This window comes from Salmo salar, chromosome 01 (genome assembly GCF_965601325.2).
Source record: "Salmo salar chromosome 01, fSalSal1, whole genome shotgun sequence".
NCBI lineage: Eukaryota > Metazoa > Chordata > Actinopteri > Salmoniformes > Salmonidae > Salmo > Salmo salar.
In genome coordinates this window covers 42,866,243-43,010,421 of record NC_138291.1, presented here as the reverse complement: position 1 = coordinate 43,010,421, position 144,179 = coordinate 42,866,243, and positions in this window count along the sequence as shown.

The window sequence follows — 144,179 nt, the reverse complement described above, 5'->3', positions numbered from 1 at the left end:
CCTTTTTGTTCGCGCGTTCAGTCCACTACTCCAAATGCAGGAAGCGAGCGCAAAATGTCATGACAAAAAGTCAAAAAAAGTTATATTTACGTTCGTAGAAATATGTCAAACGATGTATAGCATCAATCTTTAGGACGTTTTTAACATAAATCTTCAGTAATATTGCAACCGGACAATTCCAATGTCTTCAGAAAAGAACAGGAACACAGCTAACACTCACGTGAGCGAGCGCATCTGAGCTCATGTCATTTTCTCACTCATCAACTTCCAGGCCCTCTTGTTCTCTCCATATTCACAGTGGAAGCATGAAACAACGTTCTAAAGACTGTTGACATCTAGTGGAAGCCTTAGGAAGTGCAAAATGAACCCTAAGTCACTGTACACTGTATAGGCAATCAACACTTCCTGGTTGGATTTTTCTCAGGTTTTTGCCTGCCATATGAGTTCTGTTATACTCACAGACATCATTCCAACAGTTTTATAAACGTCAGAGTGTTTTCTATCCAAATCTACTAATAATATGCATATCCTACCTTCTGAGCCTGAGTAGCAGGCAATTTAATTTGGGCACGCCTTCCATCTGGACGTCAAAATACTGCCCCATACCCTAGAGAAGTTAAAGAAGAGATGGAGAGGTAGAGGGACAGAGATACTTACAGTAACATCGCCACATTCAGAAACTACTCTCCCCTACAATAACCATGTACTTTGCACACAAACCACCACCCGCTTTGAGCAAGAAATCATGAAAATATTTACGTGAAATGCCTGGGTTTGCCGGTGATCTCTCGGTGAACAGGGCAGCCTTGGAAAGGGGGTTGGGCACTTTCACGGCACGCTTGTAAAGCTCTGATTGTTCGAAATGGTTCCAACAACTATTCTCCTGTTGTTCTTCTTCAGAGTTGTCCGATATCCGGTGACTTGTCTAAGTACACACCCTTAACCCTGGGGCTCCTCAGGGTTGTGTACTTAGTCCCCTCCTTTATTTCCTGTTCACCCACGACTGTGTGGCCAAACTCGACTCCAACACCATCATTACGTTTGCTGACAACTCAACAGTGGTAGGCCTGATCACCGACAACGACGAGACAACCTATAGGGAGGAGGTCAGGGAACTGGCAGTGTAGTGCCAGGAAAACAACCTCTCCCTCTCCCTTCTTAACTCTTGTTTTTTTAAACTGCATTGTTGGTTAAGGGCTTGTAAGTAAGCATTTCACGGTAACCTGTTGTATTCGGCGCATGTGACAAATACATTAAGATTTGATTTAATCCTGTTGCCCACACAGGTACAGACTGACTAGCTCTACAGACAGACTGACACTTAGAGATCTCTCTCACACAGACACAAAGGATAATATCTACTGTAACAGTGATAATAGTATGACATATTTACAGATATACCTTAGTCCATAAACATCTATCTAATGACTGTGACCCGTTTCACACATCCGATTGGTGGGTTAGCCATGCAGGCTCAGAGAAATCAATGAGATTTGATTCTACCTGCGATACTAGTTCAACAGGAGCATACAGTACTGTATGGTATGTGCTTGGGATGAGGGTGGAGAAGGGGAGAGACGATAGTAGCATACAGTAAAGGTTCAGTGGAGGCAAAGAGAGTAGCAGATGGCTTCTGCTGAATCAGCTTCTGTGTGTGTCTCACTCCTCTCCCAGAGTAATAATCTGACAAACTCACTCCTGTCATCTCCCTGAGCTCAGATGACGTCACTCTTCACAGCAGTTAACCCTGTGTATTAGGGACACAAATTATATTGAGAGCAGGTGCTTCCACACAGATGTGGTTCCTGAGTTAATTATGCAATTACAACCTACCATCATGCTTACGGTCATGTATAAAAATGCCCAGTTGCCCATTATTTGGTCTACCATGGCTAGAAGAAGAGATCGCTGTGTCTTTGAAAGAGGGTTCTCAAAGGAGCACTGGGAGGGGCGGGCGGGCATGCGTCTCACCAAATCTCAACCCAATTGAACATTTATGGGAGATTCTGGAACGACGCCTGAAACAGGGTTTTCCACCACCATCAACAAAACACCAAATTATGGAATTTCTTATGGAAGAATGGTGTCGCTTCCCTCCAATAGAGTTCCAGACACTTGTTGAATATATGCCAAAGTGCATTGAAGTTGTTCTGGTGGCTCATCATGGTCCAATGGCCTATTAAGACACCTTTGTTGGTGTTTCCTTTATTTTGCCAGTTACCTGTACCACAGCATTAAATGTGACACACAGGGAGAGAGTGGTAGGGGATGGGAGAGGATGGGAGAGAGTGAATGCTATATGAGGCTGAAGCAGTTATTGTAGGCACAGCAAATTGGCCGGTGTAACCTAGTGTCGATTTTCCAACATAGGCCCAGAAGATAAGGTTTATTAAATACTTGTATTGTGTTTAATAATGTAATTTTCATGATGACATATTTGCTCAGGATCTCTCTTGGCAAAGGCCACACAATAAAATAAAGTCCGCAACATACAGATCTTTGTCACTAACAAATATGGTCATGGGTGGTAACTTTAAAGTCCAGCAACTGGGAAATGTGAAAATAAGGCGTTATACTAAACAGGGTGTTAATTTAACATTAAAAAGTGTGAACCTGTATAGACAATGCACCACTGTTAAACGTAATACTTTCAGTGCTATTTTAACACTGGAGAATTTTCTGTGTATCTAAGTGGGCAGGGTCAACACAGGCACTAATTTGCAACACAAGTAGTTAGGCTGTTTATAAGGTATTATAAGCCAGTGGTCATCTATAAGGCCTTGAATCATTGATTTTCTTCTTTGTCTAATATGCCTTCAGAAAGTATTCATATTTCTCAACTTATTCCCCCCCGATTTTTGCAAACTAAATTCAAAATGAATAAAATATATTTTTCTCACGTATCTACACAAAATTGTAAGGGTGCCGGAGGGGATGCCTGCCATTTTATGGGCTCTGAACCAACCGTGCTATTTATTTAAAAAAATGGCATTGTTTGTAACTTATTTTGAACATAATGTTGCTGCTACTGTCTCTTACGACCGAAAAGAGATTCTGGACATCAGAACAGCGATTATTCACCTTGACCTAATTTTTCTTTAATGAGTCGGACGAGAGTGATTTACTCCAGACACCCGACGAGGCCCTCATCCCCATCATTCGCAGGAGAAAAAGACGGAGATATCGCGAAAGGAGATCGGGGTGCCTTGTAAGGATCCGGCCATGAGTGGTAATCTGCCTTTTCAATCGGTACTATTGGCAAACGGACAATCGCTGGATAATAAAGTGGACGAACTACAAGCACGTAAATCCTACCAACAGGACATTAAAAACTGTAATATCTTATGTTTCACAGAGTCGTGGCTGAACAACGACATGAATAACATACAGCTGGCGGGTTACACACTGTATTGGCAGGCCCACCAGGCGAGCTAAACTACTTCCCATGCTCGCTTCGAGGCAAGTAACACTGAAACATGCATGACAGCATCAGCTGTTCCGGATGACTGTGCGATCACGTTCTCCGTAGCCGATGTGAGTAAGACCTTTAAACAGGTCAACATTCACAAGGCCGCAGGGCCAGACGGATTACCAGGACATGTACTCTGAGCATGTGCTGACCAACTGGCAAGTGTCTTCACTGACATGTTCAACCTCTCCTTGTCTGAGTCTGTAATACCAACATGTTTCAAGCAGACCACCATAGTGCTTTGAACGGCTGGTCATGGCTCACATCAACACCAATGTTCCAGAAACCCGAGACCAACTCCAATTTGCATACCGCCCCAACAGATCCACAGATGATGCAATCTCTATTGCACTCCACACTGCCCTTTCACACCTGGACAAAAGGGACACCTATGTGAGAATGCTATTCTTTGACTAGAGCTCAGCGTTCAACACCATATTGCCCTCAAAGCTCATCACTAGGCTAAGGACCCTGGGACTAAACACCTCTCTCTGCAACTGGATCCTGGACTTCCGGACGGGCTGCCCCTAGGTGGTAAGGATATGTAACAACACATACGCCATGCTGATCCTCAACACGGGGGCCCCTCAGGGGGTCCCCTCCTGTACTCCCTGTTCACTCAAGACTGCACGGCCAGGCACGACTCCAACACCATTGTTAAGTTTGAAGATGACACAACAGTGGTAGGCATGATCACCGACAACGGCTTGACAGCCTATAGGGAGGAGGTCAGAGACCTGGCCGTGTGGTGCCAGGACAACAACCTCTACCTCAACGTGATCAAGACAAAGGAGATGATTGTGGACTGCAGGAAAAGGAGGACCGAGCACGCCCCCATTCTCATCGACGGGGCTGTAGTGGAACAGGCTGAGAGTTTCAAGTTCCTTGGTGTCCACATTACCACCAAACTAACATGGTTCAAGCACACCAAGACAGTCGTGAAGAGGGCACGACAAAACCTATTCCCCCTCAAGATTTGGCATGGGTCCTCAGATCATCAAAAGGTTCTACAGCTGTACCACCGAGAGCATCCTGACTGGTTGCATCACTGCCTGGTATGGCAACTGCTCGGCCTCCGCCAGCAAGGCAGAACAAAGGGTAGTGCGTACGGCCCAGTACATCACTGGGGCCAAGCTTCCTGCCATCCAGGAACTCTACACCAGGCGGTGTCAGAGGGAGGCTCAAAAAATTGTCAAAGACTCAAGTCACCCTAGTCATAGACTGTTCTCTCTGCAACCGCACGGCAAGTAGTACCGGAGCGCCAAGTCTAGGTCCAAGAGGCTTCTAAACAGCTTCTACCCCCAAGCCATAAGACTGCTGAATATCTAATCAAATGGCTTCCGAGACTATTTGCATTGCCCACCCCCCCTTTCACACTGCTGCTCTTTAATAACTTTAATACCTACATGTACATATTACCTCAATTACCTCCACTAACCGGTGCCCCGCACATTGACTCTGTATATAGCCTCTTTATTGTTATTGTGCTGCTGCTCTTTAATTATTTGTCGCTTTTATTTCTTATTTTTGTAGGTATTTTTCTTAAAACTGTATTGTTAAGGGCTTGTAAGTAAGCATTTCACTGTATGGTCTACACCTGTTGTATTCGGCGCATGTGACAAATACAATTTGATTTGATTTAAAACATGTTTTACATGTATTGAATATGAAATACAGAAATATCTCATGTACATATGTATTCACACTTCTGATTCAATACATGTTAGAATCACCTTTGGCAGCTTTTGTCACGATTCCTACCGACGGTGGCGCCCCCTCCTGCTCGGGTGGCGCTCGGCGGTCGTCGTCACCGGCCTATTAGCTACCACCGATTCCCTTTTTGTTTTTCCCTTTTTTTTATGTTTTCTCACCTGCCCTGAGTTAGGTAATTAAGAGGGCTATTTAGTTCAGCTGGCCCGCACCCTATTGTGCGGGATTGTTTTTCTGTATGTCAACTGCGTTTGTTGACTGTGCTAGTTCATTGTATTTTTTCCCTGTTGTTGGGAGACCTCTTATTTTGTGCGGGTGGTTCTTAATTAAAATTACCACACAGTGTTCGCTGCTTCCTGCGCTTCTTTCCGCCACACCACAGACAAGACATTACAGAATCCCGCACCACCAGAAGGAGCATGGAATCAGCGGGAGCAGCGGGCACTCCACTACCCTCAATGGAGGAACGTGTCCAGCACAATACATCGGTCCTGCATCGCATCGGATCCGCCATGGACCAGATGATGGAGAGGATGGAACGATGGGAGAGGAGTGGTATCCTCTCTCCACCTACACCCCCCCCGATACAACCATCTCCTCCTCCTACGACGTCTGGCTCTGGCGCGCTTCGCCTGGCACTCCCGAGGGAGTACGATGGGACGGCGGCTGGGTGCAAGGGGTTTCTTCTCCAGCTAGAGTTGTACCTGGCCACCGTCAGACCTGCTCCTACAGGAGAGGAGAGCGTAAGTGCCCTCGTTTCCTGCCTGACGGGCCGAGCTCTGGAGTGGGCTAATGCGGTCTGGAACGCTCCAGACTCGGCGAGGGACCACTACCCAGAGTTTACCCGCCGCTTTCGGGCTGTTTTCGACCACCCCCCCGAAGGTAAAGCGGCGGGTGAACGGCTGTTCCACCTCAGGCAGGAGACGAGGAGCGCTCAAGACTTCGCGCTGGAGTTTAGGACCTTGGCTGCTGGAGCGGGGTGGAATGACAGGGCCCTCATAGACCACTACCGGTGTAGTCTCCGGGCGGACGTCCGCAGGGAGCTGGCCTGTAGGGACACCAATCTATCCCTGGACGAACTCATTGACATGTCCATACGGTTGGACAATTTGCTGGCTGCCCGCGGGCGTTCGGAGAGGGTCCTGCCCGTTCCACCCCCGTGCACCCCCGCCCCTACCCCTATGGAGGTAGGGGGGGCCGTGCCAAGGGGCACCGGAGGAGGTGGCTCCTCCTGCACCAGCTGTGGTCGGAGAGGACACACGGCCGACCGGTGCTGGAGGAGCCAGTCTGGGAGTCGAGAAGGCAGGCAGAACACTTCTCGGTCACCTCAGGTGAGTCAGCACCAGATTCGCCCAGAACCCCCTGTTGGTCATGTGTTTTTGCCTGTTTCATTTTCTAAATTTTTTCCCTCTTCCCAGCATAGGGCGCTAGTCGATTCAGGCGCAGCTGGGAACTTTATGGACCGTGGACTTGCCATTAAGCTGGGCATTCCACGGGTGCCGATAGATTCCCCCTTCCCCGTGCACTCCTTAGATAGCCGACCATTAGGGTCAGGGCTAGTCAGGGAGTCTACGGTGCCGCTGGACATGGTAACGCTGGGGAATCATAGGGAAAGCATTAACTTTTTCCTTATTGATTCACCTGCGTTTCCAGTGGTGCTGGGGGTCCCCTGGCTGGCTGGTCACAATCCCCTCATTTCATGGAAACAGGGGCTTCTCCAGGGGTGGTCGGAGGAGTGTTCAGGGAAATGTCTAGGAGTTTCCATAGGTGCCACGTCGGTGGAGAGTCCAGACCAGGTGTCCACCGTGCGCATTCCCCCTGAATACGCCGATTTGGCGATCGCTTTTTGTAAAAAGAGAGCGACTAAATTACCACCTCATCGACAGGGGGATTGTGCGATAGATCTCCAGGTTAACGCTGCGCTTCCCAGGAGTCACGTGTACCCCTTGTCACAAGAGGAGACGGCGGCTATGGAGACATACGTCACGGAATCCTTGGGACAGGGGTACATTCGGCCCTCCATCTCACCCGCTTCCTCGAGTTTCTTTTTTGTGAAGAAAAAGGAGGGAGGTCTGCGTCCGTGCATTGATTATAGAGGTCTAAACGCGATCACGGTGGGGTTTAGTTACCCACTACCTCTTATCGCTACGGCGGTGGAATCATTTCACGGAGCACAGTTCTTCACAAAATTGGATCTCAGGAGCGCGTATAACCTGGTGCGTATCAAGAAGGGAGACGAGTGGAAAACCGCCTTTAGTACCACATCAGGCCATTATGAGTACCTCGTCATGCCGTATGGGTTGAAAAATGCTCCAGCCGTCTTTCAATCCTTTGTTGACGAGATTCTCAGGGACCTGCACGGGCAGGGCGTGATTGTCTATATCGATGACATTCTGATATATTCCGCCACCCGCTCCGCGCATGTGTCCCTGGTGCGCAGGGTGCTTGGTAGACTGCTGGAGCATGACCTATACGTTAAGGCTGAGAAGTGTGAGTTTTTCAAACGAGCCGTCTCCTTTCTGGGTTATCGCATTTCCACCACGGGGGTGGTGATGGAGTGTGACCGCGTTAAGGCCGTGCGTAATTGGCCGACTCCAACCACGGTGAAGGAGGTGCAGCGGTTCTTGGGCTTTGCCAACTACTACCGGAGGTTTATCCGGGGGTTTGGCCAGGTAGCGGCTCCCATTACCTCACTGCTGAAGGGGGGGCCGGCGCGTTTGAGATGGTCGACGGAGGCGGACGGAGCCTTCAAGAAGTTGAAGACCCTGTTCACCGACGCGCCCGTGTTGGCGCACCCGGACCCATCTTTAGCTTTCGTGGTAGAGGTGGACGCATCCGAGGCTGGGGTGGGTGCCGTGCTATCACAGCGCTCGGGTGCGCCACCGAAACTCCGCCCCTGCGCTTTCTTCTCAAGGAAGCTCAGTTCGGCGGAGCGTAACTACGATGTGGGGGACAGGGAGTTGCTAGCGGTAGTCAAAGCCTTGAGGGTGTGGCGACACTGGCTTGAGGGGGCTAAGCACCCCTTTCTCATCTGGACCGACCACCGAAACCTGGAGTACATCCGGGCAGCGAGGAGACTGAATCCACGTCAGGCAAGGTGGGCCATGTTCTTCGCCCGGTTTAGGTTTACCATCTCATATAGACCGGGTTCCCTTAATACTAAAGCCGACGCGCTGTCCCGTCTGTATGACACGGATGACCGCCCCATCGATCCAACTCCCATCATTCCAGCGTCTAGGCTGGTGGCACCAGTGGTGTGGGAGGTGGACGCGGACATCGAGCGGGCACTGGTGTTGGATCCTGCGCCTGCGCAGGTGCCCGTGGGGCGCATGTATGTGCCGCTCGATGTTCGCGATCGGTTGATTCGGTGGGCGCACACGCTACCTGCGGCGGGTCATCCTGGTGTAGAGAGGACAGGGCGGAGTCTAAGGGGGAAGTATTGGTGGCCCACCTTGGCTAAGGACGTGAGGTCATATGTCTCTTCCTGTTCGGTCTGTGCCCAGAGTAAGGCTCCTAGGCATTTACCGAGAGGGAAGTTACAGCCCCTCCCCGTTCCGCAACGGCCATGGTCGCACCTGTCTATCGACTTCCTGACAGATCTTCCCCCCTCTCAGGGGAACACTGCGATTCTGGTGGTTGTGGATCGGTTTTCTAAGTCCTGCCGTCTCCTCCCCTTGCCCGGTCTCCCTACGGCCCTGCAGACTGCGGAGGCCCTATTTACCCACGTCTTCCGGCACTACGGGGTGCCGGAGGATATTGTCTCTGATCGGGGTTCCCAGTTCACATCCAGGGTCTGGAAGGCGTTTATGGAGCGGCTGGGGGTCTCGGTCAGTTTAACCTCCGGTTATCACCCCGAGAGCAATGGGCAGGCGGAGAGGGTGAACCAGGAGGTGGGCAGGTTCCTGAGGTCGTATTGCCGGGACCGGCCAGGGGAGTGGGCGAGGTATATTCCTTGGGCAGAGTTAGCCCAGAACTCACTTCGCCACTCCTCTACTAACATGTCACCCTTCCAGTGTGTGCTAGGGTACCAGCCGGTCCTGGCCCCATGGCACCAGAGCCAGACCGAGGCTCCTGCGGTGGAGGACTGGGTTCAGCACTCCAAGGAGACCTGGAAAGCAGTACAGGACTCACTGAAGGAGGCCAGTGCTAGGCAGAAAAGGAGTGCTGACCGCCACCGCAGTGAGGCGCCGGTGTTCGCACCGGGTGACAGGGTCTGGCTCTCGACCCGGAACCTGTCTCTCCGCGTGCCCTGCCGGAAGCTGGGGCCGCAGTGTGTGGGGCCCTTCAAAGTCCTGAGGAGGATAAACGAGGTGTGTTATCGGTTGCAACTCCCTTCCTATTACCGTATTAACCCCTCGTTTCATGTGTCTCTCCTCAGGCCGGTGGTGGCTGGTCCCCTACAAGAAGATGAGGTGCCGGAGGTCCCTCCACCCCCCCTGGACATCGGGGGGTCCCCGGCGTACAGCGTAAGGGCCATTCTGGACTCGAGACGCCGGGCGGGGGGCCTGCAGTACCTTGTGGACTGGGAGGGGTACGGTCCGGAGGAGAGGTGCTGGGTGCCGGCGGAGGACGTCTTGGACCCATCCATGTTGAAGGAGTTCCACCGCCTCCGTCCGGATCGCCCTGCGCCTCGTCCTCCGGGTCGGCCTCGAGGCCGGTGTCGGCGCGCTGCAGGGGCCGCGCGTCAGGAGGGGGGTACTGTCACGATTCCTACCGACGGTGGCGCCCCCTCCTGCTCGGGTGGCGCTCGGCGGTCGTCGTCACCGGCCTATTAGCTACCACCGATTCCCTTTTTGTTTTTCCCTTTTTTTTTATGTTTTCTCACCTGCCCTGAGTTAGGTAATTAAGAGGGCTATTTAGTTCAGCTGGCCCGCACCCTATTGTGCGGGATTGTTTTTCTGTATGTCAACTGCGTTTGTTGACTGTGCTTGTTCATTGTATTTTTTCCCTGTTGTTGGGAGACCTCTTATTTTGTGCGGGTGGTTCTTAATTAAAATTACCACACAGTGTTCGCTGCTTCCTGCGCTTCTTTCCGCCACACCACAGACAAGACATTACAGCTTTGCACACCTGGATTATACTATATTTGTACATTATTCTTTGAAAAATTCTTCAAGCTCTGTCAAGTTGGTTGTTGATCATTGCTAGACAGCCATTTTCAAGTCTTGCCATGGATTTTCAAGACGATTTAAGTCAAAACTGTAACTAGGCTACTCAAGAAAATTCAAGTTTGTCTTGGTAAGCAACTCCAAATATTTGGCCTTGTGTTTTATGTTATCCTCTCTAGGGGAGGTGGGACGAAATCGTCCCACACTATTCAACAGCCAGTGACAAATCAGAGCGCCAAATTTAAAACCACAAAATGTCATAATTCAAAGTTCTCAAACATAGGACTATTTTACATCATTTTATAGACACACTTCTCCTGAATCGAACCACGTTGTCCGATTTCAAAAAGGCTTTACAGGGAAAGCAAAACATTAGATTATGTTAGGAGAGTACATAGACACAAAAAAACACACAGCCATTTCCAAGCAACTAGCATGCATCACAAATACCCAAAACACAGCTAAATGCAGCACTAACCTTTGAAGATCTTCATCTGATGACACTCATAGGACATTATGTTAGACAATACATGCATTTTTTGTTCTATCAAGTTGATATTTATATCCAAAACCCCCATTTTACATTGGCGCTTGATGTTCAGAAAATATTTTGCCTCCAAAACTTCCGGTGAATCAGCACAAAATATTTACAAAAATACTACTCATAAACCTTGATAAAATATTAAACTGTTATTCAAAGAATTATAGATAAACATCTCCTGAATCCAACCACGTTGTCCGATTTCAAAAAGGCTTTACAGAGAAAGCAAAACATTAGATTATGTTAGGATACCACCACAGCAAAAGAACAACACAGCCATTTTCTTAGCATTTTCAAAGCAACGGTAGCCGTCCAAAAGCACAAAACCAGCTAAAATTATGCACTAACCTTTGACAATCTTCATCAGATGACACTCCTAGAACATCATGTTACACAATACATGCATTTTTTGTTCGATCAAGTTCATATTTATATCCAAAAACAGCATTTTACAATGGCTCGTGATGTTCAGAAAATATTTTGCCTCCAAAACTGCCGGTGATCAGCACACCGATTTACAAAAATACTATTCATAAACCTTGATAAAATATTAAATAGTTATTCAAAGAATTATAGATAAACACCTCCTGAATCCAACCACGTTGTCCAATTTCAAAATAACTTTACGTGGAACGCACACTTTGCAATAATCTGAGTACTGCGCTCAGAAAAAAATATCAAGCAATACAGATAGCCGCCATTTTGGAGTCATCTAAAAGCATAAATAAAACTAGAAATATTCGCTTACCTTTAGTAATCTTCATCAGAAGGCACTTCCAGGAATCCCAGGTTCACAATAAATGTTGTTTTGTTCGATAAACTCCATAATTTATGTCCAAATAGCTCCTTGTTGTTCACGCATTCAGTTCAGCTACTCCAAATGTAGGACGCGCGAGGAAAATGTCACGAAGAAAAGTAAAAAAAAAATCTATTTACGTTCGTTCAAACATGTCAAACGTTGTAAAGCATCAATCTTTAGGGCCTTTAGAATGTGAAGATTCAGTAATATCCCAACCGGACGAAACCAGTGTCTTGAAAAACGTTTTGGAACGTGGAGCTACCTCTCGCATGAACGCGCGTCTCATTCCCAGGGTCACCAACTTCTCAGCCTTCTCATTCAGTCTCTGTTCATCATAGACAACTCAAACAACTCTCTAAAGACTGTTGACATCTAGTGGAAGCCTTAGGAAGTGCAAACTGAATGCTAACTCACTGTGTGTTCGATTGGCAATGACTTGAAAGGACTACAAGCACCAGAATTCTCTCTTCCTGGTTAGATTTTTCTCAGGTTTTTGCCTGCCATATGAGTTCTGTTATACTCACAGACACCATTCAAAAAGTTTTAGAAACTTTTGAGTGTTTTCTATCCAAATCTACTAATTATATGCATATTCTAGGGCAGTATTGACACGGCTGGATAAAAAACGTACCCGATTTAATCTGGTTACTACTCCTGCCCAGTAACTAGAATATGCATATAATTATTGGCTTTGGATAGAAAATACCCTAAAGTTTCTAAAACTGTTTGAATGGTGTCTGTAAGTATAACAGAACTCATATGGCAGGCAAAAACCTGAGAGGATTCTATATGGGAAGTGGCCTGTCTGACAAGTTGTTTTTCATCTTGGCTCTTTTTATTGAAGACTGAGGATCTTTGCTCTAACGTGACACTTCCTACGGCTCCCATAGGCTCTCAGAGCCCGGGAAAAAGCTGAATGATATCGAGGCAGCCTCTGGCTGAAACACATTATCGCTTTTGGCCATTGGCCGATCAGAGGACAATGGGCTTAGGCGCGTGCCCGAGTCGACCCCATGCTTTATTTTCTTTCGTCTGTTTACCTAAATGCAGATTCCCGGTCAGAATATTATCGCTTTTTTACGAGAAAAATGGCATAAAAATGGATTTTAAACAGCGGTTGACATGCTTCGAAGTACGGTAATGGAATATTTAGATTTTTTTTGTCACGAAATGCGCCATGCTCGTCACCCTTCTTTACCCTTTCGGATAGTGTCTTGAACGCACGAACAAAACGCCGCTATTTGGATATAACAATGGATTATTTGGGACCAAATAATTGAAGTAGAAGTCCTGGGAGTGCATTCTGACGAAGAACACCAAAGGTAATAACATTTTTCTTATAGTAAATCTGACTTTGGTGAGTGCTAAACTTGCCGGGTGTCTAAATAGCTAGCCCTATTTTAAAATCGGACATATCGAGTGCATAGAGGAGTTCTGTATCTATAATTCTTAAAATAATTGTTATGCTTTTTGTGAACGTTTATCGTGAGTAATTTAGTAAATTCACCGGAAGTTTGCGGGGGTATGCTTTTTCTGAACGTCACATGCTAATGTAAAAAGCTGTTTTTTGATATAAATATGAACTTGATTGAACAGACATGCATGTATTGTATAACATAATGTCCTAGGTGTGTCATCTGATGAAGATCATAAAAGGTTAGTGCTGCATTTAGCTGTGGTTTGGGTTTTTGGTGACATTATGTGCTAGCTTGAAAAATGGGTGTCTGATTATTTCTGGCTGGGCACTCTCCTGACATAATCTAATGTTTTGCTTTCGTTGTAAAGCCTTTTTGAAATCGGACAGTGTGGTTAGATAAACGAGAGTCTTGTCTTTAAATAGCTGTAAAATAGTCATATGTTTGAGAAATTGAAGTAATAGTATTTCAAACGATTCAAAAATCGCGCCACTGGATTAGACTGGCTGTTACGTAGGTGGGACGAATTCGTCCCGCCTAGCCCATAGAGGTTAATGGATTCGTCTGAACACGCCACAATTAGATCTATAACTTTTTTGGAAAAAAACACATTTCTTTAACCATCACCGAACGGACATTGAATTATTTCTCTTGAAGTACAATAGATAAATGGTTGGTTATTTTTTCCTTAAACCGTAGGTTCATGTACTTTGACGTGAAGCAGTCAAAGTAGCGCTCTATTACCGGTTTTGACCTTTAATCCCAGAAAATGGACCTTAACTCAAAAAGCGTTGAGGCATTGACGCCATCTTGTTTCTGGGCTAAAAGCCCATTTGGCCAAACTTGTGCTCACGAGTTTTGTCTTCGCAATATTTTCCGTTTAGGAGAAATGGCCATGTCACTTTGGTGATGTTTTGTCCATTTGCAATAAGCAAATCACAAATTCTGGTGGAATATTCCGGAACAGCGGAAAAAGGACAAAAAAATTAAAATGGTATAAAACGGAAACCAAATGTCCGAGAGACTTTATTTGATGACTTCCCGGAAGATCTGGCCCTGGGGCATGACCTGAGGCCGTCGGCCTATTTTAAAAACATTTGTGGACATCTAGTAAGGGACCGTACATTTGCAATATGGAGATCCTCATCAATCATACGGGTAATGACATCGGCATCCCTTATGTAGGGAAGACATGTTTGTATTAATCAAGTACTATTAGAAATGCACTTATATTAGAAATATATATATACGTAATAAATGTATTCTTTTTTGTATTAGTAATATGGTGACGCCACCAATATAATCTTAATTTAGCATAAACAAGTCAGAAGTGGCCGTGAACAAGCAAGAAGTGAGACAGAAAGATAATGGTGGTGAAAGGCCAAAGGGTGTTAATCATTTACATAGAGAGGAGTGACCATGTTTGTTATGTAATGGTAAAACTGTATAAAAGCAAAGTGCTGAGACTGGAGAGATCAGTTGTTCCATGGAATTGTTCGGCTTTTATTACTTTGTAATAAAGTCTATTTGAATTCCGATAGTTCCGGTATCTGAGAAATATTTGATTTCATATTTCCACGACATTGGGGGCTGGGATTAAAAATGTAAAATAAAAAAAATATATAGGACAAAACACACATCCCGACAAGAGAGACACCACAACACTATATAAAGAGAGACATAAGACAACAACATAGCATGGCAGCAACATATGAAAATACAGCATGGCAGTAACACAACATGACGAGAACATGGTAGCAACACAACATGGCAGCAGCACAACATGGTAGCAGCACAAAACATGGTACAAACATTATTGGGCACAGACAGCAGCACAAAGGCCAAGAAGGTAGAAACAACAATACATCACACAAAACAACCACAACTGTCAGTAAGTGTCCACGATTGAGTCTTTGAATGAAGAGACAGAGATAAAATGGTCCAGTTTGAGTGTTTTTTGCAGCTCTTTCCACTCCACGCCAGCTGCAGCAAACTGAAAAGATGAGCAACCCAGGGATGTGTGTGCTTTGGGGACCTTTAACAGAATGTGACTGGCAGAATGGGTGTTGTATGTGGAGGATGAGGGCTGCAGTAGATATCTCAGATAGGGTGTAGTGAGGCCTAAGAGGGTTTTATAAATAAGCATCAACCAGTGGGTCTTGCGACGGGTATACAGAGATGAGCAGTTTACAGAGTAGTATAGAGTGCTGTGTCCTATAAGGAGAATTGGTGGCAAATCTGATGGCTGAATGGTAAAGAACATCTAGCTGCTTGAGAGCCCCCTTGCCTGTCAGAGGCCTGCACCAGGAGCCGGGAGCAACGGGCTCAAGTTATCCTGCCTCTCGCCCATCCATAAACGGCTCCGAATCCTGTGAAGCGTGGGAGTAGGTGTATTTCCTCGTCCTTCTCGTCAGCTGTGATTTTGAGCTGCTACCTGGTAAGAAATATGATCGTTCCTAGTGCAAAAACAATGTCCTATCCCAGAGCTCGAGTAAATGACATTACTAAGCTGCTCTTGAATGTACTATGTCAGGACATGGCAATCCATTCTATCATAGTCCATGTGGGTTTTATTAACCTCTTGGGGCTAGGTGGGACGCTAGCGTGCCACCCGTGGTGCACTCCATCAACAGCAGGTGCATTTCAAGAGCGGCAAATTTGAATCCAAATAAATGTCAAAATTCAAATTTTTCAAAAATACAACTATGTTACACCATTTGAAAGATAAACATCTCCTTAATCTAACCACGTTTTACGATTTCAAAAAGGTTTTACGGCGAAAGCATAAATTTAGAGTATGTTAGGACAGTACATTTACAAGAGTTGTGTGTAATGTTTTGTCAAGTCAAAGACAGGGTCACCAAAACCATAAAACCAGCTAAAATGATGCACTAACCTTTTACAATCTCCATCAGATGACACTCCTAGGACATTATGTTAGACAATGCATGCATTTTTAGTTCTATCAAGTTCATATTTATATACAAAAACAGCGTTTTACTATGGCATTGATGTTGAGGAAATCGTTTCCCTCCAATAACCGGCAGTCAAGTCAGCGTCAGAAATTAAATAATTAAAATTAGAAAACATTGGTAAAATATTATATTGTCATTTAAAGAATTATAGATTTACATCTCTTGAACGCAATCAACTTGCCAGATTTAAAAATAACCTTACTGGGAAATCACACTTTGCAATAATCTGAGCACTGCGCCCAGAAAAATACGCGTTGCGATACAGACTAGACGTCATGTTGGGGAGATCTAAAATCGAAAATACTATGTAAATAATCCATTACCTTTGATTCTCTTCATCAGATGTCACTTCCAGGTATCACAGGTCCATAACGAATGTAGTTTTGTTCAAAAAAGCTCATCATTTATGTCCAAAAATCTCCGTCTCGTTAGCACATGATGTAAGCCAGCCGGACTTCTCGTCATGAACGAGGGGAAAAAATATATTTCCGTTCGTTCAAACATGTCAAACGTTGTATAGCATAAATCATTAGGGCCTTTTTTAACCAGAACATGAATAATATTCAAGGTGGACGAATGCATACTCTTTTATAACGTATTGGAACGAGGGTACCCAACATGAACTAGCGCGCCAGGTGTCTAATGGGACATCACCGTTCCATGGCTCTTGTTCGGTCAGATCTCCCTCCAGAAGACTCAAAACACTTTGTAAAGGCTGGTGACATCTAGTGGAAGCAATAGGAAGTGCCAAAATATTCCTAAACCCCTGTGTTTTTCAATGGGATAGGTTTAAAGTCAATACAACACATCAGGTATCCACTTCCTGTCAAAAAATGTCTCAGGGTTTTGCCTGCCAAATGAGTTCTGTTACACTCACAGACACCATTCAAACAGTTTTGGAAACTTTAGAGTGTTTTCTATCCATATATAATAAGTATATGCATATTCTAGTTACTGGGTAGGATTAGTAACCAGATTAAATCGGGTACATTTTTTTTATCCAGACGTGCAAATGCTGCCCCCTAGACCCAACAGGTTAACATTATGAAGGGCAGCTCTAAACAGTTGAAGCTGGATTTAAAGAACTTTTGTTGTCAACTTCGATACCTTTTGGAAACAAAACACGTTTTCTAAGGAGGATAGGATCCACCCAAATTATTTGGGTTCCTGGATCCTTTCACAGCATAATAAGGCTGCGTTGAAACAATAACTTATCAATTACCCAAGCCCAGCTCAGTTAATCCCTATCATTGTGATGCTGAGTTGTCATAATGCTTCAGCAAATGTACATTATACCAGAGGCGTTGGTAGACACAATGTAAGTGACCTAATTTATGTCCCTCTAACTGCCCTGAATGCCTCTGCTGATCCTACAGCTATTGTATGCAGTAATCATGTGCCTATGAACCAGATTTATACTGTTAGCACTGAGGCAGTGTGCCCTTGTAGGATGTCCATTGTGTGCCACTCACCCTGCACTAACATAAATAACATAAGCATATCTACTTCTGCTCAGCTTTCCAGTAAAGCAATGAAAACAAGTAAGCATCCAAGAAGAAAAGTACTCAAAATATCCCATGTTACCATAAAGTGCATTCGGAAAGTATTCAGACCCCTTGACCTTTTCCACATTTTGTTACATTACAGCCTTATTCTAAAATGTATTAAATTAAATGTTTTCCTCATCAATCTACACACAATACCCCATAATGACAAAGCGAAAACAGGTTTTTAGAAATGTTTGGAAATGTACTAAAGCAAAGAAACAGAAATACTTTATTTACATAAGTACTCAGACCCTTTGCTGTGAGACTCGAAATTGAGCTCAGGTGTATCCAGTTTCCAGTGATCATCCTTGAGATGTTTCTAAAACTTGATTGGAGTCCACCTGTCGTACATGTAATTGATTGAACATGATTTGGAAAGGTATACGCCTGTCTATATAAAGTCCCACAGTTGACAGTGCATGTCAGAGCAAAAACCAAGTCATGAGGTTGAAGGGAGTGTCCATAGAGCTCTGAGACAGGATTGCGTCAAGGCACTAATCTGAGGAAGGGTAACAAAAAAATGTCTGCAGCATTGAAAGTCCTCAGGAGCACAGTGGCCTCCATCATTATTAAATGGAAGATGTTTTGGAACCCCCAACACTCTTCCTAGAGCTGGTCGCCCAGCCAAACTGAGCAATTGAGGGAGAATACTCAGTCTCAGAACCTCAGACTGGGGTCCAACAGGACAATGACCCTAAGCACACAGCCAAGACAATGCAGGACTGCCTTTGGGACAACTCTCAATGTCCTTGAGTGGCTCAGCCAGAGCCCAGACTTGAGTAAAGGGTCTGAATACTTATGGAAATGTTATATTAAAAATGTATTAAAACCTGTTTTTGCTTTGTCATTTTGTGGTATTGTGTGTAGATTAATTAAATAATTTCATCCATTTCAGAATAAGGCTGTAACGTATCAAAATGTGGAAAAAGTAAAGGGGTCTGAATACTTTTCGAATGCACTGCTTAAGTAACAAGGTTGACAAAATCAATAATTTGCTAGTAACAGATGACATTAATGTTCTGACTATCTTTGAAACTCACTTGGATAATACATTTGATGATACAGTGGTAGCAATAGAAGGTTATAACATTTACAGAAAATACAGAAATGCCAATGGTGGAGGTGTTGCTGTTTATATTCTGAACCACATTCCTGTAAAGCTTAGAGAGGATCTCATGTTAAATACTGTTGAAGTAATATGGCTACAGGTTCATCTGCCTCACCTAAAGCCCATTCTTGTGGGATGCTGCTGTAGACCACCAAGTGCTAACAGTCAATATCTGAATATCATGTGTAATGCTTGATAATGTCAGTGATATCAACAGATAGCTATATTTTCTGGGTGATTTAAATATTGACTGGCTTTCATCAAGCTACCGACTCAAGAAAAAGCTTCAAACTGTAACCAATACCTGCAACCTGGTTCAGGTTATCTATCAACCTACCAGGGTAGTTATAAAGAGCACAGGAATGAAAACAGCAACATGTACAGTATTGATAACATCTTTACTAATGCTGCAGAAATGTGCCTGAAAACAGTATCCAGATCCATCGGATGTAGTGATCACAATATAGTAGCCACATCTAGGACAATCAAAGTCCCAAAAGCTGGGCCTAATATAGTGTATAACAGGTCATAAAATACATTTTGTGGTGATTCCTATGTTGATGTAGTGTGTAATAAAACAGACGCTGCACTTGACACATTTATGAAATTGCTTATTCAAGTTACTAATATGCATGCATCACTTAAGAAAATAACTGTAAAAACGGTTAAATCCCTGTGGATTGATGAGGAATTGAAAAACTGTATGGTTGAGAGGGATGAGGCATACGGAATGGCAGTTAAGTCTGACTGCACAACCGATTGGCAAACGTATTGCAAATAGAAAAATTATGTGACTAAACTGAATAAAAAGAAGAAGAAACCACACTATGAAACTAAGATAAATGACATAAAGACTGATAGTAAAAAGCTTTAGAGCACCTTAATTTAAATAAAACATTTGGAAAAAGGAAAACTCAGCTCCATCATTCATTGAATCAGATGGCTCATTCATCACAAAACCGACTGATATTGTCAACTACTTTAATGATTTTTTTCATTGGCAAGATTAGCAAATTTAGGCATGACATGCCAGCAATAACTGCTGACACTACACATCCAAGTATATCTGACCAAAATATGAAAGACAAGCATTGTAATTTTGAATTCCATAAAGTGGGAGTGGAAGAAGTGAAAAAACTATTGTTGTCTAACAACAATGACAAGCCACCGGGGTCTGACAACTTTGATGGAAAATGACTGAGGATAATAGCGGACGATATTGCCACTTCTATTTGACATATTTTAAATTTAAGCCCACAGGAAAGTGTGTAACCCCAGGCCTGGAGGGAAGCAAAAGTCATTCTGCTACCTAAGAATAGTAAATCCCCCTTTACTGGCTCAAATAGCCGACCAATCAACCTGTTACCAAACCTTAGTAAACTTTTAGAAAAAATTGTGTTTGACCAGATGCAATGCTATTTTACAGTAAACAAATTGACACACAGACTTTCAGCACGCTTATAGGGAAGGACATTCAACAAGCACAGCACTTACACAAATGACTGATGATTGGCTGAGAGAAATTGATCATAAGAAGTGTAAATTGATCATAAAAAGTGTAATGGAGTAGACCAAGGCGCGGCGTGGTTAGTGCTCATCATGTATTTATTTGATCTGAACACTGAAACAAAGAAACTAAAAATACAAAACAGAAATTAACCACCCACCAAAACACAATGAGAAAACCCCTACATAAATATGGTCTCTAATCAGAGGCAATGAGATTCAGCTGCCTCCAATTATAGACCAACCCCAAACAATTCCAACATAGAAACAGAAAAACTAGATATTTAAACATAGAAATAGAATAACATAGATCAACCCCACAACACACAAAACAAACACCCCCTGCCACGTCCTGACCAAACTATCATAACAAAATGACCCCTTACTGGTCAGGACGTGACAAAAAGATTGTGGGGGCTGTTAAGTGCGGTTGTTGACATTATTGATCATAGTCTGCTGCTGGAAAAAATGTGTGTTATGGCTTTACACCCCCTGTTATATTGTGGATGAAGAGTTAACTGTTTTTCTTTAACCTGTTAGGGCTAGGGGCAGCATTTGCACGTCTGGATAAAAAAAATGTACCCGATTTAATCTGGTTACTAATCCTACCCAGTAACTAGAATATGCATATACTTATTATATATGGATAGAAAACACTCTAAAGTTTCTAAAACTGTTTGAATGGTGTCTGTGAGTATAACAGAACTCATTTGGCAGGCAAAACCCTGAGACATTTTCTGACAGGAAGTGGATACCTGATGTGTTGTATTGACTTTAAACCTATCCCATTGAAAAACACAGGGGCTGAGGAATATTTTGGCACTTCCTATTGCTTCCACTAGATGTCACCAGCCTTTACAAAGTGTTTTGAGTCTTCTGGAGGGAGATCTGACCGAACAAGAGCCATGGAACGATGATGTCCCATTAGACACCTGGCGCGCGAGTTCATGTTGGGTACCCTCGTTCCAATACGTTATAAAAGAGTATGCATTCGTCCACCTTGAATATTATTCATGTTCTGGTTAAAAAAGGCCCTAATGATTTATGCTATACAACGTTTGACATGTTTGAACGAACGTAAATATATTTTTTCCCCTCGTTCATGACGAGAAGTCCGGCTGGCTTAGATCATGTGCTAACAAGACGGAGATTTTTGGACATAAATGATGAGCTTTTTTGAACAAAACTACATTCGTTATGGACCTGTGATACCTGGAAGTGACATCTGATGAAGAGAATCAAAGGTAATGGATTATTTACATAGTATTTTCGATTTTAGATCTCCCCAACATGACGTCTAGTCTGTATCGCAACGCGTATTTTTCTGGGCGCAGTGCTCAGATTATTGCAAAGTGTGATTTCCCAGTAAGGTTATTTTTAAATCTGGCAAGTTGATTGCGTTCAAGAGATGTAAATCTATAATTCTTTAAATGACAATATAATATTTTACCAATGTTTTCTAATTTTAATTATTTAATTTGTGACGCTGACTTGACTGCCGGTTATTGGAGGGAAACGATTTCCTCAACATCAATGCCATAGTAAAACGCTGTTTTTGGATATAAATATGAACTTGATAGAACTAAAAATGCATGCATTGTCTAACATAATGTCCTAGGAGTGTCATCTGATGGAGATTGTAAAAGGTTAGTGCATCATTTTAGCTGGTTTTATGGTTTTGGTGACCCTGTCTTTGACTTGACAAAACATTACACACAACTCTTGTAAATGTACTGTCCTAACATACTCTAAATTTATGCTTTCGCCGTAAAACCTTTTTGAAATCGTAAAACGTGGTTAGATTAAGGAGATGTTTATCTTTCAAAGGGTGTAAAATAGTTGTATGTTTGAAAAATTTGAATTTTGACATTTATTTGGATTCAAATTTGCCGCTCTTGAAATGCACCTGCTGTTGATGGAGTGCACCACGGGTGGCACGCTAGCGTCCCACCTAGCCCATAGAGGCTAATGGAACCCTCTCCAACATAATCCAGATAGAATCAGGAATTCCCCAGGGCAGCTGTCTAGGCCCCTTACTCAACACTATACACGTCAGCTACTACAGCAACTGAAATGACTGCAACACTTAACAAAGAGCTGCAGTTAGTTTCAGAGTGGGTGGCAAGTAATACATTAGTCCTAAATATTTCTAAAACTAAAGCATTGTATTTGGGACCAAAAAAAATCACTAAACCCTAAACTTCAACTAAAATCTTGTAATAAATAATGTGAGGTGAGTTGAGGTGACTAAACTTCAACAAGTAACCCTGGATTGTAAATTGTCATGGTTAAAACATATTGATACAACAGTAGCTAAGATGGGGAGAACTCTGTCCATAATAAAGCGCTGCTCTACCTTCTCTTACATCTAGACGTTCCGCTAGCGGAACACCTGCTCCAATATCCAATGATAGGCGTGGCGCGAATTACAAATTCCTCAAAAATACAAAAACTTCAATTTTTCAAACATATGACTATTTCACAGCATTTTAAAGACAAGACTCTCCTTTATCTAACCACACTGTCCGATTTCAAAAAGGCTTTACAGCGAAAGAAAAACATTAGATTATGTCAGCAGAGTACCCAGCCAGAAATAATCAGACCCATTTTTCAAGCTAGCATATAATGTCACAAAAACCCAGAAGACAGCTAAATGCAGCACTAACCTTTGATGATCTTCATCAGATGACACACCTAGGACATTATGTTATACAATACATGCATGTTTTGTTCAATCAAGTTCATATTTATATCAAAAAACAGCTTTTTACATTAGCATGTGACGTTCAGAACTAGCATACCCCCCGCAAACTTCCGGGGAATTTACTAACAATTTACTAAATTACTCACAATAAACGTTCACAAAAAGCATAACAATTATTTTAAGAATTATAGATACAGAACTCCTCTATGCACTCGATATGTCCGATTTTAAAATAGCTTTTTGGTGAAAGCACATTTTGCAATATTCTAAGTACATAGCCCAGCCATCACGGGCTAGCTATTTAGATACCCACCAAGTTTAGCCTTCACCAAAATCAGATTTACTATAACAAAAATGTTATTACCTTTGTTGTCTTCATCAGAATGCACTCCCAGGACTGCTACTTCAATAACAAATGTTGGTTTGGTCCCAAATAATCCATCGTTATATCCGAATAGCGGCGTTTTGTTCGTGCGTTCCAGAAACTATCCGAAATGGTAAATCAGGGTCGCGCGCATGGCGCAATTCGTGACAAAAAAATTCTAAATATTCCATTACCGTACTTCGAAGCATGTCAACCGCTGTTTAAAATCAATTTTTATGCAATTTATCTCGTAAAAAAGCGATAATATTCTGACCGGGAATCTCCTTTTCGGGAAACAGAGCAAAAATCACAAAGACGGGGGCGGCCAGGGCACGCGCCTAGGCCCACAGTCCCTTGATCGGCCACTTGAGAAAGGCGATAATGTGTTTCAGCCTGGGGCTGGGATGACGACATTCAGGTTTTTCCCGGGCTCTGAGCGCCCATGGAAGACGTAGGAAGTGTCACGTTAGAGCAGAGATCCTTTGTAAAAGATAGAGATGGCAAAGAAGTTCAAGAAATGGTCAGACAGGCCACTTCCTGTAAAGGAATCTCTCAGGTTTTGACCTGCCATTTGAGTTCTGTTATACTCACAGACACCATTCAAACAGTTTTAGAAACTTTGGAGTGTTTCTATCCAAAGCCAATAATTATATGCATATTCTAGTTACTGGGCAGGAGTAGTAACCAGATTAAATCGGGTACGTTTTTTTATCCAGCTGTGAAAATACTGCCCCCTAGCCATAACAGAGAAGCACTATCAACAAGGCAGGTCCTACAGGCCCTAGTTTTGTCACACCTGGACTACTGTTCAGCAGCATACCACCCTGCATCCCACTGCTGGCTTGCTTCTGAAGCTAAGCAAGGTTGGTCCTGGTTGGTCCTTGGATGGGAGACCAGATTCTGTTGGAGGGCCAGTAGGAGGGATGAAAGTGGTAGGAAGATTGACTTTATCACTACTTGTATTTATAAGAGGTATTGATTGACATGTTGAATTAACAGTTGTCTGTTTGAACTACTGGCGCACAGCTTGGACACTCATGCATATGCCACAAGAGGTCTCTTCACAGTCCCCAAGTCCACAACAGACTATGGGAGGTGCACAGTACTACATGGAACTCTATTCCACATCAAGTAACTGATGCAGTAAAATGATTGATTATAGATAAAAATACCCTTTATGGAACAGCGGGCACTGTGAAGAAACACAAACATAGGCACAGACATATGCATACACACACATACACATGGATTTTGTATTGTAGATACGTGGTAGTGGTGGAGTAGGGTCCTGAGGGCACAGTGTGTTGTGAAATCTGTGAATGTATTGTAACATTTTTAACTGCCTTAATTTTGCTGGACTCCATTATAAATACAAATACAAATTGTAAATAAAGTCTTTATGATATGATATTACATACAGTGTCTCATAAGGCAGTGTTTCCTAAACTTGGTCCTCGGGACCCCGAGGGGTGCATGTTTTGGTTTTTGCCTTAACAAAATTTCCAATAATAGTTTATTATTGGAATCAGCTGTTTAGTGCTAGGGCCAAAAACAAAACATGCATCCCTTGGGGTCCCGAGGACTGAGTTTGGGAAACCCTGTCATAAGACCTTGTTTTGAGGCCTAGCTTCACCTTAATTCAGTGTCCTGAAACTCATGGTTTAGAGGCCATATCAGGGCTGCAAGTAGGCTTGCAATTTTCCAGATAAAAACAATATGCGCGTAGCACGTAAAAATCGTCTGTCCTCAGTTGCAACACTCACTATAAAGTTCCAAACAGCCTCTGGAAGCAAGGTCAGCACAACAACTGTTCGTCGGGAGCTTCATGAAATGGGTTTCCATGGCCGAGCATCCGCACACAAGCCTAAGATCACCATTTACAATGCCAAGCGTCGGCTGAAGTGGTGTAAAGCTCGCTGCCATTGAACTGGAGCAGTGGAAATATGTTCTCTGGAGTGATGCATCATGCTTCACCATCTGGCAGTCCGACGGAGGAATCTGGGTTTGGCGGATGCCAGGAGAACACTACCTGCCACAATGCATAGTGCCAACTGTAAAGTTTGGGGGAAGAGGAATAATGCTCTGGGGCTGTTTTTCATGCTTCGGGCCCCTTAGTTCCAGTGAAGGGAAATTGTAACGCTACAGATAACAATGACATTCTAGACCATTCTGTGTTTTCAACTTTATGGCAACAGTTTGGGGAAGGCCTTTTCCTGTTTCAGCATGACAATGGCCCCATTAACAAAGCAAGGTCCATACAGAAATGGTTTGCCAAGATTGGTGTGGAAGAACTTGACTTGCCTGCACAGAGCTCTGACCTCAACCCCATCGAATTCCTTTGGGATGAATTGGACTATATAAATACTGTTTATGTTGCTTATGTCTGGAGCCGGCCCTGGGCGTGCATGTCTGTGTGTTACATGCAGGCCTGTTTGTGTGTTTGCTTACTTTGTGTAGTTAAGAAAAACTTAATTAAAAGGTACTTATACTTCTGATTGGCTAGAGGGGTAAAACTTGCAGAGGACTGCTGATACTTTGATACCATAGTAACTGCTTGATGTGCACCTGCTAGACTTGATGCATTTGTAGGAATTACCTTTTGACTTTTCATCTAGCTGAAGGTAGGAGGGGCGGAGAGAGACAGTTACTTCGAAATGTCTGGAATTCTGGTAGCTGATGAGAGGGAGAGATGGTGAAAGAGAGAGAGGGGGGGAGGAGAGAGAGTTACTTAGAAAGGTATGGGTTTGTGTGCATGTTGAGAAGCTCACAAATGAATGTACTGAAACAAGCTCCTGCTGAGACGTATCCATGTGTGACACATAGGAAGTTAGACATAGGAGATAGGAAGTTACATTGAAATGCACAGAGCTATTTGCTTCTTCTCCCTTTTAAATGCTGCCCCGGGAAGCTGCTGTCTCTCCCATTAATGGAGTGCTTGTTGTTGGAAACAGTGTCGGCCAACACTTTTTCTTCAGCTTGCTTTTTCCCCGGTCTCCAGTCAAGCATAGATTACAATCTGATGTGCCTAGGTAATAGAAGTCTATGGTTATTTCTAATGCTGTTTCTATGCTCCTGCTATTTCTATCAGCCAGGTCACCTGTGATGCAAGTCAGTATTCGACGTCCATTCATGTCTGAGGATGTCGGGAGTGATATGGAAACCAGCCACTAGGGGCAACAGTGTGCAACATTACCTTCAAGAAGGTTTCAGTTTTGCAAGGGTGTTGTGAACAGGAAGCATCTACCTCTGCCACTGATTCCAAAGGTTGCAATTTCAAATCCAGCAATTAAAAAGTAGTTTTTCAGGTTTTTGTTTTAAGCCTATCCAAAACCTTAACCTTTACCTTAACCATTTTGAATGAATGCCTAACCATAAGGTCTCGGAGTTAGTGCATAAACTTAACCTTAAACACTTCAACATTTGAAGTTTGAGAAACATGGATGAACGTCTAATTCTGAGCCTGTGAGAGCTAGTTGGATACTTGATAGCGGAATGAAAAGCACAGTATGAGAATGAAGGATGAAAAGTGCTTATAAGTTATGAGCTCTGAAAATATTACATGAAATGCTTCCGAAAGACTTCTTATGAGCTATGAAAGCTTTATACTTGAGATTATGTTGTTAGTGAAGCTCTCCGATCAGTGTGTGTGTGTGTGTGTGTGGTGTGTGTGTGTGTGTGTGTGTGTGTGTGTGTGTGTGTGTGTGTGTGTGTGTGTGTGTGTGTGTGTGTGTGTGTGGGGGGGGGGGGCTTCCTATGACCTATTTCAGCTGCATGTTGAGATGTTGTTGTTAGTGGTACAGTAGCTCTCTGATCAGTGCACTTCAAGTCAATAACAGTAATCTACCCCTGACCACATATACTTCACTGTGAGAGCCGAGCCCATTAGTGGTTAGTAATTAGTGAGAGTGAAGTCTAAGCTTTGGGCCATTTAAACAGCTGATCCTCAATTACAGCCAGTCTGCCAGTAAGCACATACAGTGGCTGGTCTTGTCACAGTCCTAAAAGTCATCATAAAGAAAGAGCTCAGAGAGAGGAAGGAAGGAAGGAAGGAAGGAAGGAAGGAAGGAAGGAAGGAAGGAAGGAAGGAAGGAAGGAAGGAAGGAAGGAAGGAAGGAAGGAAGGAAGGAAGGAAGGAAGGAAGGAAGGAAGGAAGGAAGGAAGGAAGGAAGGACATACAGTGGCTGGTCTGGTCTGGTCACAGTCCTAAAGAATCATCATAAAGAAAGAGCTTATCCCATTTTCAAAAAGCAGAGAGCAGAGAACCAGAACGTGCGCTTAGTAGTGGTTAAGCTTTACATCAACAACCAGATCTTCAGGGACTCAAAGATTACAAAATGGCTGTGAGTATGCTGAGATAGTTCCAAACACATAACATTAGACCGCACTAGACACGGCATTTCATTTTTTTATTACATTTTTTACTTTATCCACATGCATTTTTGGCTCCACTATAGCATTTTTGGGGGGGACTATGTAAACGTAGATTTAAATTAGTTAACTGGCAAGCTAAACGAAACTGAAAATAAGGATTGGTTTTGATTAAAAGTCCGTATATTGCTATATTGAGGCTACTCCCTCAGCGGATGTAAATCGGAGTGAATAGGACATTGATAGAGAATATTGATTAATTTAAAAAGGTTATGATAACATAGAAGAAGTTTGAAGGTGGTCTAAGTTCTATATTGGAGAAGCCTACAGTATACATTTTTATTACAATTATAGTTACTAATTTAACACCGTAAATGTCATTCAAAAATCTTAAACCATTACCATTTTGTTTCATTCATGTGACCGACCAACACTGTTTCATAACATGTGACAGACCAACACCTCATGAGGCTTCTTCTCTCTAAGATGAGACCTTGAAACTGAGATATCTTTCGTAAGGAATCAATATTTCTCTTTCTCTGATGCACATCTGCAATGGGTTATGTATTCTTTCAAGGGGGTTGTCATGCGTAAATCGGATACCATTTATAATCATTATTAAATTTTTTCTTCCTCAGTTATTGCCGGTCCTCAAATATGGTCATTAAGAACTTTATTACGTGTTCTTGTTTACGGACAATTGGATTTAAGGAACTAAACGAACTGGTATGATATGCCTTGCCTTTATTTTGATGGATGGAATGAGTATAAGTGAGGCTATAATGTTATTGCCAACCTCTTCTTACATTTTTATTGTGTACGAACTGAATGAACTGAACAAAATTATATGATATGCTTTCCGTTGTTGTGATTGACGACTGCAAGGTGAGCCGATAATGAGCCGCTGTAAAAACTCATTCCATAGAGGGCCTAGTCTGCTGATTTTTGTTTTTTCCTTTCAATTAAGCCCTAGACAACCAGGTAAGGGAAGTTCCTTACTAATTAGTGACCATTATTCACCAACCATGTAGAAAGGAGGAGCGAAAACCCACAGACACTCAGCCCTCCGAATGTGTTGTTTTTTGGTTACAAGTATAATGGTAAGTATAACTGAAACTTATGTCACATGATGGTAAGGAGTGAAATAAGTATATCTAGCTAATAGAAAAAGATGATCAGTCCTTACTTGGCTAAAAGAGAAGGAATATAATATTCATTGTTGGCAGGATAATTAACCCACTCCACAACCATACAGTGGGAGGAAAAAAGTATTTGATCCCCTGCTGATTTTGTACGTTTGCCCACTGACAAAGAAAGGATCAGTCTATAATTTTAATGGTAGGTTTATTTGAACAGTGAGAGACAGAATAACAACAAAAATATCCAGAAAAATGCATGTCAAAAATGTTATAAATTGATTTGCATTTTAATGAGGGAAATAAGTATTTGACCACCTCTCAATCAGAAAGATTTCTAGCTCCCAGGTGTCTTTTATACAGGTAACGAGCTAAGATTAGGAGCACACTCTTAAAGAGAGTGCTCCTAACCGCAGCTTGTTACCTGTAAAAAAGACACCTGTCCACAGAAGCAATCAATCAGATTCCAAACTCTCCACCATGGCCAAGACCAAAGAGCTCTCCAAGGATGTCAGGGACAAGATTGTAGACCTACACAAGGCTGGAATGGGCTACAAGACCATCACCAAGCAGCTTGGTGAGAAGGTGACAACATTTGGTGCGATGATTCGCAAATGGAAGAAACACAAAAGAACTGTCAATATCCCTCGGCCTGGGGCTCCATGCAAGATCTCACCTCGTGGAGTTGCAATGATCATGAGAACGGTGAGGAATCAGCCCAGAACTACACGGGAGGATCTTGTCAATGATCTCAAGGCAGCTGGGACCATAGTCACCAAGAAAATAATTGGTAACACACTACACCGTGAAGGACTGAAATCCTGCAGCGCCCGCAAGGTCCCCCTGCTCAAGAATACATATACATGCCCGTTTGAAGTTTGCCAATGAACATCTGAATGACTCAGAGGACAACTGGTGAAAGTGTTGTGGTCAGATGAGACCAAAATGGAGCTCTTTGACATCAACTCAACACGCCGTGTTTGGAGGAGGAGGAATGCTGCCTATGACCCCAAGAACACCATCTCCACCGTCAAACATGGAGGTGGAAACATTATGCTTTGGGGGTGTTTTTCTGCTAAGGAGACAGGACAACTTCACCGTATCAAAGGGACGATGGACGGGGCCATGTACCGTCAAATCTTGGGTGAGAACCTCCTTTCCTCAGCCAGGGCATTGAAAATGGGTCGTGGATGGGTATTCCAGCATGATAATGACCCAAAACACACGGCCAAGGCAACAAAGGAGTGGCTCAAGAAGAAGCACATTAGGGTCCTGGAGTGGCCTAGCCAGTCTCCAGACCTTAATGCCATAGAAAATCTGTGGAGAGAGCTGAAGGTTCGAGTTGCCAAACGTCAGCCTCGAAACCTTAAGGACTTGGAGAAGATCTGCAAAGAAGTGGGACAAAATCCCTCCTGAGATGAGTGCAAACCTGATGGCCAACTACATGAAACATCTGACCTCTGTGATTGCCAACAAGGGTTTTGCCACCAAGTACTAACCTCTATGGGCTAGGTGGGACGCTTGCGTCCCACCTACGTAACAGCCACTTGCAGCCTGTGGCGCGATTTTCAAAACCTTAAAAATCCTATTACTTCAATTTCTCAAACATATGACTATTTTACAGCTATTTAAAGACAAGACTCTCGTTAATCTAACCACACTGTCCGATTTCAAAAAGGCTTTACAACGAAAACAAAACATTAGATTATGTCAGCAGAGTACCAAGCCAGAAATAATCAGACACCCATTTTTCAAGCCAGCATATAATGTCACCAAAACCCAGAAGACAGCTAAATGCAGCACTCACCTTTGATGATCTTCATCAGATGACAACCCTAGGACATTATTTTATACAATACATGCATGTTTTGTTCAATCAAGTTCATATTTATATCAAAAACCAGCTTTTTACATTAGCATGTGACGTTCAGAACTAGCATACCCCCCGCAAACTTCCGGGGAATTCGCTAACATTTTACTAAATTACTCACGATAAACGTTCACAAAAAGCATAACAATTATTTTAAGAATTATAGATACAGACCTATGCACTCGATATGTCCGATTTTAAAATAGCTTTTTGGTGAAAGCACATTTTGCAATATTCTAAGTACATAGCCCAGGCATCACGGGCTCGCTATTTAGACACCCGGCAAGTTTAGCACTCACCATAATCATATTTACTATTATAAAAGTTTGATTACCTTTTGTTGTCTTCGTCAGAATGCACACCCAGGACTGCTACTTCAATAACAAATGTTGGTTTGGTCCAAAATAATCCATCGTTATATCCGAATAGCGGCGTTTTGTTCGTGCATTCCAGACACTATCCGAAATGGTAAAGAAGTGTCGCGCGCATGGCGCAATTCGTGACAATAAAATTCTAAATATTCCATTACCGTACTTCGAAGCATGTCAACCGCTGTTTAAAATCAATTTTTACGCCATTTTTCTCGTAGAAAAGCGATAATATTCCGACAGGGAATCTCCTTTTCGGCAAACAGAGGAAAAAATCACAAAGGCGGGGGCGGTCGGGTCATGCGCATAAGCCCAGAGTCCCTTGATCGGCCACTTGAGAAAGGCGATAATGTGTTTCAGCCTGGGGCTGGAATGACGACATTCTGTTTTTTCCCGGGCTCTGAGAGCCTATGGAAGACGTGGGAAGTGTCACGTTAGAGCAGAGATCCTTAGTAAAAGATAGAGATGGAAAAGAAGTTCAAGAAATGGTCAGACAGGCCACTTCCTGTAAAGGAATCTCTCAGGTTTTAACCTGCCATTTGAGTTCTGTTATACTCACAGACACCATTCAAACAGTTTTAGAAACTTTAGGGTGTTTTCTATCCATATGTAATAAGTATATGCATATTCTAGTTACTGGGTAGGAGTGGTAACCAGATTAAATCGGGTATGTTTTTTATCCAGCCGTGTCAATACTGCCCCCTAGCCCTAACAGGCTAAGTCATGTTTTGCAGAGGGGTCAAATACTTATTTCCCTCATTAAAATGCAAATCATTTTATAACATTTTTGACATGCGTTTTTCTGGATTTTTTTGTTGTTATTCTGTCTCTCACTGTTCAAATAAACCTACTGTCACGTCCTGACCAGTATAAGGGTTATTTGTTATTGTCGTTTGGTCAGGACGTGGAAGAGGGTATTTTGTTTATGTGGTTCGGGGTGGTGATGTATTTAGTAGGGTGTTGGTTTAGTTAGTTCCGGGTTTTTGGGGTTATGTTCTAGGTTTGTTTTTCTATGTGGTCTCTAGTCTTTTGTATTTCTATGTCTAGTTTATTGGGGTTGGACTCTCAATTGGAGGCAGGTGTTTTCTAGTTGCCTCTGATTGAGAGTCCTATATATGGGTATGTGTTTGGTTAAGTGTTTGTGGGAGATTGTTTCTTGTTTTGCCTGTGTGAGCCTGACAAGACTGTTTTGTTGTTCGTGCGTTCTTCGTTTTGTTGTTTTGGTGTTCTCTTTATTAAAAATAAATATCAAGATGAGCATCCACATTCCTGCTGCGTTTTGGTCCTCTATTCCCGACGACAGCCGTTACAGAATCTCCCACCACAATAGGACCAAGCAGCTGAGAAGGGAGCGATGGGAATATGATATGGACTGTCGGGAAAAGGAGACATGGGCAGAGTTGAGGAGAGGCATTTCCAGGGCTGTGGAGGATTTAAGGGAGCCCGAGAGGCAGCCCCAAGATTTTTTTTTTGGGGGGGGGGGGGGGGGCACACGGGTAGTTTGGCTGGGCGAGGAGTGAGCCCCAGCCCAAATCCCCGTACCTTTTTTGGGCAACCAGTGACTGGACAGGTCCCATGCTTCGGGGTAATGGGCACTGTGGCGAGGCCAAGTATTTTTAGGCCGGTACGCGCAATACCAGCGCCCCGCATTTGCCAGGGGGAAGTGGGCATCCAGCCGGTAAGAGCAATGCCAGTTCTGCGCTCGAGACCACCAGTAAGCCTCTACGGTCCAGTGCGTCAGCCCAGTCCGACTCGTCCTGTTCCCGCTCCCGGCACTAGCCCTGAGGTGCGTGTTCCCAGGCTGATACCTCCAGTACCAGCACCACGCATCAGGCTTCCAGTGCGTCAACCCAGTCTGACTCGGCCTGTTCCCGCTCCCCGCACTAGCCCTGAGGTGCGTGTTCCCAGGCTGATACCTCCAGTACCAGCACCACGCATCAGGCTTACAGTGCGTCAACCCAGTCCGAATCGGCCTGTTCCCGCTCCCCGCACTAGCCCTCAGGTGCGTGTCCCCAGACTGGCACATCCAGTACCAGTACCACGCATCAGGTTTCCAGTGTGTTAGCCCAGCCTCGAGAGTTCGGCAATAGTGTGCAGTCCAGAGTATCCGGCAACAGTGTGCAGTCCCGAGTATCCGGCAACAGTATGCAGTCCAGAGAATCCGGCAACAGTGTGCAGTCCAGAGTATCCGGCAACAGTGTGCAGTCCAGAGTATCCGGCAACAGTGTGCAGTCCAGAGTATCCGGCAACAGTGTGCAGTCCAGAGTATCCGGCAACAGTGTGCAGTCCAGAGTATCCGGCAACAGTGTCTAGCCCGGAACCAAGGGAGTCTGCCTGTGACCCGGAACCGAGGGAGTCTGCCTGTGACCCGGAACCGAGGGAGTCTGCCTGTGACCCGGAACCGAGGGAGTCTGCCTGCGTCCCGGAACTGAGGGAGTCTGCCTGCGACCCGGAACCAAAGGGGTCTGCCTGCGACCCGGAACCGAGGGGGTCGGCCTGCGACCCGGGACCGAGGGAATCTGCCTGTGACCCAGAACCGAAGGGGTCTGCTTGCGACCCGGAACTGAAGGGGTCTGCCTGTGACCCAGAACCGGGTGAGTCTGCCTATGACCCGGAACCAAGGGAGTCGATCAGCAACCCGGAACTGAGTAAGTCTGTTGACAATCCGGAGCTAAAGATGATTAACTGTGTATCGAATGAGTCTGCCTACAGTGTGGAACGGAAGAGGTCTGCCTACGATCCGGAATGATGGGAGTCTGCCTACGGCCCGAAACTGAGCAAGTCTGTCTGCATTCTGGAGGACAGTAGGCCGGAGCCAGAACCACCTCCTGTACAGGTGGGTTTGGGAGGGGGGGTGTAGCACAAGTGCCGTCGGTGACGGCAGCCACCCTCCCTTCCCTCCCTTTAGTTTAGGGGGATTTTTTGTTGTTGTTGTTGTTTAGTTTTTTTAATTTTATTTATGAGGTGCATCCGGGGTCTGCACCTTTGGGGGGGGGGGGGGGGGGGGTACTGTCACGTCCTGACCAGTATAAGGGTTATTTGTTATTGTAGTTTGGTCAGGACGTGGCAGAGGGTATATTGTTTATGTGGTTTCGGGGTGGTGATTTATTTAGTAGGGTGTTGGTTTAGTTAGTTCCGGGTTTTTGGGGTTATGTTCTAGGTTTGTATTTCTATGTGGTCTCTAGTCTTTTGTATTTCTATGTCTAGTTTATTGGGGTTGGACTCTCAATTGGAGGCAGGTGTTTTCTAGTTGCCTCTGATTGAGAGTCCTATATATGGGTATGTGTTTGGTTAAGTGTTTGTGGGAGATTGTTTCTTGTTTTGCCTGTGTGAGCCTGACAAGACTGTTTTGTTGTTCGTGCGTTCTTCGTTTTGTTGTTTTGGTGTTCTCTTTATTTAAAATAAATATCAAGATGAGCATCCACATTCCTGCTTCGTTTTGGTCCTCTATTCCCGACGACAGCCATTACACCTACTATTAAAATTATAGACTGATCATTTCTTTGTAAGTGGGCAAAAGTACAAAATCAGCAGGGGATCAAATACTTTTTTCCCCCACTGTAGATGAGGGTGTATGGAAAAGGCATAAGGGGGAGAAATGTATTTCTGTAATGGGCAAAGAAATTCAAAGGGGGTGATGATTTTAAGTAACAATAATTTCAATCAGAATGTACAAATCCGCAAGGTAGGTGGATCCTTTTAAATATGCTTTTGGACAATTAACAGATTTGGCTCATCAATTTACAGTATATGGTCCACATAACCACAATCCACACTTCTTCTAAAATATCTACAACACTCTACCGATCTGACATTCAACCAACGATTTTATTATTTTGGCGGGGGATTATATCACCGTTTTAAGTATCTAAAATGGACCCTATAGGAAATCACACTACAGACTATCACCTTGAGGCACTTCACACTCAGAACTTGTGAATATATGGAGGCAAAAACATCTTGACCTAGTGAGATACTGTATACATGGAAGAGGGTTAATCAAGTTAGTCGATTTGACTACTTTCCTGTCCTTCTCGCTTGCACCAAAAGTTTAAAAAATAGTTGATAGGAGACAGAATGTGATCAAACCACTATCTAATTGTCATCCACATAACTCATACAGAATTTCCACGTCCGTGCATTTATTGGAAATGTAATTGAAGCCTACTGGATGACAATCTGTTCTTAACCAAGACAAAATAACTGACTTTTTCCGACATAACATAGGTACAGCAGATCCCCTTACTGTGTGGGACACTTTCAAATGTACTTTCAGAGGCCATTCAATTCAATATTCATCATTAAAACAATTGGAGTTTTGGTCGAAGGAGATTAGAATGACAAAGGAAATAGAGGAACTAACAGCACAGGTAGATAGCAATAAAAACGTTCCATAGAGGCACGAAACAAGCTAGAGGAAAAACAAAAAAGAACTGGAGATACTTATTCAAGAATTATGTGTAATGCATTACAGAGCACCAACTTTTTCTTGAATATTGAACATAGAAATCCTACCAAAAATAACTTACAGAAACTTGTTACGAATGACGGAGTCATCCCTGATTCACGTAATAAATGCATAGCTAATAGAATTACAAAGGTTTTACCAGATATTATTCATCCTGAACAGACAGGCTTTTCACATGGACGATACATTGGAGATGACATATGGCAATTCATTCTGTCTGTATGCTATGTCTTGCTTGTCCTATGTTGCTCTGTCTGTATGCTATGTCTTGCTTGTCCTATGTTACTCTGCGTGTGCTCACTGTTCAATGATTGTCTATATTGTAATTGTTTTTAATAACCTTCCCAGGGACTGGGGTTGAAAATTAGCCGGCTGGCTAAAACCGGCAGTTTTACTGAAACGTTGATTAATGTGCACTGTCCCTGTAAAAAATAAAATAAACTCAATTGAAATAGTAGAACACTATGAAACATCAAAGAAACCAGGCCTGAGCTGTGTTTGAATACTTATACTAACCGCACTAACCATACTATAGTTAGTAAGCCAAATCAAATCAAAATTGTATTAGTCACATGCGCCGAACCCACAGGTGTAGACCTGACAGTGAAATGCTTACTTACGAGCCGTGCTACATACAAGCCAGCAGCATACCACCCTGCATCCCACTGCTGGCTTGCTTCTGAAGCTAAGCGGTGTTGGTCCTGGTCAGTCCCTGGATGGGAGACCAGATGCTGCTGGAAGTGGTGTTGGATGGCCAGTAGGAGGCAGTCTGGTCTAGGAGGCACTCTGGTCTAAAAAAAATAATATCCCAATGCCCCAGGGCAGTGATTACTGCCCTGTGTAGGGGGATGTTATACGGGTGTCCTGACTCTCTGAGGTCATTAAAGATCCCATTGCACTTATCGTAAGAGTAGGGGTGTTAACCCCGGTGTCCTGGCTGAATTCCCAATCTGGCCCTCATACCATCATGGCCACCTAATCATCCCCAGTTTACAATTGGCTCTTTCATCCCCCTCCTCTCCCCTGAAACTACTCCCCAGGTTGTTGCTGGAAATGAGAATGTGTTCTCAGTCAACTTACCTGGTAAAATAAATAAATCAAAATATGAAGTATACAAGCTTTGACAAATGTTAAGAAAATGTTGAGCAATGTAATAAGTAATGACGTTTCAAATAAATTACGTTACACGCGATGTTGGCTGACAACTTGTTAGCTACGCTATCCTTACGAAGCACATAGCATATCATTACAGCAGTATGTACCGGGTATGTTAACCACCTACTGTAACGTTAGTTAGGTACTAGTACATCGAACTTGCCATTATATTTACTTTATATTTACTTTATGCTATCTAACTAACTCCCCAACATTTATTGACTTCATTATTCACGTCATTCATAGCTTAGCTAAGTCTTATAGTTGTTTGGATCCATTCGTAAATTCTCTCTGGCTATCTACTCCGATTTCAGAGTGCTCTCTTCTGACTGCCAGAGGCAGAGCACAGAATAACTGTGCAGAATAACTACCTGCCTCAATGCATAATGCAAATTGTAAAGTTTGGTGGAGGAGGAATAATGGTCTGAGGGTGTTTTTCATGGTTCGGGCTAGGCCCCTTAGTTCCAGTGAATGGAAATCTTAATTTTACCGCGTACAATGACATTCTAGACAATTCTGTGCTTCCAACTTTCTGGCAACAGTTTGGGGAAGGCATTTTCCTGTTTCAGCATGGCAATGCCCCCGTGCCCAAAGTGATACAGAAATGGTTTGTCAAGATTGGTGTGCAAGAGCCCTGACCTCAACCCCATCAAACACCTTTGGGATGAATTGGAATGCAGATTGCGAGCCAGGCCTAATCGCCAACATCATTGCCCTACCTCACTAATGCTCTTGTGGCTGAATGGAAGCAAGTCCCCGCAGTAATGTTCCATCATCTAGTGGAAAGCCTTCCCCCCCTTTGCTGTTATAGCAGCAAAGGGGGGACCAACTCCATAATAATGCCCATAATTTTGGAATGAGATGTTTGACGAGTAGGTGTCCACATACTTTTGGTCATGTGGTGTATTACATTTACATTTAAGTCATTTAGCAGACGCTCTTATCCAGAGCGACTTAGAAATTGGTGCATTCACCTTATGATATCCAGTGGAACAACCACTTTACAATAGTGCATCTAAATCTTTTAGGGGGGGGGGTTAGAAGGATAACTTTATCCTTTATTCCTTAAAGAGGTGGGGTTTCAGGTGTCTCCGGAAGGTGGTGATTGACTCCGCTTCATCTTAAGATGAATGCACTAATTGCTTGGATAAGACCATCTGGTAAATTACAAAAATGCATATGTACAGGACGTGGAATCCAAATGTTTAAAAAAATTGAATGAATCCATAATGTGTTTATATAAAAGATATATTTTTTAATTATTTGTAACAAAAATGTATTTATAACAAAGTTACTTTTGTCCTCTGAAGTGGATGGGTCAATAATAATAAATAAAGAGATCAGCGAGAGCGAGGGGAGAGGGAGGGAGGGAGGGAGGGAGGGAGGGAGGGATGGAAGGCAGGAGGGGAGGGGGAGAGAGAGAGAGGCTGGGAGAGGGAGGGGAGAGGTGGAGGAAAAATACACTAACGGCAGGAAAAATACAGTTTTGCTGAACAAGGCTGTCTTCTTTTAAACAGCTTATAGTTTTGTTACTTAGTACGGAATAAGAAAATAAGTCAAAAGTGAATGTAGGTTACTGTGAAAATATTTGTTTTTCGGGCGGGAATAATCTATAGGCTATTTTGTAATGTATTTTAACAGTTAGCAACAACTCACAAATGTTATTATTGTTCTGTATCTAAAACAGATTGAGTTATTTGCATCATGCCTGAGGGTGAGAGATAGCGCCACCTGTTTTCTCTGTGAGAGAGAGAGAGTGGATTTAACTTGGGTTGTGTTCTGTAGGGACAAAATGTTATGAAACGTAGTGACAGAAAAGGCAGTATTTTTGGCCCAGCTGGCGGGCTTCCACTTCTCAAAGCCAGCTCGACCTCCACACCCTCTTCTCCCATTACCAGCTCTACAACAACAATGTTGGCAGTCTTTTGTTGGGAGCCAGTGACAGTTTAACTCTCCCTGACTCAGCTGTCTCTCAGCATTCATCCTCCCCAGCCCCCTGACTTCATCTCACACACACACACACACACACATAAACGCACACACACATTATCGTCCATCCTCCCCAGCCCACTGGCTAAGGACTTAATATGGTTCACACAGACCCGCACAGTCCTGAAGAGGGCACGACAGCGTCTCATCCCCCTCAGGAGGCTGAAAAGATTTGGCATGGGCCCTCGGATCCTCAAAAAGTTCTACAGCTGCACCCTTGAGAGCATCTTGACTGGCTGCATCACCTCTTGGTATGTCAAACGCACCGCCATCAATCGTAAAGCGGTACGGGGGTGGTGCGGACATCCCAGTACATCCTTGGCGCTGAGCTCTCTGCCATCCAGAACCTTTATATCATCTGCTGTCAGAGGAAGGCCCAAAATATTGCCAGACTCCAGCCACCCAAACCATAGACTGTTTACTCTACTACCGTCCGGCAAACGGTACCAGAGCATCGGCTCTCTGACATACAGACTCGGAGACAGCTTCAACCCCCATGCCATAAGACTGCTAAATAGCCATAGTAATTAAATGGTTATTAAATGAGTACCTGCACTAACCCTATCTTGCACTGACTCTACACACACGCACAAGACTATATATACACACACTAGTGCTGAGCAACTTTTTTTTACAACTTATATTTATTTGAATTCTGTCTTTTTCTGTGAGCTCAATACGCAGTTTATCTAGAGACAAATCAGATCAAGCCCGAACTGAGCGATGAACTGTATTAGGGAGTTGTAGTTTCCAGCAGGCTAAAATTCTATACATGGTAATTAACTACAATGACATAATCTATTGCAGGCCTACTTGTCCGGTCTGCGTAGGGCAGACAAGGAGAGGGAGAGAAGAGACAGAATGCGACCGAGAGTGATAGAGAGCAGTTGCTTCGCGAGGTATCTATACCTGAAAATACATTCTCAAGTGATTGATAGTTGTTGTTCAGCAGTCATAAAAGTATGCACTACTTACTTAGAAAAACGACAAAAATTATAATTTTGTTGTACAGCATAGGCAGCAGCTCTATACAGATGAGATGATGACTTGGAATGAAATAATAAAGCCATCAAATAAAACAAATAATATACACAACAACTGAAATGTTTTATTAAAGTAAAGTAATGTGAATAAATGATGGATAATAAGTGATAGGCAGTAATGGCCGGTCACTACCGTCATGTGATTTTTATTAATTGTTTTATTCTGTGTTGTTACAGCGTTCAACCCACATAATGCATAGTGCATTTGTTTAAAAAAAATGATCTAAACCCAAAATCGAAAGCAGTGATTCTTTTTTTATCGAAAAGAAACCGAACAAACCTCAAAAAGCACTCAACACTAATACACAGGTATACACTAAGTACACAATCACTCACACACACTGCACAAACTTTTACACTTATCATGCTGCTGCTACTCTGTTCTTTATTTTACTCTTATTATCATCTATCCTGACGCCTAGTCACTTTACCCTGCTAGTGCCTTCATGTATATACAGTGGGGCAAAAAAGTATTTAGTCAGCCACCAATTGTGCAAGTTCTCCCACTTAAAAAGATGAGAGAGGCCTGTAATTTTCATCATAGGTACACGTCAACTATGACAGACAAAATGAGAAAAAAAAATCCAGAAAATCACATTGTAGGATTTCTAATGAATTTATTTGCAAATTATGATGGAAAATAAGTATTTGGTCACCTACAAACAAGCAAGATTTCTGGCTCTCACAGACCTGTAACTTATTCTTTAAGAGGCTCCTCTGTCCTCCACTCGTTACCTGTATTAATGGCACCTGTTTGAACTTGTTATCAGTATAAAATACACCTGTCCACAACCTCAAACAGTCACACTCCAAACTCCACTATGGCCAAGACCAAAGAGCTGTCAAAAGACACCAGAAACAAAATTGTAGACCTGCACCGGGCTGGGAAGACTGAATCTGCAATAGGTACGCAGCTTGGTTTGAAGAAATCAACTGTGGGAGCAATTATTAGGAAATGGAAGACATACAAGACCACTGATAATCTCCCTCGATCTGGGGCTCCACGCAAGATCTCACCCCGTGGGGTCAAAATGATCACAAGAACGGTGAGCAAAAATCCCAGAAGCACACGGGGGGACCTAGTGAATGACCTGCTGAGAGCTGGGACCAAAGTAACAAAGCCTACCATCAGTAACACACTACGCCGCCAGGGACTCAAATCCTGCAGTGCCAGACGTGTCCCCCTGCTTAAGCCAGGACATGTCCAGGCCCGTCTGAAGTTTGCTAGAGAGCATTTGGATGATCCAGAAGAGGATTGGGAGAATGTCATATGGTCAGATGAAACCAAAATATAACTTTTTGGTAAAAACTCAACTCGTCGTGTTTGGAGGACAAAGAATGCTGAGTTGCATCCAAAGAACACCATACCTACTGTGAAGTATGGGGGTGGAAACATCATGCTTTGAGGCTGTTTTTCTGCAAAGGGACCAGGATGACTGATCGGTGTAAAGGAAAGAATGAATGGGGCCATGTATCGTGAGATTTTGAGTGAAAACCTCCATCAGCAAGGGCATTGAAGATGAAACATGGCTGGGTCTTTCAGCATGACAATGATCCCAAACACACTGCCCGGGCAACGAAGGAGTGGCTTCGTAAGAAGCATTTCAAGGTCCTGGAGTGGCCTAGCCAGTCTCCAGATCTCAACCCCATAGAAAATCTTGGGAGGGAGTTGAAAGTCCGTGTTGCCCAGCGACAGCCCCAAAACATCACTGCTCTAGAGATTTGCATGGAGGAATGGGCCAAAATACAAGCAACAGTGTGTGAAAACCTTGTGAAGACTTACAGAAAACATTTGACCTGTGTCATTGCCAACAAAGGGTCAATAACAAAGTATTGAGATAAACTTTTGTTATTCACCAAATACTTATTTTCCACCATAATTTGCAAATAAATTCATAAAAAATCCTACAATGTGATTTTTCTGGATTTTTTTCTCATTTTGTCTGTCATAGTTGAAGTGTACCTATGATGAAAATTACAGGCCTCTCTCATCTTTTTAAGTGGGAGAACTTGCACAATTGGTGGCTGACTAAATACTTTTTTGCCCCACTGTATCTACCTCAAATACTTCGTACCCCTGCACATTGATCTAGTACTGGTAATCCCTGTATATAGCTTAATTCTTCTCTATTTTATTTTATTCCTCATGTGTTCCAATTATATTTTTTAAACTCTGCGTTGTTGGGAAGGGCTCCTAAGCATTTTATTGTAAAGTCGACACCCATTGAATTCGGCACACATGACAAATAAAATGCGATTTTGATTTGACCTCACCTGACGGGAAGTAAAAAAAAAGAAGCTCTGTCAGCAGGGAGAGTACAGGGTCATGTTCAGTAGGGCACACAGTAGCAAAATGGTTTGCAACAGTGAGTGGTGTGAATGTTGGTCTGGTCTGTATTAGTCTACACCTGTGTTGTCCTAGTTTGATGGGGACACACCTCTGTAAGTGCCATGGTTACTTGAGTGACTCAGGTGCCTGACAACTTCCTGCCTCTGGCCCAGAGGATTAATGAGGCATGCTGGGTAATCAACGTAATGAGCCTTGAGTGTCTGGCTTGCCTCAGCACTGGGAGGTGTGTGTGTGTGTGTGTGTGTGTGTGTGTGTGTGTGTGTGTGTGTGTGTGTGTGTGTGTGTGTGTGTGTGTGTGTGTGTGTGTGTGTGTGTGTGTGTGTGTGTGTGTGTGTGTGTGTGTGTGTGTAGGGCTGGCCCAGTATCTGTATGTATCTCAATTGGTCGTTCAGCAGCAATAATACCCAGGCCAAACCTGGGTGTGATTTCATGCAGCAAATTGGAATTGTCAACAGACAAATAAACAAATTAACTGACTATACAACGACCTCGCCACAAGCGTCACACATCAACCCCAGGCTCAGTCCCCTCCTGGCTCCATCTGGATATATAGCTGTCTGAACTGGCACGCACACACGCTGTCTACACTAAGGGCTCACCTGAGGGTTACCATGATGCATGGCTATGATCACATGTCATTACCAGGAGAGTACATCAGCCCTGCATGCATATTCCCCACGAAGTGATGGAACTAATGACAGGGTTTAAGTCTTCATTTAGCTGTGTATTCATCCTTTCAGGCGCTTCGATGGTCATGGATCACTTATTGAAAACAGAACAGAGTTTGGAGTCTTGGCTACAAAGGGAAAGGGGATTTTCAGAATGTCCTAATGAGCTGGATTCAACAACAGCCAAATGCACCAGCCAAATACACAGTTCTAAAGGCGATGAAGTTCCACTTTTAATCAAAATCAACAGGACTAAAATGAGTAATTTGTCTTTTGTGATGAAAAATAGCTTTCTGTCTGGCTTAAAATAGAGAAAACTACTTGAATCAGTGACCTCTACTCTCCCCTCTCTGCTCCAAACCCGTCTGGAGTTTTGAGTGGAGGGCAGAAGTGAAATAGCTTTTCTTTTGGCAGAATAAGGTCCGGTAACAACACAAAGATTTCATTAACCTTCTGGTTAACCTCGTGGCTTTTCTTATTTTCTCTGGTTCTGGTATGCTAGGGCAACATTCTGCAATACTTTGACCACAGAGATCTCTACACAGCAAAATTTGATCAGTAAATTGAGCACTGTGGGTGTTCAATTTCACACTTTTTTAAGTGTTGATATGAGAACCACCAGAACAATTTACAATTTACAATTTTACAATTTACAATTTAGTCATTTAGCAGACGCTCTTATCCAGAGCGACTTACAGTAGTGAATGCATACATTTCATGCATTTTTTTTGTACTTGCCCCCCGTGGGAAAGTGTTGCATTTGCACTTTTTAAAGTGTTGCCCTTTTAACACTGATACTTTCCAACACCGGTGGCATTAAAATGTTACACTAATTTAGTGTTAAAGTTACACTGTTATGGTGTTCACTAATACCTTGTATTTAACATTTTAGAATTCGATTTTTACCCTAGGTCAGTGTTAAATGTACACTGTTACAAACCTGGCATAGCAATAGTTTAAATATGTGTTTTTTTTGCAAAGTAATACTTTTTTTGTCGGTACAAATAGTTACACTGGAGGTGACTACAACTATTTGAATACAGATTTGAGAAAGCAACTACTTGATTTTTTTAAATTTTAATGCAGATCTTAGGAAGTGACTACTTTTCAGAAACTATTGGATTTTCTGCCATCAGCTAATGGCAGGGCTGTATCTGGAACTGCATGTTGCAGATATGAATATAATGAATACAGCACACACAATGTCCTATAATATTTGTATCTAGCTGACAGTAGATCATATTTGATCTACACAATACATTTCTATCTGTAAATTTAGATTGTCCTTAATATGCCCCAGGTGTAGATAAGTCAATCCAATCAACCAATAATATTGTGTACAGATAAGTATAACCAAGTTGTGATACTATAGATGGGCTGGTTGTTTAGCAGTAAAACTGATGTGTGCGTAACTATGTGACAAAACAGACGGGTTGGCTTAGATTGTTGACAATATGTAAGCTATATTTCGTCTCCGATGTTTATTGAAAACATAAATAACTTTGCACAATGAGCACTTGTTGTCTCTCAAATACATCGATAAGGTTGTTGGTTAGCTAGCTAGTGATTTTTTCCCCCATGTTTTCATTGACATGAAATCAATCAAAACAACTCAAAACAAGACATGGTATCAAGAACAAGATGAAATGAGACACTTATGATTTCCCACATGGCAGTTTCTAGTCATTCTTGTTAGCAATCTGGCCATCCAGAATCACAACAACACGCTGACTTCTGCCCCATGGAAGCAGGCACGTCGTTTAAGTGATGTTGTCAGCTAATCCATCTATACTGCACAGCAAATTCCCCAGTGTTAAAAAACAAACAAATTAACACACTGCTTAATGTAAAGCCCTATTCAAATATTTCCCGGAGCGCTTTGCCTTTCGAGTAAATTGCAGAGTTACCACCCATGACTGTATTTGTAAAGGACAGAGACATGGAAGTTGCATTCATCCATTTTCAGTCCTATGGGCACCACAAAGTGAGATCCTAAGTGAATATGTTATAAAAAAAAAATACAGAACATATTTCATAAGGCCATATTTTGAGGGCCTAGTTTTACCCTAATGCAGGGGCCTCAAACTCATGCACATCACTTTGAACCAAAACCATGCACCTAATTATCATATTTCCCAGCATGCTCTATTGCAGCTTTATCTTTAGAATTGTTTCTGTGTCTGTGCATGTACGTTGATTTATTGGTTAATTAGTTCATTTAATAATTAATTACTCAAATATAAGTTACAAACCGTTTCCAAATTATTCCAATATGTTACTTGGATTTATTGCATCCGTTACTGAAATTGTTGTTCCAGTTTAATATGGTTTAGGTAGTCTCTTGTTTATATTTCCCAACCTAGTGTGATAGAAGAAAGTACATGTCCAGAGTGAGCTATTGACATGGGGATGGTTGTTGGAAGAGCGTGCTTGTTTGAAAATGGAAAAGTGTTTGGTAGCTTTTGATAAAGAATAACATCAAGGCAAAGCAGCTGCTTTATAAGTGGGATGCACTGTTCGTGCTGATTGTACGGAGATTGTGACAGCCGGCTAAATGGCGTCCCTTGAGAAAACAAGAACAAGACGTATGTCAGGAGAAGTGCAGTATTATCATAAGGAGACTTATACTTGGAGTATGGAGGAGGAATGGAGGGAAAAAGAGAGGCAGGGGAGGTCTAAGAGAGAGAGGGAAGAAGACAGTGAGCTTGAGTCAGTTTGATAAAGAAGAATGGTAGAAAGTGTAAGCAGAGTGCGCTGAAGACAGGAGGAGAAATGGAAGTTAATGAGGTCGAAGTATCAGAGGTGGTAGGTGTGGTAAAGTTCTCAGAGCTGAGGTTTGCACCGAGGGTCAGGTTAAAGATGAGTCTGTGACAGTAGAAAAAGTGGACCCTTGCCTTTTGGCTGATACATTTGTGGTTTCAGGCTGGGTGAAAAAAAGAGTTGGCTACTGTGGAATCGGTGAGGGTAACCAGAAGTGGTCTTGTGATAATTGGTTGTGTTTTTGCTGGCCAGAGGGAGAAGGCGCTCAGCGTTACATGAATGGAGGCAAGAAATATGAATTGTTTTGTTCTCAAGAAAAGGGTACCATTGAAAGGAGTGATTACTGGGGTAGCAGTAAATGTAAAAGTTGACCAACTGAAGGAGAAGATTCCCGGTGTTTGTGATGCTCGTTGTTTGGTGTGACTGAAACAGGGTGGCGAGAGGGGTGAAACAGAATAGTCATTGTGTGTTCTTTTGAGTTTTGATGTTGAGTCTTTGCCCGACAAAGTGATGTCAAGATATACAGTGGCAAGAAAAAGTATGTGAACCCTTTGGAATTACCTGGATTTCTACATAGATTTGTCATAAAATATGAACTGATCTTTATCTAAGTCACAACAATAGACAAACACAGTCTGCTTATTAAACTAATAACACACAAACAATTATACATTTTCATGTCTTTATTGAACACACTGTGTAAACATTCACAGTGCAGGATGGGAAAAGTATGTGAACCCTTGGATTTAATGACTGGTTGACCCTCCTTTTTGCAGCAATAACCTCAACCAAACATTTTCTGTAGTTGCAGGTCAGACCTGCACAACGGTCAGGAGGAATTTTGGACCATTCCTCTTTACAAAACAGTATTAGTTCAGCAATATTCTTTGGATGTCTGGTGTGAACCGCTCTTTTGAGGTCATGCCACAGCACCTCAATCGGGTTGAGGTCAGGACTGACTGGGCCACTCCAGAAGGCGTATTTTCTTCTGTTGAAGCCATTCTGTTGTTGATTTACTTCTATGTTTTTTGTCATTGTCCTTTTGCATCACCCAACTTCTGTTGAGCTTCAATTGGTGGACAGATAGCCTTACATTCTCCTGCAAAATGTCTTGATAAACTTGTAAATTCATTATTCCATCGATGATAGCAAGCTGTCCAGGCCCTGAGGCAGCAAAGCAGCCCCAAACCATGATGCTCCCTCCACCATACTTTACAGTGGGGATGAGATTTTAATGTTGGAGTTCTGTGCCTTTTTTTCTCCACACATAGTGTTGTGTGTTCCTTCCTAACAACTCAATTGTAGTTTCATTTGTGAACAGAATAGTTTGTCAGTAGCGCTGTGGAACATCCAGGTGCTCTTTTGCGAACCTCCAAATGCAGCAATGTTTTTTTTGGACAGCAATGGCTTCTTCCGTGGTTTCCTCCCATGAACACCATTCGTGTTTAGTGTTTTATGTATCGTAGACTCATCAACAGAGATGTTAGCATGTCCCAGAGATTTACGTAAGTCTTTAGCTGACATTCTAGGATTCTTCTTAACCTCATTGAGCATTCTGCACTGTGCTCTTGCAGTCATCTTTGCAGGACGGCCACTCCTAGTGCACAACTTTCTCCATTTATAGACAATTTGTCTAACCATGGACTGAAGAACATCAAGGCTTTTAGAGATAATTTTGTAACCATTTCCTGCTTTATGCAAGTCAACAATTCTTAATCTTAAATCTTTTGAGATCTCTTTTCTTCAAGACATGATTCACATCAAGCAATACTTCTTGTGAATAGCAAACTCAAATTGTGTGAGTGTTTTTTATAGGGCAGGGCAGCTCTAACCAACATCTCCAATCTCGTCTCATTGATTGGACTCAAGGTTAGCTGACTCCTGACTCCAATTAGCATTTGGAGAAGTCATTAGCCTATTATAGCAATGGTTATCAATTGTACTGCAAGAATGAACGTAAGTCGCAGAAAATTGAGGATGTGTTGGCAGCTGCAGAGAGGTAATTGGGCTTGCAAGACTTGACATCAGAAGAGTTACAGTGTGTGTTAAGTGGTGATGTCCCATCCTTTCAGGTTGTTGGCATGAGGTAGGACTAAATAGATTTAAATATTGGAGTAGGGTGGTGTTATATGTAGTGTTAGATGGTAGGGTATTTGTTTATTTATTGATTTATTTTTTCAAGTGAAGTATAAGTCTTTCCAACCCTGGCAGGCATTCTGAATAAAGGTTGCGGGTGATAAAACATTCCAAAAGTTGGCTGGCTGGATTCCATTAAATAAAGGTTGCAGGCCTGATGTGGTCCGTAAACCATGAGTTCCTGGCCATTGTATTACATTAAGTAATAAAGGTTTAGATTTGTTCCTAAAGCGGTACAAACACTTGTCACTGTGGTGGTACAAAGTATGGGCATCCTTTGTACCTTTAGTTATAAGTGTCACGATTGTTGAAATGAGTGGACCAAGGTGCAGCGTTCGTATTTAATAGTTTATTTAATAGTGAAACTTACAACAAAGAAAATAACAAACATGCAGTCACGGAGCACACAAAGCACTAACCAAAACAATAGCACACAAAGCACTAACCAAAACAATATCCCACAAAGCAGGTGGGAGAAAGGGCTTCCTAAATATGATCCCCAATTAGAGACAACGATTACCAGCTGCCTCTAATTGGGAACCATACAAACCAGCAACATAGAAAATGAATGACTAGAACACCCCCCTAGTCACGCTCTGACCTAAACACCATAGAGAACCGATGGCTCTCTATGGTCAGGGTGTGACAATAAGAGCATAATTGGCCTGTAAGTAGGGTTGCAAAATTTCACAAATTTCCCCAAAATCACGTTTGAAGGACTTCAGATTTCCTGCTTCTGTTTCCAGGAAACTTCCGAACAGGATTTTTGGAAAACCTGGTAATTTTGCAAAAGTTACCAGAGTTTTGCAACCCTACCTGCAAGTCACATTATGCTGGCTTGCAAAGTGATATATAATTCCTATGTGAATACAGACAGAGTTAGGATAGACTAGAGTTTATATTTGTAGTCCCCTGCAACCTGCATTCAAAAAGAATGTCAGGGTTAAGGACATTGTAAGGTGACTACCTTAGGCATTTAAACTGTAAAAAAAAACATTTCCGTAACAGGTGCAAAAAATTAACTAACTGATTGGAATAGTTAAGAAAAAAATGTTATCTTTGTGTAGCATAAGATAAAGAAATCAATCAATGTACATGCACAAACATACAGTTGAAGTCGGAAGTTTACATACACTTAGGTTGGCGTCATTAGAACTCGTTTTTCAACCACTCCACAAATTTCTTGTTAACAAACTATAGTTTTGGCAAGTCAGTTAGGACATCTACTTTGTGCATGACACAAGTAATTTTTCCAACAATTGTTTACAGAAAGATTATTTCACTTATAATTCACTGTATCACAATCCCAGTCGGTCAGAAGTTTGCATACACTAAGTTGACTGTGCCTTTAAACAGCTTGGAAAAGTCCAGAAAATGATGTCATGGCTTTAGAAGCTTCTGATAGGCTAATTGACATAATTTTAGTCAATTGGAGGTGTACCTGTGGATGTATTTCAAGGCCTACCTTCAAACTCAGTGCCTCTTTGCTTGACATCATGAAGGAGACGTGTTTTGTCTCCTAGAGATGAACGTACTTTGATGCGAAAATTGCAAATCAATCCCAGAACAACAGCAAAGGACCTTGTGAAGATGCTGGAGGAAACAGGTACAAAAGTATCTATATCAATAGTATAACGATTCCTATATCGACATAACCTGAAAGGCCGCTCAGCAAGGAAGAAGCCACAGCTCCAAAACTGCCATAAAAAAAGCCAGACTACGGTTTGCAACTACACATGGGGACAAAGATTGTACTTTTTGGAGAAATGTCCTCTGGTCTGATGAAACAAAAATAGAACTGTTTGGCCATAATGACCATTGTTATGTTTGGAGGAAAAAGGGAGAGGCTTGCAAGCCGAAGAACACCATGCCAAACGTGAAGCACGTGGCTGGCAGCATCATGTTGTGGGGGTGCTTTGCTGCAGGAGGGACTGGTGCACTTCAGAAAATAGATGGCATCTTAAGGAAGGAAAATTATGTGGATATATTGAAGCAACATCTCAAGACATCAGTCAGGAAGTTAAAGCTTGGTCGCAAATGGTTCTTCCAAATGGACAATGACCCCAAGCATACTTCCAAAGTTGTGGCAAAATGGGTTAAGGACAACAAAGTCAAGGTATTGAAGTGACCACCACAAAGCCCTGACCTCAATCCTATAGAAAATGTGTGGGCAGAACTGAAAAAACGTGTGCGAGCAAGGAGGCCTACAAACCTTACTCAGTTACACCAGCTCTGTCCGGAGGAATGGGCCAAAATTCACCCAACTCATTGTGGGAAGCTTGTGGAAGGCTACCTGTAACGTTTGACCCAAGTTAAACAATTTAAAGGCAATGCTACCAAATACTAATTGAGCGTATGTAAACTTCTGACCCACTGGGAATGTGATGGAAGAAATAAAAGCTGAAATAAATCATTCTCTACTATTATTCTGACATTTCACATTCTTAAAATAAAGTGGTGATCCTAACTGACCTAAAACATGGAATTGTTACCAGGATTAAATGTCAGGAATTGTGAAAAATTGAGTTTAAATGTATTTGGCTAAGGTGTATGTAAACTTCCGACTTCAACTGTAGATTTTGAAACAAACTATTTATAAATTCAACTACAATAGAGCATGCTGGGAAATATGATAATGATGGTTTTGGTTTAACACTGGTCATTAACACCAACACTGGGGTTATTTTATACCAATGAGAGTTAATTTAACACTAACAGGGCTCCTGTGATGCTGTCTGTGGTGCTACTTAGCAAAGTAGCTGTCCTCTCTCTGTCTCTCTCTGCCTTTCTGTCTCTCTCTCTCTCTCTCTCTCTCTCTCTCTCTCTCTCTCTCTTCGTCTCTCTCTGTCTCTCTCTGAGGTGACATAAACACGGTCTAACTGGTGGTTGTGTCTCTATCGGGGCCTCGCTGTGTGGAGGGACATGCTAGGTAGCTGACTCCCATCAGTCTGCAGCAGAGAGCCCGGGCAGCAGAGGGAAGAGGCAGAGAGGGAGGAGGGGAAGTGTGAAGGAGAGGGAAGTTAGCGGCCAGATGGGCTTCTCTGCGTGCAGGCATTCATTATTTAGTCAACCTGTCAGCTCCCGTTGGGGAATAGGTGGGTTGCCCAGCGCGTAAACACAAACACAGCGCCATTTATGGAAACAAACAACCCAACAGCCTTTATCCGGGGAGCGGGGTGTGTGTGTATGTGTGTTATCGAGAGAGAGCAGCTGGGATGTGGGGAGGCTTTTAGGCTTTAATTCAGATGACTTCAATGAATACCATCTCAAGACAAATAAACAAGCAAACTGCTTTGGGAGTGGGTGGGGGAGACGAAACATGGATCTCCGTGTCACTGTCAGAATGCACATGCAGAAAGGAGTGTCCACGCCCCAACGTGCAAAACGGACAGGATTGTAATTTTTTTTGTCAAGTACTGATTCTTCAGACAAACCAATTTCCCCTCTGAGGCAATCTTTTTTTCCTATTTAGCATGCACCCTCTCTCTCACAACATCTCCTCATGAGGAAAGACTCTTTGGTTACTTTCACAAAGTACAGTCTGATCTTAATTTGATCAACCTGTTGCTGGAGAACTTTCAGAACATTTTAAACTTTTTAATTCCACTTTGAAATGTCAGACTTGATTTTCCCTTACGAAAATGTGTCCACCCCTACGAAAATGTCTATTAATTATAATCCACATAATAATTCACATTTCCCGTTGTTGCAGAATTATTTTCCTACTGTAGCAAACTGGCTCAAATTAAGCTCCAACATCTGTATGTTTTCATCCCATATGTCACCATATTCCCTGTATAGCGCACTACTCTTGATGAGGGCCCTGATTAAAAGTGTGCACTATAGGGAGTAGGGTTCCCATTTGGGATGAACACTATATCATCCTCCACCTCCTCCTTCTCTAACCTTGACATTCTCTGCCTATATTAACTTCCAGCAAACTTCCTGACAAGCATGTGATTGGCTGTTACTAAGTATCCATAATCCCCAGCCAGTGTTGCAGTTCAATAACACTCAGTATTGGAATAGCTATTGTCAATCAAATGAAGTATAATTCTCAATTAATTTGTGTGCCTTCTTCCACTGAGAGAGCCTGCTAGATTAAAGCATCGAGGGCAGCTTGGCTTGTTAATAAGCTTTCAGGCCGATGAATCCTAATATCTTTTGACAGGAAAAACATCTGTGTAATTTAAAAAGAGCCTTGTGAAGGTCCTGTCCCTCGCTGTGCAAGTTGCCATGGCGACATTGTTTTTCAGCATGTGGCCAATCAGTGGCTGTCATCTGGTATTCCGGCTACACATCAGGGCAAATGTAAACACGAGCAGATGCAAGCATCGGAGCAAGCATACACGCCTACACACCTAAAAGCACACGCACACACACACAGACACACACACACATAGCCTAATTGTGATATTTTAATCATTGATCTAGACAAAATATTCCATAATGTGAAAGTGAAAAGAAAATTCTACAAATGTACAAATTAATAAAAATGAAATAACTAAAATGTACACAGCAAATTCTCCAGTGTTAAATCAACACTGACAGTGTTAAATTTAACACTGGTCCAGTATCTATACAGGTCCACGCTTTTCAGTGTTAAATTAACACACTGCTTAGAGCAAAGCCTTATTTGCATATTTCCTAGAGTGCCTTGCTTTCAAGTGAAATGTAGCGTTACCACCCATGAGTCTATTTGTTAGTGACAGAGACATAATTGTTACATTTCTCTATTTTCAATCATTTGGCCTTCACCAAGAGAAATCATATGCTAATGATATCATTAAACCTATAGTATTTAACACAATGCAACAAGTATTGAATAAGGCCTTATGGAGTTAATTTAACACCTGAATCCACATGTCACGCCCTGACCTGAGAGAGTCGTTTTTCTCTGTTTGGTTAGGTCAGGGTTTGACATGGGGTGGGCATTCTATGTGTTGTATGTCTATGTTGTTTTTTCTTTATTGGCCGAGTATGGTTTCCAATCAGAGGCAGCTGTCATTCGTTGTCTCTGATTGGGAATCATACTTAGGCAGCCTTTTCCCCACCTGTGTTTGTGGGTTATTATTCTTTCTGTGAGTGTTTTGTGTGCAACCTCAGTTGTGTCACGTTCATTTCTGTTTATCCTGTGTATTGTTTTTGTTCTTGTTCGGTTTCACTTCTATTAAAGTATGTGGAATTACCGGCACGCTGCGCCTTGGCTGATTTATGACAGGGAATTTGAGGACAGTGATCGTGATACCACATTAGGAATGTTATACTGAAAAATCAACACTAGGTAACACTGGCCAATTTGCTGTTTCGTCATTGCGTAAGTATTCACCACCTTTGTTTAGGCAAGGCTAAATTAGTTCAGGAGTAAAAACTTGGCTTAACAAATCACATGATAACTTAAATGGACTCTCTCTGTGTGAAATAATTGGTGTTGACATGATTTTTATCCTGTAAAAAAACACAGCAAAGGAATACACTTTTTGTCCTAAATGCAAAGGCTTATGTTTGGGGCAAATAAACACAACACATTACTGAGTAACTTCCTCTTTATTTCAAGTAAGGTGGTGGCTGCATCGTGGTATGAATATGTTTGATATCGGCAAAGACTGGGATGAAAAGAAATGGAGCTAAGAACAGGCAAAATCCTAGAGGAAAACCTGCTCTAATCTGCTTTACACCAGACACTGGGAGAGGAATTCACCTTTCAGCATGACAATAACCTAGAACACAAGACCAAATCTGAACTGCACAATTTTATGTAAAGAAAAATCCTATCGTATATAGGTAGCTAACACATCTTGATATGGCCCTTCTGGTGATGGTCGATACCGTTTTGGGATGGGTTACCATGGGGGGGTGTTAGACAACAGAGGCAGAGAGAAGGCTGCAGACGGGTTCAGATATCTAAGCGCAATACACATGCTACTGTTGGGGATGAGTAGGTGACACACCTACAAATGGTGTCACCCCTAAACAAGCAAATGTTTGCCTTTGTGTAGTTCATCGATAAGCCATACATTTCTGGAGTCCGAGCGTAAAGCGTTGTGCTAAATGTCACTGATTTGAAGCGAGGCTGAAGTAATGAACAGGACCTTGTGTTACACCGCCATATGCCCAACCAACAATGACCTAATACTCCATTCATAAAAATGTGTTATGTTTTATTAACATAATTAATGTGTCATGTATGACAGGACTTTGATGAGGGAGCCATAGCAATATAATATTTTAGTTATGTATGTGTGACATTAAGCATACGTAAGATGTCATTCTCAAGGTCTCATAAATGCTGTATTAAGGATTCATGTGTCAATGATAGTGTTATATACAGTAACAATGCTATGAATGTAATAAAATCCTATTATGAATGCATTAAGTGTTAATGACACCCTATGTGGCTTTAATGTAACACTTATGTGTTTATAGATGCTTAATGAAGATACACTTAATGTAAATCGTTTCCCTATATTTTGTGAAGGTTAGTCTCACGGAGATCAAATCTCTTTTGTAAGAGATACCTGTTCAAGATGATAGCGTTTGTATGAAAGGTAGCCTATATTGAGGAAAATGTAGTCATTTCTTAATACACATTCTAGAATCAATTATGTGATCTTCTTTCGGAATAGCTAAAAGTATGTGGTCTAATAAGACCTGGCAAGTTAATTGATTCTGGCCACTTTAATGCCGAGGCATTTTAACATCACCATCCTCAAGTGCCTGTCAAATTTGCCCTTCTGTGAAGTGTTTTCAAATACCATGTTTTTCCAAAGCCCTTGGATTCTAACCCAATCACTAGATTTCACTTCTTTCATCCCTTTTAAATATTTTTTCCAACATTGCTGCGATTATTTTAATGAAATTAACTCTACACGTCTGATGCAATTCACAATTCTCATTACGTATGGTGACAGAAATAATCTAGTTAAATGTACTTTAGATATAAACTAATGTTACGTTCGTCGTAAACATTGGACCAAGGTGCAGCGTGGTAGGCGAACATTTTACTTTTATTTAAAATGAACACCGACAAAACAACAAAATACAAAACGAACGTAAAGTTCTGCAGGCTACACAGCAACTACGCAAAAACAAGATCCCACAAACTAAAGGCGGGAAAAAGGCTGCCTAAGTATGATCCCCAATCAGAGACAATGATAGACAGCTGCCTCTGATTGGGAACCATACCCGGCAAACAAAGAAATAGAAAAACTAGAATGCCCACCCAAATCACACCATGACCTAACCAAATAGAGAAATAAAAAGGCTCTCTAAGGTCAGGGCGTGACAGTACCCCCCCCCAAAGGGGCGGACTCCGGCCGCAAAACCTGACTCTATAGGGGAGGGTCCGGGTGGGCATCTAGCCTCGGTGGCGGCTCCGATGCGGGACGTAGACCCCGCTCCGCTCTGGACCGCAGACTGTCGGTGGAGACTCTGGACAGCAGACCGTCACTGGAGGCTCCAGGCCACGGATCGTCACAGGAGGCTCCGTGCCACAGATCATCACAGGAGGCTCCGCGACATGGATCTTCACTGGAGTCTTCGGGCCATGGATCATCACAGGAGGCTAAGTGCCATGGATCATCACTGCAGGCTCCGGGCCATGGATCATCACTGGAGGCTTCGGGCCATGGATCATCACTGGAGGCTCCGGGCCATGGATCATCACTGGAGGCTTCGGGCCATGGATAATCACTGGAGGCTTCGGGCCATGGATCATCACTGGAGGCTTCGGGCATGGAGCCGGAACAGGTAACGCCAGACTGGTGACACGCACTTCAGGACGAGTGAGGGGAGGAGGCACAGGACGTACTGGACTGTGGAGGCGCACCAGAGATACATCGTGTAGAGCCGGTGCAGGATGTACTGGACCGTGGAGGCGCACTGGAGGTCTGGAGCGTAGAGCTGGCACAACACGTCCTGGACAGATGACCACCTTCGCACGGCAAGTGCGAGGGGCTGGCACAGGACGCACTGGGCTGTGGAGGCGCACTGGAGACACAGTGCATAGAACCGGCACACATTGTACCGGAACGGTGACACACACCTCAGGGCAAGTGCGTGGAGGAGACTCAGGACGTACCAGACTGGGGAGGCGCACTAGAGGCCAGATGCGTGAAACTGGTGCATATGACACCGGACTGGTGTCACGCTCCTCAGCATGCCCGCTCTGCAGCGCTCTCAATGCCAACACCTCTCGCCGGAATCTTTCATTGAGTTCCTCACTCGATTCCCTGACTCGCTCTGGTTCACCCCTCGGCTCCGCCGACCACTCCATGTGACCCCCCCAAAAAAAACATTTGGGCTGTCTTTTGGGCTTGCCTCCTGGTTGCGAACCCCGGAGTGGTCGTTGATCCTCCTTTGCTGCCTCCACCTGCTTCCATGGCAGAGTCTTGTCCCCTGCCATAACGTCCTCCCAACTCCATGATGTCCTCCACTCCCTTTTCTCCCGGGCCCAGGATCCCTGCTCCTCCTGGTCACGCTGCTTGGTCCTTTGGTGGTGGGATCTTCTTTTATGTTCGTCGTAAACATTGGACCAAGGTGCAGCGTGGTAGGCGAACATTTTACTTTTATTTAAAATGAACACTGACAAAACAACAAAATACAAAACGAACGTAAAGTTCTGCAGGCTACACAGCAACTATGCAAAAACAAGATCCCACAAACTAAGGTGGGAAAAAGGCTGCCTAAGTATGAGACAACAATAGACAGTCCCCAATCAGAGACAACGATAGACAGCTGCCTCTGATTGGGAACCATACCCGGCAAACAAAGAAATAGAAAAACTAGAATGCCCACCCAAATCACACCCTGACCAAACCAAATAGAGAAATAAAAAGGCTCTCTAAGGTCAGGGCGTGACAACTAAAGGAAAATGTAAAGGTTTTTATTTTATTTATACTTTATTTGGAAAGGGAGAGGTGTAAACACAGTGAGCACATCTACCTGTTCTCTGTCTGAGTCCTTGTCAGGTGTCTGTGTGCAGCGGTAGGACGGAGTCAGGCGCAGGACACAGAACTGAGTAAAATACGTACTTTACGTGAAAAGAAACAATAATAATTTCCTCGCAGGGAAAAACACACCAGCGCACAGAAGTCTAGAACACTAAACAAAGAAGAAACACACACAAACCTTGACGCGCGGCTCCAGCAGCGCACCGACACCAGCCTTGGGGACGACTCAGAGGACGAGGCGCAGGGCGATCCAGGTGGAGACGGTGAAATTCCTGCAGTAAGGAAGGGTCCAGGATGTCCTCGACCGGCACCCAGCATCTCTCCTCCAGACCGTACCCCTCCCACTCCACGAGGTACTGAAGGCCCCTCGCCCGACGCCTTCAGTCCATGATGCCTCGCACAGTATACGCCGGGGCCCCCTCGATGTCCAGAGGGGGCGGAGGAACCTCCCGCACCTCAGACTGCTGGAGCGGACCAGCCACCACCAGCCCCCACAAACTGCAGACCCAGCTTCCGGCAGCGCAGGCGAAGGGGCAGGTTTCGGGTCGAGAGCTGCGGTGGCGGTCGGCGCTCACCTTCTGTTGCCTGATGGCCCGTTGCAGGCGCACATGGGCAACGTCCCAGGTCTCCTCCGAGCGCTGAAACCATTCATCGACCGCAGGTGCCTCGATCTGGCTCTGATGCCACAGTGCCAGGACCGGCTGACAGTAACTTGATTATGCCATTCTTAGTGCAAATTTAGACAAAATAAAAAGACCTAGCTAGCTAAAACAAAGTCAAACAGTTCCTTTAAAAATTGTAATTCATTTTCTCAAATCGTGTTTGTCCGTTTCCACAGGTTGATAATGCATATTACCTCTATGTCAGTGTTACACACTGAAACGGAGACAGGTTAGTGGAGGAGGGGCGGAGGGAGTTTTGGGCCATCTCTGCCCAGGGGATGAAAGCCGCCCACTCCCCCGGCCGGTCCTGGCAATAGGACCACAGAAACCTACCCACATCCTGGTTAACTCTCTCCACCTGCCCATTACTCTCGCGGTGAAACCCTGAGGTCAGGCTGACCGAGACCCCCAGACGTTCCATGAACGCCCTCCAGACCCTCGATGTGAACTGGGGACCCCGATCAGACGTTATATCCTCAGGCACCCCGTAGTGCCGGAAGACGTGTGTAAACAGGGCCTCTGCAGTCTGTAGGGCCATAGGGAGACCGGGCAAAGGAAGGAGACGGCAGGACTTAGAAAACTGATCCACAACGACCAGGATCGTGGTGTTTCCTTGTGACGGAGGAAGATCCGTCACGAAATCCACCGATAGGTGTGACCACGGCCGTTGTGGAACAGGTAGGGGTTGTAATTTCCCTCTGGGCAGGTGTCTAGGTGCCTTGCACTGGGCGCACACCGAGCAGGAGGAAACATAAACCCTCACGTCCTTAGCTAAAGTGGGCCACCAGTACTTCCCACTAAGACATCGCTCTGTCCGACCGATGCCAGGATGACCAGAGGAGGGTGACGTGTGGGCCCAACAGATCAATCGATCGCGGACAACAGACGGAACATACAGACGCCCAAGAGGACACTGGGTGGGAGTGGGCTCCATACGTAATGCCCGCTCAATGTCCGTGTCAACCTCCCATGGGAGTGGGATCCGTGGACCACTCCTCTGTGTCATACATCCGGGACAGTGCGTCTGCCTTAGTGTTCTGGGAACCTGGTCTGTAGGATAGGGTGAAAACAAAACAGGTGAAAAACATGGCCCACCTTGCCTGGTGAGGGTTCAGTCTCCCCGCCGCCCGAATGTACTCCAGATTGCGGTGGTCAGTCCACATGAGGAAAGGGTATTTAGCCCCCTCAAGCCAATTCCTCCACGCCTTCAGAGCCTTGACAACAGCCAACAGCTCCCGGTCCCCCACATCATCGTTTCGCTCCGGCGGGCTGAGCTTCTTCGAAAAGAAAGCACAGGGGCGAAGCATTGGTGGCGTACCCGAGCGCTGAGACAGAACAGCCCCTATCCCAGCCTCAGATGCGTCCACCTCTACTATGAATGCCAAGGAGGGATCAGGATGAGCCGAGGTAAACAGAGCCTTCAGGTGACCAAAAGACCTATCCGCCCCAGCTGACCACTGCGGTCGCACCGGTCCCCCCTTCAACAAGGAGGTAATGGGAGCCGCTACCTGACCAAAGCCCCGGATAAACCTCCGGTAGTAATTGGCAAACCCTAAAAACCGCTGCACCTCCTCTACCGTGGTTGGAGTTGGCCAATTACGCACGGCTGAAATGCGGTCACTCTCCATCTCCACCCCTGACGCAGACAGGCGGTACCCTAGAAAGGAGACGGACTGTTGGAAGAACAGACATTTCTCAGCCTTGACGTACAGGTCATGCTCCAACATTCGACCAAACACCTTGCGCACCAGGGACACATGCTTGGCGCGTGTAGCAGAGTATATTAGAATGTCACCTATATACACCACTACACCCTGCCCGTGCAAGTCCCTGAAAATCTAGTCTACAAAGGATTGGAAGACTGATGGAGCATTCATCAACCCGTGCGGCATGACGAGGTACTCATAGTTCCCAGAGGTGGAACTAAATGCTCCAATCATCCCCCTCCCGGATACGCACCAGGTTGTAAGCGCTCCTGAGATCCAATTTGGTGAAGAAGCGTGCCTCGTGCAATGACTCTGTCACACTGGCTATGAGCGGCAGCGGGTAACTATACTTCATCGTGATCTGATTTATACCTCTATAGTCAATACACGGGCGTAAACCTCCATTCTTCTTCTTCACAAAAAAGGAACTCGAGGAGGCAGTTGAAGTGGAAGGCCGAATGTATCCCTGTCCCAGAGATTCGGAGAGATATGTTTCCATCTGTGACAGAGGATACAAGTGACTCCTGGGAAGTGCTGTGTCTACCAGGAGATTTATTGCACAATCCCCCCGTCGATGGGGTGGTAGTTGAGTCGCCTTCTTTTTACAGAAGGCGAGAGCCAAATCGGCATATTCAGGGGGGATGTGCATGGTGGAGACCTGGTTTGGACTCTCCACCATAGTTGCACCTATGGAAACCCCTACACACCTCCCTGAGCACTGACGTGACCATCCCTTAAGAGCCCTCTGTTGCCACGAAATAGTTGGGTCATGATAGGCCAACCAGGGAAGCCCCAATACCACAGGAAACGCAGGAGAATCGATCAGGAAGAGACTAATTCTCTCCTCATGACCCTCCTGCGTTATCATACATAGTGGAGCTGTGACCTCCCTAATCAAATCAAAGTTTATTTGTCACTTGCGCCGAATACAATAGGTGTAGACCTTACAGTGAAATGCTTACTTACAGGCTCTAACCAATAGTGTGAAAAAAGGTATGTTGTGTGTGTGTAGATAAGTAAAGAAATAAAACAACAGTAAAAAGACATTTGAAAATAAGAGTAGCAAGGCTATATACAGACACCGGTTAGTCAGGCTTATTGAGGTAATATGTACATGTGGGTATGGTTAAAGTGACTATGCATATATGATGAACAGAGAGTAGCAGTAGCGTAAAAGAGGGGTTGGCGGGTGGTGGGACACAATGCAGATAGCCCAGTTAGCCAATGTGCGGGAGCACTGGTTGGTCGGGCCAATTGAGGTAGTATGTACATGAATGTATAGTTAAAGTGACTATGCATATAAGATAAACAGAGAGTAGCAGGGGGGGGGGGCAGGGGGAGGGCACACAATGCAAATAGTCCGGGTAACCATTTGGTTACCTGTTCAGGAGTCTTATGGCTTGGGGGTAAAAACTGTTGAGAAGCCTTTTTGTCCTAGACTTGGCACTCCGGTACCGCTTACCATGCGGTAGTAGAGAGAACAGTCAATGACTGGGGTGGCTGGGGTCTTTGACAATTTTCAGGGCCTTCCTCTGACACCGCCTGGTGTAGAGGTCCTGGATGGCAGGCAGCTTTGCCCCAGTGATGTTCTGGGCCGTACGCACTACCCTCTGAAGTGCCTTGCGGTCGGAGGCCGAGCAATTGCCGTACCAGGCAGTGATGCAACCGGTCAGGATGCTCTCGATGTTGCAGCTGTAGAAACGTTTGAGGATCTCAGGACCCATGCCAAATCTTTTAGTTTCCTGAGGGGGGATAGGCTTTGTCGTGCCCTCTTCACGACTGTCTTGGTGTGTTTGGACCATTCTAATTTGTTGTTGATGTGGACACCAAGGAATTTGAAGCTCTCAACCTGCTCCACTACAGCCCAATCGATGAGAATGGGGACGTGCTCGGTGCTCCTTTTCCTGTTGTCCACAATCATCTCCTTAGTCTTGGTTACTTTGAGGGATATGTTGTTATTCTGGCACCACCCGGACAGGTCTCTGACCTCCTCCCTATAGGCAGTCTCGTCGTTGTCGGTGATCAGGCCTACCACTGTTGTGTCGTCAGCAAACTTAATGATGGTGTTGGAGTCGTGTCTGGCCATGCAGTCGTGGGTGAACAGGGAGTACAGGAGGGGACTGAGCATGCACCCCTGGGGAGCTCCAGTGTTGAGGATCAGCGTGGCAGATGTGTTGCTACCTACCCTCACCACCTGGGGGCAGCCCATCAGGAAGTCCAGGATCCAGTTGCAGAGGGAGGTGTTTTGTCCCAGGTTCCTTAGCTTAGTGATGAGCTTTGAGGGTACTATGGTGTTGAACGCTGAGTTGTAGTCAATGAATAGCATTTTCACGTAGGTGTTCCTTTTGTCCAGGTGGGAAAGGGCAGTGTGGAGTGCAATAGAGATTGCATCATCTGTGGATCTGTTTGGGCGGTATGCAAATTGGAGTGGGTCTAGGGTTTCTGGGATAATGGTGTTGATGTGAGCCATTACCAGCCTTTCAAAGCACGTCATGGCTACGGACGTGAGTGCTACGGGTCTGTAGTCATTTAGGCAGGTTGCCTATGTGTTCTTGGGCAGAGGGGCTATGGTGGTCTGCTTGAAGCATGTTGGTATTACAGACTCAATCAGGGACATGTTGAAAATGTCAGTGAAGACACCTGCCTGTTGGTCAGCACATGCCCGGAGCACACGTCCTGGTAATCCATCTGGCCCCGCAGCCTTGTGAATGTTGACCTGTTTAAAGGTCTTACTCACGTTGGCTACGGAGAGTGTGATCACACAGTCGTCCGGAACAGCTGATGCTCTCATGCATGCCTCAGTGTTGCTTGCCTCGAAGTGAGCATAGAAGTGATTTAGCTCGTCTGGTAGGCTCGTGTCACTGGGCAGCTCGCGGCTGTGCTTCCCTTTGTAGTCTGTAATAGTTTGCGAGCCCTGCCACATCCGACGAGCGTCGGAGCCGGTGTAGTATGAGTCAATCTTAGCCCTGTATTGACGCTTTGCCTGTTTGATGGTTCGTCGCAGGGCATAGCGGGATTTCTTGTAAGCTTCCGGGTTAGAGTCCCGCACCTTGAAAGCGGCAGCTCAACCCTTTAGCTCAGTGCGAATGTTGCCTGTATTCCATTGCTTCTGGTTGGGGTATGTAAGCCTGACCCTAAAGGACGACTATCTAAGGCATGTACAAGGAATGGCACATCAACAGGAACAATAGGGATCCCTAATCTAAGTGCAAATGAACGGTCAATAAAGTCCCCAGCTGCACCTGAATCTACTAGCGCCTTATGCTGGGAATGTGGGGAAAACTCAGGAAATTCTATACATACACACATGTACGCAACAGGGAGCTCTAGGTGAGTCGGGTGCCTACTCACCTGGGATGATCCACCAGTGCCCTGCCTGCTGCCTCGACTCCCTGGGGAACCTCCCCAGCACCGACCAGCAGTGTGCCCTCTGCGGCCACAGGTGGTGCAGGAAACGGCCCCCCCTCCGGTCACCCTTAGAGCAGCACCTCCGAGCTCCATAGGTGTAGGATCGGAGGTGCTGGGGGATGGAATGGACGGACCCCGATCCGGACGTCCGCGAGTGGCCAACAGGTTATCCAGCCGGATGGACAAATCCACCAGCTGGTCGAGGGTTAGGGTGGTGTCCCTGCATGCCAGCTCCCGACGAACGACCTCACGTAGACTAAACCGGTAATGGTCGATCAGGGCCCTCTCATTCCATCCCGCGCTGGCAGCCAGGGTCCTGAAGTCCAGTGCGAAGTCCTGTGCTCTCCTCATCCCCTGTCTGAGATGGAACAAGCGTTCCCCCGCCGCTCTCCCCTCAGGTGGATGATCGAAGACCGCCCGGAAACGGCGGGTAAAATCCTCATACGGCGTTGGCCCACTCAAGTGCTTTCCCCGACAAACAGAAGATGAGGGCGGACACGCTCTCGTATCTCGAGGGAGCTGGGTGGACGGTCGCCAGGTAGAGCTCCAATTGGAGCAGGAACCCCTGGCACCCGGCAGCCGTCCCATCATATGCCCTCGGGAGCGAGAGCCGAATCCCACTGGGTCCAGGTGACGGAGGGGTGGTCAGCAGTGTGGGTTGGGGTGAAGTTGATAGGGGTGTGGGAGAACCCCCCTCTCTCCCATCGCTCCATGGTGTGCAGCACGCGATCCATGGCTGTGCCCAGATTTTGGAGCATCGTTGTGTGCTGCTGGACGCACTCCTCCACTGGTAACGGAGGACTGGGTGCACCTGCTGACTCCATATGAGGTGTGTGTTTCTGTCAGGTGTCTGTGTGCAGCGGTAGGATGGAGTCAGGCGCAGGACACAGAACTGAGTAAAAGACGTACTTTACTCGAAAAGAAACAACAATAATTTCTACGCAGGAAAAAACGCACCAGCGCACAGAAGTCTAGAACACTAAACAAATAACAAACACGCACAAAACCATGTGGGAACCAGAGGGTTAAATAGAGAATAAATTATAACGTAATGGGAACCAGGTGTGTACAATCAAGACAAAAGAAATGGAAAAAGAAACGTAGATCGGTGGCGCCTAGAAAGCCGGTGAGGTCGACCGCACAAGGAGAGGCACCAACTTCGGCGGAAGTTGTGACAGTCCTTCTCTAACATTATAGCAAAGGCACTTACACACAGGCCTGTCAGTCAATCATACCTATTACATTACTGCATGTCAAATATAACCAATTGCCTTCGTGTTGTTAGACCCTATGTTCCCCTATGGGTTGGGTTTTCATTGAGCAGCATGTACTTTGTTCAGGCATTCAGGCAGTTGTTACATGTGCACATATCTGCGGACATTTATCATTGTTACAGTTGTAAATATGTATATATTATTATTTGTATTATTGTCCCATTAACTTCTCTTGACATGCACTTTAGGAGCTCAGAGCTCAAGAATTTCAGGGTACCCTGCAATTACATGCGACCTTGCGCATGTGACTAATAAACTCTAAACTAAACTAGATGCTAAGCCAGAGGTGTGTAGTTACAGACACACACTTGCCCACACATGCACAAAAACACACTCGCGCACGCATATACACACGCACGCACACAAATGCACAGACCTAGTACACACACACACACACACACAAACACACACGGTTGTGTGATAAATGATCTGTGTTGTTGTGATGCGAGGTGGTTCGCTGGCATCACTGAGTCATACAGTATATAGCTGCTCCCTCAGTCTCTCACTCTCTCCCACACGTCCTCTCTCTTTCTCTCTCTCCCTCTCTCTTGCTCTTCCTCTCTCTCCCTCTCTCTCTGGCTCTTTCTCTCACTCTCTCGCTCTCTCTACCTACCTCTCTCATGCTCTCGCTCTTTCTCCCTCTCTCTCTCTCTCTCTCTCTCTACAATGGGAGGTAGATGTATAGAAAGGCATTAACAAATAAACTGGGCAGCTCCCTGTGGTTCTGTGTGTCTCTGAGGGTCAACTCTATTCAAACTGCTGTACAGTGCAATACTTTTCACCAGTATATATTAGAGTAGAAATAAATAAGTCATCACTAGGGTTGTTGCAGTGACTGTATAACTGCCACACCTGCAGTCATGAGTCATGCCCGCAGTAAAATTCCACGTGACCGTTGAGTCACGGTAATCTCCTCTTATGCACTCAGGACATGTGTTGGTAGTACCCAACTCGCTAACGATCATCAGGTCACTAATGGTCTGGTACTCAGGTCTCTGTTGTCCCTCTAACCACTCTGACGTCAAAGCAAATACAATGGAAAATCACATCAAACACTTATCATCAAAACAGTATGTGCTTTTAAAACTGATACATTTGAAGAAAGAAGTTCAACAACAGGTTGAAACTGAGTGTAAAACATGGTCATTGTGGATATTGTTTCAAAGCCTAGTACAACGAAATGCACAGTGCTTTCTAATTGATTAATTAAAAACAACCATATGCATATTAGAGCTTATGCATATGCATAGGCTTATGAGCCCAAGCCTGAAAAGATCCTTAATAAAATGTTTGATTGTGCTGTTATACAATACATAGCCTGCCGCATATTATGCATGGCAGAAAAACACAAAACAAAACTGACTTAAGATATCTTTGGTGCATGATTAAAGACATTTGAGTAATCACCTTTGAGTGTGGACAGTATTCTTATGCATACTGGATGAACTGTGTTACCTTATGCTAAGCTCCCAAATTTCTATCCACAAGTCTGGGAGAGAATGTATAGCCCTAGGCGATTCTGTAGGTTCATTGATTGTGCAGGGCGGCTTACAGTTAGCTTACAATTCTAGTGAATTTGTATATGATTTTGAATAGCCTAGTAATAGGGATTTTTGTATATTTTCATCATTAATAGGCTGACACATTACCTTTAGCATCAGAATATCTCACCACCATGCGTTTCCATCTCCTCCTCTCTCTCCTTTATTCCTTTCTCAAACGTGCAGAGGGGGTGTCATGTTATTACTGATGTTCCCGAACACTTGGTTTCCCAAATTAAGTACTATGTATCTGCAGGAACAGAGTTGGAGAGCCCATGGCAAACAGAGTTTGGCCGGAATATCACCTGTCACGTAGCGAGAGCATGCTCCTCAAACAGTGGTTGATGTGTGGAGTGAAATACATGTAAGTGTTCTTATTCATTTCTCAGCTGCTCATATTAAGCACGGTTCCCCTATAAAACATTGAAAAACGGACCAGCGGGAAAGCGCTAGGCCTCCATTTGCTATTGGAGTGCATATCACTGTAAACCCCAAGGAATTTTTAACTCAAATACTCCTAGTAAATTGTACTCAAAGCCAATGAAAAGTACAATGTTAATGTGGTACGGACTCAAAACTAAATGAGAAGTCACACCAACTCATAAAAATAAAAACATTATGATAGCAAATGAACTTCTTCCCTGCATGCTCTACTGCAGGTTGTTTAAAAAAAATGTTTTTAATATCTGTGTTTTTGCATAAACATTGAGTGATTTATTGATTAAATGTTATGCTACACAAAGATTTAAAAAAAAGTTCTAAACGAATCTAATCATTTAATTTTTGCACCTGTTACTGGTTGTTCGAGTTTAAATGGCTTAGGTAATCTCCTTCCACTGTTCTTAACTCTGGCACTCATTATGATTGCAGGTTGCGGGTGAACACAAATTTCAGCTGTTGGATAGCCTAACTCTGGCTAGATTCCAATAGGAGGTACACGTCACTTTGCAAGCCAGCATAATGTCATTTACAGTTAGGGTGCACAATTATGGTGAAAATCACAGGTTTTCCCGAAACCCTGTTTGGAAGATCATTGAAAATTTTGTGAAAGTTGGTGGAATTTTGCAAACCTACTTACAGGCCTACTTCAAACCACTGTTTTAGGTTAATCCGTTTCCTCAAAATGTTTGACCAGCCAGAACTTATCCGGTTTTACAGTGTACGGATAACATGTATTTTTCCCCTGATCCTGCTCATTTGAAAATGGGCCAAATCTAAACTAATTTCACATATTAGTAAGGACAAGATTAAATTGAGAATAGTCTGATGGGCAGCCCGCTAGCTGTCTAGAGCATATTGCACTGTTAGCTGTATAGATCCTTCGGCCAATTTCTTGGGCCACTATACCTATTTTGTCAATTGGACTTGGACCCCTCTGCTACTCGGAACCTTACTAATCCATCACGACTGGTCTATTGACGTCACCGCACGTGGAGGCTAAAACAGACTTTCCTCCGTCGAGACATCCCTCTAAGGCCCTTCTGCTAGCTTGCTAGCCCTGGCCTGCTAGCTGTCTGAATCGCCGTGTCTCCAGCCAGCCCAATCACTCACTGGAACCCTATTGATCACCCGGCCTCTCCCTAATATCAATATGTCTTGTCCATTACTGTCCTGGTTAGTGATTATTGTCTTATTTCACTGTAGAGCCGCTAGCCCTGCTCAATATGCCTTAACCTACCATTTAGTTCCACCTCCCACATATGCGGTGACATCACCTGGTTTAAACGTCTCTAGAGACAATATCTCTCTCATCATTACTCAATGCCTAGGTTTACCTCCAATGTACTCACATCCTACCATACTTCTGTCTGTACATTATGCCTTGAATCTATTCTATCGCGCCCAGAAACCTGCTCCTTTTACTCTCTGCTCCGAACGCACTAGGCGACACCAGTCCTGTTGGCCTTTAGCCGTACCCTTATCCTACTCCTCCTCTGTTACTCTGGTGATGTAGAGGTTAATCCAGGCCCTGCAGTGCCTAGCTCCACTTCACTGCATGTTAACATTAGAAGCCTCCTCCCTAAGTTTGTTTCATTCACTGCTTTAGCACACTCTGCCAACTCCGATGTCCTAGCTGTCTCTGAATCCTGGCTTAGGTAGACCACCAACAACCCTGACATTTCCATCCCTACCTATAACATTTTCCGACAAGATAGAACTGCCAAAGGGGGCGGTGTTGCAATCTACTGCAGAGATAGCATGCAGAGTTCTGTCTTACTATCCAGGTCTGTACCCAAACAATTCGAGCTTCTACTTTTAAAAATCCACCTTTCCAGAAACAAGTCTCTCACCGTTGCCGCTTGTTATAGACCACCCTCTGCCCCGAGCTGTGACCTGGACACCATATGTGAATTGATTGCCCCCCATCTATTTTCAGAGCTCGTGCTGCTAGGTGACCTAAACTGTGACATGCTTAACACCCCGGCCATCCTACAATCTAAGCTTGATGCCCTCAATCTCACACAAATGATCAATGAACCCACCAGGTACAACCCAAATCTGTAAACACGGGTAACCTCATAGATATCATCCTAACCAACTTGCCCTCCAAATAAACCTCTGCTGTTTTCAACCAAGATCTCAGTGATCACTGCCTCATTGCCTGCATCCGTAATGGGTCTGCAGTCAAACGACCACCCCTCATCACTGTAAAACGCTCCCTAAAACACTTCAGTTAGCAGGCCTTTCTAATCGACCTGGCCCGGGTTTCCTGGAAGGATATTGACCTCATCCCGTTAGTAGAGGATGCCTGGTTATTCTTTAAACGTGCCTTCCTCACCATCTTAAATAAGCATGACCCATTCAAAAAAATGTAGAACCAGGAACAGATATAGCCCTTGGTTCTCTCCAGACCTGACTGCCCTTGACGAGCACAAAAACATCCTGTGGCGTTCTGCATTAACATCGAATAGCCCCCGTGATATGCAACTTTTCAGGGAAGTTAGGAACAAATATACACAGGCAGTTAGGAATGCTAAGGCTAGCTTTTTCAAACAGTAATTTGCATCCTGTAGCACAAACTCAAAAAGGTTCTGGACACTAAAGTAAATGGAGAATAAGAGCACCTCCTCCCAGCTGCCCACTGCACTGAGGCTAGGACAAACTGTCACCACCGATAAATCCACTATAATTGAACATTTCAATAAGCATTTTTCTACGGCTGGTCATGCTTTCCACCTGGCTACCCCTACCCCGATCAACAGCCCTCCACACCCCACAGCAACTCGCCCAAGCCTCCCCATTTCTCCTTCACCCAAATCCAGATAGCTGATGTTCTGAAAGAGCTGCAAATCTGCACCCCTACAAATCAGCCGGGCTAGATAATCTGGACCTCTCTTTCTAAAATGATCTGCCGAAGTTGTTGCAACCCCTATTACTAGCCTGTTCAACCTCTCTTACGTATCATCTGAGATTCCCATAGATTGGAAAGCTGCCACGTCATCCCCCTCCTCAAAGTGGGAGACACTCTAGACCCAAACTGCTACAGACCTATATCTATCCTACCCTGCCTTTCTAAGGTCTTCGAAAGCCAAGTTAACAAACAGATTACTGACCATTTCGAATCCCACCATACCTTCTCCGCTATGCAATCTGGTTTCAGAGCTAGTCATGGGTGCACCTCAGCCACGCTCAAGGTCCTAAACAATATCATAACCGCCATCGATAAGAGGCAGCCATATTCATTGACCTGGCTAAGGCTTTTGACTCTGTCAATCACAACATTCTTATTGACAGACTCAACAGCCTTGGTTTCTCAAATGATTGCCTCGCCTGGTTCACCAACTACTTCTCTGATAGAGTTCAGTGTGTCAAATCGGAGGGCCTGTTGTCCAGCCTCTGGCAGTTTCTTTTGGGGTGCCACAGGGTTCAATTCTCAGGCCGATTCTCTTCTCTGTATACATCAATGATGTCACTCTTGCTACTGGTGATTCTTTGATCCACCTCTACTCAGACGACACCATTCTGACACTGTGTTAACTAACCTCCAAACGAGCTTCAATGCCATACAACTCTCCTTCCGTGGCCTCCAACTGCTCTTAAATGCAAGTAAAACTATAGTTAAGTGGATGGGTCACTATTGTCTAGACATGTACACATGTTCATGAAATACAATAGATGGCCGTAATCACCACCAGGCGCACCTGGCTAACATGATGGGTCATGTAATCATTCTCTTGTAAAATGGAGTATTTTGTTTAGACATGTAGCTAGCCAGCTAGCTAAACAATTAACCATAATCCAAACCCATAGCTACAGTACAAACAGATTGTAATAGCTAGCCATCAAATGCTGGAGTATAAATCTGCAGGTAGCTAAAGCTAACCAACTAGGTTCCAACTAGGTTCCTTCTGCAGGTAGCTAGCTAACATTAGGCTATAACTAGCAATGCAAATGGATTTCTTAGATACAAATTATATTACTACACAGATCAGACATTCGCTAGCTAGCTAACAGTATGCTTTAACTTGCAATGAAAAGGACTTTTTGACAAAATTTAAAACGTACCCGTATACATGGATAAACGCTTTACGACAGCGTGTTTTTTCTTTTGGTTTGTAGCTAGCTACAGCTTGTTTGGTCCGTTGTTGTGTCAAGTCACTCTGGTTCACACTGACCTTGTGCAGAAAAGTTGTCCATCACAACTTGTTGTTATCCCACTGACCTTTGTCGATAGCGCCTGCTAAATTCTGGGCAGCAATGTTGTTGAGAGCAGAAGCAACACTTTTGCAGATCCACATGGCTAATGTTATCTTTCAAAAAAGCCGCAGTAGCAAGGATTATCTACACATACTGAGCAGCTCATGTTATAGACAGAAATGTCCTACATGGCAGACCAATCCGAACTCATCTCTCGGCACATCCAGCCTATCGATTATCTCAGCCAATCATGGCTAGAAGGGAAGGTTTGTTACTTTTTCTGTGGCTAAACCAACTAGGCTTGTAATTTAAATGTTTTATTCGTATTTACAGAGGGTATACAAGTTTGTTGTTAAGGCACATGAAAGTTCACATGTTCCAGAAGGCATTTCTGCAAAAAATAAAATAAAGGTTAAAGGCCTCTCCTGTGAAGGAGTGATGTACAACATACAGTATGCCTAGCTTCTTGAAACGGGTCACATATTTCAGTCTTTTGTGATCTATATATATAAAGTGTAATATTGGAATGCAAACTCAAAATGTAATACATTTCAACTCTATATCTGTCACGATTCCCACCGACGGTGGCGCCCCCTCCTGCTCGGGTGGCGCTCGGTGGTCGTCGTCACCGGCCTATTAGCTGCCACCGATTCCCTTTTGCTTTTCCCTTTTTTTATTTTGTGACACCTGTGGTCAATTAGCCATTAGAGGGGCTATTTAGTTTAGCTGGCCCGCTCCTGTTCGTGCGGGATTAATGATTGTTTCTTGTGTGACGGCTTGTGTTCATGTCGACGTTGTTGTACGCCGCATGTATTTTCTCCCCTGTGTGTGGGAACATTTGTTTTTTTTTGGTGAGTGTATATTAAAAACACCACTACCCTGTGTTCGCTGGTTCCTGCGCCTCATTCCTCCTCCACAATTACCAAGCCCTAACAGAATCCCGCACCACGATAGAAGGCATGGAATCAGCGGGAGCAGCGGCCACTCCTCTGCCCTCGATGGAGGAACGCGTACTCCACCACACGACAGTCCTCCATTGCATCGGATCGGCAATGGACCAGATGATGGAGAGGATGGACAGATGGGAGAGAAGTGGTATCCTCTCTCCACCTCCACCTGCCCCGATACAGCCATCTTCGCCTCCCATGACGTCTGGCTCTGGCGCGCTTCGTCTGGCGCTCCCGAGGGAGTACGATGGGGCGGCGGCTGGGTGCCAGGGGTTTTTGCTCCAGCTTGAGCTGTACCTGGCCACCGTTAGACCTGCTCCCACGGGGGAGGAGAGCGTGAGTGCCCTCGTTTCCTGCCTGACGGGCAGAGCTCTGGAGTGGGCGAATGCGGTCTGGAACGGTCCAGACTCGGCGAGGGACCACTACCCGGAGTTCACCCGCCGCTTTCGGGCCGTGTTCGACCACCCTCCGGAAGGAAGAGCGGCGGGTGAACGGCTGTTCCACCTCAGGCAGGAGACGAGGAGTGCCCAGGACTTCGCGCTGGACTTCAGGACCTTGGCTGCTGGGGCGGGGTGGAACGACAGGGCCCTCATAGACCACTACCGCTGCAGTCTCCGGGCGGACGTCCGCAGGGAGCTGGCCTGTCGGGACACAGCTCTGTCCCTGGACGAACTGATAGATATGTCCATACGACTGGACAACTTGCTGGCTGCCCGCGGGCGTTCGGAGAGGGTCCTGCCCGTTCCACCCCCGTGCACCCCCGCCCCTACCCCTATGGAGGTAGGGGGGGCCGTGCCAAGGGGCACCGGAGGAGGTGGCTCCTCCTGCACCAGCTGTGGTCGGAGAGGACACACGGCCGACCGGTGCCGGAGGAGCCAGTCTGGGAGTCGAGATGGTAGGCAGAACACTTCTCGGTTACCTCAGGTGAGTCAGCACCAGATTCACCCAGAACCCCCTGTTGGTCATGTGTTTTTACCTGTTTTGTTTACTAAATTTTTTCCCTCTTCCCAGCATAGGGCGCTAGTCGATTCAGGCGCAGCTGGGAATTTTATGGACCGTGGACTTGCCATTAAGCTGGGCATTCCGCGGGTGCCGATAGATTCTCCTTTCCCCGTGCACTCCCTAGATAGCCGACCATTAGGGTCAGGGCTAGTCAGGGAGTCTACGGTGCCACTGGACATGGTAACGCTGGGGAATCATAAGGAACGCATTCGTTTTTTCCTTATTGACTCGCCTGCGTTTCCGGTGGTGCTGGGGGTCCCCTGGCTGGCTGGTCACAATCCCCGTATTTCGTGGAAACAGGGGGTTCTCCAGGGGTGGTCAGAGGAGTGTTCAGGTAGGTGCCTAGGAGTTTCCATAGGTGCCACGTCGGTGGAGAGTCCAGACCAGGTGTCCACCGTGCGCATTCCCCCCGAATACGCCGATTTGGCGATCGCTTTTTGTAAAAAGAGGGCGACTAAATTACCACCTCATCGACAGGGGGATTGTGCGATAGATCTCCAGGTTAACGCTGCGCTTCCCAGGAGTCACGTGTACCCCTTGTCACAGGAGGAGACGGCGGCTATGGAGACATATGTCACGGAATCCCTGGGACAGGGGTACATTCGGCCCTCCATCTCACCCGCTTCCTCGAGTTTCTTTTTTGTGAAGAAAAAGGAGGGAGGTCTGCGTCCGTGCATTGATTACCGAGGTCTAAACGCTATTACGGTGGGGTTTAGTTACCCACTACCTCTCATCGCTACGGCGGTGGAATCATTTCACGGAGCGCAGTTCTTCACAAAACTGGATCTCAGGAGCGCGTATAACCTGGTGCGTATCAAGAAGGGAGACGAGTGGAAAACCGCCTTTAGTACCACATCGGGCCATTATGAGTACCTCGTCATGCCGTATGGGTTGAAAAATGCTCCAGCCGTCTTTCAATCCTTTGTTGACGAGATTCTCAGGGACCTGCACGGGCAGGGCGTGATTGTATATATCGATGACATTCTGATATATTCCGCCACCCGCTCCGCGCATGTGTCCCTGGTGCGCAAGGTGCTTGGTAGACTGCTGAAGCATGACCTATACGTTAAGGCTGAGAAGTGTGAGTTTTCCAAACGAGCCGTCTCCTTTCTGGGTTATCGCATTTCCACCACGGGGGTGGTGATGGAGTGTGACCGCGTTAAGGCCGTGCGTAATTGGCCGACTCCAACCACGGTGAAGGAGGTGCAGCGGTTTTTAGGCTTTGCCAATTACTACTGGAGGTTTATCCGGGGTTTTGGCCAGGTAGCGGCTCCCATTACCTCACTGCTGAAGGGGGGGCCGGTGCGTTTGCGATGGTCGACGGAGGCGGACGGAGCCTTCAAGAAATTGAAGACGCTGTTCACCGACGCACCCGTGTTGGCGCACCCGGACCCGTCTTTAGCGTTCGTAGTGGAGGTGGACGCATCCGAGGCTGGGGTGGGTGCCGTGCTATCACAGCGCTCGGGTGCGCCATTGAAACTCCGCCCCTGCGCTTTCTTTTCGAAGAAGCTCAGTTCGGCGGAGCGTAACTACGATGTGGGGGACAGGGAGTTGCTAGCAGTGGTTAAAGCTTTGAGGGTGTGGCGGCACTGGCTTGAGGGGGCTAAACACCCCTTTCTCATCTGGACCGACCACCGAAACCTGGAGTACATCCGGGCAGCGAGGAGACTGAATCCACGTCAGGCGAGGTGGGCCATGTTCTTCGCCCGGTTTAGGTTTACCATCTCCTATAGACCGGGTTCCCTAAATACTAAGGCCGACGCGCTGTCCCGTCTCTATGACACGGAGGACCGGCCCATCGATCCAACTCCCATCATTCCAGCGTCTAGGCTGGTGGCACCTGTGGTATGGGAGGTGGACGCGGACATCGAGCGGGCATTGGTGTTGGAACCTGCGCCTGCGCAGGTGCCCGTGGGGCGCATGTATGTGCCGCTCGGTGTTCGTGATCGTTTGATTCGGTGGGCGCACACGCTACCTACTGCGGGTCATCCTGGTGAGGCGAGGACAGTGGGGAGTCTAAGGGGGAAGTACTGGTGGCCCACCTTAGCTAAGGACGTGAGGGCCTATGTCTCTTCCTGTTCGGTGTGTGCCCAGAGTAAGGCTCCTAGGCATCTACCAAGAGGGAAGTTACAGCCCCTCCCCGTTCCACAACGACCATGGTCGCACCTGTCCATTGACTTCCTGACAGATCTTCCCCCCTCTCAGGGGAACACGGCGATTCTGGTGGTTGTGGATCGGTTCTCTAAGTCCTGCCGTCTCCTCCCATTGCCCGGTCTCCCTACGGCCCTGCAGACTGCGGAGGCCCTATTTACCCACGTCTTCCGGCACTACGGGGTGCCGGAGGACATTGTCTCTGATCGAGGTTCCCAGTTCACATCCAGGGTCTGGAGAGCGTTTATGGAGCGGCTGGGGGTCTCGGTCAGTTTGACCTCCGGTTATCACCCCGAGAGCAATGGGCAGGCGGAGAGGGTGAACCAGGAGGTGGGCAGGTTCCTGAGGTCGTATTGCCAGGACCGGCCAGGGGAGTGGGCGAGGTATATTCCCTGGGCTGAGTTAGCCCAGAACTCACTTCGCCACTCCTCTACTAACATATCACCCTTTCAGTGTGTGTTAGGTTACCAGCCGGTCCTGGCACCATGGCACCGGAGTCAGACCGAGGCTCCTGCGGTGGAGGACTGGGTCCAGCACTCCAAGGAGACCTGGAGAGCCGTCCAGGACTCACTAAAGGAGGCCAGTGCGCGGCAGAAGAGGAGTGCTGACCGCCACCGCAGTGAGGCGCCCGTGTTCGCACCGGGAGACAGGGTCTGGCTCTCGACCCGGAACCTGCCCCTCCGCGTGCCCTGCCGGAAGCTGGGGCCGCAGTGTGTGGGGCCCTTCAAAGTCCTGAGGAGGATAAACGAGGTGTGTTATCGGTTGCAACTCCCTTCCTATTACCGTATTAACCCCTCGTTTCATGTGTCTCTCCTCAGGCCGGTGGTAGCTGGTCCCCTTCACGAAGATGAGGTGCCGGAGGTCCCTCCGCCCCCTCTGGACATCGGGGGGTCCCCGGCGTACAGCGTAAGGGCCATTCTGGACTCGCGACGCCGGGCGAGGGGCCTACAGTACCTCGTGGACTGGGAGGGGTACGGCCCGGAGGAGAGGTGCTGGGTGCCGGCGGCGGATGTCCTGGACCCATCTATGTTGAGGGAGTTCCACCACCTCCGTCCGGATCGCCCTGCCCCTCGCCCTCCGGGTCGACCTCGAGGCCGGTGTCGGCGCGCTGCGGGAGCCGCGCGTCAGGAGGGGGGTACTGTCACGATTCCCACCGACGGTGGCGCCCCCTCCTGCTCGGGTGGCGCTCGGCGGTCGTCTTCACCGGCCTATTAGCTGCCACCGATTCCCTTTTGCTTTTCCCTTTTTTTATTTTGTGACACCTGTGGTCAATTAGCCATTAGAGGGGCTATTTAGTTTAGCTGGCCCGCTCCTGTTCGTGCGGGATTAATGATTGTTTCTTGTGTGACGGCTTGTGTTCATGTCGACGTTGTTGTACGCCGCATGTATTTTCTCCCCTGTGTGTGGGAACATTTGTTTTTTTTTGGTGAGTGTATATTAAAAACACCACTACCCTGTGTTCGCTGGTTCCTGCGCCTCATTCCTCCTCCACAATTACCAAGCCCTAACAATATCTGACATGGTACAGGTGTATATATATTTTTAAGCCCATAACCATGTGTGTGAAGTGTATACTTTTCTTTTCAAAGTAGATTTGTTTAAGACTACCAAGAAACACTCCCTGATTTAGTCCACTGCAGTAAAAAGGTTATTAGCACACACGCGGACGGACGGACGGACACACACACACATATATATACAGACACACGCAACCAACACAAACCTCTCATGGCAAAATGAATAATTGAGAACTTGAGGGAAAATTAAACGCTCTGGTCTACAACATACACTGAGTGTACAAAACATTATGAACACATGCTCTTTCCATGACAGATGCGTGACCAGGTGAATCCAGGTGAAAGCTATGATCCCTTAGTGATGTCACCTGTTAAATCCACTTCAATCAGTGTAGATGAAGGGGAGGAGACAGGTTAAAGAAGGATTTTTAAGCCTTGAGACAATTGAGACATGGATTTTGTATGTGTGCCATTCAGAGGATGAATGGGCAAGACAAAAGATTTAAGTGCCTTTTAAAGGGGTATGGTAGTAGGTTACAGGCGCACCAGTTTGAGTGTGTCTAGAACTGTGTATCAAGAATGGTCCACCACACAAAGGACATCCAGCCAACTTGACACAATTGTGGGAAGCATTAGAGTCAACATGGGCCAGCATCCCTGTGGATACCTTGTAGAATCCATGCACTGACAAATAAGGCTGTTCTGAGGGCAAAAGGGGATGCAACTCAATATTAGGAAAGGTGTTCCTAATTTTTTGTGCACTCAGTGTATATTACCTCATCATTTTATAAAGTACTAATTGCACTACAACATGTATTAGCATATCATCAAGCACATACTGATATGGTTGTCACCCCATACCCAGCAATACCAGAGCCATACAGATATGGCTTAATACTAAACATGTGAAAGTCAAAATGTGGAAGTAAACATTAGAACAATATTATCATAGACTCATTTAGGCCTACACACAGAGCCATATGTAGAGATCTATACTGAACAGAAATATAAACGCAACATGTAAAGTGTTGATCCCATGTTTCATGAGCTGAAATAAAAGATCCCAGAAATTTGCCATATGCACAAAAAGCGTATTTCTCTCAAATGTTGTGCACAAATTTGTTTACATCCCTGTTAGTGAGCATTTGTCCTTTGCCAAGATAATCCATCCATCTGGCAGGTGTGGCATATCAAGAAGCTGATAAAACAGCATTATCATTACGCAGGTGCACCTTGTGCTGGGGACAATAAATGGACAACTCTAAAATGTGCAGTTTTGTCACACAACATAATGACACATATGTCTCAAGTTTTGAGGGACCGTACAATTGGCATGCTGACTGCAGGAATGTCCACCAGAGCTGTTGCCGGAAAATGTCATGTTAATTTCTCCACCATAAGCCGCCTTCAATGTTGTTTTAGAGAATTTGATAGTATTCCCAACCGGCCTTACAACCGCAGACCACGTGTAACCATGCCAGCCCAGGACCTCCACATGCGTAATAAAGCCCTTTTGTGGGGAAAAACAAATTCTGATTAGATGGGCCTGGCTCCCCAGCAGATGGGCCTAGCTCCCAAGTGTGTGGGCCTATGCCCTCCCAGGCCCACCCATGGCTGCGCCATGTTAAAGTCATGTTAAATCCATAGATTAGGGTCTAAGGAATGTATTGGAATTGGATGATTTCCTTATATGAACTGTAACTCAGTAAAATTGTTGAAATTGTTGCATGTTGAGTTTATATTTTTGTTCAGTATACATACAGTGCCTTTTTGAAAGTATTCAAACACTTGACTTTTTTCACATTTTGTTGTGTTACAGCCTGCATTTAAATGGATTAAATTGAGTTGTCACTGGCATACACACAATACCCCATAATGTCAGCGGAATTGTGTTTTTAGACATTTTAACAAATTAATTGAAAATGAAAAGCTGAAATGTCTTGAGTCAATAAGTATTCAACCTCTTTCTTATGGCAAGCCTAAATAAGTTCAGGAGTAAAAATGTGCCTAACAAATCACATTAGTGGCATGGACTCACTATGTGCAATACTAGTGTTTAATATTACTTTTGAATGACTACATCATCTCTGTACCCCACACACACAATCATATGTAAGGTCCCTCAGTCGAGCAGTGAATTTCAAACACAGATTCAACCACAAAGACCAGGGAGGTTTTCCATTGTTTTCCAAGGGCACCTATTGGTAGATGTGTAAAAATAAAAAGCATACATTGAGTATTCCTTTGAGCATGGTGAAGTTTATTAATTAAACTTTGGATGATGTATCAATACACCCATCATTACAAAGATACAGGCGTCCTTCCTAACTCAGTTGCCAGAAAAGAAGGGAGCCGCTCAGGGATTTCACCATGAGGCCAATGGTGACTTTAAAACAGTTACAGAGTTTAAGGGCTGTGATAGGAGAAAACTGAGGATGGATCAACAACATTGTAGTTACTCCACAATACTAACCCAAATGAAATAGTAAAAAGAATAAAGCTTGTACGTAAAAAAAATATTCAAAAAATGCATCCTGTTTGCAATAAGGACCTAAAGTAATACTGAAAGAAATATGGCAAAGAAATGAACTTCATGTCCTGAATACAACGTGTTATGTTTGGGTCAAATCCAACACATCACTGAGTACCACTATTCATATTTTCAAGCATGGTGGTGGCTGCATCATTTTATGGGCTTGCTTGCCATTGGCAAGGACTTTTTTTTAGGATAAAAGGAAACTGAATAGAGCTAAGCACAGGCAAAAGCCTAGTGGAAAACCTGGTTCAGACTGCTTTCCAACAGACAATGGGAGACAAATTAATCTTTCAGCAGGACAACAACCCAAGGCCAAATATATGCTAGAATGGCTTACCAAGACAACAATGAATGTTCCTGAGTAGGGCTGTGTCGTTCAAGAAATTTGGTCAGCGGTGATTGTCAAGCAAATAACTGTCGGTCTCACGGTAATTGACCGTTAATTAACATAAACACATTTAGCATCTTCGGCTTCCACACATAGCCTAAAAGCCACTGATGCAGACCTTTGGAACATCTACATTTTAAAGTCTAATAAATTAATGTACTGTAATATGGCTTACACTGGTCAGGCCTAGTGTAAGCCACATGTTAGTTGGATACCGTGAAAAGCAGGAGGCCCAACTAGACAGGGTGCAGAGGAGGGCCTTGAGGATCATCTCCAGAGGTGGAGCAGTCCAACCACAGCTCCCCTCACTGCAGAGCAGGCGAGAGCAGGCTGCAGTGCATCTGGTGAAGGACATGCACACTCTTGACCATCCACTGAATGACCTGCTCCCTCCAACAAGAGGTAACTGCACCACCAGGCTCCTGAGAAACAGCCATGAACTGTTCTATATAACTGCCCGTGCGTCACTCTACCCACTGCTATTGGACTGTATAATAACTCTAGCTCTTAAATGGTTCTCCCAAAATTTATATTTTTTTAAATCACATTTTAATATTTAAATTTCCATCATGAAAAATGTCCTGTAATGTTTTCAATTCTTCAATATTCTATTTATGTCACGCATTATGTGTTATGTATTTGAAATGAGTGTTTTGCAGTTATTAGTCATGTAAATTCTGCATTTCTTCAGTTTCATGTGTGAGCAAGAATAAACAAACCCAAACTAAATCCATTATTTATTTTAGACAGTTCTAAAGAAGCATGATATGAAGAAAATATTGTCTATTTCAGAAGAACAGAATAGCATACTCTGAGTTGTCCTTATGTTAGGTCCTGATCTGGCTATGCCAAATGCCTGTGGGCTACACTAGTTCCATGGCATTATTTATATGATTTTATAGTATAAAGAATTTACTTGAACAAAGCTGAATAAAAAATAAAGGATATTTTTTCCAAACGATTTGAGCAAGTGCGCATTCTATTCTGTGTCGAGTGGTTAACAAAGAAATAGGTATTCCTATATGCTTAATGTAGAGTTATTAATGTAACTTTAGTTGTTCTACAAACACTGGGCTATATGTTTTGATTTTTAATACATTGCATGATGTAACTCTTAAGATGATTTGAAAAAAGTTTCTTGAAAGGCATGAGCTCTGCTTTGTTTTTTTTTGCGCAGGCTGTACACACTGTACACACATCTGTATCTCATTCACAATTTGACAAGCACTTGATAAAGCCTTGAATTTTGCAGTGGCATCCCCTTTGTGTGGCCGTAATGCTTCCCTAAAATCCATGCCTTTTGCGGCCAGTGGCTGTTGTGCCCTTGGCCCAGACTGCTGCGGTGTGCCCTTCTCCCTGAGTGCTGCACACTCCGAAGCACCTCTCACTCAAATGGCTCTCCATCACGTGATCGGGTCTTTCTCACAGGCTACAAGTGAAGACAGACACATTGGGGACACAATTCCAATTCCAATATTGAAGATATTGGAAGAAATGTCCATATTTACTTTTCGTCAGCCAACAAGATGAGTGGGCCTAAAGAACAGCAAAAGCACTAGCCTATGTCAATCTACTATCCCCCATAGTACAAATGTTGACCTATTCTATTCTGTGCGAGAAATACATGTTCCAAATGTAGTCTGGAACAGTTGTGGGGTGAAATAGATCTCAAATTAATACAACCACTAGCATCGAAAAACATTTTTTATGCAATGTGGCTGATGTAACAGGTCAAAACATTTAGTTTTAAATGATGATAAACTATTAGGCTATTTCTTCACATTTAAGCGCAGCAACTCGCACGGGCATTAGGCTATAAGCGTGAATGTGCCATTAGCAGAAGAAAACATTATCAAAAGTGACCACAAATGCAATTATGCATGTAATGCTTTTATTATAAAGGTGCATTTTTATGGTGAAAATGATCTTCCCCAAACTTGAAACTCACACACTGCTTATGTATGCCAATTAGGCTCTACACCAGTTGTAAAGCGGATTAATGTGCTTCATTTTAAGAAGTTATTTGGCCACTTAAGTTGTGATACAAACCTTATCAAAGCGTATAGGCCTATGGGCTAGGTTACATGAGGTGTGCGACTATGATTACAAAAAAGTCGCAAAAAAAGGCTTTTTTTCTTATGCTGTGATAATATATAATTCACAAGTGATAAGCTAATACTGTCACCCATCAGACTATAATTGATCTAATCTTGTCTTTACATATACTAAATAATATATGTGTGAAATTTGTTTCGATTTAGATGCACCTGTCTCAAAACAGGTACATGTCATCTATTCACATAAATAGCGAGTTGTTTATTTTCATGCCAGCCAGGTAGGCTATACTCCTGTTGTAAAGACAAGCAATGTGCTTAATTTTAGGAAAGTTGAGAAATAAATATAGTAGACCTAGCCTATAGAAAGCTGATGGGACCCTCCTCTTTTTAGTAGAGGCCATCACTCTGTTTTTTAAGCAATTGGGACATGAATAAATTGAGCTCATGGTCTCTAATGAAGTGTTTGATTAGCTTTTCAATTACATTTGCATTGATGTCAGAGTGATTAGAGGGACAATAGAGTGCTGAGTACCAGGCAGTTGGTAAGTTTGGTAGGCTACTAATGACCATCAGCAGCATCAGAGCTTGGAGAAGCCTAATTACCATGACTAAACGGTCACGTGGAATTTGATTGCCTTCATGACTCGTGACCACGGCAATACGGTCACCGCAACAGCCCTATTTCTGAGTGGCCTAGATACAGTTTTGACTTAAATTGCTATGAAAATCCATGACAAGACAAAGCAATAATCAACAACGAACTTCTTAGAGACTTATCCACAAAGACTGTAATCACTGCCAAAGGTGATTCTAGCATGTATTGACTCAGGGGTGTGAATACTTATGTAAATGCTATATTTCTGTATTTCATTTTCAATAAAATAAAAAAAATGTCTTAAAACACATTTTCATTTTGTCATTATGGGGTATTGTGTGCTGTGTAGATGGGTGACACATTTTTTTTATTCAGCCTGTAACATAACAAAATATGGAATAAGTCAAAGTGTATGAATACTTTCTGGCTCGGCTTGTACAGTACGTCTGCCACAGTACTTCACAGTTAAAGAGATCATTGGTTGTGATGGAAACATTTGACCTGGTCAAGTGCCGAGTAGTATTGGAATGTTGGTTCATGCCACAGTGAGTGAGTTAGGAGGTTAACTGTGTATTGCAAGAAGTGTCTGCATCCCAAATGGCACCCAATTCCCTACATGGTGTACTACTTTAATCCAAAGCCCTATGAGCTCTAATAGGCTGCTATTTGAGACGTAGCCTGGGCATTGCAGCAAAAGTGTGAGTGATGGTGTTAATCGGGTGAGATGCGGCTAGTGGGGTTGTAGCTGGCATTGGCAATACATCTGAGAAGTGTCTTTTTTTTCTGCTAAGCTTTGCCGGAGGTAGTGTAGAAGTTTGAGGTTTTGAGGTTTGCCAGCCTAAGCAAAAAGTGTAGATTACAGTATAGTACATTCATTGGTAATGTTTCAGGGTGAAACCAGGCATCATCTCTGCCTGGAGTCACACTGCTGTCTTCTGAAACTGACAGTGACTTTGCTCTAAGTCACTCTATCAGTTGGGCTCCTACATCCTCCAGCATTTAGCATTCAATACATGTAGATGTGTATAGCAATATAATGTTACCACGACAAGTTTGGGGGAGGTGCTGAGATTCATTTTTTTTGCCTGCTACTATTAGTCCGCTAATACAGAACTAGTAAAGGCCCAGCGCACTACTTTTGTGAAGAAAATATAATATATATATAAAACAATTAAATAATAATAATATTTAATTATTTTAAATACATTTTCTATAAATTCTGATTTTTCAGGGGCTGCTGCACCACCCCTACTTCCCGCTGCTATGGTTCTATGTTTCTCGAGGAAGGAATAAGTAATTAAGTATGATACAGTTTCCTGATGCATTTTCCCTGCAGGTTTCGCTGAAAATGTTTACTGTGAGCAAGCTGCCCCCAACCCTTCATAGCCACATACAGTACCCCCAAACCTCTCATATACGACCTTGATCTAGCATGCTACCATAAACAACACATCTATTAACAGTGTATACATCATTTCATGCCAGAGCAACGACCTTCCGTTCAAGGAGCCCCAGCTGAGCTAAGCAAAAATATATTTTCCATTTTTTATTTTAGCCAGATAATGAGGTTCTTTAGTGTAAGACAGAGAGAGAGAGAGAGAGAGAGAGAGAGAGAGAGAGAGCGTGAGAGAGAACGTGAGAGAGAGAGAGAGAGAACGTGAGAGAGAGAGAACGTGAGAGAGAACGTGAGAGAGAGAGAGAAAACGTGAGAGAGAGAGAGAACGAGAGAGACGTGAGAGAGAGAGAACGTGAGAGAGAGAGAGAAAAATAGAGAGGGGGAGGGAGAGAGCGAGAGAGAGAGCAAGAGCAAAGAGAGAGTTAAAGAATGAGAGCACACCTCATTTGTTTTCATCTAGCGATGTTGCCTCACTCATTGCTGCGTCTTATCTGTGGGGAGTGTGTGTATGTGTGTGTGTGTGTGTGTGTGTGTGTGTGTGTGTGTGTGTGTGTGTGTGTGTGTGTGTGTGTGTGTGTGTGTGTGTGTGTGTGTGTGTGTGTGTGTCATGTCTGATCTGGCTCCGCCGGGACCTGGCCACTTTCAATGCGGGGAATCACTTACTCATTATCATTATCAATAATAGAGATAATTGCAGCCACACCTTCCCTGTTCACCCTAGAAATGCGCTGCCAGCCCACCCCGACATCCAGTTGCCTCACCCCTCTTCCACTTCTCCTCTCTTTTCCTCTCCTCCCCCTCCTCTCCTCCCCCATCTTCTCATCCCTCTCTTCTCTCCTCTCCTCTCCTTAGCCCTTTACCGCTTCTCACCCCTCTCCCTCTCCTCTCCCTGATTCTCTCCCTCTCCACACTCGCATTCCATTGACTGCTAAAAACCTGTGTGTGCGTGTGTATATGTGTGTGTGTGTGTGTGTGTGTGTGTGTGTGCATGTGTGTGTCCTGGAATGTGTGACTATGACATTACCACAGTGTGACTGTGAATGTACCATAATGTGTGTATTTTTCAGCCAACCCCCTGCATCCCCCTGCTGTGATCTCCCATTATGGTATCTGTAGTGAGCGTGACTTAACCTTGCTGTTAGAGCTCTGTTAGAGACTGTGTAGTCAGAGTTCCAAAACAGGAAAAACTCATTTCAATGAGACTGTTATCCTTCGAAGTGGTATAGATTGTTGGGAGGCCTGGAGATGGTGATAGTGCTGCACGGGGCATGTAGCAGTGCCCAGCAGAAAGGGGGACACTGCCAAGCCAACTTATTCAAGCCAAGCCATTTAGGAGTGGTGGAGACATGAACAGGCACACACACACACATACAGGCACACACACACACATACTCGCACGCAGGCGTGCACACACAGACGCACACACGCTCACGCACACACACACACACACACACACACACACACACACACACACACACACACACACACACACACACACACACACAGTATATACAGTGCCTTCAATTTATGTCATGGAAAGAGCAGGTGTCCTTAATGTTTTGTACACTCATTGTATATTTGGCCATGTGTTTTAGGTTATTGTCCTGCTGAAAGTTGAATTTGTCTCCCAGTGTCTGTTGGAAAGCTGACTGAACCATGTTTTCCTCTAGAATTTTGCCTGCTATTAGCCATGTTATAACTCCCTAGTCCTTTCTGATGACAAGCATACCCATAACATGATGCAGCCACCACCAAACATAAGGCTTTGTATTCAGGACAAAAGTTAATTTCTTTGCCAATTTCTTTTGCAGTATTACTTTGGTGCTTTATTTCAAATAGGATGCATATTTTAGAAAATTGTATTCTGTACAGGCTTCCTTCTTTTCACACTGTCATTTAGGCTAGTATTGTGGAGTAACTACAATCTGATGATCCATCCTCAGTTCTCCTTTCACAGCCATTCTACTCTGTAACTGTTGTTAAATCAGCAATGACCTCATGGTGAAATCCCTTAGCGGTTTCCTTCCTCTCCATAAACTGAGTTAGGAAGGATGCCTTTATCTTTGTCATGACTGGGTGTATTGATACACCATCCAAAGTGTAATTAGTAATTTCACCATGCTCAAATGGATATTAAATGTCTGCTTTTTTTTACCCATCTACCAATATGTTCGCTTTGCGAGGCATTGAAATACCTCCCTGGTCTTGTACGTAGTTGAATCTGTGCTTGAGATTCACTGCTCCAGTGAGGGACTTTACAAATAACTGAATGTGTGGGGTACAGAGATGGGGTAGTCATGTTAAACATTATTATTGCCCTCAGAGTGAGTCTATGCAACTTATTGTGTGAGTATGTTAAGGACATTTTTACTCCCGCACTTACTTAGTCTTGCATAACAAAGGGGTTGAATACTTATTGACTCAAGACATTTCAGCTTTTCATTTTTTATTAATTTGAAAACATTTCTAAAAACGTAATTCCACTTTGACATTATGGGGCATCCATATTAAATTCAGGCTGTAACACAATTTTTGGGGGAAAAAGTCAAGGGATGTGAATACTTTGAAGGCACTGTATGCACTAGAGATGCATGGTATTAGGTAAGAGTATGTACTGGTATAATTTGAATTACTACCCATGTATACCACTGGTAAAAAGTTTTAGAACACCTACTCATTCAAGGGTTTTTCTTAATTTTTACTATTTTCTACATTGTAGAATAATAGTGAAGACATCAAAACTATGAAATAACACATATGGAATCATGTAGTAACCAAAAAAGTGTTAAACAAATCAGAATATATTTAATATTGGAGATTCTTCAAATAGCCACCCTTTGCCTTCATGCCAGTTTTGCACAGTCTTGGCATGCTCTCAACCAGCTTCATGAGGTAGTCACCTGGAATGCATTTCAATTAACAGGTGTGCCTTCTTAAAAGTTAATTTGTAGAATTTCTTTCTTTCTTAATGTGTTTGAGCCAATTAGTTGTGTTGTGACAAGGTAGGGGGGTATACAGAAGATAGCCCTATTTGGTAAAAGACCAAGTCCATATTATGGCAAGAACAGCTCAAATAAGCAAAGAGAAACGACAGTCCATCATTACTTTAAGACATGAAGGTCAGTCAATACAGAACATTTCAAGAACTTTGAAAGTTTGTTCAAGTGCAGTCGCAAAAACCATCAAGCACTATGATGAAACTGTCTCTCATCGCCACAGGAATGGAAGACCCAGAGATACCTTTGCTGCAGAGGATACATTCATTACAGTTACCTGCCTCAGAAATTGCAGCCCAAATAAATGCTTCACAGAGTTCAAGTAACAGACACATCTCAACATCAACTGTTCAGAGGAGACTGTGTGAATCAGGCCTTCATGGTCGAATTTCTGCAAAGAAACCACTACCTAAGGACACCAATAATAAGAAGAGACTTGCTTGGGCCAAGAAACACGAGCAATGGACATTAGACCGTTGGAAATTTGTCATTTGGTCTGGAGATTTTTTGTTCCAACTGCCGTGTCCTTGTGAGACGCAGTGGGGGTGAACGGATGATCTCTGCATGTGTACTTCCCACCGTAAAGCATGGAGGTGGAGGTGTTATGGTGTTGTGGTTTTTTGCTGGTGACACTGTCTGTCATTTATTTAGAATTCAAGGCACACTTAACCAGCATGGCTACCACAGCATTCTGCAGCGATACGCCATCCCATCTGGTTTGAGTTTAGTGGGACTGTCATTTGTTTTTCAACTGGACAATGACCCAAAACACCCATACAGGCTGTATAAGGCTATTTTACCTAGTAGGAGTGTGATGGAGTGCTGCATCAGATGACCTGGCCTCCCCAGTTCCCCGACCGATACCAAATGAGATGGTTTGGGATGAGTCAGACTGCAGAGTGAATGAAAAGCAGCTAATAAGTGCTCAGCATACGTGGCAACTCCTTCAAGACTGTTGGAAAAGCATTCCAGGTGAAACTGGTTTAGAGAATGCCAAGAGTGTGCAAAGCTGCCATCATGGCAAAGGGTGGCTATTTGAATAATCTCAAATATAATATATATTTTGATTTGTTTAATACTTTTTTGGTTACTACATGATTCCATGTGTTATTTCACAGTTGTGATGTCTTCACTATTATTCTACAATGTAGAAAAAGGTAAAAATAATGAAAAACCTTTGAATGAGAAGGTGTTCTAAAACCTTTGACCGGTGGTGTCTCTGGTTGGTAAAACATAACAGAGCCCTCTTTTCTCTCGTTAGACCACTTACGAACACACACACACGCACAAACGCATTCATGTGCACACACATTCTCACACAAACACACTATCACATCCACCCGTGGCCTAAATATCTGCCCTGGGCTATACTATTCTCTCCACTCTCTCAATTATGTGCCCTTGGGGAATGCTCAATGGATTGATTCCAGTCATGGACACACTTTATTGACATGTTGAGGTCACTGGATGGTCTGACAGAATTGATTTATGCTCTCTTCACATCACAGGTCATGCATTAATGTCATCAGTTTGTGTTTGGAAAGTTATTTCACATAAGCTTTGATCTGTGGCAGTTTTTGGGGCTTTTTATCGTGGATAATTTTTGTTAAAGATCAGTGCATGATTGGAATAAAAGGACCTGAAACAGAATTTGATATGGTTTCATATGGTTTATATTTAAAAGAGTGTCACGTCCTGACCAGTATAAGGATTATTTGCTATTGTAGTTTGGTCAGGACGCGGCAGAGGGTATTTTGTTTATGTGTTTCGGGGTGATGGTTTATTTAGTAGGGTGTTTGATTTATTATTTCCGGGTTTTGGTCTATGTTCTATGTTTTGTATTTCTATGTTCTTTCTGGTTTGTGGTATGTCTATGTGTAGGTTAATGGGGGGGTTGGACTCTCAATTGGAGGCAGGTGCTTTCTCGTTGCCTCTGATTGAGAGTCCTATATATGGGTAATTGTTTGGTGTAGTGTTGTGGGAGATTGTTTCTTGTTTTGCCTGTGTGAGTGTGACAAGACTGTTTTGTTGTTCGTGAGTTCTTTGTTTTTGTTATTTTGGTGTTCTCTTTATTTAAAAATAAATACAAGATGAGCATCCACATTCCTGCTGCGTTTTGGTCCTCTATTCCCGACGACAACTGTTAAAGAATCTCCCACCACAATAGGACCAAGCAGCGGAGAAGGGAGCGATGGGAATATGATATGGACTGTCGGGAAAAGGAGACATGGGCAGAGTTGAGGAGAGGCATTTCCAGGGCTGTGGAGGATTTAAGGGAACCCGAGAGGCAGCCCTAAGATTTTTTTTTTGGGGGGGGGCACACGGGTAGTTTGGCTGGGCGAGGAGTGAGCCCCAGGCCAAATCCCCGTACCTTTTTTGGGCAACCAGTGACTGGACAGGTCCCGTGCTTCGGGGTAATGGGTACTGTGGCGAGGCCAAGTATTTTTAGGCCGGTACGCACAATACCAGCGCCCCGCATTTGCCAGGGGGAAGTGGGCATCCAGCCAGTAAGAGCGATGCCAGTTCTGCGCTCGAGACCGCCAGTACGCCTCTACGGTCCAGTGCGTCAGCCCAGTCCGACTCGTCCTGTTCCCACTCCCCGCACTAGCCCTGAGGTGCGTGTTCCCAGGCTGATACCTCCAGTACCAGCACCACGCATCAGGCTTCCAGTGCGTCAACCCAGTCCGACTCGGCCTGTTCCCGCTCCCCGCACTAGCCCTGAGGTGCGTGTTCCCAGGCTGATACCTCCAGTACCAGCACCACGCATCAGGCTTCTAGTGCGTCAACCTAGTCCGACTTGGCCTGTTCCCGCTCCCCACACTAGCCCTGAGGTGCGTGTCCCCAGACTGGCACATCCAGTACCACGCATCAGGCTTCCAGTGCGTCAGCCCAGCCTCGAGAGTTCAGCAACAGTGTGCAGTCCAGAGTATCCGGCAACAGTGTGCAGTCCAGAGTATCCGGCAACAGTGTGCAGTCCAGAGTATCCGGCAACAGTGTGCAGTCCAGAGTGTCCGGCACCAGTGTGCAGTCCAGAGTATCCGGCAACAGTGTCTAGTCCGGAACCGAGGGGGCCTGCCTGCGACCCGGGACCGAGGGGGCCTGCCTGCGACCCGGGACAGAGGGGGTCGGCCTGCGACCCGGGACCGAGGGGGTCTGCCTGCGACCCGGAACCAAGGGAGTCTATCAGCAACCCGAAACTGAGTAAGTCTGTTGACGATCCGGAACTAAATATGATTAACTGTGTATCAAATGAGTCTGCCTACAGTGTGGAATGGAAGAGGTCTGCCTACGATCCGGAACGAGGGGAGTCTGCCTACGGCCCGAAACTGAGCAAGTCTGTCTGCATTCTGGAGGACAGTAGGCCGGAGCCAGAACCACCTCCTGTATAGGTGGGTTGGGGAGGGGGGGTGTAGCACAAGTGGCGTCGGTGACGGCAGCCACCCTCCCTTCCCTCCCATTAGCAGGGGGATTTTTGTTGTTGTTGTTTTTTTTTATTTATTTTTATTTATGAGGTGCATCCGGGGTCTGCACCTTTAGGGGGGGTACTGTCACATCCTGAACAGTATAAGGATTATTTGCTATTGTAGTTTCGTCAGGACGTGGCAGAGGGTATTTTGTTTATGTGTTTCGGGGTGATGGTTTATGTAGTAGGGTGTTTGATTTATTATTTCTGGGTTTTGGTCTATGTTCTATGTTCTATGTTCTTTCTGGTTTGTGGTATTTCTGTGTAGGTTAATGGGGGGTTGGACTCTCAATTGGAGGCAGGTGCTTTCTCGTTGCCTCTGATTGATAGTCCTATATATGGGTAATTGTTTGCCTGTGTGAGCGTGACAAGACTGTTTTGTTGTTCGATAGTTCTTTGTTTTTGTTATTTTGGTGTTCTCTTTATTCAAAAATAAATACAAGATGAGCATCTAAATTCCTGCTGCGTTTTGGTCCTCTATTCCCGACGACAACCGTTACAAAGAGATCTCCTGATGTTTTTGCTCATTTACCATAATCCTCTTAAAGGTAATGTTTCACTTAAAAAAACACAATGAGTAGTGCATGAAGTGTATGAGGCTGATATGTCACAATTTTTTCAATCCAACATTGTCAATTGGAGATATAATTGATTAAATACTTCTGGGCTGCACGCGCACCATAAAAATATTAAAAATAACTTTGTCCAGGCATGACGTAAATTTAGGTGAATACTTTTGTAATGCTATGTCATTGACTGCCTGGCTGCACCAGGTCGGAGTGTGAGAGTTGGTTTCTTTTGACAATGAGGCACAGGTCTACAGCCATATAGTTTTGAACCTGTAGACATCAGTAGGCTAGAAGGAGTCAGGTGAGGTTGGCTAAAGAAATGTCTAGTTAATCCGAGAAGTATGGTAAGTTAGAGTGATTGTCTTTTATAACTGCCTAGTTGGTTAGCTAGCAGCTGCATTTTACACTTAGCTAGTTAGCTAATGTAAACTCACCCCATTCCGTACAAATGCGTGCAACCGCAACATTCAAACGAGGCTGCAAAGAACTAATGGGACTGTAGCGACTGTGTTGACTTAAAATCTGGGGTGTGAACTACGTTTCTATTCAAGCATTGATCGCCATGGTAATGGCTCTATAGTATTGGAGAAAAGTTGAAAAAACTGACCCTCCGTTACATTGTGTCGTGTCATGCCGTAACGTACAGCACGCGTAAAGCAACTATTTCTGTCTTACAATCTCTCTCCACCACTTCTCTCATCGTTTAAAAACAAGAAATGGACAGTGACGGGGGTAAGGGGGAATACCAAGTCATTTTTTGCATCGTCACTGCAAGCAATCATGACTCTCAAAAGACAATGTTTACTTCTGAAGATCACTTTAGCACCGCCCTAAAACCGATTCAAATTCGACACAAACCTTGAAATAGGTATGTAATGACACATTATATAAACTCTTTATAGTGTTTTATTTGCATTTTAGAGGCGATAAGGTGATAAGTTGGACAGATCGAGTGAAAAAAAGCAGTTTTCCCACACGACATCTGTCCTTCTCACTATCAAGCATTAGTTTTGCTTCCCCACCCGCCATTTTTAAAAAGACCCAACGTAGCTCATTGCCTTCTTGAATTATGCAGAAACGGGCAGCGTGGAGCTCATGTCATTGATTTTGTTGGACAGGGGAGAAATTGTGCTTTACAATGGTATTGACATTACAGTTGATCTGGAAGTATTACGTTTTTGGGGCGCTAATATAAGGTCAATTGTACGGACCGAGGTGATGTACAAAAGTGAGTGAGTTTACGTTAGCTAGATAATGAACTAACTGCAATTATCATAAACCATTACTATCTAGTTAGCTACAGTAGCTAAATATCTGTCAGCTGCAAAGTAAGCAGCATCGTGGCATGTCAGAAACAATGCAAGTTGGCTAGCTAGCTCACGTTAGCTAGATTAGGCTAGCTAGCGCTCTAGCTAATGTCTACGATGTGACTCGGAGGTGAGGCCTACTTTCTGAATTAAGCAATAGACTTAATACTTCTAGTATTAATAGGGTTGTCATTTAGTTAATAGCTAGCTACCTAGGCTAATCACCCTATTTGAACCAGTTTTGCTGCAAAATTAGCCTGGCCTCAATTAAAGGCTGCATCTGGCTAAGCTAGCAGCTAACAAAAGTTAAATAAGGAGCATGTTGTCATTGATGTTGTGATGGAATAAGTCGAGGTAGCAATTGTTAGTGAAATGACACGTTTTGACTTAATATAAATAATAGCTGAGCTATAAATTCACATAGATGCCATGTCATTTGTCGTAACCACTAACCAGGTTTCCATCCAACCGTTTCATGCAGATGAATTACCTGACGCATGAAAAAAGTCATGACTGGGCTGATGAAAACAGGATATGCAGGTACAATTTTATAAATGCCGACAGACAATTTGTTTGTTTGACATGATGAGATCCTTTTGTGTCTGTAATATATTATGTAAGAAATGGCAGTGAAAAGGCTTTTATGCGCAAATATTGATACAATAACCATCATATCCTTGGAGTCACGTAAACTTGGAGTCACGCAATGATATGTTGTGTGGTCCTTCCACTACGACTCAGGAAACCATATAGTTTATTAGGCTGCAGATTAAATTAATTATGATGAACTTCACAGTGTTGAAAGTACACGCGATGAGCTTGATGCTCCTTTCCAATAAATATTGAGGGTCTTATTCCGGTGACATGATGATCGATACTTGGTTGCCATAATAATGTAGGTAGCCTACCTGCACTTTATCTGCCAACTGTTGGCTAGAGCACAAGTGCCAAAACCAGAGTGGGCACGTTTTCTTTATAAAGCAAGTTTTTGTGACAAAACCATCAGTAGAGTTGAGAATGAGATAGAAACCCATTTAACTTGTATTTTTCATTCGGTCCATGATAATTTAACCGCAAAAGTTATTTTAATGTGTACTACGTCATAATACACAGCCTTTTATTCCCAGTACATGGGTTTGATGGAAACACATTTCTGGTGTGAAAATGTTTTTGTGCATGTTTTATAATATTCGCATGAAAATCTGCTGCAAATTGGATGGAAACCTAGCTAATATCACAAAATGGCATGCAGATTTCTTATCAAGTCCGTTGGGTTTTCACTAGTTACCACACCCACAAAGTCAATATTGGCCAAAACGTAGAAATTCATGAAGACAAACCTTTGCTTTTTGGTCTTAATTTAAGATTAGGTATAAAGTTAGCAGTGTCGTTAGGTTAGGCTTAGGTATAAAATCAGATTTTAAGAAGTGAAATGGAATAGGCGGGATCACCGACAACGATGAGACAGCCAATAGGGAGGAGGTCAGAGACCTGGTCGTGTGGTGCCAGGATGACAACCTCTCCCTCAACGTGATCAAGACAAAGGAGATGATTGTGGACAACAGGAAAAAGAGGACCCCAAGCATGCCCCTATTCTCAACGACGGGGCTGTAGTGGAGCAGGTTGAGAGCTTCAAGTTCCTTGATGTCCTCATCCCCAAAAAACTATCATGGTACAAACACACCAAGACAGTCGTGAAGAAGGCATGACAAAACCTATTCCCCCTCAGGAGACTGAAAAGATTTGGCATGGGTCCTCAGATCCTCAAAAAGTTATATGCACCATTGAGAGCATCCTGACTTGTTGCATCACTGCCTGGTATGGCAACTACTCGACCGAAAGGCACTACAGAGGGTAGTACATCACTGGGGCCAAGCTTCCTACCATCCAAGACCTCTATACCAGGCCGTGTCAGAGGAAGACCCAAAAAATTGTCAAAGACTCCAGCCACCCTAGTCATAGACTGTTCTCTCTGCTACCACACGGCAAGCGGTAACGGAGCGCCAAGTCTAGTTCCAAAAGGCTTCTTAACAGCTTCTACCTCCAAGCCATAAGACTCCTGAACAGGTAATCAAATGGCTACCCAGAATACTTGCATTGCCCCCTAATTTATGCTGCTGATACTCTCTGGTTATTATCTATGCATAGTCACTTTAACTCTACCTACATGTAAATCAATCAATCAAATGTATTTATCAAGTCCTTTATACATCAGCATATGCCACAAAGTGCTATACAGAAACCCAGCCTAAAACCCCAAACAGCAAGCAATGCAGATGTAGAAGCACGGTGGCTAGGAAAAACTCGCTAGAAAGGCCGGAACCTAGGAAGAAACCTAGAGAGGAACCAGGCTCGGAGGGGTGGCCAGTCCTCTTCTGGCTGTGCCGGGTGGAGATTATAAAAGTACATGGCCAAGATAACCAGCAGGGTCAAATAATAATAATCACAGTGGTTGTAGAGGGTGCAACAGGTCAGCACCTCAGGAATAAATGTCAGTTGGCTTTTCATAGCCGATCATTTAGAGTTAGAGACAGCAGGTGCGGTAGAGAGAGAGAGAGCCAAAAACAGAAGATTCGGAACAAGTCAGGGTTCCATAGCCACAGGCAGAACAGTTGAAACTGGAGCAGCAGCACGACTAGGTGGACTGGGGACAGCAAGGAGTCATCAGGCCAGGTAGTCCTGAGGCATGGTCCTAGAGGGAGCATAATTAAAACTTCTATGGGCTACGTGGGACGCTAGCGTTCCACCTGCGGGACACAGCCAGTGAAATATCAGGGCGGCAAATTCAAAAACAACAAAATGTCATAATTCAACTTTCTCAAACATACAACTATTTTACACCATTTTAAAGATACACTTCTCGTTAATCTAACCACATTGTCTGATTTCAAAAGGCTTTACAGTGAAAGCAAAACGTTAGATTATGTTAGGAGAGTACATAGACAAAAATAATCACATTTTCCAAGCAAAGACATGTGTCAATAAAACCCAAAACACAGCTAAATGAAGCACTAACATTTGACAATCTTCATCAGATGACACTCCTAGGACATTATGTTATACAATACATGTATGTTTTGTTCGATAAAGTTCATATTTATATCCAAAAACAGCATTTTACATTGGCGCGTGATGTTCACAAAATGTATTCCCACCAAAACGTCCAGTGAATGTGCACATCAATTTACAAAAATACTCATCATAAACGTTGACAAAATATATAACAATCATTTTAAGAATTATAGATAGACTACTCCTTTATGCAACTGCTGTGTCAGATTTTAAAATAGCTTTACGGAGAAAGCACATTTTTCAATATTCTGAGTACATAGCTCGCCATCACGGTGAGCAATTCAGACACCCGCCAAGTTCGGGGCAACCTAAACTCAGAATTAGTATTACAAATATTCTCTTACCTTTTGCTGATCTTCGTCAGAATGCACTCCAAGGACTGCTACTTCCACAAGAAATGTTGTTTTTGTTCGAAATAATCCATATTTATGTACAAATACCTCCGTTTTGTTCGTGCGTACAGATCACTGATCCAAAGGCATAATGCGCGAGCACGGAACGAGAGACGAAAAGTCAAAATGTTCCATTACCGTACTTAGAAGCATGTCAAACGCTGTTTAATATCAATCTTTATGGTATTTTAACGTGAAATTGCGATAATATTCCAACCGGACAATAGCATATTCATTCAAGAAGAAAAAGAAGGAACGGCGTGCTCGTGTGACCGCGCATATCCAATCCCTTTGTTGCCAGGTAGACCACTCAGTAACTGAGCTCCTATTATCTGCCCAGTGACAGGAAAATGCTCAAACCACTTTCTGAAGGCTTTAGACAGCCAATGGAAGCCTTAGGAAGTGCAACGTCACCCCACAGACACTTGAGCTTCGATAGAGAATCAAAAGAAGAACTACAATTCTCAGACTTTTCACGTCCTGCTTGGATTTTTCTCAGGTTTTTGCCTGCCATATGAGTTCTGTTATACTCACAGACACCATTCAAACAGTTTTAGAAACTTCAGAGTGTTTTTTATCCAAATCTACTAATAATATGCATATTCTACTTTCTGGGCCAGAATAGTAACCTGTTTAAATTGGGTACGTTTTTCATCCGGCCGTGAAAATACTGCCCCCTAGCCCAGACAGGTTAAATTCACACATCACACCAGATAAGACAGGAGAAATACTCCAGATATAACAGACTGACCCTAGCCACCGAACACATGAACTATTGCGACATAATTACTGGAGGTTGAGACAGGAGGGGTCGGGAGACACTGTGGAGGGGTCGGGAGACACTGTGGCCCAGTCCGACTACACCCCCAGACAGGGTCACAGGTTACTCAATTACCTCGATTAACCTGTACTCCTTCACATTGACTCTGTACCGGTACCTCCTGTATATAGCCTCGCTACTGTTATTTTACTGCTGCTCTTTAACTATTTGTTATTTTTATTTTTTACTTATCTGTTTTTTACTTAACACTTATTTTTCATAAAACTGCATTGTTGGTTAAGGGCTTGTAAGTAAGCATATCACTGTAAGGTCTACATCTGTTGTATTCGGCACATGTGACAAATACGAGTTTATTTGATTTTAACATTTGATTTGATGCAGTTGCCCCACCTGTTTAGCTAAAAAAATAAATGCAATAAATAATAATTGTTGTTGCCTGTTTTGCATGTTGTTTGGGCATTAATACATGTCACATATCAGTTTGCATACAATACAAAATCTATAGGTAGAGCAACAACAAAAAAATGCAAGCCCCTTGCTGCCATAAAGTTACATTAAAAGTGCCCATCTAAGAAGGCTCAAGGTCATTGGCCACAGATAAAATGACATCAAATGACGTTATATCTACCATAGCTTTGATTGGACTGATCATGTCAATATCATACTTTCAAAAATCTTAGCTAGCAAGATAGTAGTCATCATCATGAATCAAGTTGATAATCTACTGGCAAATCCTTTTCAATCCTTGTCTAGAGAAGAGAAATGATTAATTCTAGATAAAACGTATCGGTGCTCATCGGCCATTGGACATAAACATTACACAACAAGTTGGAAATCTCAAATTCAACAATGAGTGGTTTGGAAGGAATCAGTGGCTAACTTGCATGCGTTGTAAAGCAATCACTAGCCTGCTATTCAGTGGAGTGGGTGTGTGGTCCAAGTCTGGGTTTAAGGGTCTCTTTCCAAGCTTAAAAGGATAAACATTCAACACGATACGCCAGAAAAGGTTGCGTACATTAGCCATGCTGTCAATCCAGCATGACTTCTGCCGTGTTTAAAACAACTGTAAAGCGTAGAACTGGGAAATCTCAGACTTCAGTGAGTTCAAGACAACTGGGAACTCTGAAAAAAATTGGCTCCAACTGGGAAAATACACTTTGAACTGTCATCCAACTCAGAATTCCAAGTCAGGAACTCAGGCCTCTTTCTAGAGCGCCAACCTTGTTTTTTTCCCCAGTTACTATTTATCTTGAAAGCACCATACATCCAGAGAATGCCAGACTTTGACAATACTGTTTGATGACAAAATTGGACCATGAAGGACCGACGCTACCTTCCGGTTCAAGTGAGCACAGCACAACAAGGTGAGTCCAAAAATGTATTGTACGTTGCTGCATAAATTATGAAATATGCCAGGGAGATATGTCTACTGTATCAAAGAAAATAATACTAAGTGTACACTATCGTTCAAAAGTTTGGGTCACTTAGAAATGTCTTTGTTTTCTAAAGAAAAGTAATTTTTTTTTGACTATAAAATAACATCAAATTGATCAGAAATACAGTGTAGACATTGTTAATGTTGTAATGACTGTCGTAGCTGGAACGGCTGATTTTCTTTTCAGTTTGATGTTATTTTAATGTAGAAAAAATGTGCTTTTCTTTCAAAAACAAGAACATTTCTAAGTGACCCCAAACTTTTGAATGGTAATGTATGTTGTGTAGTAAGCTGTTAGTAGCCCATATGCCTCACCCTAATAATTTGGTCCGTTTCCCCCTCATAACTTAGCCTACTGTTCTGACTTGGTGGCGCACATGTAACCTACAGCCTGTTTTAGAGAAATGTAATCATCAAATATTGTAAGAGCTTTCATTGTCTGCTTATATGCCCCCTTTATTTATTCTATGGTTCTGACTTGATGTTCAGGGAGATTGCTGTAAGAAAGGCCCATGTTCTGATTTCTGTCGCTGTAAGAATGGCTCATGTTCTGAAAAGTGCTGAACAAATAGTTTTATTGACTACGTCCATCCTAGCTCCCTCATTAATGTCTTAATCGAAATTACTGATTGCCTCTTATCCGCTCGTCGTCCCCTTATGCCATAGTTTGTACATCTCAATTGTCAGCAGAAACCACATTTGTTTAATAAGCAAGTCAGCTATTTTTTTTGGAAGGCAGTAAATGAGGCTGAATGAACTATTTCACTGCTAGACAAGGCACTACTGATAGCCAGGTGTAGCAGTGGCAAGGATTCATCCCATGGTGCTGAAAAGAAAGCTCTGCAGTTGGAACATCTTTATGTAGGCCCTAACAGTTTGTGTGCACCATTTGTCACTGTTATAGTGCAATTAATGTATTGTTTAGTGTTGTGTTGTGGTTTTTGCTGGCATGCATGATTATTATATATTTTTTTCCCCACCAGGATATACAAGTCGCCACTGGCGGGATGTATGACTTTGTGGCTGCGGTAAATGGTGACAACCGCTCTGTTGTCATTACAGGCATCAATCATGAAGTAGACAAACTGATACATGAATCCTAAATACTGGTACCAATTTAGTTTGTTAATCTCTGCAAGTTGGTTTTTTAATGATCTATTGGAGCCTGGCAGAGATAAATACAAACATACTCTAAGCCAGGAAATGTCTCTGCATCCAGGTTGAAGCGTGCAATCTACAGGAACATGGAGCACTCCGTGCCGGTAAGTCATGATATCAAATTTTCCTTACATTGCATTATACCATTTCAAGAGCTACACTCAAATTGAAGTGGAGAAGCCCTTTGCACCATACAAATGTCTACCCCTGGAGTAACTCCCTGTCAGAGAGACTGTGATTAGCAGGTTAGGCACGAGGCTCTGGTCCAGTGGTTGGTCAGGGGTGAGGGCTCTTTCAAGCACACTCACTATTTCTATCCTTCTCTCTCCAGGTGCTACAGAGACAGACTGGTCCAAGGACATCCAGAGCCTTCTGACCAAGCACCTGCAATCTCTCCAGAGCACAGAGAAGTAAGCTTCACTCATAATAGTATATTTGATTCACTATGTAAACCTCCTTCACTATGGCCGTCTACTTGTGTGATGCTAGTATATTATCCAGGGTCAATGGTTGGATTGGATTTACTGTACTCACTCCAACTCATGCTCTCTCCTCCATGTAAAGTCTCCCAGACTTTTATCAAACTAACATCTGTCCGTCCCCCTTTCCTCTAGGTGAGTCTGCTGGTCTATGGAACTCTAGAGCAGCACATCACAAAACCTGCCACCCTGTCGTCAGCTATCCATAGACTTTCAATGGCCACATTTTGGGGATGACCAAATGCAATAAAATGTTCTATAAACAGCTCATTCTCATATTGTAAGATTACAAAACAAAAACTCTAAGGGTATTTGTCATGTCGGTTATCACATTTTTACCAACTTCTGTGATAACTTAAACATCAAGACAAATACACTTAGAGCGTATGTCTAAAATAAATGCAAGTATCATGTCCAGAGTGAATATATTTGTATTAATGTATATCATACAGGTGTCTCAACTAAAATATATATCCCCGACAAGATTAAGGAATGGGACAATGAATATAAGTCAGTGCTTGCTGACTTAGCAGTTTGTATGAATTTGAGTGGCTACATTCAATTCAAGTTGACAGAATGGCTGCGAGACAGAGAGACTGTTGCTGTACTCCCAGGTAAGGCCCGTGCTTCTGGTACAACCCCAGTATTCAGTCAGGAAGCTTATTAAAGAAGATGTGTGTCACCATCCAAGCCCATGTCACAGCACACAGTGGCCTGATAGGGAGATGACAATAAATGTATTATGTACCTTTCATCTCCAAAGTCATGTTCACAGTACATGTTGCTGAACAATTCAACGCTTTTTGTTAGTGTCATTTATATGGAAATTTCATATACAAATATTCAGTTCATAAGCTTTGACTGTAATACCTCTAGGGTCCTGTGGTGAAAGACTGCTGTGCAAGGTATTGGGCAACAGCATTCTTCCTTGGCCCGTATTTACAAAGCATCTTCAGAGTAGGAATAGTGATCTAGGACTAGCTCCCCCCTTGTCAATGTAATCATTCATTGTGATATAAAAGGCTAAACACATCCTAAAATCAGTACTCCTACTCTGAGATGCTTTGTGAATACAGACCCTGGTTTGTCTGCATGCTGCTTTCTTTGACTAGGCAAGTCAGTTAAGAACAAATTCTTATTTTCAATGACAGCCTAGGAACAGTGTGTTAACTGCCTTGTTCAGGGGCAGAATGACAGATTTGTACCTTGTCAGCTCGGGGATTCAAACTTGCAACCTTTCAGTTTCTAGCCCAATGCTCTAACCACTAGGCTACCCTGCCGCCCCGAGTGATCAAACTCCCTCTTCATCCTTCAATGCAACAACACCAAAAACATGAATACGATTTAGAATTAGTCAGTAACTTAGTTAACTAATGAAACACTCATGTAAATGAAAACAAGCCTATTCAGCCAAATTATACCAGAACAGCCTATTTGCAGTGAAATCAAGAGCGGCATTTTCCTACCCAAACTTTTCAGTCACCAGTGCATTAATAAACAGGCAAGGGAATGAAATAGCTTGATAAAAAGTGTTCAAAATAGTCAATATTATAGCTAGTAAATATGTTATTTTCTAGAAACCTAGCTACAGTCCACTTAGCTAGGTAAGGTGGTGAACTCAGCCTTTGCCTAGATGACAGATTTGCACACTCTTGGAATTCTCTCAGTCACCTTCATGAAGTAATCACCTGGAATGCATTTCAATTAACAGTTGCGCCTTGTTAAAAGTACCGGTACTATATATTCGCAAATTTAACTTGCCACATGGCCTCTAAATCAAGGGTTTTTGGCTCATTTTGCACAATACTTGAACAGTATACTATGCCTAACAATAAAGAGCTAAAGAATCATAAAGAATTGTTGGACTCTGTAGTCCTCAAATACTTTGTATTTCAAGCCACTCTTCTCCTGTTCCAGACTGCACTTGAATTAGGAAACATATCACTTGACTCTTACACTTTGTGTATATACCAAAACAACATTCTATTTGCAGTGAAATCAAGAGGGACAATTTCCTACCCAAACTTTTCAGTCACCAGTGCATCAATAAACAGGCAGGGGAACGAAGTAATTTGACAAAAAGTGTTCAAAATAGTCTGTATTATAGCTAGTAAATATATAGTTGTTATTTTCTAGAAACCTAGCTACAGTCCACTTAGCTAGCTAAGGTGGTGAACTCAGACTATTGGTGGGAGTTAGGTAACGTTAGCTAGATTTCCCCCAACAGTTCTAATCTAGCTAGCCAGCTAGTTAATGGCATTTTCATCAACTTTATCAATCAGAATGATAGTTTAGCAAATATAGTACACATATAAAAGAAACAATAACCTTCAAGAAAATCCTTTACATGTTATTCTGGGACTTCAGGCCACGGAGTAACTTGTTTGTAGAAACGGCCTCATCACCAGATGTTGTCCCCAGTCAGTTCCAGAGTCTTCACCTGAATGAACGTCAAACAGGCAAAATCACAGGCTGCGTCTAGCACTTGAGGGGGCGTAACTTACTAGCGGACGTGCTTCAAAAACAACATGTTGCAGCCCCCCCCCAAAAGCTTTCCATTTACAGTACCAGTCAAAAGTTTGGACACATCTGCTCATTCAACGGGTTTTCTTTATTTTTACTAGTTTATGTGCAAAGCTGTCATTAAGGCAAAGGGGGGATACTTTGAAGAATCTCAAATATATTTTGATTTGTTTATAACACTTTTGGCTACTACATAATTCCATATGTGTTACTTCCTATTTTTGATGTCTTCACTATTATTCTACAATGTAGAGTAAAAAAAAAAAACTGTAATGAGTAGGTGTGTCCAAACTTTTGACTGGTACTGTATATTGGCAAATTTAACTTGCAACATGCCCTCTAAACCAAGGGGTTTTGGCTCATTTTGCACAAGTTGTGCTACCTTGTCTCGGACCTACTGTTTCGACCCTCTCTCTCTCTCTCTCTCTCTGTCCTGCTGTCACAACCTCTGAATGCTCCACTATGAAAGCCAACTGACATCTGAAAGTTTTAACATCTTGAAGAACGATCTAGCCTTAATGGCCATGTACTCTTATAATCTCCACCCGGCACAGCCAGAGGAGGACTGGCCACCCCTCAGAGCCTGGTTCCTCTAAAGGTTTCTTCCTAGGTCCAGCCTTTCTAGGGAGTTTTTCCTAGCCACATTGCTTCTACATCTGCATTGCTTGCTCTCTGGGGTTTTACGCTGTTTCTGAAGAAGCACTTTGTGACAAATGCTTATGTAAAAAGCCTTATAAATAAATGTGATTGATTGACCTTGTGACGTGCTGCCACTCGCTGTGAGAATTCCATGTTGATAAAGTCATTGGGCAGGCAGATGGCAACGAGAAGGAACATTTTATTTTCTCTCCACGCAGCGCACCTCAAAGTCCTTCAGTTCAATCGAAGTCGAAATTGCCATTATATTGTATGAATCATTCCATCAAATGACTTTGTCGTCATTTGGTGTTTAGGCGAGGTAGAGGCAGAAATGACATTAAGAGAGAGAGAGAGAGAGAAGCTGGGGGAGAGGGACTGGGGAGAGAGGTAAAGAAATGACATTAAGAAAGTGAGAGAGAAGCTGGGGGAAAGGGACTGGGGAGAGAGGTAAAGAAATTACATAGAGAGAGAGAGAGAGAGAGAGAGAGAGAGAGAGAGAGAGAAAGAGGGCGAGAGAGAGAGAAAGAGTGAGAGAGCAAGAGAGGAGATAGAGAGAGCAAGAGAGAGTGCGAGAGAAAAGAGAGAGGAGAAAGGAGGAGAGGGGAAGAGATGATCATTTGTTTTCTAATCCCTACGAACGTCACCTCTGATCTCCCTGGCATGCCTATGTTCTGTCGTTATTTTTCTAAAGGGCTGGCCCAGCAGGCACCAGTCAGACCTCTGAGACACACACACACGCATGAATACACAGACACACACACTACAAATCAAATTTCACCACGCTAGGTCAGCATCATGACTCTGCATGTTAAGTATGTATCTAACTCATCTACCACCCCCCTCCCTTCACCCGCTAGACTCTCCCAAACATCCCTGTGGCGCTATACACACATACACACAGACACACACGCACACAACTCCCCTCCCCCCGCCAAATGGCGTCTTGTTAAATGTATTCTCTCTGTATTCATGAAACAGACTGAGAAATGATACAGATCAGAATGAGAGTTGTGTTTTTGTTGCTTTGATAATTGATAAGCTCTCTTCGTTCTCAGCTCCCGGCATTCCTAGCTATGGATTAAACGTTCTAAAGTTGTTGTGTTCTATTTTTCTTAGCTGCTGTGTTTGTTAGGGCTGTTGTGAGCTGTTAGAGGTGGTTCAAGGAGTTATTCTGACCTTTAATGTCCCTCTGGGGAGCCTTCTGAGTATGGTCAGAGCAGGACAGGCAGGGTCAGGGGTCATGGACACCCAAGCATGGAAGAAGGATATCGGATGACAAGTCCATAGACATTTGTATTTATTTTGGATCCCCTACTCTTCCTGGGGTCCCAACATATTAAATCACTTACATTACATATAAAACAAAAGATAAAACATCATATAACATTAACATGATCACAACCCTACATATCTACAATAGAAAATGTTTAATACCACCATACAACTGTCATGGCTGTCGAAAGGAGCGGACCAAAGTGCAGCGTGGTTGTAGTTTCACATTTTATTTACTCTTATTTACTCTGTGAAACTCATGCGATACATAAAAATAACTGAATAGACAAAAAACAACAAACCGTGACGCAGAGGAGAACAAACACTACTCACAAACATAATCACCCACAAAACCCAGGAAGAAAAACCCCTACTTAAATATGATCTCCAATCAGAGGTAACGAGGACCAGCTGCCTCCAATTGGAGATCAACCCCCCAAAAAAACAACATAGAAAATAGAAAAACAAGAACTAAACATAGAAACAACAAACATAGGCTGCCCACCCATATCACACCCTGACCTAACTACACAGAGAAAAAACAGCTCTCATAGGTCAGAGCGTGACAACAACAATATTACAATGTATGCGTATGCATGTGTCTGTACCTTTGTGTGTGTCTCTTCACAGTCCCCACTCTTCCGTAAGGTGTATTTTTACCTGTTTTTTTAAATCTGATTCAACTGCTTGCATCAGTTACCTGATGTGGAATAGAGTTCCATGTAGTCATGGCTCTATGTAGTACTGTGCACCTCCCATAGTCTGTTCTGGACTTGGGGACTGTGAGACCTCTGGTGGCATGCATTGTGGGGTATGCATGTGTGTCCGAGCTGTGTGCAAGTATTTTAAACAGACAGCTCGGTACATTCAGCTTGTAACACCTCTTACAAAAACAAGTAGTGATGAAGTCAATCTCTCCTCCACCTTGAGCCATGAGAGATGTACATGCATGTCATTAATGTTAGCTCTCCGTGTACTTTTAAGGGCCAGCCGTGCTGCCTTGTTCAGAAACAATTGCATTTTTCCTAAGTCCCTCTTTGTGGCACCTGGCCGCACAACTCAACAGTAGTCTAGGTGCGACAAAACTTGGGCCTGTAGGACTTGCCTTGTTGATTGTGTTAAAAGGGCAGAGCAGCGCTTTATTATGGACATACTTCTCCCCATCTTAGCTACTTTATCAATATGTTTTGACCATGACAGTTTACAATCCAGGGTTACTCCAAACAGTTTATTCACCTCAACCTGCTCAATTTCCACATTATTCATTACGAGATGTAGTTGAGGTTTAGGGTTTAATGATTTGTCCCAAATACAATGCTTTAGTTTTTGAAATATTTAGGACTAACTTATTCCTTGCTACCCATTCCGAAACTAACTGCAGCTCTTTGTTAAGTGTTGCAGTCATTTCAGTTGCTGTAGTAGCTGACGTGTATAAATCAAATCAAATCTAATTTATTTGTCACATACACATGGTTAGCAGGTGTTAATGCAAGTGTAGCGAAATGCTTGTGCTTCTAGTTCCGACCATGCAGTAATATCTAAGAAGTAACATAACCTAACAATTTCACAACAACTACATTGTACACACAAGTGTAAAGGAATGAATACGAATGTACATAAAAATATATAAATGAGTGATGGCCGAACGGCATAGGCAAGATGCAGTAGATGGTATAGAGGACAGTATATCAATATGAGATGAGCAATGCAGGGTATGAGAACATTATATAAAGTGGCATTGTTTAAAGTGGCTAGTGATACATTACATCAAGATGGCAAGATGCAGTAGATGGTATAGCGTACAGTATATACATATGAGATGAGCAATGTAGGGTATGAGAACATTATATAAAGTGGCATTGTTTAAAGTGGCTAGTGATACATTTAATTACATCAGAAGGCAAGATGCAGTAGATGGTATAGCGTACAGTATATACATAAGAGATGAGTAATGTAGGGTAAGTAAACATATAATATAAAGTGGCTAGTGATAAATTGCTTACATCAATTTTACCATTATTAAAGTGGGTGGAGTTGAGTCAGTATGTTGGCAGCAGCCACTCAATGTTAGTGATGGCTATTTAACAGTCTGATGGCCTTGAGATAGAAGCTGTTTTTCAGTCTCTCGGTCCCCGCTTTGATGCACCTGTACTGACCTCGCCTTCTGGATGATAGCGGGGTGAACAGGCAGTGGCTCGGGTGGTTGTTGTCCTTGATGATCTTTTTGGCCTTCCTGTGACATCGGGTGGTGTAGGTGTCCTGGAGGGCAGGTAGTTTGCACCGGTGATGCGTTGTGCAGACCTCACTACCCTCTGGAGAGCCTTCCGGTTATGGGCAGAGCAGCTGCCGTACCAGGCGGTGATACACCCCGACAGCATGCTCTCGATTGTGCATCTGTAAAAGTTTGTGAGTGTTTTTGGTGACAAGCCACATTTCTTCAGCCTCCTGAGGTTGAAAAGGCGCTACTGCGCCTTCTTCACCACGCTGTCTGTGTGGGTGGACCATTTCAGTTTGTCCGTGATGTGTACGCCGAGGAACTTAAAACTTTCTACCCTCTCCACTACTGTCCCATCAATGTAGATAGGGGGCTGCTCCCTCTGCTATTTCCTGAAGTCCACGATCATCTCCTTTGTTTTGTTGACATTGAGTGTGAGGTTATTTTCCTGACACCACACTCCGAGGGCCCTCACCTCCTCCCTGTAGGCCATCTCGTCGTTGTTGGTAATCAAGCCACCACTGTAGTGTCGTCTGCAAACTTGATGATTGAGTTGGAGGCGTGTATGGCCACGCAGTCATGGGTGAACAGGGAGTACAGTAGAGGGCTGAGAACGCAGGTTTTGGTAGCGGGCCCGCAGGTTTTGGTAGCGGGCCGTGTCAGTGGCACTGTACTGTCCTCAAAGCGAGCAAAAAAGTTGTTCAGTCTGTCTGGGAGCAAGGCATTGTGATCTGCGACGGGGCTGGTTTTTCTTTTGTAGTCCGTGATTGACTCTAGACACTGCCACATACCTCTCGTGTCTGAGCCGTTGAATTGCGACTCCACTTTGTCTCTATACTGACCCTTAGCTTGTTTGATTTCCTTGCGGAGGGAATAGCTACACTGTTTGTATTTGTTTGCGGTCACCTTGCCCTGATTAAAAGCAGTGGTTCGCGCGTTCAGTTTTGCGCGAATGCTGCCATCAATCCACAGTTTCTGGTTGGGGAATGTTTTAATAGACGCTGTGGGTACAACATCACCGATGCACTTGTTAATGAACTCGCACACCGAATCAGCGTATTCGTCAATGTTGTTGTTCGACGCAATGCAGAACATATCCCAGTCCACGTGATCGAAGCAATCTTGTAGCGTGGAATCCGATTGGTCGGACCAGCGTTGAACAGACCTCAGGGCGGGAGCTTCCTGTTTTAGTTTCTGTCTATAGGCTGGGAGCAACAAAATGGAGTCATGGTCAGCTTTTCTGAAGGGAGGGCGGGGGAGGGCCTTATATGCGTCGTGGAAGTTAGAATAACAATGATCAAGGGTTTTGCTACCCCTGGTAGCACAATCGATATGCTGATAGAATTTGGGGAGCTTTGTTTTCAGATTAGCCTTGTTAAAATCCCCGGCTACAATAAATGCAGCCTCAGGATATGTGGTTTCCAGTTTACATAGAGTCCAATGAAGTTCTTTCAGGGCCGTCGATGTGTCTGCTTGGGGGGGGGATATACACGACTGTGATTATGATCGAAGAGAATTCTCTTGGTAGATTATGCGGTCGGCATTTGATAGTGAGGAATTCTAAGTCAGGTGAACAAAAGGACTTGAGTTCCTGTATATTGTTATGATCACACCACGTCTCGTTAATCATAAGGCATACACCCCCGCCCTTCTTCTTACCAGAGAGATGCTTGTTTCTGTCGGCATGATGTGTGAAGAAACCAGGTGGCTGTACCGATTCAGATAGCGTGTCTCGGGTGAGCCAAGTTTCCGTGAAACAAAGAACGTTACAGTCTCGGATGTCTCTCTGGAATGCTACCCTTGCTCAGATTTCGTCTACCTTGTTGTCAAGAGACTGGACATTGGCGAGTAGTATGCTTGGGAGCGGTGCGCGATGTGCCCGTCTACGGAGCCTGACCAGAAGACCGCTCCGTCTGCCCCTTCTTCTGCGGCGTTGTTGTTTTGGGTCGCCGGCTGGGATCCGATCCATTGTCCTGGGTGGTAGGCCAAACAGAGGATCCGCTTCGGGAAAGTCGTATTCCTGGTCGTAATGTTGGTGAGTTGACGTTGCTCTTATATCCAATAGTTCCTCCCGACTGTATGTAATAAAACCTAAGATTACCTGGGGTAACAATGTAAGAAATAATACATAAAAAAATAAAAAATACTGCATAGTTTCCTAGGAACGCGAAGCGAGGTGGCAATCTCTGTCGGCGCCGGAAGTGTTGAGTCATCCGCATACATAGAAACAGCCAGTAGCATGTCATTAGTAAAGATTGAAAAAAGTAAGGGACCTAAACAGCTACCCTGGGGAATTCTGATTCTACCTGGATTATGTTTGAGAAGCTTCCATTAAAGAACACCCTTTGTGCTCTGTTAGACAGGTAACTCTTTATCCACATTATAGCGGGGGGGGGGGGGGGGAACCATAAGACATCTGTTTTTCCAGCAGCAAACTATGATCGATAATTTCAAAAGCTGCACTGAAGTCTAACAAGACAGCCCACACAATAATTTTATCATAAATCTCTCTCAGCCAATCATCAGTCATTTGTGTAAATTCTGTGCTTGTTGAATGTCCTTCCCTATAAGCGTGCTGAAAGTCTGTTGTCAATTTGTTTACTGTGAAATAGGATGTATCTGGCCAAACACCATTTTTTCCAGAAGTTTACTAAGGGTTGGTAACAGGGTGATTGGTCAGCTATTTGAGCCAGTAAAGGGTGCTTTACTATTCTTGGGTAGCGGAATGACTTTAGCTTCCCTCAAGGCCTGAGTGCACACACTTTCTAGTTGGCTTAAATTGAAGAAGTGTCAAATAGGAGTGGCAACATCGTCCGCTAGAAACCCTCAGTAATTTCCCATCCATATTGTCAGACACCGGTGGCTTGTCATTGTTAATAGACAACAATAATTATTTCACCTCTTCCACACTGACTTTACGGAATTCAAAAGTACAATTCTTGTCTATCATAATTTGATCAGATATACTTGGATGTGTAGTGTCAGCGTTTGTTGCTGACATGTCATACCTAAGTTTGCTTATCTTGCCAATGAAAAAGTCATTAAAATACTTTGCAATATCATTGGGTTTGTAATGAATGAGAAATCTAAGTCAATGAATGATGGAGTCGAGTTAGCCTTTTCCCCAAAATTTCATTTAAGGTGCTCCAAAGCTTTTTACTATCATGCTTCATATCATTTATTTTTGTTCATATCATTTATTTTGGGGGGGGGGGGGGGGGGGTTGCGAGAGAGAGAGAGAGAAAGAGTCCAGTGGTTGCTGATATCGCTAGGGGGCTGAGTATAAGTTAGGATGAGGGGATGGTGAACACTAGCCAGAGGGGGACATAGGCTGCGTTTAGACAGGCAGTCCCATTCTGATATTTATTTGGACCATTTGGATCAGCTCTGAAAAAGATCTGATGTGATTAGTCAAAAGACCAATTAGTAAAACAAATGTCTGATTTGGGCTGCCTGTCTAAACGCAGCCATAGAGACAAAGTGTCAAAGAGTCTTGAGGGACATCCACATTAGAGCAGGGGGGGGGGGGGTAGATGAAAAGATGGAGAGTCCAGTCATTACCTATGTCTCTACGGGCTGGGGATAGGGGGTGTGGGGAGGAGTGAACACTAGTCAGGGTGGCCATAGAGTCAAATCGTTTCAGTGGCCGTCATCATGGACCGGTGAGATAGCTAGATAGACTCTCCACACATTGACCCTCAGACACTGAATGACAACTACATCAGATCTGAGTTCAGAGCCTGATACTACCTCAATTACAGGGAGAAGCTTAAGGAGACTGAGCTATAGCGAGAGAGAGGAGTGACCTTGACAGTGACCTTGAGCTGAGTGGGTTTCTAGGAAGAGCGATGCCATGGAATAGATGCTTCACATTGCTCATGAGTCTCTGTGGAAAGAAAATGGACACCAAAGTATTCTTCTATTTCTTCAAAACGACAGGAAATCCAATTGCAGCGGTAGTCAGAAATTATTTGTTCGCTAGTTTCGAAAGTATAACAAAGCCAGATAGTTATGTCAAAGAGGATTCTCAGAAAACGTAACTAATGAAACTATAGTTTCTATAGAGAAGCCCAGGGAAATAGTCCATTCCAGTGCATTGAGAAATACAGCTTGTTGTACATGTAGGCACTAGGTGAGGTTAGATAAACACAGAACAGAGTGTTGTAAACACAGGCAGGGTTAGACAAGGTTAGACTTGGCCATGTTCAACAACACGGTTATTGGCACCACCTCTCTCTGAGAGGAGAGTTATTACTGTTCACACACACAAACCACTCTTTACTGTCATTACTTTAGGGGATTTTGCCCTATGCTTCACGGTGAGAATTGTTGTGTAATTGGGCATTCATCATAACAGTCATTTATTGAGAAAAAAAACAAGCAAATAAAGAAAGCAAAGAGGAAGGAAGGAAATACAAGCAGTGGTTGGTAGTGGGTTGCTGGTGAGGAAAGAAAATGTGCTGAATATGAGCGTTGCGATAAATAAGTCCCTTAGCAGATGCCTGGGCTTATAAATATTCATGAAGACGCTAATAAAATAGGGGGAGGCTGAGAAAGAGAAGGCAATTAAACATTAAATATGAAGCCTCAGCTCGGAGTCTGACAGTAAACATGATTTTACCCCTGAGATGAGCTAGGATACTCTGTTCTGGCCTGGTCTCTACTGGTCTCCCCAGGTCTCCTCTAGTTTCCTTTAGTCTCCTTTCGTCTCCCCTGGTCTCCTCTAGTTTCCTCTAGTTTCCTCTAGTCTCATCTAGTCTCATCTAGTCTCCTCTAGTCTCCCCTGGTCTCCTCTAGTTTCCTTTAGTCTCCTTTCATCTCCCCTGGTCTCCTCTAGTTTCCTCTAGTCTCCTCTAGTCTCCTCTAGTCTCCCCTGGTCTTCTCTTGTCTTCTCTAGTCTCCTCTAGTTTCCTTTAGTCTTCTTTCATCTCCCCTGGTCTTCTCTTGTATACTCTAGTCTCCTCTAGTCTCATCTAGTCTCATCTAGTCACCTCTAGTTACATCTAGTCTCCCCTGGTTTCCTATAGTCTCCTTTAGTCTCCCCTGGTGTCCTCTAGTCTCCCCTGGTCTCCTCTATTCTCCTTTTAGTTTCCCCTGGTTTCCACTAGTCTCCCCTGGTCTTACCTTACAGATGTGCAACCATAATCCTCTAGTCTGGTCTCCGCTAGTCTCAATTAGTCTCCTTTCGTCTCCCCTGGTCTCCTCTAGTTTCCTCTAGTTTCCTCTAGTCTCATCTAGTCTCATCTAGTCTCCTCTAGTCTCCCCTGGTCTCCTCTAGTTTCCTTTAGTCTCCTTTCATCTCCCCTGGTCTCCTCTAGTTTCCTCTAGTCTCCTCTAGTCTCCTCTAGTCTCCCCTGGTCTTCTCTTGTCTTCTCTAGTCTCCTCTAGTTTCCTTTAGTCTTCTTTCATCTCCCCTGGTCTTCTCTTGTATACTCTAGTCTCCTCTAGTCTCATCTAGTCTCATCTAGTCACCTCTAGTTACATCTAGTCTCCCCTGGTTTCCTATAGTCTCCTTTAGTCTCCCCTGGTGTCCTCTAGTCTCCCCTGGTCTCCTCTATTCTCCTTTTAGTTTCCCCTGGTTTCCACTAGTCTCCCCTGGTCTTACCTTACAGATGTGCAACCATAATCCTCTAGTCTGGTCTCCGCTAGTCTCAATTAGTCTCTATTCGTCACTACTGGTCTCTACTCTTAGCACTTGGACAGTGATGTCCAACACTAGACTTATCAAGGCAATTAAACCATACATATTTACCTCAGCTCAGAGTGTGACATGACTTAGTAAACATACTACTGCTGCCGAGATAGAGATGAAATGGATACTAGATCCCTTGGTCGGCCAACCTCTCTTGGCCTAGACGGTCAATGCTAACTCTCAAATAGAGTTATTAAGACCAGGTTAACTTAAGGCCCAGTGAGACCACTTATAGACAGAAAAATATGCTCCAGAAGACAGCCAACACATGCACTAAGATTAAATAATAAATAGAACCTCCCCATTTCAATACATCTTCTCCCTACTGAACACCACCCTGGTTGACTCAGGCCCTGCTACTGTTTTGTTCCCATTGGTTTTAGATCACTTATGGTCAGAGGTCAGATCAGCCCCAGATGTCAACAACAATGAGATACTGTATGTCTATGGTCAACAACACATGCGCTACAATGAGCAAGGCATCTATCAGTGATTTAGTGCCCTACTTAGCGCTGATAGGCTCTCAATGGATGCTCTTCGTGGTTTTATGAATAGTTTGTGACAGTGGAGAAGATTGATGATTCAATATAAGTCTATGTGGGGGCAGACATAGGTGCTTGATGGGATTTTAAGTGTACAAGGAGTATAGAGATATAATGAAATGCAAGTAGAAATGTCAAGTACAGGAGTATACAGTATGAATACAAATGGGGTAGAGAGGAGCGGAGAGTTGCATTAATCACGTAAGGGAATGGGTCAATAGTTGACATGAAAATAAAAAGATAATTCATTCATTTGTTTGTTTTCTCATGCATTTGTTCGTTCATTCATTCATTCATTCATTCATTCATTCATTCGTTCATTCATTCATTCATGTTTTCATTCATTCATGCTATTGTGGATAGGAGCATATTTGTGAGAGCCACCCTTTCCCAATCAACCTTCCCTATGTCTTTTTCGACCGTCCCTGTATTTATGACAGCTGGACTGCTGTTTGGAGGGGAGATGGAATGGACAGAGTCCAGTGAATGGAGTGGGGTGGGGGTATTTACAAAGGTGTAAATCAGATCTGAGGGTGTCACTGAGTCTGGAGCAGAGTGTGTACTCAGGCCCTCCTTCCAGCGTTGGGGAACATCCTGCGACCCCCCCCCCCCCCCCCCCCGTGCGCATGGCACAAACTGTGTACTCACACCCCGGTTGTTGGTGGAGAGAAATTTTGCAGGTTTTATAACGTATTTCCTGCAAATCTACACATTCTGTCATGGGGTGCAGAGAATGTTTTGAAGTTTTAAAGCTCATTTCCTTGCAATTATGTACATTTTGCCAAGTCTAACGTGTATTCATGAGTGACTCAAACATTACAACAGAATCTAGGGGATAAAAAATCAAGCTAAAATACGTTAGCTGACATGAGCTAATTGATCTGGACATTTCTCACAAGTAATAAATAGCTCTCTAAGGTATGCATGACAAGACGAAAACTGATGATGCACCACCCAATTTTAAATTGTACCTTGTGCATTCTACTATCACAGCTTTCAAGAGTAAGTTGAAAGCCAGACTGAGTTGCTTTAAAAAAAAATCCCCTAACCCCACAGTATGGGAACCACTGCTCTAAACAAACATCTGTCAGCCATACACAGAGCAATCACAGCAGAGCTCCCAGAACAGTGACAGTGGGAGATAAACAAGCTATGAGCCACAGGGAGAGAGGATTCTTTAGGGCTTTCATTGACTCAGGCCATCTCACTGAAACTGTGAGGTAAGGTGGATTCAGACAAATACACACAAATACAGGCATGCACACACACGCACACTCACACAGAGACACACAAACGGTTGACATTTACAATCAGACAAATTTATGCATTTTCATTTTGAGCCAATTTTCTCTTGGTTTGTGAGCCTCTGGAGTATTTCTGTGGTTTCATTTCACATTAGGGACCTCTGCCCTTGAAAATATTCCATTTAGATTAGTCTAAGAAAAAGGTATAATACTTATCACCACGCTCCCTGTTCGATTGAAGATTCAATTGTAATCACTGTTTAACCCCCACTGAATAACCCCTCTTCTGTTACAAACAACAACGTGAAATAGATTTTCCCCCCTGTCGCACGCACACACACAAGTACACACATGTGAACAGATTGCTTTGTGCAAGTAAACACACACACACACACACACACACACACACACACACACACACACACACACACACACACACACACACACACACACACACACACACACACACACACACACACACACACCTTTAGAGGTAGCCTGATACTTGATAGCCTGACACTTCATCATCGATCAAACTTAATCATAGATTTTATTTGTAAGTGTCATCATTTCCATTGATTGATAGCCTGGTCCCAGTGGTGCAGAAATTACTTTTAGCCAGATTAGGCACGTAATTAAATGACCAAGATATTTTTTTATTTTATGCCACACTGAAAACTAAGACAGGTAGGGACACTTGGGTTAATGTGCCCCATTCCCTAAATAAACACCATACTTCTGTGAGTGAATCTGTCTTTGTTAAGTGTCTTAAGTTAAATTCACTCACTAAGTTCCACATTTTCCATCTACGTCCCAAATGGAAGCTTATTACGTATATAGTGCGTTACATTTGACCAGAGCTCATAGGGCTCTAGTCAAAGGTTGTTTACTATGTAGGGAATAGGATGCCATTTGGGATAATGACTCAGACCCCTCGAAAGGCATGGTCTAATGTTGAGATGAATGCTAATATAATAATAATATATGCCATTTAGCACTTGCTTTTATCCAAAGCGACTTACAGTCATGCATGCATACATTTTACATATGGGTGGCAAGCACCATGCTCTACCAACTGAGCCATACAGGACCACCAGGTGATACAGGACCACAGGCCTGTGCCTTGACTGGCCCACCGCACTGTAAACCCGGATAAGTTCTGGCTACTCAATCATTTTGAGTAAACCGATTACCTAAAAAAAAAAAAAAGTTTATAAGAAGCTTAAATAGCTGAGCAGTACTACCGTCATATGAGTAGTAATACAAATGCATTTTTTTTTTTTACGTATACTTATATTTAAGGCCCCCACTAAGCCACACCTCCAATAATTTCCAGAGTTACCACCCATGACGGTATTTGTTAGTGACAGAGAGATAGTTGTTCATTTTCAGTCCTTTGGCCTTCAACAAGTGATTTCCTAGGTCAAAATGATCCTTATATTTGAACCAATACATATACACTACATGACCAAAAGTATGTGGACACCTGCTCATTGAACATCTCATTCCAAAATCATGGGCATTAATATGGAGTTGGTCCCCCCTTTTCTGCTATAACAGCCTCCACTCTTCTGGGAAGGCTTTCCACTAGATGTTAGAACATTGCTGAGGGGACTTGCTTCCATTCAGCCACAAGAGTATAAGTGAGGTCAGGCACTGATGTTGGGCGATCAGGCCTGGCTCGCAGTCGGCGTTCCAATTCATCCCAAAGGTGTTCGATGGAGTTGAGGTCAGGGCTCTGTGTAGGCCAGTCAAGTTCTCCCACACTGATCTCCACAAACCATTTCTGCATGGACATCGCTTTGTGCATTGTCATGCTGAAATAGGAAAGGGCCTTCCCCAAACTGTTGCCACAAAGTGGAAAGCACAGAATTGTTGAGAATGTCATTGTATGCAGTAGCGTTAAGATTTCCCTTCACTGGAATTAAGGGGCCTAGCCCGAACCATGAAAAACAGCCCCAGACCATTATTCCTCCTCTACCAATCTTTAAAGTTGGCACTATGCATTGGGCCAAACCGCCAAACCCAGATTTGTATGTTGGATTTGCCATATGGTGAAGCGTGATTCATCGCTCCAGAGAACGCATTTCTATTACTCTAGAGTCCAATGGCGGCAAGCTTTACACCCAAGCCGATGTTTGGCATTGCGCATGGTGATCTTAGGCTTGTCTGCGGCTGCTCTGCCACGGAAACCCATTTCATTAAGTTCCCGGCGAACAGTTTTTGTGCTGATGTTGCTTCCAGAGGCAGTTTGGAACTCATTAGTGAGTGTTGCAACCGAGGACAGACAACTTTTATGCGCAAATCGCTTCAGCACTTGGCGGTCCCGTTCTGTGAGATTGTGTGGCCTACCACTTCGCAGCTGAGCCGTTGTTGCTTCTAGACCTTTCCATTTCACAATAACAGCACTTACAGTTTATTGGTGTAGCTCTAGTAAGGCAGAAATGTAACTGTCTTGTTGGAAAGGTGGCATCCTATGACGGTGCCACGTTGAAAGTCACTGAGCTCTTTAGTAAGGCCATTCTACTGCCAATGTTAGCCTATGGAGATTGCATGGCTGTGTGCTCAATTTTATACACCTGTCAGCAACGTGGCTGCATTAGCCGAATCCACAAATTTGAAGGGGTGTCCACATACTTCTGTATATAGTGTATCGTAAGGCCTTAAACATAGTTCACAGGCCACATCAATTCTGCAACTTTCACCATTCTTTTCCAGTAATGTTCCAACCAGGATTTCCAGAAAACCCAGGATACTTACCAGAATGTTGTAACCCTAACTATGAATCACATTATGCTGACTTGTGAAGTGCAATTCCTATTGGAATACAACAAGCAATAGTCTATCCAACAGTTGACATTTCTATTCACCAACAACCTGCAGTCATAATTGCTGCCAGGATTAAGAAGAGTGGGAGGAAACTACTTAAACTGGAACAACCCTTTCAGTAACGGGTGCAAAAATTCAATAATTGGTTTAGTTTACAAAATACATGTATCTTTGTGTAGCATAACATTGAATCAATCAATCACTCAATGTACGTACATGCAAAAACACAGATATTAAAAAGTATTCCTGCAGAGCATGCTGGGAAAAGTTCAATTTGTATTATATTTTTAAACAATGTACTTGGTGTGACTTCTCAGTATCACATCAACAATTTAAGTAATAATGACATTTCATTGACTTAAAGTACAACTTACTAGTATTTCAGTTAAAAATGCCTTTACAGGGTTTACAATGTGGCCTAAAGAGGGGAAATCCCCAGTTTAAATCAATATAGGGAGGAGACCCTGTTTGCATCCCAAATTGCACCCTATTCCCAATATAGTGCACTACTTTTGACCAGAGGCTATAGGGCTCTGGTCAAAAGTAGCGCACTATATATACACTTAAAAATTAAGGACACCTGTTCTTTCCATGACATGCTGCCCAGTAAATCCCAGTGAAAGCTATGATCCCTTATTGTTGTCACTTGTTAAATCCATTTCAATCAGTGTAGATGAAGGGGAGGAGACAGTTTAAAGAAGCCTTCAGAGGGTGAATGGGCAAGACAAAACATTTGTGTCTTTGAACAGGGTATAGTAGTAGGTGCCAGGCGCACCGGTTTGTGTCAAGAACAGCAACCCTGCTGCGTTCTTCATACTCAACAGTTTCCCGTGTGTATCAAGAATGGTTTACCACCCGAAGTACATCCAGCCAACTTGACACAACTGTGGGAAGCATTGGAGTCAACATGCTCAGCTGCTCTGGTCTAGGCTGTGTGATGATGATTCATGCTCAGCTGCTCTGGTCTGTGGCTGTGCATAGTGTGATGTCTGTGGGAGGGGTTACACTGAGGATCGATAGAGACCATAAATTCCCCCAGTCTTTGTGATGCATATTGATTTAGTGTCCAGGGTCTGGTATCAGCTCCAGGACATGAACACCAGGGCAGGGTTACGTCCCAAATGGCACCCTATTTCCTTTATAGTGTTTGACCAGGGCCAATAGTAGTGCACTATATAGGGACTAGGGTGCCATTTGGGACACAAACCCATTCCCTCACTCCCTCATCTCATGGCATTTGCCATGGAAAAAAGAGAGTTACCCAGACATCCATAACCACTATCTCCACCTCCCTCTATCGCTGCAAATGGTCATTTAAATCTGGCCACCCACCAGGTCACCAATGAGGTTTAAAGCGACTACAACATCACAATGACCTTTCGTAGAAACGCTAAATAACTCGCTCTCTCTATCTCTTCTTACTTCTTATCTATTTTCTCTATTCTTCTTTCTAATTTACTCTCTCCTTCTCTCCTACCTGTCCCTCCTGCTGTGCATCAATCATCAGGTATGTGGGGAGCAGGAGCATGGTGTGAGGGGGATGAAAGATAAATAAGATTACAGCTGGCACAGGTTGCAGTGTGGGTGTGCGTGTTTATGTGTTTGATTTGTTTGGGGTGTGTGGTTATGTTTTAATAACATTATGACTACGTTACCAAGGAGGCAATGCGTCTCCCATGCAGGGTTACTGGGAGTATTCCTTGCTAACTGAAGTATCTGTTCATTTTAAAGTAGTTAAACCTATGCCCCAGTTTGTCATTAAACAAGGAACAAACCATAACATGGTGTTAGATTGGTAGTCACTATGAAGAGACCAAAAAAATTAAGAATTAACTGCAACTTTCCTCAACAAAAATTTAACATTCTACCACAAATCAAGTGATGTGAGTATTTGAATATGCTAGCTAGCAAGATAAGTGATGGTATGTCGGCCCTGTATAAAGAAGATAAATGGTAAAAAAAAAGAGCGATAAATAAAAACATATACCAATTTCATTTAAGGAACAAAAAACTGACAGCTGTGCCATATAAATTGCTAAATAGTTGGGAAGAGATTGTACCCATTCCATGGCACATGATTTATGAATTCATACGCAAAACACCGCCGGATTCAAAACTTCGAATTTTTCAATTTAAATGACTGTACAAAATTCTTGCAACCAATAGAATGTTACATATATGGGGGATACAATCTTCCCAGCTCTGCAGATTTTGCTGTGAGGAGGCAGAGTCATTAGATCATTTATTTTGGTATTGTCTATATGTAGCTCGTTTTTGGTCACAGGTCCAGGAATGGCTGAAGAATTGTAACATTTGCCTGGAACTAACGCTGCAGACAGAAATAGTGGGTAATTTGAAAAGCCATAGTCAATCAATCAATAATATAATAATTATTTTAGCAAAAATGTTTATTTTTAATTTACAATCTGTAGAAGCTATGAGAATAGAAAGGTTTAGTACTTTTGTGAAGCATCACAGCACAGTTGAAAAATATATGGCAAAAAGAAATCCAAAATGGATGGTGTTGAGAGATAGATGGGAGGGGTTGAATGGAGCTGAAGGGTGGGACTAATAACAAGATAACCAATGTAAAACATACGGGGTCTGTAAAATATATATAGGTTCAGACATTTTGTGAAATAGCATAGTTACAAATAGAAATCAAACTGAATGGACATCATAAATAGAGGAAGGACTAAAAACAAACAAAATATAACTATTGTAAAATAGATTGTGTCTGTAAAATGTGTATAAACTGAAGGTAGAAGCCTAAGTGTTATTGTTTATTAGTTTACTCCAATTGGGGGAAGGGTGGTAGGGTTTGCGGGGAATAATAAAGATATGTGTATGTGTATGTAAATATGTGTATGTATATATGTGTATATGTATGCATATGTGTATGTATACGGATATATATACTGCTCAAAAAAATAAAGGGAACACTTAAACAACACATCCTAGATCTGAATGAAAGAAATAATCTTATTAAATACTTTTTTCTTTACATAGTTGAATGTGCTGACAACAGAATCACACAAAAATAATCAATGGAAATCCAATTTATCAACCCATGGAGGTCTGGATTTGGAGTCACACTCAAAATTAAAGTGGAAAACCACACTACAGGCTGATCCAACTTTGATGTAATGTCCTTAAAACAAGTCAAAATGAGGCTCAGTAGTGTTTGTGGCCTCCACGTGCCTGTATGACCTCCCTACAACATCTGGGCATGCTCCTGATGAGGTGGCGGATGGTCTCCTGAGGGATCTCCTCCCAGACCTGGACTAAAGCATCCGCCAACTCCTGGACAGTCTGTGGTGCAACGTGGCGTTGGTGGATGGAGCGAGACATGATGTCCCAGATGTGCTCAATTGGATTCAGGTCTGGGGAACGGGCGGGCCAGTCCATAGCATCAATGCCTTCCTCTTGCAGGAACTGCTGACACACTCCAGCCACATGAGGTCTAGCATTGTCTTGCATTAGGAGGAACCCAGGGCCAACCGCACCAGCATATGGTCTCACAAGGGGTCTGAGGATCTCATCTCGGTACCTAATGGCAGTCAGGCTACCTCTGGCGAGCACATGGAGGGCTGTGCGGCCCCCCAAAGAAATGCCACCCCACACCATGACTGACCCACCACCAAACCGGTCATGCTGGAGGATGTTGCAGGCAGCAAAACGTTCTCCACGGCGTCTCCAGACTCTGTCACGTCTGTCACGTGCTCAGTGTGAACCTGCTTTCATCTGAGAAGAGCACAGGGCGCCAGTGGCGAATTTGCCAATCTTGGTGTTCTCTGGCAAATGCCAAACGTCCTGCACGGTGTTGGGCTGTAAGCAAAACCCCCACCTGTGGACGTCGGGCCCTCATACCACCCTCATGGAGTCGGTTTCTGACCGTTTGAGCAGACACATGCACATTTGTGGCCTGCTGGAGGTCATTTTGCAGGGCTCTGGCAGTGCTTCTCCTGCTCCTCCTTGCACAAAGGCGGAGGTAGCAGTCCTGCTGCTGGGTTGTTGCCCTCCTACGGCCTCCTCCACGTCTCCTGATGTACTGGCCTGTCTCCTGGTAGCGCCTCCATGCTCTGGACACTACGCTGACAGACACAGCAAACCTTCTTGCCACAGCTCGCATTGATGTGCCATCCTGGATGAGCTGCACTACCTGAGCCACTTGTGTGGGTTGTAGACTCCGTCTCATGCTACCACTAGAGTGAAAGCACCGCCAGCATTCAAAAGTGACCAAAACATCAGCCAGGAAGCATAGGAACTGAGAAGTGGTCTGTGGTGCCCACCTGCAGAACCAGTCCTTAATTGGGGGTGTCTTGCTAATTGCCTATAATTTCCACCTGTTGTCTATTCCATTTGCATGTGAAATGTATTGTCAATCAGTGTTGCTTCCTAAGTGGACAGTTTGATTTCACAGAAGTGTGATTGACTTGGAGTTACATTGTGTTGTTTAAGTACTACTGTAAGTCGCTCTCACTACTGTAAGTCGCTCTGGATAACAGCGTCTGCTAAATGACTAAAATGTAAAAAATGTAAAATGTAAGTGTTCTCTTTATTTTTTTGAGCAGTGTATTACCCAAAAACTATATGGGGGATTGGAAATGATGCAGACGTTTACATTGATGGAAGGAACAATCTTTCGGCAATATTAAGCTGATCCACCCATTAATTTTTTTAAATCATTTAAAAAAAGATAAGTGATGGTAATGAGCTGCAGCAATGAGAGAGACAGCAGTGAGAGAGAGGCTGCATTGGAATCTGTCGATGAGGAAGTTGATGAGCAAGCTACAGAAGTTAGAGAAATTGAAACTGTACCTGTTCCCCATCATGGATAGGCTTAGTCCTCCTACTCCTATGCAGTTAACAGCCGACAACTGGAAATGTTTCAAGCAGAGATTCAATATCTACCTAGCAGCCAGTGGAGCAGGGGGAGATGATGACAAATTGATTAGAGGGGATGCATTGGACATTTATAATAGCTTCCAGCTAGATGAGGCAAATTTGACATTGACTGAGTTGTTCACTCATGATCAGGAACAAGGAGTCAGTTTGGACCAGTACTTGGCTGAGTTGAACACACTGAGCAAAACGTGTGAATTTGAACTCAATAGTGAAAGACAGCATAGTCTGTAGCATACTTGATAATAGACTCAAGGAAATATTGCTGGGTGAGCAAGATTTAACTTTGGATAGAGCAGTGAATATGTGTCGAGCAGCTGAAACCACCAAAGCACAAGATATTTCTGTATACATCTGGCCCTTCTTTGGACACTGTGTTAACAAACTTCCAAACAAGCTTCAATGCCATACAATACTCCTTCCGTGGCCTCCAACTGCTCTTAAACGCTAGTAAAACTAAATGCATGCTCTTCAACCGATCGCTGCCCGTACCCGCCTGTCCGACTAGCATCACTACTCTGGACGGTTCTGACTTAGAATATGTGGACAACTACAAATACATAGGTGTCTGTCTAGACTGTAAACTCTCCTTTCAGACTCATATTAAGCATCTCCATGTCACGCCCTGACCTTAGAGAGCCTTTCTATTTCTCTATTTGGTCCGGTCAGGGTGTGAGTTGGGTGGGCAATCTAGTTTTCTTATTTCTTTGTTTGGCCGGGTATGGTCCCCAATCAGAGGCAGCTGTCTATCGTTGTCTCTGATTGGGGATCATACTTAGGCAGCCCTTTTCCCACCTGTGATTGTGGAATCTTGTTTTTGTGTAGCTGCCTGTGAGCAGCCCAGAACGTCACGTTTCGTTTCCTTCCCTTCTGTATCGTTATTTTTGGTTTCAATTCATTAAAGGATGTGGAATTCCATGCACACTGCGCCTTGGCTTATTTACGATAGGGAGTTTGAAGAGAGTGAACGTGACACTCCAATCCAAAATTACATCTAGAATCGGCTTCCTATTTCGTAACAAAGCCTCCTTCACTCATGCTGCCAAACATACCCTCGTAAAACTGACTATCCTACCGATCCTCGACTTCGGCGATGTCATTTACAAAATAGCCTCCAACACTCTACTCAGCAAACTGGATGCAGTCTGTCACAGTGCTCTCATCGGCTGGCCGTCGCTACATATTCGTCGCCAGACCTACTGGCTCCAGGTCATCTATAAGTCTTTGCTAGGTAAAGCTCTGCATTATCTCAGCTCTCTGGTCACCATAACAACACCCACCCGTAGCACCCGCTCCAGCAGGTATATCTCACTGGTCATCCCCAAAGCCAACACATCATTTGGCCGCCTTTCCTTCCAGTTCTCTGCTGCCAACGACTGGAACAAATTGCAAAAATCGCTGAACTTGGAGACATATATCTCCCTCACTAACTTTAAGCATCAGCTATCTGAGCAGCTTACCGATTGCTGCAGCTGTACACAGCCCATCTGTAAATAGCCCATCCAACTACCTACCTCATCCCCATATTGTTTTTATTTACTTTTTTTGCTCTTTTGCACACCAGTATTTCTACTTGCACATCATAATCTGCACATCTATCACTCCAGTGTTAATTTGCTAAATTGTAATTACTTCGCTACTATTGGCCTATTTAAATAAAGGTGAAATAAATAATCAATAAAAGAAGAGCAGTGCAGGAATGAAACTGCAGTGCATGCAGTACAAAGAGAGGAGCAGCACACAAAACACTTTACGAAACAAAAACAAGCAAAAGAGAAAAATCAAAGCACTACATGTGGAAAATGTGTAGGTAGTCATAAGCCAAAAAGTTGCCCTACAGATGACAAATCGTGTAACAACTGTGGGGAAAATAATAATTTCTCAAAATACTGCAAAGCTGAAGCTACAAAGAAAAAGGTTCACACAGTCGAGGAGGAGACTGAAGATTTCTTTGTTGATTCTGTGGGTATTTGCAATGCAGTAAAAGCTGAATGGATTGTGCCATTGAGTGTGAATGAGACTATAATACCATTCAAGCTCGATACTGGAGCTCAGGTAAACCTGTTGTTGCTGGATGACTACAAAACACTGAAAGTGAAGAGCAGAATAAGCCTATATACTGGGGAGAACATACATACCAGTCAAGGGAAGCTGCAAAGGTAAAACAGTTTAAAGCACAGCTTCTGTTCATGGAAAAGACTGTAAAGCCTATTCTATGAATCAGTGCATGTGAAAAGCTCAGTCTGGTGAATAGAGTGTTGTGGTAACGTCACAGCAGTGGTGGAAAAAGTAACAAATTGTCATACTTGAGTGAAAGTAAAGATACCTTATTAGAAAATACGTGGAAGTCACCCAGTAAAATCCTACTTGAGTAAAAGTCTAAAAGTATTTGGTTTTAAATATACTTGACTATCAAAAGTAAATGTAATTGCTAAAATATAATTAAGTATCAAAAGTAAAAGTATAAATCATTTAAAATGTATTATATTAAGCAAACCAGACGGCACCATTTTCTTTTCTTTTTTAAATTTACGATAGCAAGAGGCACGCTCCAACACTGAGACATCTTTTACAAACTAAGCATGTGTTTAGTGAGTCTGCTAGATCAGAGGCAGTAGGGATGACCAGGGATGTTCTCTTGATAAGTGTGTGAATTAGACCATTTTCCTGTCCTGGTAAGCATTCAAAATGTAACAAGCACTTTGGTTGTCAGGGAAAATGTATGGAGTAAAAAGTACATAATTTTCTTTAGGAATGTAGGGAAGTAAAAGTAAAAGTTGTCAAAAATATAAATAGTAAAGTAATGTCCACATACCCCCCAAAAACTAGTTAAGTTGTATTTTTACTTATGTAAAACCACTGCATCACAGACTGAAAATGATCAAAAATCACTACTGACTGAGTACAAGGACATGTTTGAGGGTGTTGGATGTTTACCTGGAGTATGAAAAATATGTACTGATGTCAAAGTTACTCAAGTTGTGCATACGTGCAGGAAAGTTCCATTCACACTGAGGAAAAAGCTCAAGGAGGAACTCAGATGCATGGAAAAGTTGGACGTCATCACAAAAATGGATGAACCCACAGATTGGGCAAGTTTACTGGTAATTGTGGTGAAAAAGAACGGCAATCTCAGGATATGTCTAGACCCGAGAGATCTCAACAAAGCTATCAAGAGAGAGCATTTCAAGTTGCCAATCAGAGAAGAGATAATGTCACAGTTTGCTGTTGCAAAGTGGTTCAGTAAGCTTGAAGCCTCATCAGGATTCTGACAAATGAAGCTAAATTACGCAAGCTCAAGGCTATGCACCTTTAACACACCTGAGGGCGGGTACAGATTTCTTCGTCTACCATACGGGATTCTCTCAGTGCCAGAGGTCTACCACAAAACCATCCACATGATCTTCGAGCACATTCCAGGAGAAGAGACTGTTTGGCCCTGTCCGGGGCTATCGTCGGACGGGGCCACAGTGTCTCCCGACCCCTCCTGTCTCAGCCTCCAGTATTTATGCTGCAATAGTTTATGTGTCGGGGGCAAGGGTCAGTCTGTTATATCTGGAGAATTTCTCCTGTCTTATCCAGTGTCATGTGTGAATCTAAGCTCTCTCTCTCTCTCTCTCTCTCTCTCTCTCTCTGTCTCTCTCTCTCTCTCTCTCTCTCTCTCTCTCTCTCTCTCTCTCTCTCTCTCTCTCTCTCTCTCTCTCTCTCTCTCTCTCTCTCTCTCTCTCTCTCTCTCCCAGTTCGGCCTGGGAGCAGTTCTTCTGTGACAGCATGATGATGACACCTGGCAACCCGTCACTTATGCATCTAGAGCCTTAACAGGCGCAGAAACAAGGTACGCACAAATAGTGAAAGAACTACTGGTGAACACATACACATGCGAAAGGTTTCACCAATATGTCTACTGACAAGCCTTCGAAGTAGAAACCGACCACAAACCATTGGTGTCAATCATGTCCAAGCCACTGAATGATTGTCCAATGAGAATCCAGAAAATTATGATCAGACAACAAAAGTATGTTCACCGCCAACACTCTTTCTCGAGCAGTTGACAAGAAAGAGAGCGCTGACACACAGAAAAACTGAGACTTAGGCCTACGTCGACATGATCGTAGCATCACTTCCTGTGTCTGCAGAGAGAATGGAGCAGATGAAAAGAGAGACTGCAGCTGACCAAACAATGACTAGTTGAAAGAAACAATACTGAAAGGGTGGCCTGCACAGGTAAAACAACTGTTCAAGTAGAGGATTAGTAGATGTGCAGAGCAGAGTTCAGTGTTGTGGATGACATCATGCTCAAAGGCAACAAGTTTGTCATTCCCATGACACTATGCAAAGAAATCCTACAGAAAATACAGAAGGGCCACTTTGGTGAGGAAAAATGCAAACGATGAGCACAATAATTCAATTTTCCCCGTTACTACCGTAATTTCTGGACTATTAAGCGCACCTGAATATAAGTCGCACCCACTGAATTTAAAAATATATATTATTTTGAACATAAATAAGCCGCACATGTCTATAAGCCGCAGGTGCCTACCGGTACATTGAAACAAATTAACTTCACACAGGCTTTAACGAAACACGGCTTGTAACAAAAATAAATAGGCTTTAACGAAACACGGCTTGTAACAAAAATTAAAAATTAGCAGTAAGCTTTAGTTGTCTTTTTGCACTGAGTCAATTCCTCACGCTGCTGTTTCCAACGTCTTATCATCGACTCATTAAGACCAAGCTCCCGTGCAGCAGCTCTATTTCCTTTTCCAACAGCCAGATCAATCGCCTTCAACTTCAAAGCTGCATCATATGCATTTCTCTGTGTCTTTGCCATGATGAGGGTGACAAAATGACTACCGTAATCAGAATGATGGGAAGTTTGAGAGCGCTCGATTTAATGTAAACAGTAAACAAAAAAGTTGTTTGACCGTAACCCGTTCGGCAATTTCAATGGTCTACTGAAAGCTTCATGCCGCCAAAAAACTGAGCACGTCACAGAATGTGTTTTTTTTTTGAAAAAAAAAATTTAAGCGGGAAAAATCCATATATTAGCCGCGTCATTGTTTAAGCCGCGAGGTTCAAAGCCTGGGAAAAAAGTTGCGGCTTATAGTCCAGAATTTACGGTAACTGACTTTGCTGACAGCTACTTTATTGAGGAAAAATGTACTTACAAGGACTGTGATATGTGGTTGTCCCATGTAGATATCTTAAGTCGCTCTGTATCTGCTAAATTACTAAAATGTAAATGTAAGTAATGTACTGGCCAAGAATGAACCAGGAAATTGACCAGAACACACAGATCTGCTCACAAAGTCAAACTCGCAAAGAGAAAACAGAAACAAAAGCAGTGACACGACAAAAGGGAAAGACATTGAACTGAAACCTGGAGATCATGTACGACTCCAAGAACCTGGATGCAGGAACCTGGATGCAGCAAGGACATGTGCAGAGAGATGTTGCACCGTGATACTATGAGATCCAAACGGAGACGAAACCGAGTGGCTCTAAGGCTGCAGCCATTCACTCAAGGGACTGAGAATCATCAGGATGACTATACTCAAGTCTCAAATGCTTTCAGCAACACTGACTGACAACGAACACTGTCCAACTGCTTCAGTAAGCACTCCAGCAGAACAACCAAAAATGACTGTCCAAGCCCCTGAAAGGCTTACTGAGAATTGCAACAACAAAAAAGCACCTGGACTGAATGTTTTTGTTTATGTGAAAACAATTAAGAACCACAATAGAGTATTATTGGACAGAAACGCTTTTATTTTTTTTCACACATTCAAAATATTTGTATTGCCTCTTAAAATCTTTTTTTATTAACCCATAAAAAATACAAAAAATTGAAGAAATGTGTCCGCATTATTGAAATATTGATATTTTACATGTGACATATTTAGTTACACAGAAAAGTGCTTTTCGTTTAAAGGAAGAAAGATGTGTTGTTATGTCTTAATAACATATGACTACGTTACCCATGAGGAGTTGTTGGGAGTGTGCCCCGGTTTGTCATTGAACAAGGAACAAACATAACAAGGGGGATGCAGACCTGCGGAGATCCGTTGGCCAGGGGAAAGTTAAGACAGTACTGCTACAGCGGGAAGAGACCCGACTGTGAAGGTGACCGACGTTGCCCTACATACTCACCCTGGTGATGATGGATATTCCAGAAAGCCTGGAGACAGCACTCAACAGAGAGGATGGGTAAAAAAAACAGCAACACCACACACTCAACTGAAGAGGGAGTGTTTAACAATTTTTTGCACTAAAGGGTTACATACAGTTGAAAGAATGCCTTGCTGTCTGTCACCGTTTGAAGGTGACATGCCTTTAGTTGATGTCAGAGTTGGCTCTAAGCTTGACTCAGGCATGATATACAGTATATTCCCATGTTTCTGTTAGCATGCAGGGATTGTCAATTGGCTTGTCATTCACTTGACATTAGATGACCTCTGTTTAGGTGAAATATATTGTGAAGACTGAGTTAATATCAAAGAACACTAATGACATTCAAATGTGTCGCTTCATCCTTATCACTTTTCCTTATCATCCTCTCTTCCATAATTATCCTAAAATTCCCTTTGATCAGAAGTTTTAAATATCCCATACAATGCAAGGTCTTGTTGAGATTTATTGTAATATATTCCACTTCATTTTTGTAACTCCACTCTGTCGTCTTCGCTCTGCTGTGTCGTTCGCTCTTAATTCCTCTGCTGTCACTGAGTCCCCAGTGAAGTAGGAGCGGTGTGTGTGATGTGTGAGAAAGAAGTAGGCGGGGAAGATGAAGGCAGGGTAAAGTAGGGGGGCCATGCGTCTCCTGAGCCCAACCACAGCCACTCCAGCCTGGGATGAAGACAGGGTGTCAGCCCTCTACTATCTAGACCTTAGTAGACCTTAGTCTGATAATACTTAGCAGCCTTGTCTCCCCCCCTGCCTCTGTGCAGTCTTCAATCCCACCTCCCACAGGGCCAATCACCTCTAGTGCCACCTCTGTAATTTAAACTAGAGAGCAAGAGAGCGAGAGCACGAGAGAGAGAGCGAGAGAGAAAGCGAGAGAGAGCGAGAGAGAGAAAGAGAGCGAGAGAGCGAGAGAGAGAGAGAGCGAGAGAGAGCGAGAGGCCAATTAAACAGATCTATGCATCACAATGGTCTGTTTTGTCCGAGACAAAAAGCTACGGTGAAGAAGTTTGTTTGGCTCTGGAGAAGTTCCTGAATCTGTAGTTAGAGAGTTCCTCCTTACAGCGCTTCAGACAGAGAGGGCAGAGGTATGAACGCCCAATCGTTGCCAAATTTGCTTCCTTTAAAGATAAAATAATGGTTAAAAGCCTGGGTAAAAGACTTGCTGGGACCAACATTTTCATGAATGACCTGTTCCCAAAGTAAATTGCAGAACGGCGTAAAGTTCTGTATCCAATTTTCAAGGAAAATAGATTAAAAGGGAAACAAGTAGCTCTCGTCGTCAATAAACTATATATTGATAACCATTCGTTCAGAGACACAAAGACTACTCCATGGCTATTTTAAAAATGACAAAGTTCTTATAGACGAGGAAAATAATGAAACACAATTCTAGCCCGGTTATGGATTGTAATAATACAATAAAAAATATAGCTTTTCTATATATCTTCAAATATAATTAATTGGAAGATACAGGCACTAATTCAACATGGTGAAGATAAAAACTCAGTAAACAGAAGACAGAGTATGTGTGGATCGTGTGGTGTGTGTTTTTTATGTTTGGGAAAGTGTGGCGTTGAGTGAGAAAGGAAATGGTTGCATATCCCAGAACCAATGTATTGCTGTGAGCGGGGATGTGAGAGAGCTTTCAATGTTGTTCAGATGATGAATATACTTTTTATAATGAATTATATGTGTTATTTATTTATTTATTGTCCTATCATGGGGAACTACATTTTTTAAATAAATTATATATCTAATTGATTTATTTATGATCCTATATTGATGGAACGGTCCACAACCCTATACCCTAGACACACACCTGAATGACCCAGATACTAAGGAGAAGTCCCTAACTGTTTTATGGGCCTGCTGTAAGCGGTCTGTATGCAGCGAAAATGCGGTCAGAGACCTAGAGCAGCACTGCCCCCTCAAGATTCTGAGCCTGCTTGGCAGGGTTGGTCCTGTAGTGGTTCTGAGCCTGCTTGGCAGGGTTGGTCCTGCAAAGCCAAAGCCCCCTATAGGGAGAGCATGCTACACAAGGAAATTCTCAAAGCTGCTAATGAGAACGTTGACGACCTTGTAACTAGCCGGTGGGGATTCCGGTGGGGTGCCCCCACCCAGGCAGTGACAGTGCTGGCAACACTAGCTGCAGTAACCCATGGGGAGGGGGTCACACTGGGACATTCAGAGAGGGGGTATATTATTGTGGCCCTGGTGGCACAAAATCAAAAGTCTGACTGCATGGAGATGCATAGGAATATGGTCAAAATGGGGGACCATGTGGTGGAGGTGTTTCAGGGAAAAGGTGTACATTTGACCTCCATCATCTAGGACGTGTCAATAGTTAATAAAATCTCTCCATTTCGGCCCATTTTTTTGCAGAGTCTTGCCGGCCTTCTCATACAGCTGCAGCTGTTTATGCATTCGTAAATCAAGACCTTTCTTGAGTTGGGCTCTGGGATGGTGCAACTGTTGAGAATGTGAGCCTATGGTTGTGTGGGGGGAAAGGGTTCAGTGTGTATGAGTGTGTGGGTGTATGTGTGTATGCCACAACTGTTGCGAGGTAGTAAAAGATGTTGGGGACAATATAGGATGATTCACAATAATTGTTTGCTAATATAATAATTGCTTACAATAATGTAAATTTGGTACTGGCGGACTGGTGAAAGGTGAAATCCTTTGCGTAAATTGCCTACATTACAACAAATATTAATAGCTAATTATGGAAAATAAGAAACAGCATTTAAAAAATATATATGTATTTTTTGATGGCTATATATAATACAAATCAAGGTGAGGGCGATGGAAATGCATTTGGCGGTTGATCTACTTCTGTTCTGTAAATGGCACTGTGTGCCCTTTTTGAAGGATGGATCCCAGTCTGTTCAGGGCTATGGGAAACGGGGGGTCGGGGGTGGTCTGCCGGGCATTGGGATGACAACCCAACTTGGGATGAGGAGGGCTTTTAGCGGGTGGAATAGTGGGGACCAATTGGAGGTTTACTTAGTAGCAATGCAAATATCATGGTACAGCTATATAGACACTCAATCATCATGTTACTTTTTAATGGTATGTTTACAAACATATATTTTGATAAATAGAATTGGAAGTTGTGTCTCATTATGGTAAGTGGTGAAATAAGTATAGCCAGTTACAATTGTAATGGCTTTTTTAGTAGATAATAAGAAAAGACGATCAGTATTTACCTGGTTAAAAGAGAAGGAATATAATATCTATTGTTTACAGGAAACCCATTCAACAATTTTAGATGAAGTTTTGTGGAAAAAGGACTGGGGGGGGGGTGAAATATATTTCTCCCATCGGCAAAGAAATTCAAAAGAGGTGATGGTTTTAATTAACAGTAATGTTGATACAAATGTGCAAATTGTCCAAACAGATCATCAAGGTAGATGGATTATTTTAAATATGTTATTGGACAACAAACAGATATGGCTTATTAACCTATACGGTCCGAAATAATGATGATCTAAGCTTCTTTGAAAATATATATAAGAATGTATCAACTCTACAAGCAACACTAGACTCTATTATTATGGTGGGAGATTTTAATACGGTCTTAAATACCTCTATGGACCGGAAAGGAAATCACACTATAAACTATCACCCTCAGGCACTTAAGGAAATCATGAATGTCATGGATATATTGGAATTAGTGGCTATATGGAGACTTAAATACCCTGACCTAGTGAGATATACATGGTGGAGGCTTAATCAAGCTAGTCGTCTTGACTACTTTCTTAAGCCATTCTCTCTGGGACCAACATTTTAAAAAGTGTTGATGGGAGACAGAATGCGGTCGGATCATCACATAATTGGCATATATATTACTCTTACAGAATTTTCACGTGGGCGAGGATATTGGAAATTTAATCAAAGCCTACTAGATGATAAATTGTTTAGAACTAGGACAGAAGAATTTATAACTGACTTTTTCAGACAACATAGGTACAGCGGATCCCCTTATTGTATGGGACACTTTTAAATGTGCCTTTAGAGGCCATGCATTTCAGTACTCATCTATAAAACAAAATCAATTTAGATCAAAAGAGTCCATATTAACAAAGGAAATTGAAGTACTAACAGTACAGTTAGATAGCAATAAAAACTGTAGCACAGAGGCAAAGAATAAGTTAGAGGATAAAAAAAGATAAATGGAGGAACTTATTCAAGAAAGATCCAGTGTAATATATTATAAAAATAAAGCAACCTGGATGGAATATGGGGAGAAATGCACCAAATTCTTTTTCAATCTTCAATATAGAAATGCTACCAAAAAATGCATTGAAACTTGTTACAAATGACGGAGTCACACATGATTCACCAAATTATATTTTGAAAGAGGAAGTAAAGTACTTCAAATCAAATCAAATCAAATGTATTTATATAGCCCTTCTTACATCAGCTGATATCTCAAAGTGCTGTACAGAAACCCAGCCTAAAACCTCAAACAGCAAGCAATGCAGGTGTAGAAGCACAGTGGCTAGGAAAAACTCCCTAGAAAGGCCAAAACCTAGGAAGAAACCTAGAGAGGAACCAGGCTATGAGGGGTGGCCAGTCCTCTTCTGGCTGTGCCAGGTGGATATTATAACAGCACATGGCCTAGATTTTCAAATGTTCATAAATGACCAGCATTGTCAAATAATAATCATAGTAGTTGTCGAGGGTGCAACAAGTCAGTAACACAAGAGTAAGTGTCAGTTGGCTTTTTCATAGCCGATCTTTGAGAGTATCTCTACCGCTCCTGCTGTCTCTAGAGAGTTGATAACAGCAGGTCTGGGACAGGTAGCACGTCCGGGGAACAGGTCAGGGTTCCATAGCCGCAGGCAGAACAGTTGGAACTGGAGCAGCAGCACGGCCAGGTGGACTGGGGACAGCAAGGAGTCATCAAGCCAGGTAGTCCTGAGGCATAGTCCTAGGGCTCAGGTCCTCCGAAAGAAAGAAAGAGAGAAAGATAGAATTAGAGAGAGCATATTTAAATTCACACAGGACACCGGAAAAGACAAGAGAAATACTCCAGATGTGACAGACTGACACTAGCCCCCCGACACATAAACTACTGCAGCATAAATACTGGAGGCTGAGACAGGATGGGTCAGGAGAAACTGTGGCCCCATCCGATGAAACCCCCGGACAGGGTCAAACAGGTAGGATATAACCCCACCCACTTTGCCAAAGCAAAGCCCCCACACCACTGGAGGGATATCTCCAACCACCAACTTACCATCCCGAGACAAGGCCGAGTATAGCCCACAAAGATCTCCGCCACGGCACAAGCCAAGGGGGGGGGCGCCAACCCAGACAGGAAGACCACGTCAGTGACACAACCCACTCAAGTGACGCACCCCTCCCAGGGACGGCATGGAAGAACACCAGTAAGCCAGTGACTCAGCCCCTGTAATACGGGTAGAGGCAGAGAATCCCAGTGGAGAGAGGGGAACCGGCCAGGCAGAGACAGCAAGGGCGGTTCGTTGCTCCAGCCTTTGCGTTCACCTTCACACCCCTGGGCCAGACTACACTTAATCATAGGACCTACTGAAGAGATGTGTCTTCAGTAAAGACTTAAAGGTTGAGACTGAGTCTGCGTCTCTCACATGGGTAGGCAGACTATTCCATAAAAATTGAGCTCTATAGGAGAAAGCCCTGCCTCCAGCTGTTTGCTTAGAAATTCTAGGGACAATTAGGAGGCCCGTGTCTTGTGGCGGTAGCGTACGTGTAGGTATGTACGGCAGGACCAAATCGGAAAGATAGGTAAAAGCAAGCCCATGTAATGCTTTGTAGGTTAGCAGTAAAACCTTGAAATCAGCCCTTGCTGATTTCAGCCCTTACTTTAAGAATATGTTTTCGCTTCAATCTCCTCCATCTCCACTAACTGAAGCTAATTGTATGGATTTTATAACATCTATACAGAAAGACTCATGTGAAGGCCAAATTACAGAGGAGGAATTTCTTGATGCAATTAAAGCCTTTAAGGCTGGGAAAACTCCATGGCTGGATGGCATACCAGTGGAAGTATACAAAACCTTTTTTTGATATACTCAAAGGACCATTATTAGCATGTTTTAACCACTCCTATATAAATGGTAGATTATCAGACATGCAACAAAAAGGTCTGATATCATTATTACTGAAACAGGACCCAAGTGGTATATATAAAGATCCGGTCCATAAAAAAAATTGGAGACCTCTTACACTTCAGTGTTGTGATGCAAAAGCCTAGCAAAATGCTTGGCGCATAGAATTAACCTGTTAGGGCTAGGGGGCAGTATTGACACGGCTGGATAAAAAACGTACCCGATTTAATCTGGTTACTACTCCTGCCCAGTAACTAGAATATGCATATAATTATTGGCTTTGGATAGAAAACACCCTAAAGTTTCTAAAACTGTTTGAATGGTGTCTGTGAGTATAACAGAACTCATATGGCAGGCAAAAACCTGAGAAGATTTCATGCAGGAAGTGGCCTGTCTGACAAGGTGTCGTTCTTCTTGTCTCTGTTTATTGAAGAGTGAGGATCTTAGCTGTAACGTGACACTTCCTACGGCTGCCATAGGCTCTCAGAAGGCAGCAAAATGCTGAATCTTGGCTTTGCAGGCTCTGGCTGAAAAAAAGTAGCGCGTTTGGGTAGTGGCTGGTTACAGTACTGTGAGACTCAGGCTCGTGCCCGCGTCGACCGAAAGCTTTGTTTTCTTTCCTCTGTTTAGCTAAATGGAGATTCCCGGTCGGAATATTATCGCTTTTTTACGAATTCGTCCCGCCTAGCCCAGAGAGGTTAAAAAAGTATTGTCAGATATTATTCATCCTAATCTGACAGGTTTTTTACATGGACAATACATTGGAGATAATATAAGACAAGTACTGGAAACAATAGAATACTATGAAATATCGGGGACACCAGGCCTGGTTTTCATAGCTGATTTTGAAAAGGCTTTTGATAAAGTACGACTGGAGTTTATATATAAATGCCTAGAATATTTATATTTTGGGGAATCTCTTATAAAATGGTTTTAAGTTATGTATAGTAACCCTAAGTGTAAAATAGTAAACAATGGCTACATCTCAGAAAGTCTTAAACTATCTAGAGGAATAAACAAGGTTGTCCACTATTGGCATTTCTATTTATTATTGCCATAGAAATGTTAGCTGTTAAAATGAGATCAAACAATAATATTAAGGGATTAGAAATCCGTGGCTTAAAAACTAAGGCGTCATTGTACGCTGATGATTCATGTTTTCTTTTAAACCCACAATTATAATCTTTCAATGGCCTCATAGAGGATCTAGATACTTTTGCTATCCTCTCTGGATTAAACCAAATTATGATAAATGTACTTACTATATTACGTATTGGATCACAAAAAATTATAATTTTACATTACCGTGTAGTTTACCAATTAAATGGTCTGGCGGAGATGTGGACATACTCAGTATACAAATCCCAAAAGAAAGAAATGATCTCACTCCAATACACTTTTATAGAAAGTTAACAAAAAATAGATAAGATCTTGCTACCATGGAAAGGAAAATACCTGTCTATTTGTGGAAAAATCACCCTGATTAACTCTTCAGTCATATCACAGTTTACCTATTTGCTTATGGTTTTGCCTACACCTAGTGACCTGCATTTTAAATGATATAAACAAAAAATATTCAATTTTATTTGGAATGGCAAGCCAGACAAAATTAAAAGGGCCTATTTATATAATGAATATGAATTCGGAGGGCAGAAATTATTAAATATTAAAGCATTAGACCTCTCACTAAAGGCATCAGTCATACAAAAGTTATACTTAAATCCAAACTGGTTCTCTAGTAAATTAGGAGAAATGTCTCATCCTATGTTCAAGAATGGCCTTTTTCCTTTATTCAGATCACACCTGCTCACTTTCCGTTGTTTTAAAAGGAAATAATCTCCAAAATATTGAAATTTTTTAAACAAGTCTTAGAAAGTTGGTTGCAATTTCAGTTTAATCCACCTGAAAAGACAGAACAAATAATACAAGAAATATTGTGGTTAAACTCAAATATACTAATTGATAAAAAAAACATATTTTTCATAGAAAGGTATCATTTTAGTGAATGATATCATAAATAGGACTGGTGGAGTTATGTCACACGTGCAGCTAACACAGACATATGGAAATGTCTGCTCTACCCAAAATTACAACCAACTAATTGCAGCATTACCACAAAAATGGAAGAGGCAAGTAGAAGGGGAAAAAGTAAGGAACTTTGTATGTCGGCCCTGTATTAAAGAACATAAAAGGTTAAAGAAAAGTGTGATTAATAAAAACATATTCCAATTTCATTTAAGGAACAAAAAACAGCTGTGCCATATAAATTGCAAAATAGTTGGGAAGAGATTTTCGATGTACCATGGCACATGATTTATGAATTCATACACAAAACAACGCAGGATTCAAAACGTTGAATGTTTCAGTTTAAATTACTATACAAAAATTCTTGCAACCAACAGAATGTTATATATATGGGGGATACAATCTTCCCAGCTCTGCAGATTTTGCTGTGAGAAGGCAGAGTCAGTAGATCATTTATTTTGGTATTGTCCATATGTAGCTCGTTTTTGGTCACAGGTCCAGGAATGGCTGAAGAATTGTAACATTTGCCTAGAACTAACACTGCAGATAGCAATACTGGGTGATTTGAAAAGCCATAGTCAATCAATCAAGGTGCTTCTACACCTGCATTGCTTGCGGTTTGGGGTTTTAGGCTGGGTTTCTGCACAGCACTTTGAGATATCAGCTGATGTAAGAAGGGTTATATAAATACATTTGATTTGATTTGATTTGAATAATATAATAATTATTTTAGTAAAAATGTTTATTTTTAATTTACAATCTGTAGAAGCTATGAGAATAGAAAGGTTCAGTACTTTTGTGAAGCATCACAGCACAGTTGAAACAAATATGGCAAATAGAAATCCAAAATGGATGGTGTTGAGAGATAGATGGGAGGGGTTGAATGGAGCTGAAGGGTGGGACTAATAACAAGATAACCAATGTAAAACATATGGGGTCTGTAAAATGTATTTTGGTTCAGACATTTTGTGAAATAGCACAGTTACAAATAGAAATCAAACTGGATGGACATCAGAAATAGAGGAAGGACTAAAAACAAACAAAATCTAACTATTGTAAAATAGATTGAGTCTGTAAAATGTGTATAAGATGTATAAACTGACGGTAGAAGCCTAAGTGTTATTGTTTATTAGTTTACTCCAATTGGGGGAAGGGTGGTAGGGTTTGTGGGGAATAATAAAGGTATATTCTAAAAAAAGTGTGTATGTCTATATTGGTATCTGTATGTATATATGTGTATATGTATGCATATGTGTATGTATATGGATATATATATTTACCAAAAAAAAGATATGGGGAATTGGAAATGATGCAGACAATTACATTGATGGAAGCAACAATCTTTCTACAATATTAAGCTGATCCACCCCTTTAAAATAATAATAATAATAATAATATTGTTTTCCTATTGAACATACTTCTTTCCATATTAAATATTGTAGTTTAATTACATTTTAGGGTATCTGAGGATTAAATAGAAACTTATTTTGACATGTTTTAACAAAGTTTAGCAGTAGCTTTTTGGAATCCTTTCTCTGCATGTTGAATGAGTGGATTACTCAAATCGATGGTGCAAACTAAACTGACTTTTTGGAACATAAAGAAGAATTTTATCTAACAAAACGACACTACATGTTGTAGCTGGGACCCTTTGGATGACAAATCAGAGGAAGATTTTCCAAAAGTAAGTGAATATTTAATCGCTATTTGTGAATTTATGAAACCTGTGCCGTTAGAAAAATATTTTGATATGGGGCGCCGTCTTCAAACAATCGCATGGCACACTTTCGCTGTAAAGCCTACTGTAAATCACACAGTGCAGTTAGATTAACAATAATTTAAGCTTTTAACCGATATAAGACACTTGTATGTACCCAAATGATTAATTTCCATAATTTTTATGCTTATTTATTTGAATAGCGTGCCTTCAAGTTTCACCAGAAGTTGTACCACTAGCGGGACGCCAAGCCTTAAGAATTAATGTCTACCCTATTTTCAAGGGGAAATGACGCTCATGGATGAAAAATATCGCTGGTATCTGTCTTAGGAACTCATCTGTCTCACCTCCAGGCTCCATCACATCCGGCCGTGATTGGGAGTCCCATAGGGTGGCGCACAATTGGCTCAGCATTGTCCGGGTTTGTCCGGGGTTGTAATGCTTTTCTTAGAGAAGTGGAGGAGTCAGGCGCAGGACACAGGGATAAAGGTAAACAAAACGTGTTTACTAAAATTATCCATTAATCTTCTCATCAAAATACATAGTTTGGAGAAACACCTCCAACTACATAAAACAGACAAACAATCACCGACAAGACAAACAGGAAATGCAGAGGTTTAAATAATGAACATAATTAGGGAAAATCAAAACAGGTGTACACAATAAAGACAAAACCAGACGAACAGTGAAACATCGATCGGTGGCAACTAGTAAGCCGGTGACGTCGACCGCCGAACGCCGCCCGAACAAGGAGAGGGGTCGACTTCGGCGGGAGTCGTGACAGGGGTAGGCCGTTATTGTAAATAAGAATTTGTTCTTAACTGACTTTCCTAGTTAAATAAAGGTTAAATAAAAAATAAATAATAATAAATAAAAACCTTCAGGAGTCAGAGGAGAGACATTCTTTACAACCTATTTATTTTGTCCTCTATAGCCAGCAGCATACCACCCTGCATACAACTGATGGCTTGCCTCTGAAGCTTAAAAGGGAAGGTCCTGGATGGGGGACCAGATGCTGCTGAAAGTGGTGTTGAAGGGCCAGTAGTTGTGTTGAAGGGCCACCCTTTCCTCTGGTCCCCCCAAAGATATTCCAATTCCCTAGGACAGTGTTTGTGGACATTGCCCTGTTTTGGGTGCAGTCTATCAAATACATATTTATTTGTCTCATGCGCCGAATACAACATACCTTACCGTGAAATACTTACTTGCAAGCCCTTAGCCCTTATCCCTTAACCAACAATGCAGTTTTAAGAAAATCCCCCAAAAAGTAAGAGATAAGAATAACAAATAATCAAAGAGCAGCAGTAAATAACAATAGTGGGGCTATATACAGGGGATATCGGTACAGAGTCAATGTGTCAATGTGCGGGGGGCACCAGTGTCGAGGTAATTATGTACATGTAGGTAGAGTTATTACAGTGGCTATGCATAGATAATAACAGAGTAGCAGCAGTGTGGGGGGGGGGGGGGGGGGGGGCAATGCAAATAGTCTGGGTAGCCATTTGATTAGCTGTTCAGGGGCCTCATTTATAAAAATGTTCTTGAATTTAGTCGTAAGATCATTTCCGACGGTGTGCTTACGTTCGATTCATAAAAGATACTGAGCATAAAAAACCTTGCTTACGCAGGTTCTAAGAAGCCCATTTGTAACTTACGCACCTGTGATCTATAAATCTCAAATTAACTTAAAATTGACAGCACCTGAACGTGCCTTACAATCAGCGATTGGCAATTCATTCCTCATTCCTCACACCTTTATTTGATAATTCCTAACAAATTGTTCATAAAGCTAATGCAAAGTTGACCACAGGCTTGGACGCATATGCGTCCCAAACTGCAATACCCATACATAACCAGCAGGAAAATCAATTACGTCAAGTCTAGACTTTGCGTAGAGATAAGATCATTTCCACGTCAAAGTAAGGTTTTATAAATAACTACTTATATGTGGTTTTCTGCGTAAGTCATACTTAAGATCAAAATTGATCGTAAGTCTGTTTTATAAATGAGGCCCCAGGAGTCTTATGGCTTAGGGGTAGAAGTTGTTTAGAAGTCTCTTGAACCCAGACTTGGCACCCTGGTACCTCTTGCCGTGAGGTGGCAGAGAGAACAGTCTATGACTAGATGGCTGTAGTCTTTGACAATTTTTAGGGCCTTCCTCTGACACCGCCTGGTATAGATGTCCTGGATGGCAGGAAGCTTGGCCCTGGTGATGTACTGGGCTGTACACACTACCCTCTGTAGTGCCTTGTGGTCAGAGGCCGAGCAGTTGCCATATCAGGCAGTGATGCAACCTGTCACGTTACTCTCGATGGTGTAGCTGTAAAACATTTTTGAGGATCTGAGGACCCATGCCAAATCTTTTCAGTCTCCTGAGAGGGAATAGGTTTTGTCGTGCCCTCTTCACGACTGTCTTGGTGTGCTTGGACCATGTTAGTTTGTTGGTGATGTGGACACCAAGGAACTTGAAGCTCTCAACCTGCTCCACTACAGCCCCGTCGATGAGAATGGGGGCATGCTCGGTCCTCCTTTTCCTGTAGTCCACAATCATCTCCTTTGTCTTGATCATGTTGAGGGAGAGGTTTTTGTTCTTGCACCACATGGTCAGGTTTCTGACCTCCTCCCTATAGGCTGTCTCATCGTTGTCGGTGATCAGGCCTACCACTGTTGTGTCATCAGCAACGATGGTCTTAATGATGGTGTTGGAGTCGTGCCTGGCCATGCAGTCATGAGTGAACAGGGAGTACAGGAGTGGACTGAGCACACCCCTGAGGGGTCCCCGTGTTGAGGATCAGCGTGGTGGATGTATTGTTACCTACCCTTACCACCTGGAAGTCCAGGATCCAGTTGCAGATGGAGGTGTTTAGTCCCAGGGTCCTTAGCTTAGTGATGAGCTTTGAGGGCACTATAGTGGTGAACGCTGAGCTGTAGTTAATGAATAGCATTCTCACATAGGTGTTCTTTTTGTCCAGGTGGGAAAGGGCAGTGTGGAGTGCAATAGAGATTGCATCATCTGTGGATCTGTTGGTGCGGTATGCAAATTGGAGTGGGTCTAGGATTTCTGGGATAATGGTGTTGATGTGACCCATGACCAGCCTTTCAAAGCATTTCATGGCTACAGATGTGAGTGCTATGGGTCAGTAGTCATTTAGGCAGGTTACCTTAGTGTTCTCGGCACAGGGACTATGGTGGTCTGCTTGAAACATGTTGGTATTACAGACAGGGGTGGGATGTTAAATGGATGTTCTTACTCTCTGTGTTCACTAAAGATCCCATGGCAGTTATCGTAAGAGTAGGGGTGTTAACCCTGGTGTCCTGGCTAAATTCCCAATCTGGCCCTCATACCAGCATAGCCACCTAATCATTCCCAGCTTCAAATTGGCTCATTCATCTTCTGCCCTGTTACTATTCCCCAGGTCGTTGCTGTAAATGAGTATGTGTTCTCAGTCAACTTACCTGGTAAAATAAGGGATACAAATAAATATAGAAGGAAAGTAGCAGTACATGGCTCGGTTCCAATCCCCAGTGAATTGTGTCTTTCAGGTTGTTTGTACAGTACACCAACACGCTAGGCATGAGACAAATGTTACAAAATCCTTAGGGGAGATTAAAGGGATTGTTCACTTTTTTGAAGTTCTAGCTAAAATAATGTTGATTTCCCTAGGCCTGTTGCCATTTCATCCAAATAGTTTAACACCCCAGGTAAATCGAAATAAAGATAAAACTTCAGAAAATGTGACTATCCTTTTAATATATCCATTGCAGGGTCTTTGGTATCGTCGTCTTGAGTCAGAAAGGGAGAGATAAATGATTAGGTCAACAGAGACAGGAGAGTCTAGAGGGCTGTCTATAAGAGAGAAAGAGCTCTGTCAGAGAGAAAAAGACTAGAAGTGGATCGATAGCCAGCTGACAGTTGGGAGGCAGTCCAAATCATCTGTGTCCTACGCACCATCCCCTCTATACCACTATATCACCCCTGTCTAGTACTGTATCACCACAGTAAACTGAATTAAAAACTCCCTGACTCTCAAATCAACCCCAAGGCTAGCCTCTACCCCCCAAAGCACTTGTGTCAATCTGAGAGGATTGGATAGGTGAAAGCAATATGGCACTAGCTTACATTTTGTTAGTCCCCACAAGGTATAATTATATTTCTAGGGGGTTTAGGGTAAAGGTTAAGGGTAGGGTTAGGTTTAGGGGTTAAGGAAATTAGGATTATGAATGGTACTGAATTGTGTGTCCCCACAAGGTTAGTCATACAAGAATGTGTGTGTGTTTGTGTGTGCGTGCGCCTTTGGCAAATAACATGAGTTCCAGTGTTACACCCCCAGCAGTAAACAGGATTCTGAGGGTTCCTGAAGGTTAGGAGGAAAGCCTGTTAGGACTCCTCTTCATGCTCCTCACACACACACCCAGCTGAGATCGGAACACACACACATAGCTCAGATAACACACACATAGCTCAGATACTGTATTAACATATCCCCCCTTTAACCCAGCAGAAATTCATCTGACTCTAATCTGCTAAACCCTTCCAGTTTGGTAATGGTTTCCTGATTATCACACATTACACACAGAAATGTAAATTGCTCTCAGCAAATCAAACAGCCCTCACAGGTGAGAGAAAAACATTAGTACTTCACACGCAAAATAATCACATGCGTGCACACTAATGAGAGACACACACACACACACACACACACACACACACACACACACACACACACACACACACACACACACACACACACACACACACACACACACACACACACACACACACACACACACACACACACACACACACACACACACACACACACACACACACACACACACACACACACACACAATGAAATTTGAAGAGATGAAGGCACTAGGATTCAGCCATGACTAGTAACGTTAGCTAATCAGGGTGTGAGACTCAGACTGAGCCTGTGCATTTGCCAGGCATCCTACTTCTAAAACAACTTCAGTGAGAGAAAACATCCGGAAACCCTCACCTGCTTGAACTTTAGCCTGTTTTCACTCACACATGCTTGTCACTGAGAAACATGATGCGATACAAGGAGAAAACAACCCAGAAACTTAACAACATCTCCAGACCGGTCTTCAGCTTCTCTCCCACAGTGGATTACAGAAATACACACAGACACTGGCACAGGCACAGACACTAAACATTACATTAATAAATCATTTACCCTCATTTCATTAAAAGGTGCAACCAACCCAAGAGAGAGAAACCCAAGAGAGACATGATGATGAAAAGTGTAGGCAATACAGTAGCATCCTGTTTGTTTTTATCTCTTGAGAGGGAGAGGGGGGATGAAGACAACTCCAACCCCCTCCGGCCTGCTGGCTGTCTTCTCCTTGGATCTCCTCCCGCATGGCCTGCCTCATCTGCCCCAGTTCCCGCAGCAGGAGACCCTCTCTCTGCTTCAGCTCTCGGATCATTGAGGAGGCCTGGCAGCACTGCCCCATCACAGGCTACTGGGGGTACATTCCCTGGCATACGAAGCTGGTGGTGGCACGGACCTCGCTGTGGCCCCTGGAGACTTGGCCTGTAAGCACTGCAGATGATGGAGGTTGAAGTCTAGGACACAGCCAGATGATGGAGGTTGAAGTGTAGGACTCAGCCAAGATCTATAGCCTGAGAGCCACTCTCCTCTCAATCTCCTCCAACTCCTTAACGTCTGTAAGAGCACTCTGCACTTTTCTGGTCTGTGGGGAAAGAAGAAGAAGAAATTAGAAGAAATTAGACATTGACAAACAGTTCAGTAAAATGAATTGCTGGCTGTATATAACTCTGCCTCTTTCAGCTTATCATCTGAGAATGATTTATTACTAAAATGTTTTTATCTATTTAAAAATTACAACTAGGCTCCGGCGGCATTTCATTAACACTGATGACTCTCATGGGGAAGGAGTGTGTGTGTGCCTGTGTGGGTGTGTGTGCATGTGTGCGTGTGTGTGTCTGTGTGAGTGTACTTCCGGCATGAGTGCATTCGTGGCCGATAACGTGAGAATCTGGTTGATATTTTGATTTTGCACCAGATACTTCACACATTAGTATGTCATGCACAGAGCGAGCGAGAGAGAGATTAATCTAGCCTATATTATGAGTTGACCTAGATGTTTTGATACTGGGGTTGGTAATAACCCAGCTGTCTCAGCGTAATGATATAAATAAAAGTGGAAGCAACGCAAGTCTAAAGCCTAGAGAGAAGTAATAAGCAAATAGGCAATATAGCATAATGAAATGTAATGCTGCACACAAAAGCACCGACTTACGCATTCATAGTCCAAATGAAGGAGCTCAATTCATAAGCTGCTTCAATTGAGAAAATGATTCTAGAAATATATTTCCCAAAGAGAACCAGAGAGCGCGAGTGGAATAGGAGCACAGCTCGCCATCGGACACATTCCCAATTGTAGTGCATATTGCTAGTCATCCAGAATAGAGATGTTGGAACACTTTTTTATGTTTAAAATTACATGTGGATTCACAATGCAGATTGGTCCTGCGTATGACCGCTCAATCTCCCACCGTCATGGCTACCAAAGGGCGCTCAATTTACTGCTGTCCCCCACCCACTCAGCAACGATGGTAGTTAATATCGATTTTAGGTTCTCTGCTGTGTGCCTCTCCATTTTCTCAGTGGTCAGTAAATGGGACATCATGTCCCACTTCTCATCAATATGATGGCTTGTTACAGTGATGTATGGCAATGGGTTCATAAACGACCAACAATCTATTGTTAATGACACGTACAGTAAGGTGTTTGAGAGCTCGCGTTTTGTACTTGCTGAGCAATCATTGTAATATTTCCCCATCCGGGCCGTCACAGTTTTTCGACATGGAATCTTATAGTCAGTCTGGTTCTATGCCATCAGGGCATTGAAACTGACATCCTCTAACATTGACAATGGCTGCATATGAACTGCAATAATTTCTGTAATCAGTGCTGTGATTTTCTCACTCTGTCCCTTATCATACTTATTTCATGTAAAGAGCCTGTCTAATGCCTGTTGTTGGGGGCCTGCACTGCTGCCAGCAATGGTTTGGGTCTCACGGTTCCTCCCTTCAGCATTGCACCTGTACTGCACCATTGCACTGTAGCTCAATTCCACCTCGCCAAGTTTGCATTTCACCACCTTCTCATTTAACTCAAAGTATTGCCATACAGGACTTCACTGTTGTCGCTTCCCTGTCTCACTCTTTGTAATTTGTCAACTGATGACATGTAGAGCGCTGACGTGCTGTCACGACTTCCACCGAAGTCGGTCCCTCTCCTTGTTCGGGCGGCGTTCGGCGGTCGAAGTCACCGGCTTTTCTAGCCACCACAGATCCACTTTTCATTTTCCATTTGTTTTACACACCTGATTTCAATCCCACAATTACTGTTTCATTATTTAACCCTCAGTTCCCCCATGGGTTTTTGTGAGTGATTGTTTATTGTATTTTCGGTTTGTCATGGTGTGCGTGTATTTGTTACTTTGTATATTTGACATTTTGAGTAAAAGTACGTTGATTACTCATATCTGCTGTCCTGCACCTGACTCTCTACACCAGCCACACATAGGACCCTTTACACGTGCAGAGAGATGACACACAGGGCGCTTTATATCCGTAGCAAATCATTTGAAAGATGCATTTCCTACTTCTAACGTTACAGCATTGTTGCGTTAGGTATTTGTTTCATTTTGTCCTTTATTATTGTCCTTTTAGTAGTAGTTTTGTGATAACAGCACTGTGATTTGAATTGTGTACAACAACAAAGAAATGTTTTTTTCCCTTTTCATTTAAACGTTCACACCCCTAATCCATAACATTGAAGTTCCCTCTTTTTGTTCTGACATTTATTTTTCAAAGGTTTAAAAAACATCCTCTCCTCGCCTCATCTCTTTTAGTGCACTGATCTGAAAAATAACTGACCAGGTGAATGCCAACCTAAGGAATTTCTAACATATTGTTTTCACCTGTCAAGTCTTTTTCCATCAGTGCAGACAGGAGAGGAGGAGAGGATGGAATTTCAGACAATACACTGTAGATAAAGAGCCAACCAACTAAATGTTGATTCCCTTTTTGGTGCCCTCCTGCTGTGAGTTGGTGCCCTCCTGCTGTGTGAGAGTGTGTCTTACCGGTCTTGTGTGTGTGCCCCTCAGCCCTGTCGAGCCTTAGCATCAGGTCTCAAAAGTCCTCCCCTGTTCTTGTCATCGAGAGAACAGCACCTACTGACAACCTGGTGCATAGGTGACATGTCTTCCACAGTGTCCTTCTCACAAAAGTCTGAGAGCTTGGTCTCCACCACAGTGAGTGAGT